The sequence below is a fragment of the Bos grunniens genome, chromosome 29 (genome assembly GCF_055505025.1).
Source record: "Bos grunniens cultivar Pamir isolate PY7600 chromosome 29, Bosgru_T2T1.0, whole genome shotgun sequence".
NCBI lineage: Eukaryota > Metazoa > Chordata > Mammalia > Artiodactyla > Bovidae > Bos > Bos grunniens.
Window position 1 is genome coordinate 7,290,504 of NC_141193.1, and position 118,964 is coordinate 7,409,467.

The following is a 118,964-nucleotide window of genomic DNA, read 5'->3' on the forward strand; positions in this document are numbered from 1 at the left end:
GCCTGTGGAAGCCCACCTGGTCCCTCCGGGTGCATCTTGGGCCTCCCCACACTGAGAGCAGGACCACTCCAGGTCTACCAGCTCCTGGTGGCTGGGGGAAGCCTTCTCCGGTGCCCTGATCCCTGCTGATGCCTGGGGACTCTGTGAAACCTCTCACATCGACTCTTGGGCTCCCATTGGCCATTATCCTTGCAGACACACTTGACCCAGCTCCAGCCAGCCCAGAAGCATAGCGCAGGCGCCCAGGCTGTGAGCAACCCAGGCTCTCCGGGTTCTCTTTTCATTTCCACACCTCAGCCAGGGTGTGGCCCAGTGGGAACTGGGACATAGGTTCTTCCTGGGTACACCCCACTTCTCTGCTCCTTTCCGAAGCCTCTGCTGCGCCTCCCTTGTCCCCCACTTTCATTATCCCCCTTGGGGAGGGTGGGACGTTGATGGGCTCAGTAGCTGAGCAGTCGTTCTTCCAAATCTATTGTTCATTACTCGGAAACCAGCATCGTGGCTCCTTTTGTTCCACTGTGTCCTGAGTCAGTGACTAGACAGGGAGTGTCTCCAGATGAAAGGAAGTGTGTGTGTTTGTGCGTGTATTTGACCTGTGACCCTCTTCTGGATGCCTCTGAGGAGGAGCAGTGGAATGGCGCTGACACTTGCTCCTGGGCCTTGGCTGGACTGGAGAGAGACTGGGGGTGTAGAGAGGCCAGAATGCGGGGAGGAACTGAGAAGCTGGGCCGGGGGCAGTGCGCTGAGTACAGGCAAGCAAACTAAGCCGGAGAAAGCGGAATGAACTTAGTCCCGAGTGCCCATGGGCTCTGCTCTGGAAGGAGGGGTGGATGCAGGAGATAGCTGGGGCTGGTGGAGGGGGACTCTGAGTTTGGGAGTTGGGAGGCCGGTGGATGGGCCTGTCTTGCTACTGCTTGTTTGTGAATGCCAGCGAAGGAGCAGGATTTTCTTTCCTTCTTTGCCAAGATCTGAACAGCGTGAAGCTCTAGGATTGCCCTGGACCTACGGCTGCTCCTAGCCCCAAGTCAGAGCATCTCGCGTCGCACCACCCGAGCCAGCCCCATAGCCCTGGCTTTTATGTGGCTACCTTCTCTGGGACCACCTTTCCAAGGGTCTCGAACCTGGAAATCCGCAATGATCCAGAAAGGCCAGAAGGGCTGGGTGGGTGGAGGTATCACTGTCAAAATGGAACTTTTTAATTTCTCCCTTTAAAATGTCAATTCCACCAGAGCTGGAGCTTGTCTTGCTCACTGCTCTGTCCCACGTGCATTATGGGTACATAGTAAATACCTTGCTTGGGTCAAGATCTGAGGGGATTCCCCAGGGTGGGGAGCCTAGTGCCTTCTTTGAGGCTCCATAAGCAGAAGGCTGACAATCTCACGGAGGACAGAGGGAGACAGATTTTGACCCTAGTCACAAAGGACCTTGAAAACCCAGAGCTGCTGTGAGCTTGCTATCGCCTGAGCTGACCACATGGAAGCTAGAGTTAGGCGGGGCAGGAAGGTGACTTGCTTCAAGGCAGACCCGAAGGGCCCCTGTGGGTCTTTCCAGCCACTGCATCTGGGACTGGGCTCCCGAGCCAAAGGTTCCTGCAACAAGATGTCAGCTCCTGAGTCAGACAGAACTGGGTTTAAATCCTGGCTCCTCTATTGAGCTGTGTGACCTTGGGCAGGTTACCCAGTGTCTCTGAGCCTATTACTAAATCTGTAATACAGCCATCCTAGTGATACAACGTTTGCCTCAAAGGCTGGCTGTAAGCACCAGATTCAAAGCTTCAGCCTCCTACAGCATTTAGCTCAACAACTGGCTCACCGCCAAAGCTCAGCAAACATTAGCTATTGTTACTGTGCCGGGGAAGGGAGAGGCGGTGGCTGTGGGGGGAGCTGGTGCTCCCAGCCCAGTAAACTAGGACAGATCACACAAGAAGCAAATTAATGGGTGGGTGGCCAGAAAGGGACACAGCAGTGCCCTCATTAAACACTCGAGTGCACTCTTCTAGTTTGATAGAATTTTTAAAAAGTTGTTATCATGTATGTATGTACAGCTGTGCTGGTTCTCTGCTGCTCTTGGCAGGCTTTCTCTAGCTGTGCTGATCAGGGGCTACTCTTCGTGGCGGCGCGCAGGCTTCTCCTTGTGGTGGCTTCTCTTGCGGAGCCCGGGCTTCAGTGTGTCGGCTTCAGTGGCTGCAGCATAAGGGCTGGGTAGTTACGGCTCCCAGGCTCTAGAGCACAGGCTCAGTGGTTGCAGTGCAAGGGCTTAGTTGCCCACGGAATGTGGAATCTTCCTGGACCAGAGATTGAACCCGTGCCTGCTTCAGGCAGATTCCCATCCCCTAAACCACCAGGGAAGTCCAAGTTTGATGGAATTTTGATTCACACTCTTCCAAGTCATCTCTGGCAGGACAATATTCAGATATAGGGAAAGTGCCATTTTTAGGAGATTGATAGAGACAGATGTGCTTCCCAGTTGGTAAAGAATCTGCCTGCCAGTGCAGGAGATGCAAGAGATGTGGGTTCCATCCCTGGGTCAGGAAGATCCTCTGGAGGAGGAAATGGCAACCCACTGCAGTATTCTTGTCTGGGAAATTCCATGGAGAGAGGAGCCTGGAGGGCTATAGTCCATGCGGTTGCAGAGTCTGAGCACAAACACATCGAGACAGATACTAAATCCATAACCGGTGCAGAGATTTCTCAAACATGTCAGAGAACCGACAGAGAGCTTAGTTCTAAGTCCTTTAGCTAAGCAGGGAGGTCAAGGATTAGTTTTATTCTTCCTCTTCTCTGTTAGAACGATCTGCTCCAACAAAAGAACTATTTAGATTGTTTTATAGCCAATTTTACATTGTTTTTTTATTAAACTCTGTTAATACAAAGTGCATTTGTAGAAACAACTTTTATCAACAATGACAATAAAGTTGTAATTCTTATTCAGCAAATGTAATTAGCATTAGGCCAACATTTAAAAATTCTCAGACCCCTAACTCAACACTGTAAAGCAACTATACTCCGATTAAAAAATGTTTTCAGAAGAAGTTTAAAACACTGATTTTGAGACTCCCATTTGGAACTAAACCCACAAGAGAGGCTGAATTAGTCCTAAAATGAACTCAGTACTCCTATGGCTCCCACTTCTGCTGGAACTAACAGCAGAAGCAGAAGCAAACCCTTGTACCTTAGCCTGCATATACCTAGAGCTCTGTCTTGCTCTGGGCCCTGCCACACCTGGCAGCCTTCCAGGCACTCAGTGAATGGAACCGAGGAGAATTCCTGAGTGCAGCATATGCTCAGGTCTAAATGCGAACAATAGCCACCAGGTACGGCACCTTTTTTCATGGTGGGGGGTACAGGGTGCAATAACTGCAGTCCACTGTGTGACTATACCACAGTTCCTTTACCCATTCACTTGTTGATAAATACTTAGGTAGTTTACAGCTTTTCATACTAGGAAAAAGCTATAAATATCCTTGCACTTTGGGGGAATGTATTTTAAAATTTTTATTTTGGGAAAGCACATAGGAGAGAAAGAGCCAGTCAGGGGCAAACGCAGACTCAACTTTATAGACGCCAGTTTCCCAAAGTGGTTCTGCCCTTTCCCCTTCCCACCAGCAAGAGTCCCAGTTGCTCCACATGAGCTCATTTGATATTTTAGCTTGATTTGATTCTAGTACATGTGAAGTGGTACCTTATTATAGTTTTAATTTACGCATCTTTGATGACTCTTTTTTTTTTTGGCTTTGCTGGATCTTCGCTCCCCTACCGGGAATGGATCCTGGGCCCTTGGCAGCAAAAACACAGAGTCCTAACCACTGGGATGCCAGGAAATTCTCTTTGATGACTATGATAAACATCTTTTATGTGTTTATTGCTTATCTATTTGTGCGTCTTTAACTTCTTTTTTATTTTATATTGGAGTATAGTTGATCAACAATGTTGTGTTAGTTTCAGGTGTGGAGCAAAGTGACTCCCTTATACATATATGTGTATCTATTCTTTTTCAAATTCTTTTCCCATTTAGGTTATTACCAAGTATTGAGCAGGGTTCCCTGTGCTGTACAGTTTAAGTACTTGTTGGTTATCTATTTTAAATACAGCAGTGTGTACACGTCGATCCCAAACTCCCAATATCCTGCGTATATCTCTCTTTTGTGTGAAGTTTCTTTTCAAATCTTTTGCTTGTTTTTTTTATCAATTCAGTTGCTCAGTCGTGTCCAACTCTTTGTGACCCCATGAATCGCAGCACGCCAGGCCTCCCTGTCCATCACCAACTCCCAGAGTCCACCCAAACCCACGTCCATCAAGTCAATGATGCCATCCAACCATCTCATCCTCTGTTGTCCCCTTCTCCTCCTGCCCTCAATCTTTCTCAGCATTGGGGTCTTTTCCAATGAGTCAGCTCTTCGCATCAGGTGGCCAAAGTATTGGAGTTTCAGCTTCAACATCAGTCCTTCCAATGAACACCCAGGACTGATCTCCTTTACAATGGACTGGTTGGATCTCCTTGCAGTCCAAGGGACTCTCAAGAGTCTTCTCCAACACCACAGTTCAAAAGCATCAATTCTTCAACACTCAGCTTTCTTCACAGTCCAATTCTCATATCCATACGTGACCACTGGAAAAACCATAGTTTTAACTAGACAGACCTTTGTTGGCAAAGTAATGTCTCTGCTTTTGAATATGCTGTCTAGGTTGGTCATAACTTTCCTTCCAAGGAGTAAGCATCTTTTAATTTCATGGCTGCAGTCACCATCTGCAGTGATTTTGGAGCCCAGAAAAATAAAGTCAGCCACTGTTTCCCCATCTATTTCCCATGAAGTGATGGGACCGGATGCCATGATCTTCGTTTTCTGAATGTTGAGCTTTAAGACAACTTTTTCACCCTCCTCTTTCATTTTCATCAAGAGACTCTTTAGTTCTTCTTCACTTTCTGCCATAAGGGTGGTGTCATCTGCATATCTGAGGTTATTGGTATTTCTCCCGGGAATCTTGATTCCAGCTTGTGCTTCTTCCAGCCCAGCATTTCTCATGATGTACTCTGCATATAAGTTAAATAAGCAGGGTGACAATATACAGCCTTGACATATTCCTTTTCCTATTTGGAACCAGTCTGTTGTTCCATGTTTGGTTCTAACTGTTGCTTCCTGACCTGCATACAGGTTTCTCAAGAGGCAGGTCAGGTGGTCTGGTATTCCCATCTCTTTCAGAATTTTCCGCAGTTTATTGTGATCCACACAGTCAAAGGCTTTGGCATAGTCAATAAAGCAGAAATAGATGTTTTTCTGGAACTCTCTTGCTTTTTCCATGATCCAGCAGATGTTGGCAATTTGATCTCTGGTTCTTCTGCCTTTTCTAAAACCAGCTTGAACATCTGGAAGTTCACAGTTCACGTATTGCTGAAGCCTGGCTTGGAGAATTTTGAGCATTACTTTACTAGCGTGTGAGATGAGTGCAGTTGTGCCGAATGCTTTTTCTGCATCTATTGAGATGATCATATTAAACATACACATTTAACTTAATAAAGCCTTTTTTAAAACACGTATTTATTTGGCTGTGCCAGGTCTTAGAACACACAGGATCTTTGATCTTTCTTGTGATACGTGGAATCTAGGTTCCCTGACCAGGGATCGGACCCAAGCCCCCTACATTGGGAGCTCGGAGTCACCCACTGGACCACCACAGAAGTCCCCACTATGTCTCTCTCTTTCAGTCTTTTTTAAAAAAGATTTATTTATTTGCTTATTTATTTATTTTGCTGCGCTGGGTCGTCATTGCTGTGAGGGCTGTCTCTTGTATCACTGCGAGGGCTCCTCACTGCGGTGACTCTTCTCGTTGCAGAGCAGAGGCCTAGGGCATGCAGGCTTCAGGAGTTGAGGCACGTGGGCTCAGTCATTGTGGAGCACAAGCTTAATTGACCAGCAGCACGTGGGATCTTCCTGGACCAGGGATTGAACCTGTGTCCCCCTCATTGGCTGGTGGACTCTTAACCACTGGACCACCAGGGAAGCACCACTGTCTTTTGATATATTACCTCTCCTCTACATTTTCCATATGTTCTTTCTGTGACTTATTAATAAAATAACTAGAAAATATTTGCAACACGAATACCTGAAAAAGTACCTGTATCCAGAATATATAAAGAATCCCTACATATCTTCACGACCCAGATAATCATGATGGTGTGATCACTCACCTAGAGCCAGACATCCTGGAATGTGAAGTCAAGTGGGCCTTAGGAAGCATCATTATGAACAAAGCTAGTGGAGATAATGGAATTCCAGTTCAGCTATTTCAAATCCTGAAAGATGACGCTGTGAAAGTGCTGTACTCAATATGCCAGCAAATATGGAAAACTCAGCAGTGGCCACAGGACTGGAAAAGGTCGGTTTTCATTCCAATCCCAAAGAAAGCCAATGCCAAAGAATGCTCAAACTACCGCACAACTCTCAGAAAAGTAGTAATAGAAAAGAACTTCCTCAACCTAATTAAAAGCCTCTAGAGAAAAACCTGCAGCAAACGTGTTGCTTAATGGTGGAAGAGAATGCTTTCCTCCTAAGATTTGGGAAAAGGACTGGGATGTTCATTTCTACCACTTTTATTCAGACTTGTACTGCAGGTTCCACCCAGTACAATAAAGTAAAAAAAAAAAAAAAGGAAAAAAGAAGAGATTAAAAGGCATTCTGCTATATGAATTGGAAAGGAAAAAGCAAAGATGCTTTTATTATAAAAAATATGATCATCTATGTAGAAAATCCTAAGAAATTTACCCTCTACTCACACACACAAAAAAGTTACAAGAACTAAAATGGGAGTTCAGCAAGGTTGCAGGATGCAATTTCCAACAATAAATTTCTATATACTAGCAATAAGCAATCATAAATTTAAAATTTAAAAACAATTAAAATATCATAAAATATTGAAAACTTAGGGATAAATTTGACAAAATATGTGTAAGGCCTATACACTGAAAACTACAAAACAATGCGTGAAGAAATTAAAGAAAACTAAGTAAGGCTAGATATACACCTGAGATCATGGCTGAGAAAGCTGATATTAAGATGTCCATGCTCTGCGAAGTGTAGAAATTAACAAGCTGTATCCTAACACTTATACGAAAATGGAAGGGATTTTAAAGAAAAGAAGAGGAAAGTTGAAGGATTATAGTATCTAATTTCCAGATATAATGCAAAAGAAAAAAAAAGAACAAAAATAAAATCAAGGACCTTCCTTCATAGTTCAGTGGTTAAGACTCCATGCTTTCACTGCAGGTGGTACAGGCCGAGTCTCCCGGCCAACAGGAAACAAAAAAGATGTATTATAATGCTACAGTAATTGAGACTTTGTGGTATCAGCATAAAATAAACATATATCGATACAAACAACAGAACAGAGAGTCCAAAAGTACACCCGTACATATATGGTCAGTTGGTGCCAAAGTAATTCAATGGAGAAAGAATAATTTTTTTCAAGAAGTGGTGTTGAAACAATTCAATAATTGTGTGGAAAACAGGAAAAGAAAAGAAAGAAGCAAGCTCTTACTCAATACCATGTGCAAAAGTTAACTCTAAATGGATTATAGACCCAAATGTAAGAGCTCAAGCTATAAGGCTTCTAGAAAAAAATTGAAGAAAATCACAGTGGCCTTGAGTTTGGGAAAGATTTTTTTTTTTTTTAAATTATCGAAGGGCTTCCCTGGTAGCTCAGTGGTAAAGTGAAGGAGACGTAGGTTTGACCCCTGATAGGGGAGGATCCCATGTGCTGTGAAGCAGCTGCGCGTCTGGGCCACAACCTCTAAGGCTGTGCCTAGAGCCCGGGACCCGCAGCTACTGACCCCACGCGCCGCAGCAACCGTTGAAGCCCTGGAGTCCCAGAGCCCGCGCCCCACAGCCAGAAAAACCACCACAGTGAGGAGCTGGCGCAGCACTAGAGAGAAGCCCCCGCTTGCCGCAGCGAGAGAAAAGCCTGCGGAGCAATGAAGACCCAGCACGGTCAAAGTAAATAAATAAAAAATTTAAAACTCTTTAAAATTATTGAAGTGTAACAACATAACATTAGTCTCAGGCGTACAGCATATTTGATATTTTTAGAGATTTTACACTATACAGAGTCATTATAAAATAGTAACTATAGTCTGTGCTATGTATTACATCCTTGTGCCTTATTTATAAGTAGCAGCTTGTATTTCTTAATCCCCTTCACCTATTTTGCCCCTCCTCCCACTCCCTCCCCTCTAGTAACCACTAGTTTGTTCTCTGTATCTATTGCCAACATCCGCTGGATCATGGAAAAAGCAAGAGAGTTCCAGAAAAACATCTATTTCTGCTTTATTGACTATGCCAAAGCTTTTGACTGTGTGGATCACAATAAACTGCGGAAAATTCTTCAAGAGATGGGAATACCAGACCACCTGACCTGCCTCTTGAGAAATTTGTATGCAGGTCAGGAAGCAACAGTTAGAACTGGACATGGGACAACAGACTGGTTCCAAATAGGAAAAGGAGTTCGTCAAGGCTGTATATTGTCACCCTGTTTATTTAACTTATATGCAGAGTACATCATGAGAAATGCTGGACTGGAAGAAACACAAGCTGGAATCAAGATTGCCAGGAGAAATATCAATAACCTCAGATATGCAGATGACACCACCCTTATGGCAGAAAGTGAAGAGGAACTAAAAAGCCTCTTGATGAAAGTGAAAGTGGAGAGTGAAAAAGTTGGCTTAAAGTTCAACATTCAGAAAACGAAGATCATGGCATCCGGTCCCATCACTTCATGGGAAATAGATGGGGAAACAGTGGAAACAGTGGCTGACTTTATTTTTCTGGGCTCCAAAATCACTGCAGATGGTGACTGCAGCCATGAAATTAAAAGATGCTTACTCCTTGGAAGGAAAGTTATGGCCAACTTTGATAGCATATTCAAAAGCAGAGACATTACTTTGCCAACAAAGGTCCGTCTAGTCAAGGCTATGGTTTTTCCTGTGGTCATGTATGGATGTGAGAGTTGGACTGTGAAGAAGGCTGAGTGCCGAAGAATTGATGCTTTTGAACTGTGGTGTTGGAGAAGACTCTTGAGAGTCCCTTGGACTGCAAGGAGATCCAACCAGTCCATTCTGAAGGAGATCAGCCCTGGGATTTCTTTGGAAGGAATGATGCTGAGGCTGAAACTCCAGTACTTTGACCACCTCATGCGAAGAGTTGACTCATTGGAAAAGACTCTGATGCTGGGAGGGATTGAGGGCAGGAGGAGAAGGGGACGACAGAGGATGCGATGGCTGGATGGCATCACTGACTCAATGGACGTCAGTCTGAGTGAACTCCGGGAGTTGGTGATGGACGGGGAGGCCTGGCGTGCTGTGATTCACGGGGTCGCAAAGGGTCGGATACGACTGAGCGACTGATCTGATCTGATCTGATCTGATCTAATTTGTTCATTTGTCCCATTTCTTAGATTCTACACGTAAGTGAGAACATACGGTATTTGCCTTTGTCTGACCTACTTCACTAAGCGTCATACCCTCTATGTCCATCCATGTTGTTGCAAATAGTAAGATCTCATTCCTTGTGATGGCTGAGTAATATTCCATTATATATCACATCTTCTTTATCCATTCATCTGTAGATGGGCTAAGATTTTTTAAACATGATACAAAAGACATGTAGTACAAAAGAAAAAATTGGACTTAAGCAAAATTAAAATATCTTTATTCTGCTCAACTGGTAAAGAGTCAACTGCAATGCAGGAGACTTGGGTTCGATCCCTGGGTTGGGAAGATCCCTTGGAGAAGGGAACGCCTACCTACTCCAGTATTCTGGCCTGGAGAATTCCATGGGCTGTATAGTCCGTGGGGTCGCAGAGTTGGACACGACTGAGCAAGTTTCACTTTCACTATTCTGCAAATAATACTGTTTTAAAAATGAAAAAGCAAGATACAGACTGAGAGAGAATATTTGCAAAACATAAACTCAACAAAGGACTTGTATTTAGAATATAGAAAGCCACATATAGTTCAAAAAGATCACCAAATTTTTTAAAAAGGCAAATATTTGAATAGATACTTCACTAAATAAGATACACGGATAACAAATAAGCACATGAAAAGATTCTCAGAAAACCTCTGGCAAGAAGTCTACAGAGAAATAGAAAGTGCAAATAATGTAATGAATGAAAAGGGACACATAACTATACTTACAGCAGATACTAAAAAGATAAGAAAGTCATCATCAACTTAATGCCAAGAGATTTTAAAACTTAGGTAGAATAAATTCCTAGAAAAACCACAACTTTTCAAAATCAACTCAGGAGAAGTCAAAATAGCCCTATAAATACTAATACAATTTTGATACCTAAATTAGACAAGGCCCCCCAAAAGGAAAACTACAGCCACTTAATTTACAAATGTAGTTGCAAAACCTCCTCCTAAAATGTCAAAAAATCAAATTTAACAGTGTAACGCACTGTGATGCAGCTAGGTGAATCCCAAGAATGCAGGATAGTTTAGTATTAGGAAATCTATGTCATACTCTGCACTTATAGATAAAGGAGAAAAATCATATGATCTCCATAGATACCAGAAAAAAATTTAATAAAAATCAACAGCCAGGGAATTCCCTGGGGCTCTAGTGGTTATGGACTCGGTGGTTTCACTGCTGGGACTGGGTTGAATCCCTAATTGGGGAACTAAGAGTCATGAGCCCCACAGTGTGGCCAAAAAAAAAAAAAAAAATCAACACCCATTTATCACAAACACCTTAAACTAGAACTAGAAAGGAGCTTTCTTAACTTGATAATAGATATGTACAACAACAACAGAAAATCCCAAAATGGAATATGACCTGAGAACAAAAACTATACAAATATACTCTATATTTAATCACATTATTGGTGGTAGAGTTAGTATCGTTACCGCGAGTGTTTTGTCTACAGGATGAGACAGACCAAATGAACAACTGATTGAGAACTGAGAATTTTTTTGTAGTAAAATATACATAATATAAAATTTACCATTTTAACTACTTTTAAGTGTACCATTCAGTGACACTAAGTACATTCACGTTATTGTACCACCGTGACCACCATCCATCTCCAGAATGTTCATCGCCAACATAAACTCTACATCCATTAAATACTAACACCACATTGCTCCCCGCCCCACTGACCAACCACTGAGAACCATTATTCTACTTCCTGCCCCTATGAATGTGACTATTCTGGGTACCTCAAATACGTGGAATTGTGCAGTATTTGTCCTTTGGTGTCTGCCTTAGGGACTTCCCTATAGCTCAGTCGGTAAAGAATCTGCCTGCAATGCAGGAGACCCAGGTTCCATTCCTGGGTCAGGAAGATCCCCTGGAGAAGGAAATGGCAATCCACTCCAGTATTCTTGCCTGGAGAATCCCATGGACAGAAGAGCCTGGTGGGCTACAGTCCATGGGGTTACAAAGAGTCAGATATGATGAAGTGATTAACACACACACTATGTCACTTAGCCTAATGTCTTCAACGTTCATCCATATTGCAGCATATGTCAGAATTTCACTCCCTTTTAAGGCTGAATGAGATACACACACACACACACACACACACACACACACACACACACACACATACCATGTTTTGTTCATTTGTGTATCTGTCCATTCACAATTGGGTTGCTTCTGCCTTTTGGCTATTGTAAATAATGCTGCTATGAGCACTGGTTTACAAATACCTGATTGAGTTCCTCCTTTTAGTTGTTTTGTGTTATACCCAGAGGTGGAATTGCTGGATCATATAGTAATTCTGTTTAATTTCTTGATAAATACTGTTTTCTATTTTCCACAGCACCTGTACCATTTTACACTCTTATCAATGATGTACAAAGAATCCAATTTCTCCACATTCTCAGCCACACTTGTAGTTTTGTTTTTCTGCTAACAGCCATCCTAATGAGCCATGAAATTAAAAGATGCTTACTCCTTGGAAGGAAAGTTATGGCCAACTTAGACAGCATATTCAAAAGCAGAGACATTACTTTGCCAACAAAGGTCCATCTAGTCAAGGCTATGGTTTTTCCAGTGGTCATGTATGGATATGAGAGTTGGACTATGAAGAAAGCTGAGCGCCGAAGAATTGATGCTTTTGAACTGTGGTGTTGGAGAAGACTCTTGAGAGTCCCTTGGACTGCAAGGAGATCCAACCAGTCCATTGTAAAGGAGATCAGTCCTGGGTGTTCATTGGAAGGACTGATGCTGAAGCTGAAACTCCAATACTTTGGCCACCTGATGCGAAGGGTTGACTCACTGGAAAAGACTCTCATGCTGGGAGGGATTGGGGTCAGGAGGAGAAGGGAACAACAGAGGATGATAAGATGGCTGGATGGCATCATCGACTCGATGGACAGGAGTCTGAGTGAACTCCAGGAGTTGGTGATGGACAGGGAGGCCTGGCATGCTGCGATTCATGGGGTCGCAAAGAGTCGGACACGACTGAGTGACTGAACTGAACTGAACTGAGTGAGTATGAAGTGGTATTTCATTGTAACTTTCAGTTGCATTTCCCTGATAGCTATTAGGTTGAGCATCTTCTCATGTGCTTATTAGTCACTTTTTATCTTCTTTGAAGAAATGTCTATTCAAGTTCATTGTCCATTTTTTAAATTGGGTTGTTTGGGGCTTTCCTGGTAGCTCAGTGGTAAAGGAATCTGCCTGCTACTGCAGGAGACACTGGTTCAATTCCTGATCCGGGAGGATCCCACATGCCTTGGAGCAACTAGGCGCGTGTGCCACAATTCTTGAGCCTGTGCTCTGCAAAAAGAGGAGCCACCACAATGCGAATCCCGTGCACCACAACTGGAGAGTAGCCCCGCTCTCTGAAACTGGAGAAAAGCCACTGTAGCAACGAAGACCCGGCACAGCCCAAAATAAATAAAATTATAAAAAAATAATAAATTGGGTTGTTTGCTTTTTTGGTTATTGAGTTTTAAGAGTTATTTATATATTGTGGCCAATGATGGAACAATTTGAACTTCAGTAATAATTGTAATGGAATAAAGCACCTCACGCGTGCTCAGTTGTGTCTGACTCTTTGCCTGTCCTATGGACCATAACCTGCCAGGTTTCTCTGTCCGTGAAATTTTCCAGGCAAGAATACCGGAGTGGGCTGCCATTTCCTCCTCCAGGAGATCTTCCCGACCCAGGGATCGAACTTGCATTTCCTACATTGGCAGGCAGATTCTTTACCACTGCAACACGTGGAATCCCTAAAACACATGAAAAACGTTTAAATCCATGCATTCGTTAAGATATTTTTTAAATGCTTATTAATTAACTTTGGAGGATGTTAAAGAACCAAGGCGTTATTTTGAAAACTGATAAACAGAAATTCTATACCCTAATAATCACATTTAGATATATACCCAAGAAAAATTCTGGATATATGTAACAGGAGACATTCACAGGAATGTTCTGAACAACATTGTTTATAATAGCAATAAACTGGAAACCCAAATGGCCACCCTCAGGAGGAATAAATGAAAAACTGTGATATGTTTGTAGAATAGTACACAGTAGTAAAAAATTGAATGAACTAGGAAACAGATGAATATTAGTAATGTGTTGAGTGAAAAATGTAAATAACAAAGGACAACAAATAATACCATCTCTCTTACAGTTCAAAACTAAGCAAAAACAAACATCATGTATATATAATTTTTTTTCTTTAAATTTTATTTAGAAAAATCAAAGGAACAACAAATACAGAATTGTGGATGATGGCACCCTAGACACTGGGATAAGGAGAAGATGAACAGGTGAGGAGCAGGTGGGTAGATATAAGTTCTGAAGCTTTTCCATCCAGCCTCTTGAGTTTTGCAGTGGGTGCAGTGGAACTCGTATTAATCTGAAAGGTATACATATCTAAATTTTAAAAGGAGGACCATGCTAGCCTCAATGATGATTGTGTCATTAATCGAAGATTATAATTAATCCACTCTTTCTTCCTGACGACTGCCTCCTCAGAAAGAGTAAGGTGCCTTTTCTAATCCGGGGCAGCCACATGAAACCGAAATGAGTGGGAGGGGTGGTTAACTGTTTTCACTTTTCTCTTCCTGTTTTTTTTGAGCCTGGGAAAGCAAGTCAGAATTTCCAATCTTTTCCAATTCCCACACGATTCCCTAATTTAGAACGAACTTAGAGAAAATAAAAAGCCTTCCTGCATCTGGGGAAGACTGCCGCCAGCCTTGGAGCATCCTCACTGTGGGATGAAAAATCCTCCCGGGGGCGGTGTGTGCTCCAGCCCGACCCCCAACCCGCTCGTACGTGCTTGTATGGGGTTAAACCTTGGGGGACGGTACCCTCGGCGAGGAGTCACAGAGACGGTTAATTAGTGGAAATGCTTTGAGAAACTCTTGGACCCCAGCAGGAAGCCCTGGGAGGAGGGGCGGGTAAGGGAGTTCAAACGGAACAGAGGTGTCAGGCTGCAGAGACGAGCTCCAGAGATTTACCCCTGGGTGACTACCCCTGTCCACCCACTGCCCCCGAGGGTCGGCAGTGTGGATGATCTTAAACCGACGAGCCTGCGGGTACTGCGCGAGCGGACGCGGCGCGGAGCCTCTGATCACGCTAACGTGCAGCAGGCTCCGCGAAGGCCACGATCCGAGTACTGCCAGGTGGGGAGGTCCAGGCCGCTTCTCTTTTTCCTCGTTGCATCCAGACTGGGGTGGACTGGAAATTAAAAAGTGCTTATGCGGCAATAAGCATCAAGAAGCACTTTTATTGACTAGGAAACCGTGAAGAGTTGAGCCACCTGGCCTTTGCGGGCGAAGCAGGCCGGAGCCTTTCCCTGCGCGGGGCGGGCGGTCAAAGCCCGGCAGCCCTAGCTTGGCTCCAGACCGGCTCGGGGTGACATCACCAAACTCCTCCGATCGGCGGGAGGAGGCCCCCGAAATCCCCTAAAAACATAGTGAGTAATCGCAGGCCCCGCCCTCCAGGCGGGGCCCAGACTCGGGAGCGAGCCGAGCTGCCCCGCCAGCCCCCGGAGCGGCCTCCAGGCGAGCTGCCTGTCGGTGCCCGGCGTGGCGCGCACTAGCTCCGGGTCGCCGGCAGCGGCGGCGCAAGCAGGCTGTCCACCCTGCACGCGGCCTGTCTGTCCTCCGCGCGGCGCGCGTTCGCCCCTGAATCTCTCCAAGTGGCGGCGGCACCCGCGGCGCAGACGAGGGCGACGGAGACGCATTGCGCAGGCGCGGTCGGATTCCCGGCAGTGACGCGGCGGCGGGCGCGCGCGGCGCATTTCCGCCTCTGGCGAATGGCTCGACAGTAGCGCGCGCCGCGGGCCCAGCTGCGACCCCGGCCCCGCCCCCGGGACCCCGGCCATGGACGGTGAGGGCGCCCCCTGACCCCGCGGGATGGCGGCGCTGGGGCCGCGGGGACCGCGGCGGGAGGCCCCTCTCCCCCTTCTGACCCTTCGTACGCCGATGGGCGCTGCGCAGGGAGCGGCCGGCCGGATGGTGGCGCGGGGCGGGGCGGGCATCGGGGGGTCTGACTCAGTTTCCCCCTGGGTGTGGGTTGTTGGAGGGAGCGTTGACTCAGTTTCCCCCCGGGACCCGGGGTGGGGGGGCTTGGGCAGTTCCAACTTAGTTTCCTTGTTAGAGGAGAATGTATCTGACTCAGTTTCCTCTAGGGATAGTGGGGGTGCCCTCCCTTAGTGTAACTTAAAACAGAAAAGGCCGTGACTCAGTTTCCCCTGGTGGAGGGAGGCGGCCATCCCTGGTTTCCCTCAGGAAAAGGGTGCTTCTGGCTCCATTACCCACGCCCCTAGTTTCCCTGAAGGTTCCAGGTAGCAGGCCCTGACTGTCCCAGAGAAGGAGCCTGGCTCCCTCTCACCTCAGGGAAGCGGGCCTTCCCTGATGAGGACAGGATGTGGGCTCCTGCTGACCCTTGTCTCCCTCTCCTTTCAGACCTCTTCCCCCTCATCTTCCCTGCAGGTAAGTGGACCATCCTTTCTCAGTGGGTCGGGAGGAGCTCCCCAGGGTCAGGAGCGATGGGGTCAGCCGGCTGATGGGCCTGGCCCGCATGTCCCCTGCAGAGCCGGCGCAGGCCTCTGGCCCCTATGTGGAGATCATCGAGCAGCCCAAGCAGCGGGGCATGCGCTTCCGCTACAAGTGTGAGGGCCGCTCAGCTGGCAGCATCCCTGGAGAGAGGAGCACGGACACCACCAAGACCCACCCCACTATCAAGGTCAGCAGAGCCCCAGGGCGGGGGACCCAGAGTCAATAAGGCTGGGACTTGCTTTCAGCCCCCACCCCACCCCCCCATCCTGAAATCTGTGTCTGGGAGTTGGGTCTGGAATTCCAGCCCTCTAGGGTGCTCTCTGTACTTTGGACAGATCAATGGCTACACGGGGCCAGGGACAGTCCGCATCTCCCTGGTCACCAAGGACCCCCCTCACCGGCCTCACCCCCACGAGCTAGTGGGGAAAGACTGCCGGGATGGCTTCTATGAGGCTGAGCTCTGCCCGGACCGCTGCATCCACAGGTGAGCTTCTTAGGGGTGGCAGGGGGTGGTGGAAGGTGGTGATGAGATGGGAATCGGAAAAGCAGGCAGTTATATTGCTGTTACAATGTTAATCGTTTCTGGACAGAGGGCAGAATTCCTCACTGCTTGCTCCCTCTCCAGCTTTGAAAGCTGATTCTTTTGTTTTGAAATTGTGTGTCTCCTCTCTCTAGTGGATAGGAGGAGCTCCATGTGAGCTCTGTGGCAAAGGTGTGGGTCCCTAATCACCTCTGAACCCCTGACTCCTGTGGCTGGAGTGTCACATCTCTTCTAGTCAGAATGAAAGCCATTGAACCAACGGTCTTCCCTGAAGCTTATGTACTGGTTGACAGAGGCAGACCGTAAATAAATGTACAAGTAACTGAACAAGATACTGTTAGAAAGTCATCATTTCAGTGATGAAAATGAAGCAGTAACAGATTGGAAGAATAGCCTGAGGTGGGGGAGGTGAAGGAGCTGGTCCCATTCCTTTGCACTGGGAGGTCAGAAAGGCTTCTTGAAAGTAAGACCTAAATGTGAGAAAGTAGAGAAGCACAGAAGGGACATGCCCAGCAGAATGAACAGGTGCAAAAGGCTTTGAAATACGAACGAGTATCATGTCTTTGGAGGGGGTAAAAGAAAGCCCTGGGGCAGAGGGTACGGAGCTGGCAGGGACTGTGGCTGGGGCCAGGTGGCAGGGCACAGGGCCTTGTCAGCCAAAGTAAGGAGTGGCTTTCACCGTGGCACAGTTGGGTGGGGTGGCATTCAAGGGGGTTAAGAATGGAATGATCACCTGGTGAGTGGGTGGGGGATAAGGGGCAGAATGGGCAAGGCAGGAGGGCCCAGGCTCTGCTGGAGACAGTGGAGCTTATGCCTGGGGGGCCTCAGCTTTCAGAACCTGGGGATCCAGTGTGTAAAGAAGCGGGACCTGGAGCAGGCCATCAGCCAGCGCATCCAGACCAACAACAACCCCTTCCAAGGTGAGGGCGGCGACGGCGGAGGCCTGGGCCTGCCTGGAGCACCTCCAGCTGCTGTACGCTTCTGAGGCCACCTTCCCCTCACGTGTCCCTCACCGGCCAAGACGCGGTGCCCGTTCAGTACATACACCCGTTCAGTACATTTTACCATTGGAGAAACAGACAGAGAGCGGGGACGTAGGGGACAGGACATCCAGGGTCACAGGTGGAGTCAGTGATGGGTGTAGAACCTTCCCACCGCCCTCCTCTAGGACTCCTGCTATTTCACACACCTTCCAACAGCCCTCCCAGCCCAGAGCTACCCGCACACCCCGCTCCACCCCAGCTCCATCCCCGGCCCCGGCCCCGGCTCTCCTGACCATCGATTTTTCTGACAGTTCCCATAGAAGAGCAGCGCGGGGACTACGACCTGAATGCCGTCCGGCTCTGCTTCCAGGTGACAGTGCGGGACCCGGCAGGCAGGCCCCTCCGCCTGGCGCCTGTCCTCTCTCACCCCATCTTTGACAACCGTGAGTGGTCAGGGAGCCGCAGGAGGGGGAGAGGGGTGGGCCTGTGAGGAGGAAGGGAGAGGTGGGGAGGCGTGACCTCCAAGAGTCGCTCTGACTTCATCCAGTCATCCAGCACATCAGTTATCCCCTCTGTGCCCAGCGCTGTGCTGCCCAAAAAGACGAGGCAAAGGAGACGCAGAGCTGCCCTTGAGGTGCAGCGTCCAGGCTGGCAGGGAGTCAGATGGGAGACAGGCATTTCCAGCCCATGACGAGAGGTTGGTGTGCCCAGAACTGTACTGATGACTCCAGGAAATGAACTTCCAGGAACAAGATAATGTTAGAAACTAAGAAGTCAATGAGGAAAGCTCACAGGAAGTTTACAGATGGATTGGGCTGACATTGGTCAACTGCAGTTTTAAAGTAGCCAGTAGGATACGTGAAAATAAAAAGGCTTTGGAGCCCCAAGGCCGGAAAACCAGGATGAACCAGTGTGTGGGGGGGTGGGGGGCTCAGGAGGGAAGGATTCATTGCCAAGGCGGGTATGAATGGGTCTTGAATACTGCTTGGGTCAGGTGGAGAAACAGCAGTTGTGATCGCTTTGGTTCTCATAGGACTGTATGCTTTGTGAGGGCAGAGATGTTTACCTTTTGTGTGTGGTTATGTTCTTCAGGCCTAGAGCAGAGCTGGGCACGGAATAGGTACCGGTAGATAAAGAGTTGCTGAATTGGTTGGTGTGAGGCGCCAATGGGAATGGTTGAACCTTGGCTGCAGAGGTGTAGTCAGCAAACTCTGGACAACCTTGACCCTAGGCTGGGCAGGAGCCTTCTTTTCCTGCAGGTCAGCCCGGGAGACCGCTGGTGATTTAGAGATTCCTTCCTTATTCCCACACCCTCAGGCGCCCCCAACACCGCCGAGCTCAAGATCTGCCGGGTGAATCGGAACTCTGGGAGCTGCCTCGGCGGGGATGAGATCTTCCTGCTGTGTGACAAGGTGCAGAAAGGTACACAGCCAGAACGAGGGCTGGACCCAGGAGCAGGAGGCGAGGGGCAAGGCTAAGCAGACACACTAAGTATTAGGGAGCTGGTTTAAGCACTGTCCCCAACTCCTTGGGGACAGCAGGGCCATGCATCTCTAGAGGCACGTATCAGCAACTGCAGGGGGCGGTGGGCTGGGGGAGCTGAGCACCCATGCGGCCGCCCTGTCTCCTGCAGAGGACATCGAGGTGTATTTCACGGGACCAGGCTGGGAGGCCCGAGGCTCTTTTTCACAAGCTGACGTGCACCGGCAAGTGGCCATCGTGTTCCGGACGCCGCCCTACGCGGACCCCGGCCTGCAGGCCCCTGTGCGCGTCTCCATGCAGCTGCGGCGGCCTTCCGATCGGGAGCTCAGTGAGCCCATGGAATTCCAGTACTTGCCAGACACAGGTACCCAGCTGGGCAGGGCAGCAGTAGGGCTGTGGGTTCCAGCCAGTGGGAGTGAGGCTGGGCTGGATGCCACAGCTGTAGGTGAAGGTCAGAAGCTGGGGTTGGGCAGAGATTTCCATAATAATCAGAGTCTTCTCACCTCATTTAATAGTGATGCCCAAGACTTACTGAGCTCTTGTGACGTGTGGCCCTATTCCAGGCATATCAGTGAATTACCTGATTTTATTCTCTCATGAACCTTTTGAGGTGGGAGATAGCATCTAACTTGCCTGAGGTCACATAGCTAGTGAGTTATAGACCCAGACCTCATTTGAACCCAGGCCGTCTGGCTCCAGGGACCTGTTGCCGCACTGTATCTGTACTTATCACCACCACACAGCCATGGTGTGGTCAGGGCTTTCGGGCATCTGCTCAAATAGGAACAGCCAAAATGATCCTTTATCTGAAGCCTGTCATCCAGCCTGAAAGTGTGTCCTGCCCTGGGACCTGTCTAACAGTCTGGAAAACAAGGCCTGAAACGGCCATCAGTTCATTCCACCAGATGAGGACTGAGTGTCCACTTGGCACCAGGCTCTGCGCCAGGTATTCTCAATCCAAAGATGGATAAGACACGTTCCCTGCCCTTTGGGAGCTCGGTCACATGAGGAAGAGACACATGCAAAGCAGAGCCTACATCACAGAATGACGAAGCAGCGAGGTGTGTGCAGAATACTGTGGGAACTGGAACTGGCTGCATGGAGGAGGTAGCATTTAGGTTGGAGAAAGACCCAGAAACACATTCTCTAGGCGGGTGGAGTGGAAGGGCAGGGAGCGGGCACAGCACGTTTGGGGACAGCTTTGTGGCAGGAGTTCACATCGTCGGGCAGTGAGCAGGCCCCGGCAGAAGGACCTTGAAGGCTGGACTCGTGTTCATCTGGGGTCACATCCTAAGGCCTTGGGAGCCACCAAAGGTTTCTGAACAGAGAAGTGATGTGAGCAGGTCTGGAAGCAGCCGGCAGAGGATCTGAGACGGGGGACACAAGGTGGGGAGGTTTTGGAAGATGTTCCAGTCGTTCCGGGAGAGAGGGTGCTGTATGAACCTCACAGATGGAACGCACGAGACCGTCTCACCCACCGCTGGCCTCCTCCGAGACCCTGAGCCCTACAGGCCCTGTGTGTCCTCCTGGGGACCTGTGCTCTAGCTGCTGCCTGTGCTCGGAATGCTTGGCCCCCAGATCTTCACGTGGTGGGCTCACACCAGTGCTTCCCTGGACCCCTAAACTAGATTCCTTGACCTTACTTGGGTGCTGTTACGTCACCCTGGGCCGCCACCTCAGAGCTCCTGTCACTTGTGTCAGTGCTCCTCTGTCACTTGGATGTCACAGCTTTGGCGAAGAGGAACCTTGTCTGCTTACTCAGGGCCATACTTCCCGTGGCTCGAATGGAGCCTGGCACGCAAGTGCTTGGTGAATGTGTGTCTAGAGGGTGAATGGTGGGGTGTGAGAAAGAGGAAGCTGCTGAGGATGTGTCCAAGGTTTGGGAACAGGGCAAAAGAGGTAGGGCGGGAACACCGAAGGGGAGAGAACCAGGGTCAGGTGTTTGAGGTGAGACGGTGAGGTTCGCTTTGGGCTCTTGATGTTGAGTGCTTTGGGCTTATCCAAGTGCTACAGTAGTTAGAGAGTTTGGAAAGCTCCAGACTAAACTTGGAAACCATCAGACAGAAGGTTAAGAGTCTGTTGAAGTCTTAAGCCAGCCTGTCGTGCCCGGGCTGCCCCAGAGCGCAGAGCGCACAGCACCAGGCCTGGTCAGGGCTGGACAGGAGCAGGGCCGTCAGTGGTGCAGGTGAGAGAAGCCTGAGGGGGGCCCTGCGACGGCTCCTGGCCCCTGACTTGGGGTCACCTGTGTCGCCTTTGGAGGGCAGATTCAGCTAACGGAGGTCTCCTCAAAAAAGTCATGGCGTTCTTTTAATTGTGGAGTGTCACAGAGTTGTGCTGCTCTTCTCATTGGCTGAGATTTAGAGAAAGGGTCTTGGAAAAGCTTGTCCTCTCGCCTACCTCCCGAGGGTCCTTTGGGAACTTTGGGGGTCCTACTGGTACAAGCAGGACCCACTTCCCTCCGTTACTTTCTCAGACGATCGTCACCGGATTGAGGAGAAGCGCAAAAGGACGTACGAGACCTTCAAGAGCATCATGAAAAAGAGCCCTTTCAATGGTAAGAGGGGGCAGCGGGAGAATCAGAGAGCAGTGGGTAGGGAGGGGACCCTAGACACCAAGAACTGACCTAGCCTTCACCCCACAGGACCCACCGACCCCCGGCCTCCAACCCGGCGCATCGCTGTGCCTAACCGCGGCTCAGCCTCCATCCCCAAGCCAGGTGAGGATTTCCTTTAGGTCATCACACCGGAACTGTAGGCTCAAATCTGTTCCACCCATGGCTTCGACACCTCTTGGAGGGAGTCGAGCAGTCTCACCAGCAGGTGTCTGAAACCTGCACTCTGTTGGGCTCCTGTTTCTCAGGGCCTGAGCCTTGGTGGCCTAAAATCAGAGCCAGCTGGGAAGCGGTGAAGATGCTGATTCCCGGGCCCCTTACAGACCTGGGGAATCAGAGGCTTGGGAGGTGTGTCCCAGGAACCAGCACCCTCCTGGGGATGAGAACCCCTGTGGTGTCGGTTAAACCCACATTGAATGCCTTGAGATGCAGAAGTTTCAAAAATGCAGTCTCTGCTCTCAGTTCTCCATTGAAGTGGGGCAACCAAACAGTCCCCTCTGAAGTAGCAAAACAGCAACCTGTAATGCATGTGCTGCTATGTCTCAGAGGAGGAGGAAGAGGCACTGCTCCCTGCTGGCTGCTCGGGCACAAGGTTGTGCCCGTTCTGAAAGCATCCTTTCTTCTGAAGGCTGTGAGAGCTTTGTGGGCCGGGGTAGACAGGCAGGGCTCCATGGAGGTGAGCCTGGAACTGGGCCCTACAGGGGAGGCCAGATTGGCTAAGAAGAGGGAGTAGGTTGCCGGCGGTGACACCACAGGGAAGGGCTGAGCCTCAGCACTCGAGGCAGCGGCTGGGCTACAGAGGATGGGGGGCGAGGCTTTCTCTGACCCCTGCCTCTCTGTTTCTCTTCTCCAGCTCCCCAGCCCTATTCCTTTACGCCATCTCTCAGCACCATCAACTTTGAGGAGTTTTCCCCCATGGTCTTTCCTTCTGGGCAGATCCCAAGCCAGACCTCGGCCTTGGCACCAGCCCCCACCCCGGTCCTGACCCAGACCCAAGTCCTGGCCCCAGCCCCGGCCCCAGCCCCAGGCATGGCATCAACCCTGGCCCAGGCCCTAGCCCCAGGCCTGGCTCAGGCTGTGACCCCGCCTGCCCCCAGGACCAACCAGACGGGGGAAGGGACACTGACAGAGGCCCTGCTGCAGCTGCAGTTTGATACCGATGAAGACCTGGGGGCTCTGCTTGGCAACAACACTGACCCTGCCGTGTTCACAGACCTGGCATCTGTCGACAACTCTGAGTTTCAGCAGTTGCTGAACCAGGGTGTACCCATGGGCCCCCACACAACTGAGCCCATGCTGATGGAGTACCCTGAGGCTATAACTCGCCTGGTGACAGGGTCCCAAAGGCCCCCTGACCCAGCTCCCACTCCCCTGGGGCCCCCTGGGCTCACCAATGGCCTCCTCTCGGGGGATGAAGACTTCTCCTCCATCGCGGATGTGGACTTCTCAGCCCTTCTGAGTCAGATCAGCTCCTAAAGGGGTGACACCCGCCCTGCCCAGCGCAGTGGGTTAGCAAGGGATTGAAGCCCTCCCAAAGCACACACTGATGGATTCTGAGAGGGTGGGCTCCAGTTGCCCCCAGCTGCCTTGGGTGATGTCTTCCTGGGGAGGGGGGGTGCATTTTATTCTTTTATTCGCAGTATCTCTCTCTCTTTTTGGAGGTGCTTAAGCAGAAGCATTAACTTCTCTGGAAAGGGGAGAGCTGGGAAGAGCTCTTCCATCCCTTATCCTGATGTTCGGCTCCAGGCTCTACAGAAAATTCTGGGGTCCCCCAACCTCACCCTTCAGCATCTAGTACTCTCCTAGAGAGATGGGTAGGCTGGAGCTATGGCCTTGGAGACCACAAAGCCTTATTACAAGTGTCTTCCTCAAATCATAGATTCATTTATACCTTCAGGCAAAATAATCCCCGTTATGCGCCCCTCTCTGGTGCGGCATTCTTTGTGCCTAACTACCAGCCTTTGAGGGCCTGGCCTTCCCCGCCCGCGGAGGTCTCTGCCAGCTCTTGCCTTGCTGGGCTGTGGTTGGAGGGGACTGGTGGGGCAGTATTGGCCTTCTCCAGGATCCAGGGAGGTTCTCTGAGACTGCTCTGTTCTCCTTTTCTCAAGTGCCTTAATGGTAGGGCAAGCTGTTCAGAGTCGGGGAGAGCAGGCTGGCTGCTCTCCAGTCAAGAGGCTCAGTTTTTACTGAAGAATCAAACCATTTATAGACTATTGCTTTTTCTACTCTGAACTAATAAATTTGTTGCCATGCTGGCTAGAGATTTGTCTTCTTTGAGCACACTCTTTCCTGGTCATTTCAGGCTGGATGTTGGTGATACAGAGTTGGAGGGACACGTTTGAGAATACATTGCCACTGGGGAGCTTGCAGTCCACGGACACCTGTGGACACTCGTAGCTACCAGCCAGTGAATGAAAGCAGGCGGCTGTGTGGGGGCGAGGGGAAGTCCTAGCCTAGCGAGAGCCCGGTTGTACCCAGGAGTTGTGGGGATGGAGCATTTTCAGGAAGGGCTTCACAAAGGCCATGCTAGCTTCAGGTCTATACAGAGGGGCTAGCCAGCATTTATAGGTAAGCGGGGTAAGAGACGATGTTGGAAAGATTCGATGGGTCAGTCTGTAAAAGATGAAGAGGCTCGGCTAAGAGGTTTGGATTTCATCTCTTAAGTGGTTGGGGAGGGAGGTGCCAGGTGAAGGTCTGTCCTTTCATACCCTGCCCTGGGAGGACCAAGGAAATCTTAAATCCGAAGCCGCCTCCTCTCCACCACCGCGCACGGCCCAGGAGTCCTGAAGAAAAACCAAGCCATGGCCCAAGGGCTAGAGCCGGACATCCTTCCGTTTTGTCCCGACGCACGCGCAGTAAAGCAGTCAGCCACCGGCCCTAGATAAGCGAGGGCCTGCCTTCCCGAGTGCGCAAGCGCACGGATAGCTTTCTACAACAGGGCGGCCAGGCAGTGCGCTTCGGAAAAAGCCCATCCTGAGGCCGATGGCGTCGCAGGGTTGCGGGAGGGTGAAGGCAGGAGCACTCAGGTATCAGTGAGACGTTGCTGCAAATCTAGCGAGTCCCCTGGGAACACAGGAGGCCCAGGGTGCAGGTTCCGATGGCGTCTACGAGAAAAGATGCCAGCTGGCGGCGGAATGTTGGGGAACCGGAAAGCATCTAGCGACTCGTGCTGCTCTGCGGAAAGCATCTAGCGACTCGTGCTGCTCTGCGGCGTTTCTGTCGGGGGGCGGGGTCTGAAGCAGGTGTGCCACCCTGGGGCCTGGCCCAGCCGTACTAACGCCCGAGGGGCGGGACCCAAGAGCCGTGGCCGGGTCAGGACCCCGGCCGGAGTGCGTGCGGAGGTGAGGTTTGCAGCTGCTGCGCTGCGGGCGGGGCCAGGGCGAGCGCCGGGAAGGACCTGGCGGGGTGGTAAAACTCCTCACCGGAGTAAACTGATGGCCGAAACTGCCCGCAGTGTCGCCAACCTGAGCCCCGGAGGGAATTAGTGAGTTCGGGTCCTCCACCTCAGGCTGTGCCTCGCTCTTCTCGGCTTCCCCAGTGTCCTGAAGTGACCTCCCGCGCTCCCCCGAAAGCCCTCTCCTGGCCCTTCCCACACTCCCTGAGTGACCTCATCATGACCATGGCTCACCAGTCCAAAATCCTTGTCTCCAGCTCAGACTTCTCTCTCCTGTGCGCCCGCACTCTGGACATCTCACCCTGACATCCCTCAGGTCTTTCAAAATCTCGGTGCTCCAAGGGACCCTAGCCATCCCTGGCCTGCCCTTTCCCCGCAGTCATGGCCTTACCAGCCTCCAGGGCTCCTGTCGGAAACGGCCACCACCGTGGATTCTGCACCTTCTCCCCTAGCAACTTGAGTTCACTTCCTCACTTGGTCCTGGCAGCTGTGCCCGGTTATCCCCACCCCCACGGCCATTCCTTAGTTTAAGCAACCACCTTGCCCACTGGGGCTGCAACTACAGCCACCTCCCTGGCCATATCTTCCCTGTAGGGCTCTGACACCCACATCTCATCACCCTCCTTTTGAACATCTACCCACCACATCACCAGACCCCCGTTTTCTGCAGACTCACAGCCAGAGAGTAACCAGAGCCTTCCACCCTGCTGTGAGGGATCCTCACTACAGTCCACCAGGTGAGAGCTGGGACCCAGTGCTGGGAACCCCAGTGCCCCCATTCACAGCCCTTTCTGATTCAGCTCCATCCTCCTCTACCCTGGGTCCCTGCAAAAGCCAATTCCAGTCCAGTAGGCCCCCAACTGGTCCTACCCAGGATACCCTTGACTTCTCTATCTTGTGAACAGGACAGTAAACCTCTGCAACTCACATTACCTCCTCCTGATCCCGACCCTGTTTCTCAGAGCCTGGCTCATCCTGCCAAAGCCTAAGTCGGTGGCTTGGGTCTCAGCAGGGCTGGACAAGGCATGTGATGCTGGGCAAGTCAGTGCCCTGTCTGGGCCTCAGGTCCTGAAAACAGAGTTTAGACACAATCCAAATTTGGACCCGCTGATGGACCTGCTACTCATGGGAAAGAGCCCAGCCTGGTGAGGAACAAGGGGTCAGACGCTGGTGAGGAGGAAAGTGAGTTGGAGACATGGAAACATCTCCCAGGCAGCTAAGGCAGAGAAGCTCCTACCTCTGGAACTGGGCCCTGCAAGATCTGGCCAGGTGACAGGAGTGCCAGGCTTGGGGGCTCAGTGTCTGCAGAGAGGAGAGGACTTCCTGTACCGGGGTCAGGGCCTTTAAAGGGGGGCGTGGCCAGCACCTTCCCTCCCCTGCCCAGCAGGTCCACTCTCTGCCTCTGATCTCAGCCCCTTGGGTTTGGTTGCAGGGAAAGGGCCTGGCTCCTACAGTTAAGCAGAATCGGTACAGAGTGTGGCGACTTGCTTCCCAACAGACCAAATAAATGTTTGTGGGACAGAAAACAAGGAATGGCCTAGCCTCAGAGAACCCCCCAGTTTGTGGCAGCCCAACTCTGAACCAATGTCCCCAGGGCTTCCCTAACCAGTCCCGGGAGCTTGGCCGGAGCCTATGGGAGCAAAACCCCTTCCCCCATCACGTCGTGCACACATGTGTAGACACAAAGAGCAGTGGCTTCTTTATTCCCTGAAGTCCCCTTTTCTCCACAGAATATTTACAAATGGGTGGGGTGAGGGCAACTGTGTCACCGAATAATGGGCCGGGGAGTGGGGCAGTGCTAAGACGCGCCTCGCGCAGGGAGAGTTCCTGAGGAGTTTGTGCGGCCCAGGGGCCCTGAGCAGCCGGGCAGTTCCAGCAAATGGGCAGCCAGGCTGAGGCCCGCCTGACGGCTCAGGCCAGGTCGGTGGCCAGGGAGCCCAGCTGCTTGGAGGCCAAGAGCAGGCGGGTGGCCGCACTCTCCGACTCGGCCTGCAGCCGCCGGTTGTTGTGCCGCAGGCTCCGCACCTCCTCCTCCAGGGCCGCCCTGTCTGCCTTCTCCTGCGGGGGCGAGAGTGGGGGGAGGCAGGAGTCAGGGTGGCTGGGCCCCCAGCCCCGCTCCCAGGGCACCCGTGAGTCCCCGCGACCCGCGGCCGCCGTGTCACCTTCTGCAGGTCGTCCTGCAGCTTCCTGAGCATGGACTCCAGGTGAGAGACCTTCTCGGACAGGCTGCTGGGTTCTGGCCTGGGGACATGGAAGTCAGGACTCAGGGGGACCGGGGCTGGGGGCGGCACCACGGGCTGGTACCCAGACCCACCCGTGTGAGAGGGGCCCAACCCCCATCTTCTGACTCAGGTGTACAGAGCTTCCCTCTACTGCGTGGGCATGAACACTGGGCACAGGGTGAGGGTAAGTCGGTGGAAGGCTTACTCAGCATCAGACTTCGGAGTTCCCTTGGCATCTCCACTCTCGAGGATGGGCTGTCCTGTGGGAACAGAGGGACCGTCCGGGCACGTAAAGGGAGAGAGCCCCACTCTGGCTCCCGCACCCCTGATTCCCACCCCCTACCCCCGGAGCACCCTGGTGGCCTCACCCTCCCGGGAGAGCGACTCCAGGATGGTGTTGCAAGTGGAGGCGATCTCCGAGATGGACTGCCACTCGTCTTCCAGGGTCTCGCTGCCCGCCTCAGACATGACTGTGGGCAGCGAGGCTGGGCTCAGCCAGGGAAGCGCAGGCCAGGCCCCCTCCCACTCTGCTCCTAGACCCCCACACCACCCTTGCTCCAGACTCACTTTTGCTGATAGAGTTCCTCAGAGACAAGGTTCGTGGCAAAAAGGAGGCCCTCAGCTCGGGGGCCGGTTCGTCCTTGTCCTCAAAGCCACCGGGGCTGCCTGGCCCGTCCTGGGGGGCGGAAGTGGGTATAGATGGGGGATGCCCATCATGACCACTGTGCCCACCCCTGCTTGTGGGGCTCCAGAGCCTTGCTTCTGCTCACCTGAGTCAGGGGTGTCTCCCTACCCTCACTGGGTGCTGCCGGCTTGGCTGTGGTGGCGAGGAGGAGGTCTGGGGTGGTGTTGGGCAGGACTGGGGCCTCATCGGACAGGGAGCTGCGAGGGCAGGGACGGCTCAGCACTGGGAGCTGTGCCCGCCTGTGGCCCCTGCTTGCAGAGGCCTCCTGGGGTGCAGGAGAGGGGAGGCCGAGGGGTACCTGCTGGGTGACGGCGGGTTCTGGCTGTGCAGGAACTCGGTCCTCTCCTCCACCAGGTCCCCAGGCCCTGGAGGACCACCGCTGTCATTCAGGCACACTTGCAGCAGCTGCTTCGTGTCGGGCAGTAGGGCCTCGGCAGGGGCCTCATCCTGCACCGGCTCTGCAGCCCCCCGCCGGCTAGGCTCCTGCAGAGACAGTGTGTACAGCTCCGAGAAGCTCCTGCGGGGGGGAAGAGGGGGTCAGGCGGAGTGTCCAGCACCACCAGCCCCACTCCCAGCTGTGCCGGAGACTCGCTTCCAGGAGGAGAGCACGCCCAGCTGCCTAACAACAGTGAAAGCAGCCTGCCTGGCCGCTGGCCATCGTTCCCGCGGGCATGTGTGTGCGTGTGTGCTCCGTCACTTCAGTCACGTCTGCCTCTTTGTGACCCCATGGGCTGTAGCCCACCAGGTTCCTCTGTCGATGGGACCTCAGTTCAAATCACAGGGCTGCCCGCGTGTATCCTGAGCAAATCACTCTGTATGTCAACTTCTCCAACTGTGAAATGGAGATGATTCTACTGATCTCTTGGCTTGCTGTGAAGGTTTAAATAACGTGGGAAAACCACTCAGCGTAGAGATCCACAAAGTACTGCCTGGGCACAAATCCAGCCTCTTGGCTTTTTTTCTGTTTTAGCAGATGTGCCTGTTTCTGGAGTACTGAATACTAAGGATAGGTTTTTATGATCTTGAATGGTTAGGGAAAAAAAAAACACAAAAAGAATGTATCAATGGCATGTTAAAGTCATATCAAATTCAAACGTCAGAGTCCACACTCATCATTTACGTGACATCTGTGGATGCTTCTGAGCACCTGTGAGAGAGTTGAGCACCTGCAGCAGGGACCAGATAGCCCAGAAAACCTGAAATATTTTCCATCTCTCTCTTTACAGGAGAAGCCAGCATGTCTCTACTTTAAAGTAGCAGATAGTCAGTCAATAGTATGTGTGAGGGTGTCTTTGAGAAAGCTAGGCGGGGCTGCAGTACGATCTTTCCCGCAGTGAAGACAGTGCTTAGTTGGCTTCCTTCTACCCATAAGGAACGTGCCGTTCAGAGAAATTAAATAAGGGACGTGGGGTTCTCTAAGGGAAAAGCCTCCACGCAAGGTTCCTGTCGCCAGTGGGACACAGTAAGCATAAGCTAAGCAACGCGGTGGCCAAGCTGCCCGGTCCTCCCACCGCCCTGAGTCCCGGCACCCTGACCTGCGGGGCCGGCCGCTGTCGTCGGGGGGCAGGACGGTGACGCAGACCTTGGGCGCCGAGCGCAGCAGCTGGGCAGCGGCCTCGGGGCCGAGGCTGGGCAGCGTCTGGCCGCACACGCGCAGCAGGCGCGCCCCAGGCCGCAGCCCCGTTGTCTCGGCGAACGTGAAGCGCTCCACGTGCGTGATGAAGCCGGCGGCGTCCACCTCGAAGCCCAGGCGGCCTTGGCCGTCGCGGGGCAGCGCTAGCTCGCGGGTCTCGCAGCCCCGACTCACCAGCTGGGGCGGGGCGGGGCGTGAGCGGCGCTGCGCGCGGCCCCAGCGCCAGCCCCGGGACGTCCCAGGTCACACGGACCCTTTCCCACCCCCACCCCCCGGGAAGGGCATTAGCAACCACCCCGCGGAAGAGGGCTTGGGGACCCGCAGTTACAGCTCTGCCAGGCTCCGGGACTGGGTGTGCCCCGGCCACTCTGACTCTCCCTTTCGCAGGAGAGGCGGCGGAAACGAGGGGTCCCAAAGCAGGCTCCTCCCTGCCGCGCCCCAAACTTAATCCCGCGCCTCACCTGCAGGCGCGCCACGACCTCGCCAACGGCTTGGCCAGGGGGCCCGTCGAACCGCAGCGTGATCGCCTCCCCGCGGCCGTAGTACAGGTCAAGCCGCTGCTCGGAGAAGGTCCAGGCCAGCACGTCGCGACATGAGCAGTTGAAGACTACCCGGCCATCGCGCGGCGCCACCAACACCAGCGCCTCGGCCGAGATGCCCAGCAGGCAGGGCACCTCGGCGCCGTCGGAACTGCCTGCCTCGGCTCCGGCCGCGCCCCGCGCCCCAGGCGCCGCGCGCACGCCCCACACCAGCGCGCCTGCCGCCTGCAGCTCAGCGCCTGGGCCCCGGGGGGCTGCCCGCCGTCTCCCGCCCAGGGAAGGCAGGCCAAAGCGCGACGCAGAGTCCAGCGACGTGGTGGTCACCTCGTTGGTGGCCAGGTCCTGCAGGTACTGCTGGCGTGTGCGCGTGGCCATGGCGTGGAACTGGCGTGCGTGGCCCGCCGCCTGTTCGCCATTGAGCGCCTTGGCCAGCAGGAGGGCCCGGAAGTCAGCGTTGGCCGCGAAGGGACCTCCGCCAGGCGGCAGAGCTGGCCCGAAGGCCGGCGTGTCCTGGGTGCGGCTCACGGCCACCCTATGGGGAGGGAGGCCGTAGTCAGGGGTAAAAGGAAGGTCCAAGAAGAGGCACCTTTGGCAGAACTGGAACCCTGGGGTGCCCACCTGTAGGAGGTGTGCGGAGTGCAGGGCGCCTCCGCCCGCACCACTAGGAATATGTGCTGGAAGTGTGAGCGGATGGTGGTGGGGCAGAAGGGCTTGCTGCCCGGTTCCTGGAACACGATGGTCACAATGTCGTTGCCGATGTGGCGCTTCCGCAGGAGCTGGGGGTCAGGAGGAGGGGCATGTGAACAGGGCTTCCCCATGTCCCTGCTCATTCAAGCCAGGCAGCGCCTGGGCACCCGTGGCCCCCACCGGCCCCCCAGTGCAGGCCTGGGGTGTCTGTCTTTGGGGAGTCACACTAGCTGGGAGGGAGAAGCTGGGGGTCAGCAGAGCTCAGGCCAAGGTCCCCGCAGCACCCCTCCCTAGTTCCCCAGAGCCCCCGTCACACCTGCTGCTGGTTATTGGGGGTGTACGGCAGCATCGTGGATACGTGGAACATGATCTCATGGTCCTGGTACGTGGTGTAGAGGGAGTGCGTGCCTGTGGAATCCGCTGTGGCCGGGGAGTTGGGGACACCGCGGGAAAGCAAGGGGAATCTGGGTGGCTTGGACCTGCCGTCCCTGCCCACAGGCTGGAGCCTCTGTCCTCCCCAGCCAGCAGGTGGACAACTCCTTCCCACCACCAGCCAAGGTCTAGGCCACGGGCTCCAAGGGCCTCAGCCTTGACTGCTCCCCTTTCCCCTCCCCGCCACCACAGGATTCAGCCTGGGGTTGGGATGCTGAAACAGAATGAAGACAGAAATGAGAAACGATCTGCTAAGAGAGGCAGGGGCGGATGTCCCAGGAGAGGACAGATGTTGGCCTAGGCACCAGCATGTGCGGAGCAGCTGAGAGAGGAAGGCAGGAGGTCACCTCCCAGGAACCCCGGGACCTTTCCAACACAACAGGCTGGGGCTGGGCTAGGGCTGTGTTTGGTGGGAGGAGGTGGTGCCCACAAACCCCCATGGCCCAGCTCCGGCAGTAGGGCACCAGGGCTTTGGGGGACAGTCCCAGCCCCTCCTCCCAGCCTTCGCAACCCCCGATGCACGTCCTTAGCCTACCCGGAGAACTCTCCACCCCCGGCCCCAGCCCTAGGACAAGATGGGACAGAAAAGTGAGCAGGCAGCTAGTTCTTGGCAAGGCAGCCTGCCCTTCAGCACGGGTCTCCGCCCACCCCACCCCACCCTGACCCCCTGGGCCTCACTTTTGGTGTCCAGCTGGGCCCGGTAGCTCTCAAAGCCTTTGAGCCGCACCACGTCGCCCAGCAGGGTGAGGAACTGCATGAAGGCGGGTCCTGCCTCCTGGTTGTTGTACATCTCCTCCTCTGAGCCCTGGCCCGCCCGGCAGTACAAGATGCCCACCTTGCGCTGGAAGCTCAGCTGCAGAGGGGAGGGCACAGGCGGAAGGCTCAGGTCTCCGTCTCCCAGCAACACCCCGGGGGGCCTGGGGCATGGACGGGACACTGGCCTGGGGATCGGACTGCCTCTGCCCTCTCTAAGCCATGACCCTATCAAGTGGGTTCAGTCTCTCCTGCTCCGGGCGCTCAGGAGGGCAGAGGAGGGCAAGGTGGGAAGGAACAGAGAGGTGGCTGGTTCTCATGGGACCACAGAGGATGTGGTTCACGGAAAGGACCCTGCACAGAAGGTGCTCGATCCCAATCAGCGTCCACACAGTCATCCTCCTTAGCCCAAGGCCAGCCTGTCTTCCCCTCCCTGGAGTCCTAGGCACCTCGACCGCAGCCTCTGGAGCCCCGCACCACCTTTCACCCTTTGCTCCCAGCTCCTCTGGCTCCTTTGCATCTGGGCTTAACTGTGCACAGCTCAGGGCGCCCTGCCACCGTGCCAACGAGCCCAGGGCCCTCCAGCTCCTGCCTCCCTTCTTCACAGTAAGCCTGTCTACACTCACAGTCCCCACTTTCATCCCTCCTGACCCCTAGAGCCCCACACTTCCACCCCAACTTTTAAACCCCGAGCCCCTCTTAACAACCACAGGCATGGCCTCACCCTGGCATGCTCTCACCCTGGTTGGCACTTAGGACAACAGGAACTTCACTTGGCCTGTGACCCCAGGGACCACCCGCTTCGTGTCTGGGCCTCTTCTCCACTCCTGTTCTTTGCCCTCGGTGGCCAAAGCAGCCGTCTCCACGGACAACACCCCCATCTTGGCCTCCAGCGCAGCTCCTTTCCCAGCTGCAGCTGCATGGATGTCCTTCTAGCACCTGGCACCTCACCTCCTCCCTGTGACTCTTCCCTCCCACCCATCCTCCAGGGTCCCTGGCTCCACAAAAATACCACTCTCAGGGGCCAAGAAGGAGGGAATCTCAATACCCCCACCAGCCACTCTGTCCCTGGACTACCGCCTCTTCACCTCTGCCATCGTCACCACCAGGCCTGGCTTGGACAACCGCGACCGCCTTCAGCCTGGCCTCCAGTCCGGCCGCCACGCTGCAGCCAGAGGGCTGCTTGACCTCTCAGATCTTCCACAGCTTCACAGCGCCCTCGGGACCAAAGGCCAGCCTTTGCCACCCTGTCCCCACTAGCCCCACTCCAGCCACGCTGAACTGCCCACAGGGTCCTGATGCAACAGTTCTTAGTCTCTAAGCTTCACCCACGTTGTTCCTTCTGCCCAGAACATGCCTGCCCTTCCTGGTTTGAGCTCTTGCATTTCCTCCATGATGCTAACCTCCTGGCCAAGGAAGGTCATCAGCCCCACACTGGTGCCCCACAGAGCCCTCAGCATCCCCCTTTCACTATTATCTTACTCATCATTATCCATGATTCTCTGTGGGTCTCTCCCCCACCTGGCTGTGAGCTACTTGAGGACAGAACCTGGTCTAGACAAGTCTCCAGCATCCAGTCTGGAGCCTGGTACCAAGGGATGAGGAAATGTTTGTTGAGTGACTGACATTGAATGACCAAGGAGGAAAGTCAGGGCCAGTGGGTAGTAACTTTTGGCACAGGGGAGGGAAGGACTTCCAGCTGGCTTGGGTGGGCCCACAGTGGAAGGAGCAAGCAACCCAAACTAGCAGGAGACCCAGCAGGGCCTTGCAGGGCAAACTGACAAAGAATGAGAGGGACTTGCAAGAAGAGGGAGTGGCGATCAGACAGTGCTCCTCAGCTGACAGGCACATGGGAATTATCTCGGGATCTCTTCACGTGCAGGGCCTGAGTCAGTAGGTCTGGGTTAGGACCCAGAACCTGCCTTTCTAACAAGCCCCCAGGTGATGTGGATGCTGCTGTTCTTGAGAGGCAAGGTTCCAGATGACCTCTCATGCCCTCCTTTTGAAAAGCTAGCTCTTCTGGGGTCCCTGTCCAGCTCAAGATCAGGGTCAAGGCTGGGTGGCTGGGAGCTGGGCAGACTTGATTCAGACTAGGTTGAGCTCTAGGACGAGGGTGTGCCCTGCCCACTCACCACTTGCTCGTCCAGCGTGAGGTCAAGGCTGGGTGGCTGGGAGCTGGGCAGACTGGGTTCAGACCAGGTCTAGCTCTAGGACAGGAGTGCCCTGCCCACTCACCACTTGCTCGTCCAGCGTGAGCAGCGTGCGAGGCACCTTGGGTGAAGCTGAGCCCAGGCGCAGGCAGGTGGGGCTCAGCCGTGGGGCCACATGCTCTAGAAGCTTCCTCGGGGACAGGCCTCGGGGGGGCCCTGGTGGCAGCGCGTCCTCTGAGATGGTGCCTCGGAGGGTCCGGAGCTAAGGACAGGATGTAGGGGCACTCAGGATACATGCAGGCGGCTCCGGAGGCAGTCCGCAGCCTGGCTCCCATGACCCCGGCCCACCTGCGTGGTCCGCACGATGATGCGGTAGCTGTGCAGAGTGCCCCCTCCGCTGCTGTCCTTCTCCTCCCGCCGCAGGCTCACTGCCACCGGGCCCAGGGCCTCATCCAGGCCAAAGAAGTTCTGGTGTTCTGCCAGGAGCAGGAGGCAGATGACCAGCCTCGCCCCTCAGCAGTCCCACACTCGCTCAACCACACCCATCACCAAGTCCCCCTCCCAGGTCCCATCACACTAGCTCAGATCATCCCCTCCTCAGCCCCGCCCACCTTTTACCAAGCCAAACCCTGACTCCTGTCCGCACCTATTATATGCTTGGGCCCTAAGCCTTGCCCGTATATCTCGCCCCGGATCCAGAGGGCCATGCCTCCCTGCTCCAAAGCCTAGATAGATCCTGCATGGCCTTGCCCAGCATGCCCATATTCTTCCCCAGAATATCCGGGGCTCTCCCGTGTGAACACTGATGATGACAAAGTGCCCAGGTGCAGGGGTTCAGATTTCAGCTCCCAGCAACAGCCCTAGGAAATCCCTCCCCAGACCAGAGGAGTACGATGAACCCAACAGAGGCAGAGGAACATGTCTGGGTGTGAGGGGAGGCCTGGCTTGGCTGCAAGGAGGTGGTTACAGCTGGGCAGCCTTGACCCAGAGACAGAGCCTGACGCTTTACATAGCCAGGGATTCGACAGAAAGGACAGCGCGCTGCAGGTGACCCTTACCTTTGCCATAGAAGTACTTGCGGTAGTAGCCGGCGCCGAGGTCTGCGTGCTCCAGGCTGTAGGCGGAGGTTCGGTTCTGCGGCTCCTCCAAGACGGACACGGCCGCGTTGGGCAGTGACGGGGGCACAGGTGGAGACACTGGTCCCCCCAGGCCCAGCTCGCCTTCGCCCCCGAGCTCGCTCACAAAGCCAGGCGCCTCGAGCAGCAAGTCCGAGCTAGCAGTCTGGTCCTGAGCCGCGGCGGGGGTCCCAGAGCTGGCCTCCGCCTGCGCCCCCGGTCCCCGGGGCCTCGGAGACCAGTCAAAGAGCAGGCTCTGCACGTCGTAGTGGGCGAAGCAGCGGGGCTCAGGCACCGGCGGGAACTCAGGCTCCGGCTCCTCCGCCGGCAGCCCCAGTAGTGCCAGCGGGTCGGAGAAGAACCGGGCCGGGGGCGCGGCGGGGCGGCTGGCCTCCTCGTGGCTGTGGGCGCGGGCACGAGGGCTGGCCGGCGTCGGGGGCCGGGCCTCGCCTGCATCGCTGCCGCTGCGCACTAGCGGGCCCCGGGTCGGCCTGGGCTCGAAGGTGTGCGGCGTCAGCGGGGGCCGGGCCGGCTGGCGCAGCTTGCGGGCGAAGAGGTCATCGGTGGGCGCAGGGGCCGGGCCCCGCCGAGGGCTCCCCACGCCGCCGCCGGCCCACATGGGCGCGCCTCAGACCTGGGGACCTGGCTCTCCGGGTGCCGGGCCGCATTGGCGGGCGCGGGTGGTTGGTGCCCAGCCGGCAGGCCGGTTCCTGCCCTGAGGGAAGAGTGGGCTGCTGAGAGGGGCCTGGGGAGAAAACAGGAACCCAGCCCCCAGCCTGGTCCTCCCCACGCGGGTTGGCTTCCGGCCCCCTCCGCGACCATCAAAGCCGCTTCCGCTTTCCTGGCCACTTCCTCGTCTGCCTGGGGCTGAGGTTTCAGCCCCCTCCTCCAGCTCAGCGCAGGGCAGGGCCAGGGGCTGGGCTGTGGTTACCTTGGCCCTGAGGGTCTGGGAGCCCCGGGCCGCCCTGGGGCCGCCAGGCGTCCCCAGCTCCCACTCACACACCTTGGCTGTGATCTGGGCCCAGGGTGAGGGTCCCCACCAAGACGTGGCCCAACCAGACAGATGATTTGTCTCCGCTGGGACGGGAAACCCATGGGGCCACTAGTGTCTGGGTCCTGCCCACTTGACAAAGGGAGGACGTCCTGTCCCCAGAGACCTTCCTCCCTGCTCCTCCCACTTCCTCCAGGATCCCAGAGGAACTAAGCACCCAGCGGCTGGGTCTCAATGCCGTGGCCCTCAATGCCTCAATACCTCAAGGACGAAGGGGTTCCCAGGGGGCAGTGGCAGGTCAGCAGGGACAGCAGGAGGACTTCCTTCAGTGCAGGAAGTGGCCCCAGCTCTGGGCCCAGCCCCCTGCCCGGCCCCACATCCTGAGGAAGGTGCTGGGGTCACACCAGCTCAGTCATGGGACCTCGGTCACCCTAACCTGAAGGACAGGTCTGGGCTCACCCTCCTGCAGGCTTCTGTTGCCCTGCCTGGGGGGAAGGGAGGGAGTCTTGGTGACCAGGCCCCTCTGCTGGAACTGGGACCTATGGGGACTTCAGCCTACCTGGCCACATTGAGGCTGACAGGGCATTCTGAGCCCCACATGACAATCAAACCGAGGTCCCCATAAGGGACTGCTCTTGCCCAGAGCAACCCTGTATCAGCTAGGATCTGAACCTGGGCCTGTCAGTCTGCAGGGCCTAAGCGATGCTGTACTTCCCCACTCCGAGCTCTGTGTGAGTAGGTGTGGGGCAGGTGGGGGCTGGGCTAAGGCTTGAGTTCTCACAGGATGTATGAGTGAGACACCGAAGGCCCCAGGGACCTGCTAAGTGCGGAAACATGTCGAGACCAGGGGCAGGTGTAAAGAAAGGGTGGTGTGAGCACGTGAGGCGGCCACCCTCAGATGAACCCAGGATGGAGTGGGTGGCTGGGGCAGGGCTGTGGGTGACCCACTCGGGGTGCAGGCACCTGCTGGCGGGTTTTCATGCGTCAGCTAGGGCTGCCTGGGGCTGGGCTGGGGGGGGGCGCACACGCTCTGTACCCCTCAGCTAGAGCTCTAGAACCAAGCAAGGGCAGGCCTCCAAGAGCTCAGAGTACCTCCTCCCTTAGCTTCTTCTAGGACAAAGTTCTTGACACTGACCCTGAACCTCTGTTCTCTCATCTCCAAAATGGGGTTAATTAACCCTTCCTGTCCCTTCCCAACCCTGCCAGGAGATTGCAAGCAAAGGCAAATGAGCGAAGCTGGCCATGTGTTAAGCGTATGGTGGCAGATGCAGGCCCTGGCTCCATGGGCCAAGCTCTGGGGCCTGGGCTGTGGTGTGTGTGTGATGGGGTGGGAGGGGACACGAGGCAGGGGTCTGTGCAGGCTCCTGCTCCGTGCAGGTCGAGCTCTGTGTATCTGTGTGAACAGCTGGGGGCTGCTTCTTGCTCTGGCCCAGCGCTGGCTGGGCTCTGGCCCTGCCTTGAGGGGTGTTCTTGGGCTCTGCCCCCCACCCAGCAGCTTCACACAGGGTCCATTGAGGCCAGGACATTCCTTGCGGCCTGTGTCACTGGCGAGGAGGGGGCCGGCCCGCTCCCACAGATCCGGAAGGCCTGGCTGCCCCAGGAGGAGGCTCTGGACGCTTCCCAGCACATCTGGAGGTCATGACCCCATTTCTACTGCTAGGGGGCGCGACAGATGTTTCCTCCCAGGCCAGGCGCGGGACTGGGGGGCGGTGTGCAAAAGCTGGGTCGGAGGCCGCCCCGGGAGAAGGGGAGCCCCAGAACAGGGGGAGCCCGGCACACAGCCAGCACACAGCCAGCAGGCAGTCGGACAGTCGCCAGCTCCTCTGAGAGGAACCGGTAACCGCCGCATCCACTCACTCACCCGCCACAGGCCGGGTCGGGCTGTCCACGCAAAGGAGGTGGGGGCGGCACCAGTCAGAGGCAGGGGACTGGACGTGCTGACTCCGGACTAGAGCCCAGCGGGAGGTTGGGAGGGTGCAGGCGGCGAACTCGGCGAGGACCCCCTACCACCCACACACCACCCTGGCTGACCGGCAGGCCACCTCCTCCCCTGTCCCGCCCGACACAGTGCCGCCGCTCCCCGGCTCCCGCCAGTACCTCTGGGGCTCCCGCCGGGCCGCGTCCTCCGGCGCTGGGGTCCCGCTGCCTGCTCTCCAGCGGCGGCTCCAGGCGCCGGCTCCGCCTGGGGGGCGGGGCCACGCCGGGGGCGGGGCCGGGAGGAGGGGCGGGGCCGGCCCGGGAGTCCTCCGCGGCGGGAAGCGCAGCGGGAGGGGACTCGAGGCCTGGCCGCGGTCAGCGCGGAGCGCAGGCGGAGCGCCTGCCCTGAGCCAGGCCTGGCCCGGCAAGCTGTTTAACTGTGGGGCTTCCAGCCCTTGGCCGAGAAACCGGAACAAGTGTACCGGCCTTCCAAACCAACTTGGGGGCTAGACCGGGACGCCTAGTGTTGGGCTGCAGCCTGGGCACAGAGACCAAGTGCTCAGAAAATGCCACTATTCATGAGTACTTGTAAGCGCTGCTCTACACACGCAGTCTCGTGTATTCTTAAAAGCCCTTAGGTGTCATCTCTTATTTACAACTGGAGAAACTGAGGCTCAGAGAAAGGCTCTGGCAAGGGTCAGACTGATAATTGCAGGAACCTGCCATTGGAGCTAGAAATCTTTGAACATTTTGGCATGAGAAACAGAACTGCACACTTAAGGTCAAAGTTTAAAAAGGGAACAGGCTTGTGGCAAAGAGGATCCAGTCCTACTTGAGTCCCACTCTGGTCTAACCTTGACCTCAGAGCCCAGCCCCACATCCTTCATCCCTCTCTGCTCATCTACCCTGACTTGACCACCTGCTCCACCCTCCACCCAAACACCCCCAGATAGAAGAAACTACCAACCAAAATCAAAAATAGTGTTATTAATTCTGGTGTCTCCGAAGCACGAAAAAAAAAAAGAAAAAAAGAAAAAGAACCCCACCTTTCCCACATTTCAGCCCCAAGTCCAAGGCCAAAGGGCCACCCCAGCAGGCGGTGCAGGCCGAGGGGCCAAGTCAGTCCTGGCCATGGGCTTGAAGCGGGACCAGCCCATGGGTTTGGCTCTTAGGGCCCGACTGGGATGCTGCCTGCCTCAGTTTGGGGAGCCCAGGCCGTGGATTAGGGATGAGAGATCAGGGGTCAAGGTCAGAGGTCTGGGCTATTCAGTTCCAGTGCTCTGGCTAAGGCAGCCAGAGGTCAGGGTTCACATGTGGAAGCCAAAGCCACTCGGTTCTGTGGTCCAGCAGAAAGGGCCAGAGGCCAGGGGTCCAAGTTCCCCAATACAGGACTGAGGCCCAGAGGGCGCCAGGCCACTCAGTACTGATGCTCCAGCAGGGGCTGAGCTGCCGGGCTCTCTCGCTCCTCTGCAGGGGCAGGCCAGTCGCCCAGGGCCCCGGTGGGCGTGCCAGTCTCAGGAGCACTGCTGTCCAAGCAAGGAATGTCCTGCACTGTTCTGGGGGGTGAGGCTTCAGTGCTGATGTCCGGGCTGAGGCTGAGGTCTAGAGGCGCCTGAGGGAAGGGAGACAGGTTGGCGGTGGGAGAGCAGACCTGAGCTGCCCAGACCTGACCCCGCTGGAAGAACCTTACCTGAGATTTGGGGGTGCTTCCTTTAGGGCTCCCTGAGGCTGGCTCCCCGTCGGATCCCCCTAGTCCCTTCCGACCCCCCAGGCTCCACTTCCCACTGGGTCCCTCAGAACTTAGGAGACCAGGGCCAGGGGGTCTTGAGGGCCTGGGACCCTCAGGGAGAGCCGGTGAAGCGGGGGATGGTCCAGGGAGCCGAGGGGGTGGCCACTGCAGGAGAGGAGGGGGGCGCCCATCACCAGAGCCGCTCAGGGAGGGCCTCGGGCCCCAGGCAGGGCCTGGTGGGGGGGGCTGGTCCCCAGCGCCTGTGGGAGACAGATAACAGGGCAGACTTCAGTCACTAGGCTGCCCTTCCCACTCATGGGCTTAACTGGGCCTTGCCCACTCACCTGCTGTGTTCTCAGGTGTGGGTTGTGCCAAGGAGGGGTTATTGCTGAGGGAGGTCAAGCCCCCGCCTCCGCCACAGTCCGAGTCATCCACGTTCCCGCCGCTATTGCAGCCGGCACCACAGCCCTTGTGAAGCCTGGGAGAGGGGAAATGGAGACGACGTTGGTGGGGGGAGGAGGGTGCAATGCCCTCACAAGCACAAGTCCCCAACCCAAGGCACCTAACATCTCAGATCCTAGTCCTATTTCTAAAAGATTCTGCCATCTACTTTACAGGCTGTTTTTTTTTTTAAGGTTACATTGTGAGGCATGTGGGATCTTAGTACCTTGCGGTGGAAACCTGGTCTTACCCACTGGACAACTAGGGAAGCCCCTATAGTTTTTAAAGGTGGCATTATTGATGGTGCTTCAGGCTAAAGGCCACCTTCAGCTCTGGCTGAGAGGGCGGGGTGTGCAGTTGGGTCAGCTTGGGGTTCACCCCTGGCTCCAGCGCTTCCTCAGTCAGACCCCGGAGGGCACCACTTCCTCTCTGTGAACCTCTGCTTCCTCCCCTGTGACCCCGGAGGCGGGAGTCAGAGCTCACCTCTCCCAGCTGCGCAGAAGCCAGCGGGCGATGGCGCCCAGGCTGACGGGGCCGCCCCACAGCGCCCGCAGCTGAGGGTGGCTGCCGGCCAGCGAGGTGGTGAGGGGAGACACGTAGATGGGGTAGCCCAGTGGCTGGTCGCAGGAGGAGTTGATCATGTTGCGGAGCGCCTGCTTGGCGTTCTGGATGCTACCGCGCTCGGGGTTGCGGTTGCGCAGGAACACCAGCTCCTGCTGCTGCCCGGCCCAGAGGCCGCGCACACACTCGCGGTTCACCTGCGGGGGCCACACATGTGGGAGGGGGTCAGGAGGCCGCGGCGGGAAGCGGGCAGGAGGGGTGAGCGGCAGGCCCCACCTTGATGACACGGAAGCTGAGATGGCGCCGGTTGAGCATGATGATCTTGTACTCGTCCGAGGCGTCGTCCAGGACGTGGCGCAGCGCCAGCAGCGAGGGTGTGTTGCTGAGGATGGCACTGCGCCAGGCCGGGTCGCCCTCGTGCGAGATGACCAGCCGCTCCTCGTTGGCCGCAATGGCGTCATACAGGGCGGCTGGCTCCTCATACTCGTCTGGGGATGTGAAGTGGTCCTGCGGGGAGGACGGGAGGGCCGAGGTGGGCTGCCCTTGCCCTGGGCGGCAAGTTCACTGCCTGTCCGCCTTGCCTGGGCACACCTCTGCCTACCTGGTGAAGCTTGAGGGCCATGCGAACCCCGGGCGCCACCACGCGGTGAAGCAAGTCCATGTCGGCAAAGACCCACTCGTCCCGCGGGGACGTGATCCTGAAGTCCCCCTTAAACAGGGCGTGCAGGCCGTAGAGGAAGGGCTCCAGGCTGGAGAGGAGGAGGGGGTGAATGCACCGGGCGCACTGGGCTCCTCAGCGCTGGCTGTGTGTGTAGGGGTCAGAGGGCAGCCTGCTCTTCACGCTGGGCCTGTTTCCCCATCTTGACAAGGAGGTCAGTCCCTGCCCATGTCCCTCACAGGGCGAAGGTGAGGGGCAGGCGAGGTCCCATGGGGAGAGGAGCCGCACTAAAGGAAGGACTGATGTGGCCCTGGGGGCTGCAGCCAGAGGCCCAGAGCTTGTCAGGAGGTAGAGGAGGGGAGGGCCACAGGCCTGGCTGGGCACTCACCTGGCAGACATGCTGTGCGAGGCGGTCCCCAGGGCCCGGCGGCCCAACACACACAGGCCAAAACACAGCGTGACAAGCGGCGAGTTCCAGTCCTGGTCCACAGGCTGCGGCACAAGGACCCCCGTCCCCAGAGCCCAGCTCAGACCTGGCACAGGGAACCTGGGGCAGGGACTGGGGCCCAGGCCAAGGGAGGCTAAGGGTGAGAAGAACCCGCACGGGGAGAGGGGAGGCCGAGGGGGAGAGGACAGCCCCAGGGTGCTGGTGGCCGGACCTGACTGCGCCGGGAGGCACAGTACTGGATCCACTCCAGGTGCACGGCGCAGAAGGAGGGCAGCGAGAGGCCGGAGAGGCGAAGGTCATAGTCCTCATCCACGCTCAGAGAGAAGGTGGGGTCGGAGTCAGCATAGCCAGGTGCCCGCACAGGACGCAGGGCCGTCGCAATGCCTTCGTGGCTCAGCCAGGCCTCCAGCTTTGGAGAGCGGCTCACGTAGTAGATGATACTCTGTGAGGAGAGGGCAGGGGTCACTGGGGGCGCGCCCTCGCCCTGGCTACTAGGAGAGATAGCGTCAGGGTACAGAGACTTCTCCCCGTGAGTTCCCTGGTGGTCTAGTGGTTAGGACTCTGCACTTTCACTGCAGAGGTCCTGGGTTCGATCTCTGGTTGGGGAACTAAGATCTCTCAAGCTATGTGGCCTAACCAAAAAAAAAAAGAAGCTTCTGCCTTAGACTGCGCTGAAGTCAGCTTCCCAGGACACCCATCCCCTCTCCCATTTCAGCTCCCTGAAGCCACACAGGCCTGTCTGCTCCTTCTCTCAGTGAGGGAAGAGGAAGGGGAAGGGGAAAGCTGACAGGAAGCACCCCTCCTTACAGAGCATCCACTAGAGAGTGCTGCCTGTGGCAGGTGCTCAGGTCACAGGTCCTTCAAGATAGCATGAGTGTGATCACAGGACTTCCCCTCAAAAAAAAGAGGCACAGCATCTGTACCCAAGCCAGGGGCTCCTCCACCCCTTAAGAGAATCTGCTGGGGACTTCAGTGGTTAAGACTCCGCCTTGCAGTACAGGGGACGTGGGTTCCATCTTTGGCTGGGGAACTAAGATCCCACACGCCGCAGGGCAAGTAAGCCCAAGTGCCACAACTTCTGAGCCCGTGTACAGCCAGAGAAGCTGCATGCCATGACGAGGGTCCCTCGAGCCGCAACTAAGACCTGACTCGGCCAAGAAAGTAATAAAATACGTATTTAAAAAAGAGAGATTCTGCTGGTTTCTAAGCAGGGGCGTGGGTGAATGGAGAAGAGCCTTTGGACAGTATGCGGCTGGTACAGACACGATGGATGGGCGGTCTGAGGCCGACAGTTGGCAGCCAGTCAGGTTGCTGCCCTGGATGGAGCCAACGCAGGGTGGCCTTCTGCCTGGGGGAGGGATGGGGAACCCAGAGCTGCAGAGGCTGGTCCAGCTGGCTATGAACAGGGGCCTCTCGGCAACAGGAGCCCAGCAGCATGGTAGGACGTGGGGCCAAGAGCCTGGGCAAAGTGGCCACGGTATAAGCCCTCCTAGGAGCGAGTGCGGGCACGGGGCATCTGAGAAGGCAGTTGCTCTGACAAGTGACGCAGAGGGGCCACCCACTGGCAGCAAGGGTCAGCTGGGGGACACAGGACCGTCCAAGAGAGAACCTCAGGGGAGCAGGCTCCGTGGACTCCAACAAGCCGCCCACCCCTTCTGGGCCCACGACACACCGCAGGGCAGATGCTGAGAGAGCATGAGGGGACCTGATTGTGACCCCTAGTCACCCCACTCCTGTAGTGCTCTCCTCATTCCTGCCACCTCACAGAACTGCAAGAATCTCTATTTCTCAAAAAGCTAAACAAAGGCAAAGAAAGCGACATGGCAGGAGTCCCAGAACCCAGCCCAGGGCTCCCTTGGGACCCCACACTGTGCCTCCTCAACCCCCTGCCCCACAACAGGTCTTGACCCCTCAGGCCTGGCTTGGAGGGCCCAGGTTAAGACAGGGAGGCCCAGCCCGGGCCTAGCCTAGCTCCGGCACTTCCTCCTGATGCTGGGGCCTCAGGCAAAGCACTTTCCACATCTAAGGCAGCAGCATGTCTCCTGCAAGGTGTGGTGGGCTTCTCCCAGCTCAGGAGAGGTGCCTGGCAGAGCCCACCCCTTGGTACGCACGCTGCTTGGCAGCTGCTCCTAAAACTGTGTTAAGACCGCCACAGTTAGTGTTACTGTCTCTGTGCGCTGGTGGGGCAGGGCTGGTGGTCTGGAAGGTGGTCGTCAGCAACGCCCCTCCCAGGACCGAATCCCAGAGAGAGGATCTGTGTAGGTGCTGCACGCTGGCCCCCAGTACTCACCACCCCACGGGAGCCTCCAAGAGGCAGTGACAGAGGGCCCCTACCCTAGGCCCCCAACGGGCAGAGTCACGGGGCCTCAGAGACGCGCTATCTGGCAGTGACTCTTTGGAAGATGCTTCCACTCTCTGAGGCCCCAGCTTCCCTTGGGCAGAGCAGGCTCCCGGAAACTCAGAAGGTGGCCTTCGGGAAGCTCCTGCCCAGCGAGCCCTGAGTGTGGGGCCCCGGCCACCCGGCCCCACCCTCCTACCCTGACGTAGTAGGTGACGAGGATCTTTCGGAGGTCGAACACCTGCAGCATGGACGCGGCGTTGTTATCGCTGATGCTGTAGCCCTCCAGCACGTACTTGCTGGCCGTCACCTCCCAGGCCAGCCAGCGCTGCCCGAAGGCCGCATTGAAGGACAGGACCCGCGGCAGGTGGCCTGGCTCACAGCAGCAGCAGCCCTCGTCCTCCTCCACGCCCTCAGTGATGGCCTCCACCTCCCGCTGCTGGCAGTATGTACCTGCGGAGACGGGGGGCCAGTCAGGGGACACGAGCCCATCCCCGCCTGCCTCCTCCCCAGAGTGCCCAGGCCCCTCCCCTGGAGGTGACAGGAGCCACCGTCACTTAGTGAACGGATGAACAAACGAGCCCCTTTCTCCTCCTAACTCCCAGTGGCCGTGGTGGGGTGGGACTGGGGTGGCGGTGACGGGACGGACAGGGCCAGATCCCTCACTTATAGACGCAAAGACTGAAGCTCGGGCTCGTGCTGCTCTGAGCTGTGCTTCGAGCCTCTCTGCACTCGGGGCCTCTTCTGAAGCTGGAACCTGCCAGGTGCATCCTTTCTGAGGGCCAGGAGCTGGCTCACTCCCCAGGGCTTATGCGTGGGCCCCAACCTGGGCCAGGCCTGAGTCCACAGAGCAGGCCAGCAGGAGCCCCAGGCCGGAGCTTCCACCAGAGCAGCCTGTTCACTACAGACCTGCCACAGTCAGGGCAGGGACGGGGCCGGGCCAAAGAAAGCCTGCCGCCTCAATGCTCAGACTAGGAATCCCAGGCCGTGGGGCCCGTGGCGGAGAGGGCCTTGCTCAAGGGCCCCAGCAAACTGGGGTAGAGCAGGGTTAGGGTCCGGCCCTCACACACAGACAAAGGTGGCGCCCTCGGCTCACCCCGGAACTCGAGGCCACGCAGCTGGAAGGTGACGAGGCCGTTGCCAACCTCGATGAGGTGGACCAGGGCGTTGAGGTAGTCGGAGGCCAGGACGAAGCAGTCACCGGGGCCGTAGTTGCCCCAGCGGCCCAGCACCAGGTCCCCACACAGTGTATGCTGCAGTGAGCGGGTCAAGTGCTCGTAGAAGATCGAGTTGAGGTTGTTGTCATCAGCGCCTGGGACCCAGGATGGACGGACAGATGGACATGACAAGTGAGCAAGGCTCCCTCCCCAGGGCGGCCCTGCACCAAAGCCCCCGATGGCTGGGTACACACCGGGGTTCCGGTCCAGCTGAGTGACCAGGCGGGTGTTGGAATGATCCACGCGTTTAGTGCTGTTCAGAGACAGGGCGACACACAGGTGGCCAAGAGGGCAAGGCTCAGGTGACAGTTCCCGCCACCCTCCACCACGCCCCTCTGGGCTTGCACCCCGCTCCATGACAGGGGGAGGTTAAGGTTCACGGACGTGAGGGGACTCCCCCAGGGGCACCACACAGCCAGGAAGCCCAGGGTGTGAGCCCCAGGCCTCGGTCTGGCTCAAGCTGTGTTCCTGTGGATCAGCCACCTCAGTGAAGCCCACGGTGCCGTTCCCCACAGCCCAGCCTCCAATCTCCATCTGATCTCCCGGCAACCTGCCCCGTTCCACCCGCTCCCCACCAGTCCCCCTCAGGGTCCCACAGGGCATCCGCCTCCGGCCCAGGAGACTCACTTGTAGTCACGCTCCCAGAACTTGAGGGGCCGGGCGTAGGACATGATGAAGACGGCACTGCCCAGCAGTGGGTTGAGAGGCGTGGAAAAGAGTGCCGAGAGCAGGGCCTGAACGAACAGCATGGCCGAGTCTGGGCGCGAGTCAAGGAGGTGGTGGGCACGCAGGACCCTCCCCAGCCTCCCTCGTGACCCTTCCACCCCTGCCAGCCCGCCTGGAGCCCCCCCATCCGGGCGACAGCCCTCCCTGCACACTCCCACCCGGGCTGCAAGCGGCAGGCTGGGTACGTGGCACGGCAAACGGCTGGGCAAAAGCGTGGAAAGCTGAGCCCCAGGTGATCTGCCAGGGCGCGATGTAGGTCAGCACGAAACGCAACTTGTACAGCAGGTCCCACAGCTGCAGGGGTGGAGAGGGGAGAAGGTGAGAGATACACGGACTGCTCACAGAGAAGGGGGCCCACCAAGTGCCCACTCAGACCCCTGGGACTTCCGACACCATTAGCAACCCCAGACAAAGCACCCAAGGGGACATTAGCTATTTAATTCATGTGATCATCCTGGGAGCCTCCTATCACTGTCCCACTTCCCAGATGGGAAAACTGAGGTTCAGACGAGGTAGAACAGATACATGATTTGCTCAGGTTATGCCACTCTTGGTGATGCAGCTGTGATACCAAAAGTTAAGAGACAGTCACAGGCCCTGCCATCAGAGGGGGACACAGTCTTGATCTCCACCATCCTGGGCCAGGCCAGAAATCAGACCAGAATGCTCACGGGAGTGAGATGAAAGCTCAGGCCTGTGCCAGGGTCCCCCGTGGGCACCACTGCGGGCCTCCAGTACAGAGCCAGGGAACAGGCCTTTGTTCAAGTCCCAGCTGACCACCAGCTCTCCAGGAAACCTGAGGCAAATCACTTATGCTCTCTAAACCTCAGCCTGCTCACTGCCCTACGAGGAGCCACTGCCAAGGCCCTCAGAGGGGATACCACGGGACTGGGGTGGGTCTCCCGCACCAAGGCAGGAGAGGCCTGCCCCCAGGGCTGCAGTGTGACCCCCAGCTCACCTTGCTGCAGAGCAGGGACATGAGGAAGTAGTCGAGCAGGAAGCCCTGGGAGAGGCGCGGGTAGTCGAAGTGAAAGAGCAAGACGGTGAAGGCCAAGGTCAGGTACTGCTGGGGTGGGCAGCAGAAAGCCGAGCGCAGCAGCTTCAGCCCAGCCACGGTCATGAGCAGCGCCCGGCAGCTGTGGGCAAGAGGCAGGCTTTAGGGGCCAGGCGGTGAGGGTGGGGCCCGCCCCTTGCAGGCCCCAGCCTGGGCTCTGCTGGGCAGGGCCCAGCTCTTCTGGGCCAGCGACCTTCATCTCTGCTCCCTGAAGAGGTCACTAACCCCCTCAACTTCAGGCGTACTGGAGGGACATGTCTGCTCCTGAGAAGGCAGGTGCTTCACTGGAAAGGGTGTCAGGAGCTGGGGGCCTACTTAAGCTTGCTGGCCAAGGGGACTCAGTTTCCCCCTGGGTTACTCAGGCAGGTAGGTGGTGGGATGACCAGGGGGCTGGCGGTCCTCACTAGAGACAGAACTTGTCTGGGTGGCTGACGACCGTGTGAGCGTCCACCGTGAGGGCGTTGAGCACCACGGCCGGGTAGATGAGGTACTTCTCCACGCACTGCAGGCCGGCATACAGCTTCTCAAACCACATCACCTGGGCAGCACCTGCAACCACGGGCAAGGAGGTGGGCCTGCTGCTGAGCTCCGGGCCCTCCACATCTCCTCCTGCTGCTGCAAAGGGGGCAGGCGTGCTCTCCACGGGAAGCTGGCAGGAGGGCAGAGCCCAGGATGTGGGGGTGTGCAATTCTGGGCCCCTAGAATTTCTGAGCAGCTGGGGGTGTTGATCTTCAGCAAATCAAATGAGGGCGATGAGGCCCAGGCAGGGCGTGTTGGGGGCTCAGGGCAGGTGCTCTGCCCATTCGGCTGTCTGAAATAAAGGGTGATGACAACACCCCTGGTGTCCACCAGAGTCAGGACAGGTTGGGTGAGGCCCAAGTTCACAGTGACCCTCAGTCACAGGGACCTTTGGACCAGGCCCATCACTGGCTCAAGGTGACGTAGCCGCATGGAGATGCTGGCCCAGTAAACAAGATCCTTCACTGTCTAAGAAAAACAAGCACACAGACCTTCGCACCACAGATCCAGGGATTTAAATACAAGCTCCAAGGAGTCTGTGTTGCACAATTCAGTGTGCACTACACTGATCTAGTTCATTAAGAACCAGTCTGTATCTCTCAACAACACCTCCTGGAGTTCTACTTCTATCTCGTCAGGGTCCACAAGGCGGGCAGGGAAAGGGCAGAGCAGGCAGGGCGAGAGTGAGGCAGGGGCTGAGGGTGGCACAGGAGAGGGTACAGAGGGCAGTGAAGGGGCCGGAGGGCCCATGCCATCGCAGACAGGGCGGTGTGGACAGAGGCTGCCCCCTGCTGGCACCCTAAGCTGAGAGGTCCGAGCTCGTAAAGGCAGGTCGGTGGAGGGCCCCAGACTGGCCGGAGGCACTCACCTCGCACTTCGTACTGGCTGTACTCCAGCGGCTTCAGCACGGGCTGCGACAGGCAGAACCAGGGCAGCTGCTTGCGGAGCTGAGGCAGCAGGTAATGTGTGAAGAAGCCTACGGCCCCCGCCAGCGCGTACAACACAAAACCTAGCACGGACTGCAAGGAGGAGGGGAGGCTCAGCCACGGGCCACCCGGCGCACAGCGACCAGGGCCCGAGAAGGATGTGAGGCCACGGCCGCCCCGCCCTCGGGGCATGTGCGCTCTGGCAAAGACCTGGGCGAGAGGACTGGCCTGTGCCCCACGAACCTTCAGGGCAATGAAGACGGTGCTGGCGCTGATGGCAAAGGTGAGCACGGCGATCACCACACACATCACCAGGTCGGAATGGAGAACCTCGCGCTGCAGGGTCGGGAAACACCAGTGTGGGTGCCGCTGCCACCGGCGGCTGAACACACCCTTCCCCACAAGACAGGACCCCGAGACTCCGGGCGCTTACCACTGACTGGCGCATCTTTTCTGGCAGTGGGTCTGGGGGCTCAGCACGGGCGGTCTCCAAGCTCCGCTCCTCCAGCTCAGGGAAGAGCTTGCTCCGGACCAGAGACCTGGGGGGTCGGGCCGTGAGAAGAGTCAGGGGCCTGGGTCTGGGAGGCTGCCCCTCCTCCCACAGGCCCTGGGGTCAGGCGGTGACAGGCACATGTGCAGACCCCGCCCCCCAACCCTTGCCAGGCACAGACACACACAGACAGTCCGCGCAGGCACCCACCAGAGCACGGTGGGGTCGCTGCTCTGCCGGCTCAGGTGGTAGGACAGCGCGACCAGGAGGCCACAGAAGACGGAGAAGATGACAGGGACGTGCTGCTCCGGCCAAGGGCTCTGGAGAGGGAGCCCGCGCCAGTCAGGGCTGCGGGCACCCTCACCCGGGGCAGAGGCTACTGCGGGCGCAACTCACAGCCCCATCCCGCAGCCCCCCGCTCTGGACGCCTCCCGGCCCCTCCCAGGTCATCCCTACCTTGATGGCCCCGAGGCAGAAGCCGTAGAGCAGGGCAGCGGCCAGCAGGCTGCGGGAGAGGCTGAAAACGGCTGTCAAGGGGCTGGTGGCGGCTGCGAGGCGAGCGGAGGCAAGTAAAGCCCAGAGCCCACCCGCCAGCCCCCGCGGCACTGGCCCCGCTGCCCCTCAACTTCCAGGGGCTAACCTCCCCTGGACTCGGGGCCCGGCCCACTGTTCTCTGCTCCCCCAGCCCAGAGAGGCCTGCAGGGCCTCTTGCATTCTCGGGTTTAAACCACTTGCCTGGGGAGGAGACGGGAGGGGTGGGGAAGGGAAGGGAAGAGATGGGCTCTTAGAATCTTCCATGTAGACCAGGAAAAGCCTCAGCAAAGTGCTAGACCCACAGTCGTATACCCTCATAGCCTCACAGACCCACAGGCCTGCACGTCCTCCTTACCCAGGAGCCCCGCCCTGGGTGTCATACCTGTGCCCCCAAAGCCGTGCATGTCTATCTGCTCCAGCAGGTACATGAGGCAGGTGTTCACCTGGGGCAAGAGCCCCAGGAGGAAGACGAACGGGAAGCACAAGGTGAACACTGGCAGGGAGAGGAAGCGGAGGCCTGGTCAGTCTGCCGGCTGCACCCCCGGCCCACCCGTAGGGCCTCGCTCCCCCCCACCCCCTTGCAACCTCAACCCTACCCGGCCTTACCAGTGGCCACGTCACGGGCACAAAAGAAGAAAGAGGCGGAGAACAGCGTGAGGCCATAGAGGGAGACAGGTGGGAAGGGCTGCGCGGAGCCCAGAGCGTCCAGCAGCCAGATGAGCAGACAGCAGATGCAGAAGTAGACGGGCCGGCTGTACGCGATGACCCAGTTGTGGCCCTGGGGAGGGGGCCTGTGAGGCGCCGCACCTCCCTCACTGAACGCCCTACTCGCGAACGCATGCTCACGTGCCCCGGGCCCGGCCCTGGGTCCAAGAGAGCTTGGCAGGGTCGGGGCAAAAGGACCAGGGGTCTGGGGGCAACGGGGAAGGGTGAGGGTCACAGCCCCGCCCAGGCCCGGGCCTCACGGGAGGCATGCTCCCCTGTACTCACGTGCATGGGGGAGGCGGCGTCCGGCTGCACACTCTGCAAGAGACAGGAGCTACATGGTGACGAGAGCCTCGCCCACGGGAGCGTCAGAGGCCTGGGACCTGTTCAATTCCACTTCTGGGGCGTTGTGAGGGACCAGGGCAGGACTCCCCCTTCAACTGTCCTGAGCTTCAGTTCCTTCATTTGTTGGATGGGGGATGGTGGTGAACAGGGGACCTGAAGCATCTTATCTGTTTTCTAGCTCGACCCCCTCAAGAGGGGTCGTAGGAGGAGGGGGAGGAGACCCCGGAAGCCAGGCCTGACCTTCAGCAGGGAATACTGGCAGGAGGCGATGACCAGGCAGAACTGGAAGACCCAGATGTCCGTGAAGAAGCCCTTGAGCAGCAGCAGGTAGCCCAGGAAGGCGACGAGGCTGCTCAGGCCGACGCCGAGGATGTTCTCCAGCAGCCCGCGCGTCCTGGAGAGACCGCCGGGTCAGAGCACGCCTACCTCCTCCCGTACTGGCAGGGCAAGGGATTAGGGGGTGGGGGTGTGGGGGACAGGACCCAGCCACAAAGACCCACATCCGGGGTGGCGCCCATGCCAGCCATCATCTTGAGTATCTGGAGCTATAACCTTGGGCAGGGCCAGGCTGCACCTGCTCCAGGAAGCCAGCCCACCGCTACCCTGCACCCAACCCCAGGCTCTGTCCCCTCTAGACCCGGAGACCTCAGGGGCCACTACCCTGGGATCTGGCTGATCTGCCTCCCGCTTCCCCAAAGCACCGCTCTCAGTGCCGGGAGAAATCCAGAGCGCAGGAAGCCACCCAGACAACAAACGTCACCTGACCTCTCTGTCTTTCTGGGCCTCAGTTTCCTCCCAGAAAAAACGGAGAGCTGAAACAGATGATTTGCTGGCTTTTTAGGCTATATAGGATTTAATTTAATTGAATCTAACACAGAAGCAAATAAAAAAAATAGAAACACAACACGAAGAAGCCATGTCTCCCTCCAGCAAAATTTTGAGAGAAGAATGACCAGAGCACCCCCAACTAGGCCAACCATTTGCCCCTAGAAGAACCTGAAGCAATCCCACTGCAAATTCCAGCCCTCCACCCACCCGCAGTGACCCAGCGGTTAGGCTCTCTGTGGCCATGACGGCCTCCACACGTTCCCAGAGTCTGGAAGCCCTGGGGCCAGGAATGACAGAGGCCTGGGAGCCGAGGGGCTGAGTGCTCACCGGTCCAGCAGCGCCAGCAGGGCGAGCCGCTCGTAGCGCACAGAGGTCCAGCGGCCAGGAAGAAGCCAGTACTTGTAACTGTGCTGGGCCCGGGGTGGCGCCTCCTCCATCAGTGTCTGCTCCTGGGATTCGTGCAGGGAGTCCTGGTCCAGTAGGTCAAACTGCGGTCCCCACGGCCGCGGCCATCAGCCCCGCCCTCCCACCACAGTGGTCCACGCCACCCCTTGGCACACACTGGCCATCAGCCCCGTCCCCCACCACAGTGGTCCACGCCACCCCCTGGCACACACTGGCCATCAGCCCCATCCCCCACCACCGCGGTCCACGCCACCCCCGGCACACATTGGCCATTAGCTCTGATCCACTCCCGTCCATGCCACCCCCGGCACACACGAGCTGGTCTATACAGAAAGTCCCTACCATCTAGCAGCCCCACAGCCTGCCCTGACCCTCCACCCCAGGGCCTGCTCCTTTCTCCAGCTTCCCAAGATATGGCTCAACGGCTGTGGGAGCTGCCAAGGGCCAGGGTTACCAGCTCCTGTGTCTGTCTTCCCCACTCAGGAGGCATCTCTGGCCCCTTTCTGGGGTCAGCGAAATCCACCTTACCATTCGGGAGCCAGTAAAAATGCCACCCTTTGCCCAGATGTGGCCATCAGGGTCACTTTGACCACTCTACCCTGGAGCACAAGGAGGCCTGGCCCTGAGGGCAGGCCTGGGTGCCAATGCCACTGCTGTGAGGCCCTGGGCTGCCTACTTAACCTCTCTGGGCTTGTGGGTCTTTTAGTCAACAAGTGTTTACGGGACGCATTCATGAGCCTGTCCTGTGCCAGACTCCAGGGACACAAGGAGAGCCACCACAGCACAGCCCCTGCCTCTGGAGGAGCCCTCGCCCATGTGAGGACCGCACTGCTCTCCCACGGGACGGGGAAGGAGAACAAGCACGTAGGGAAGGGGCACGCACGGCTTCTGGGTGCTGCCCTTGGTCTCTCAGTGGCCCTGGCTGCGTGGGCACTACTCTCATGATTGTTCTTTAAGCTCTGAATCTGTGCCTTACACAATCCTAGTGTTTTTGTCACTTCCTGACCGATTACATAAGTTGTTGTCCACACCAGGACATTTTCAGGAACAAGAAGAGGTGCTCTTACTAACCCTACTGAAACAGACAAGCTCGACCAGCATGCCTCAAGCGACCCGTCGCCACTGTCCAGTGATCTCAGCTGTCCCCTTCGCGGGTGCCACTGCACTCTCCCCACTAACTGCGGACCCTGCCAGGGTAACGGAGCTACTACAGACACGCTTACTGAGTAAATAAATAAGCAACTTGAGTCCTTCGTGTTCTGTGCACCCTGTGCTGGCCATCAAAGGTCAGGACAGCCACCTTAGGGCCCCTGGAGCCCTCACTCGGAACCACTTGGCCCTCCTGGGGCCCGCGCAAGCGCTTGGTGCTCTGCATCCCCCACCCCTTCCTGCAGGTCCTTCCCCAATGCTGGCTTCTCACCTCCGGGATCTCCAGGGGCACTCGGCGCACCTGCATGCCCTGCAGGACGACGGGCCGCGGCTGCAGCAGGTTCAGGCCGCCGGTGGCCTCTGGGACGTCGGCTGAATGGAAGCTGGAGGAATGTGAGTGGCGGTCCCTGTGGGAACAGCAGAGGTGAGGGTCGGGGCTGTGGGCGAGCCCAGGAATGAAACAGGGTTGAGGCCAAGGCCAGGCCACAACTGGGGGCCCGAGGGGGGCTACTCGAGTACCCAGAAGATGTACAGGGGTGTCAAGAGGAGACAGGTCACAGAGGGCCTCCCTCCCAGACCCTAGGCATCCAAGAAGACCCTGGAGCCTCGTGCTTGGAAGTCCCGTGGAGCCAGGGAACCAAGGGATCCCTGCAGGCTTGCCCCTCTCCCCTCCATGCCCCTCGCTGCCGCCCACCCTCCTCTCCTCCTGGAGGTCTGAGCTACCTCCTGGAGGTCTTTGCTCCTGCCCAAAGAAGGAAGGGATAAAACCCCCCAGAAATGACAGCCCACTAGCCACAGGGCTGGGAGAGCCTGAGCTTGGAGACTCACCAGGCTCCATTGGCTGCCTGCTCCCCCTGCTGCCCCACGGGGTTCTCATAGCCACCTCCAGCCAGGCCAAAGGTGTAGGAACGCCGCACACCTGGAGCACAGACAGGTGTGGGACACAAGGCAGCCTGTCAGGGACAGGAGCACCGAGGCCCAACCCACCTGAGAAAAACCCTGTGCTGGGTTCTCCAGATGGCAGCCCAGCCCCAGGGCACCAAGGGTGTAATTTCAGGGACGATGACTCTCAGTGAGGGGGGAGAGGCTGGGCCACAGGCTTGGCCACTGGACGCAGGGAGGGGCTCACCGCTCTCGTCGTAGAAGTAGTGCACAGCACCCTCGGAGGTGTCATCGAAGGTGCAGGCCTCGTGCACGTTGGCACCGGCCCGGGTGAGCAGCAGCGAGGAGGCGAAGTGCAGGGCCGAGGGCAGCGTCAGAGCCCGGGAGTGGGAGGCCGCACGGCCCCGCTGAGCCTCCTGCAGGCTGCTGGGGAGGGGGCAGCCCACGGGCTGTCAGCAGCACTCAGAGCCAGTGGGCCCCCACCCCCCAACCCCAGGCAGCCAGCTGGTGCTCACCTGGGGGGCGAGCCCATGACCGAGGCTGGGGGGGTGGGGTTGCTGCCGGCGTTGTGCCGCCTCCGGATGGCCTGTGCCCGCCTCACGTTGCTTGAGTGGTCCCGCTTGCCAGTCTCCTCGGCAGCTGTCCAAAGAGAGGCCCCCCACCGCGATTTTAAGTGACAAGGAAGTGGACAGAGCCTGGGGGCGGGTGGCAAGGAGATGCAGGTGCTCCTGTGTGGAGCTAAAGATCAGGTCTAGTCCAACCATATCCAGGCTCTGTGACCCTGCCAGGTGACCTAACCACTTGGGCCATGATTTCTAAATCTGGGAATAAGTACGTGACTTGTTCTGCTCCGCTGGTGGCCCAGGAGGACGAGCATGGCTAGAGAGACCTCGAAGAAAAGGACTCGAGTGCTAGCTTTAGGACTGGAGCCAGGTGCCGGAGGTCTCTGCCTTAAAGGCCTCCTCTCTGCTCAGTCCTGCTTATCTGAAGCGCCAGCAGATGACCGTCACCAGACAGCAGTGTTCACGTCCACCTGCTGTCGGAGGCTGAGCAGGCCCCCCTCCAGCTGCCCCTTGCCTCGACCCCCGCCCCTCCCCAGCGGGCACTCACCTCCCCCCAGCGCACCTTCCTCCCGCAGCTCCCCGCGCCAGCCAGGCTGGTTGGCAGCAGGTCCCCTGCGGGCCTCGGCAGCCAGCACAGTGGGCTCAGCGGCAGCCAGCTCCACCCCCGCCTGGGCCTCCAGCTCAGCCTTGGAGCCTGCCGGGGGACCCCGCAGGGCATCCCCCCCTGCCCCGTCCATGCTCAGCACGCGGGCGTGCGTTTTGGCGCTGGCAGTACTAGGCGTCCGCTGGGTCCCATAGGGCCGCTTGGGGGGCACAGCCATCCCCTCCTCAGCCCCGTGGGGGGCCCGTCGTTTTCGGGCTCCCCCAGCAGCCCCCCGAGAACTCGCGGGGGAATAACATGAAGTGGAAGAGGAGCTGTCGGTGCTGTAGCGGCGCTGGGACCGGAGGCTGGAGGCTGGGCTCAGTTCACTGCCCTCGCTGGTGTCGTCATCCTCGAAGAAGCCTCGGCCTTCCAGCAGCGGCCGCCGAGGGGCACGGCCGGTGGCAGGGGAGTGTCTCCGCACAGGCGGCCGCCGTTTGCTGGGCCGGAGCAGCGCCAAGTCCTTGGGCCGCACAACCAGGAGAGGCTCGGCCGGGCCCGGCGGCGTCCCTGCTCCTACAACCGTGTCGAAGGAGCGCAACGTGTCATCTGAGGGGACTCCGGCATCAGGGGAGGCGGGCAGCTCTGCCTCCGAGGGGGGGTCTGTGTCGCTGCCTTCGGGGGCTTGCCCTCCAGGGGGGCTGTCCAGGTGGGTAGAATTGGTCTTCTCACTCTTGAAGCTGCTCAACGTCTCCCTGTCAGTGCCACTGAAGCAGGAATCTGAGGAGCCAGCTTTCTGGGGTGTGGGGTCCCCTGAGCCCCGCCGGTCCAGGGGCTGGTAGCCTCCTGCTCCCCGGCGCTGTTCCCGTCGACTGCTGGTCCTCACCAGGGCCCGCTCGGGCCGGGTCAGGGTCAGGAAGCTCTTGCTAAGCTCCTGGCTGAGGCTGCCCTTCAGGAGGGGGCTCATGGGAGTGTCAGCCACACTGCCGCCACTCCACGGGGCTCCATCTCCAGCCAGGGGAGAACGTTCTGAGGAGTCCGTGCTGGGGAGAGAAGGGTCCGGGGCGGCCCCTGGAGGCGTCTGGGGAAGGTCTCCAACTGTCAGAAGAGAAGAAGACACGGGACTAGAAAAAGGTGTTCTATATCAGGAGCTGATGGCTGAGAGGGTCCTACGGCCCCGAGTTCTGAAAGCCCAGGGGGGCGGGACACTGAAGTCCTATCTCAGAGAACTAAGAGAGCCCCAGGAAGCAAAGGTTAGGGTGACTCAAAGACATGGCAGCTAGATTTCTCCCCAAGCCCTTGCCAATCATGCCCACTCACTCAGCTTCTCCTGTGAGCTTAGCTTCAGCATCTCTCGATCGGCCGAGGTCACGATCACGTTGTTGCTGCCCTGCTCCCGCACCAGCTCCTTGATGTCTACAAGCACAGCCCCAAACGCATTAGCAGTACCTCAAGGCATCGATGTGCTGGGCCCCGTTCTGCACCGCCACCTCAGTTCTCAACAGCAACCACCTACCTCTGAGGGGCCCAGAGTCCTCTATCCGGGGCAGCAACTCCTGAGCAGGTAAGAGAAAAGTTTGAAAGGGCCAAGAGAGCAAAAAAGTAGGTGTAGGACATACCCACATGGGGACAGGCTCCCAGGAGAGGAGTAGGGGAGGCTGAGGGCCGGGACCACTCACCGAGACCTGGTTGAAGCCAAACACGGAATGCTGAGAGCTACAGCGCACAGGGGGCGTGGAACTCACTTTTCGAAATACGGTCATTTCCACTCCAGGATCTCTAGCAGTGCACAGAAACATCAGCTTTAAGCTAACCTTCCCTCTTCACGCATCACCTCTCCCACCATCCCCATCACTCCTCCCTCCACGTCGATTCTCCTGACAAATCCAGAGCCAATCAAGGAATATTCAACCGCTCTTGGAGGCAATGTTCCCCAAGCCCCCTCTCCATCCTCCAATGCCAAGGCCCAAGCACCAAGAACCCTCCATTTCCAGCACAGGCCCTGCCTCGCCCACCTGGGCAGATTGTTGTCCCCCTGGGCAGGCTCTTCCTCTGGTTCCCCCATGGTAGAGTTGCGCTTCTCCACAATCTCGCCCTGGTCGAACATAGCATGCAGCCGATAGTTCACAGTCTTGATGGTAGCGAAGATGACAGCCACCACAAGGCAGTACACACCAGCCACCATCAAGCTGGGGGGCAGGACCTGGAGGTGGCAGCAAGTCAGGTCCTTCCTCATAGAGCCCTGCTCCCACAAGGGGTGGACCTGCCACCGCCATCAAGGTTAGGATTCACAAGTTCACAAGAAAACTTCCTGGTCCCTGCATACAACCAGTACGAAGACCCTGCCTTTACTTAACTAACTGGACAAAGATTAAGTGAGGGGCTCAAGGTCACCCTGGCCAGAAAATTCTGGCCTCTCCTCCACACACTCTGAACTCTGCTTTGAGTCCCCTTCCCACAGCCCGGAGTCCCTGTCAGTTTGCACCCCTCGGTGACATCTGCCCTCCCTTTCCCCGGCGGGAGTTACAGGTGGCGGCAGCGTCTCACCATGTACAGCAAGAAAGGGAAGGTGAGCAGGAAGATCCAGACATAGAGGTGGAAGCAGTTGGAAAAGGTGCTCTGGTGCGGGTCGAAGAACCAACCGCCGGTGAGCGAGGCCCACACCCCCTGGCGTAGGATCTGCAATACCTGCGACCCCATGGCCCCGCCGCTGCTGCGCGCGCCCTCCTCCCGGGACCCTCATGGGGGCGGCCCCTGGCCCATGCCCCGCCTGGCGCCCGAGGGCCCCGGGGCCCGGCCTCGCGCTCACGCCATGGTCTCCCCCAACTGGGGAGAGAGATCGGAGGGGCGAGGGTGCGAGCAGGGGGCGGGGCCGGCCCGGAAGTCAGCGGTGTGAGACCCAGGCGCGGGGGTGGAGCCGCATCAGAGGCGGGGTCCTGGCACCCACTCCCGCCCCAGAACTGCTCCCGAAGGCCGGGTCGGCAGGCAGGCGCGGGGCACGGGCCAGGCACCCGTCGGCGGCATCCAGAGGTGGGCGTGGGGTGGGTGCTCCGGGGATGCAGCGACGGCTCCCTCGGTTCCGGCCCGGGGAAAGCCCCGGGACCCTGAGGTCCACTTCCGGGGTCACAGGTCACTCGCTTTGGGCTCCGCGCTCGCCCCGCTTCTGCGGGAGCCGGCCCAAGGGGGAGGCCGGAAGAAGGAGCCGCGAGCCGCCAACCTGCAGTGGCGCATGCGCCCAACAAGCCAAGTTGGGACCCGGAAAAGGAAAACCTGGAGGCTTGAATGCGCAAGCGCAGGGAGGTGGTAGCGCGATCAGAAGCGGGGACCTACGGGCTTGCGCAGAGTCCGGGTCTAAGGGAAGGGACGAGCCGAAAGGCAAAACCCCTTGGGCGCATGCGCACACCTGAAAGTTGCCAGCCTAGTGGAGACGACTGGGCGGAACCCAAGGGATAGTTGAGTGGCCATCGAGTAACGGCGGAGTTAATTGGCGCAAAATTCTCCCAGTGAGTTACAAGAGGCGGGGAAAAGGATGGAGGCGTGGACCTGCCTGAGCTAAAGCTACAGTTCGGCGCTACGGGGGCACACCCCCTCTAGGTCCAACCTATTCAGTGCGAGACGTCATGAGTGGCCTCTACTTCCGGGTCAGAGCTCATACTTAAGATTGTAGAGAGCGCTCCTTCAAAAAGGCAGAAATAGTCGAAGTAGGATAGCGTCGTTTTTCTTAAAGTGACAGGCTCAAGGCAATCAAGGGGTCAATCCTGCGGTTGCGAGCGCGGTTTAGCTATTCTGAATTCAGTCACTACGTACATTTCAGGACCACAGTCTCAGGTTTCCTCCCCTTCACGGGGAAGAGGCATGAATAAGTGGTTTTCCAGGTGAGGGAAAGGAGGACCTGACAACTCGTTCCAAGAGCTCGAGGTGCAGCCAGTTCCGTCCTCCTCGTCTTAACACACCCCCCCCAACGCCCGCCCATCCCACTAGGTCTGCAAAGCTGAGCTTCTGGCCCCAATTTCAGATGCAAAGCGAATGAGGCGCAGAGAGGATGGATCACACAGCCCTGCAGCATCGGGGCCAAGACCAAACTCGGGTTTGTCCCCTTCCCAAGCCAGGTTCTTTGCCCGAGTTTTCCTGATGCGGATGTAGAGGGGAGAGATGGCCCGTCGTTAGCAGAAACCAACTCGACCCTGAACCTGCTGTCATGGGAGGTGGGGGCTACCCTTCCCCTCCGTCGGCCTCTCATTGCCCGCCTACCCAGGAACTCCCCGGCCCAGTCGCCCCGCAGCCTCTGGGAGGGGAGCGGTGCTACCCGCCCGCGTCATCTGATGCTGTTTCCTGCGGGAGGGAGAACAGCGGAAAAAAGTGAAACTCCACCCTCCACCTCTGCCTCCCGCCCCCGGGGCCAAAGTACAAAGGGAGGAGGAAGAAGGGAACGGGGTTGGAGCCATCGGGTCGAGAGAGCCCAGCCAGGAAGAGACAGCTAGCCCCAGCAAGAGACACTCCAGCCACCCCCTTCGCAAGGAGACCCAAACAGAGTCCAGGCGCTGCCCCTTGCTGGCCCAGCTTACACTTCGCGGGGTGCTGGAGCCAGGCTCCCAGGACTGCTCCAGACTGAGGGACGCCGGGGCCCCTCTTTGCTAGCCATGGTGAGACGCCGGAGGCCCCAGGGGCTCACCCCCCAAGCCTGACCACACTACCCTGGGTGGCCTTCCTCCGGAAGCCCGAGATGCAGGGGGCCGGGAGGCGACACTCCTGGATCCCCAGAGAGGCGTGGGTCTGGGGCTGAGGGCCAGGGCCCGGATGCCCAGGTTCCGGGACTAGGGCCTCGACAGTCAGCAGGGGTGGGGACCAGGGGCACCCAGGGAAGGTCCCCCACACCCACCAACGCAGCTCCCAGCCATGGAGCCCTTGAAGAACCTCTTCCTCAAGAGCCCACTGGGGTCATGGAACAGCAGTGGCAGTGGGGGCGGCGGGGGCAGCGGCGGAGGCTGGCCAGAGGGGTCCCCGAAGGCGGCAGCTTATGCTAACCCTGTGTGGACAGCCCTGTTTGACTACGAGCCCAGCGGGCAAGACGAGCTGGCCCTGCGGAAGGGCGACCGTGTGGAGGTGCTATCCCGGGATGCAGCTATCTCAGGCGATGAGGGCTGGTGGGCGGGCCAGGTGGGTGGCCAGGTGGGCATCTTTCCGTCCAACTATGTATCTCGGGGCGGCGGTCCGCCCCCCTGCGAGATGGCCAGCTTCCAGGAGCTGCGGCTGGAGGAGGTGATTGGCATCGGTGGCTTTGGCAAGGTCTACCGGGGCAGCTGGAGAGGCGAGCTGGTGGCTGTGAAGGCTGCTCGCCAGGACCCCGACGAAGACATCAGCGTGACAGCTGAGAGTGTGCGACAGGAGGCCCGGCTTTTCGCCATGCTGGCGCACCCCAACATCATTGCCCTAAAGGCCGTGTGCCTGGAGGAGCCCAACCTGTGCCTGGTGATGGAGTACGCTGCCGGTGGGCCCCTCAGCCGTGCCCTGGCTGGCCGGCGTGTGCCCCCCCATGTGCTCGTCAACTGGGCCGTGCAAATTGCCCGTGGGATGCACTACCTGCACTGCGAGGCCCTGGTGCCTGTCATCCACCGAGACCTCAAGTCCAACAACAGTGAGTTTTGGGGAGTGTGGTTGGAGGGTGGCATGGCCTGAGCACACATCTACTGCCAGCTCGCAGCTGAGCCTACCTGGGGATCTACTAGAGACAGGAGCTACTGTTCTAGGAGCATCTCAGTTGACCAGGGGTGCCCCTGGGCTCACACTAGCCCCAAAGCAAGAGTCCCAGGCACCCAAGAGTCCTTTACGCCCCAGCCCCTGGAGGAGGCCTTTACCCCAACTCACAGGTGCCAAGTTAAAAAATTGGAATCTCTCAGAATTGTAAGCAACCTGCCTACCATGGCCACTACGTCAAGGAAGGGCATGCTGGATCCTGGCACCCCTCATCTTCAGGGAGCGCCCACTTGTCCTGCGGGTGCCTCCTGTCTCCTCCGCTTGTGGTGGGCAGCTCCTCCAGAATAGACATCTCAAAGGGAAAAGCCCCTCCCCTCCTCCCCACCCTCGGTGGTCAAAGCTGGGGTCAGGGATGGAATTCTAACCCCACTCCTTTCCCTGGCTGCACTCTCTCTAGCTGGTTATTTCAACTCAGAGCATCGATTTCACTCTGTAAAAAGGGAGTGATTGGGAGAATGAAAGGGCTTAATCGTTGGGCACCCAATGCCCGGCATCAGTGGGTCGTCAGCCATGGGTGTGGACGTTTGAAGGCTGGATTGCCAGGAGGGCTTTGCCTGGAATCAGCACTTGGAGTGGGCGTGGCAGGGCTAAGAAGACTTGAGGCACTCTATCTCCAGCCATTTCAGGTCTACGCATGGCCTAGCATGGGCCCGAGACAAGCAAGTGACAGGTTCAGAGGGCTTCCTGAAGCAGGCAAGCTTCACACCTGGCCCAGAGCAGGGCATGTTCAGAGAGGCACCCAGCTGGATGTCCTGGCAGGGCCTGATGAGAGCAAAGTCAAGGAGGCAGCACCCGGCACGGTAGTAGGGATGTGGGTGGGCCTGCTGGGGCCCAAGGTGCAGACCGAAGAGCAAGAGGAAGGGCCCGCAGGACCACTGGAGAGCCACGGGTGGCCCGCGGAGGGGTGAGCATGGATACTTTGAGCCTCCCGGCCTGGGCTGACCATGGATCAGAGGCTTGTGGGGAGCAGAACACCAGGGCCCAGTGATACCCAAGTCCCTTCCTGGGCCGGAGGGGCCTCAGGAGGTCTGCCAGCCACCCCACCCACTCCTCTCATCCACAATACGGTGCAGGTCCCAGCGCTCAGCTGCGTTGCTGAGCCTCAGCCATCTAGGGACCCTCACTCCCTGCCCCAGCCTGAGGGGGATTCCCCGAAGGCCTGGGGGGAGGGGACTCCCGTCTACTGTTTTTCCTCCAGTTTTCTTTCCAGAAAAAATGGAACAATAGCCCAGGCCCCTGCTCCCCACCCTCCCCACCGCTTCCTGCGTTTCCTGCTGCCCCTGAGCCGGCTTCCTGCCCCTGCTCCAGCCTCTGCTCTCTCCCCAGCCCAGCTGCCTGCAGGGGAGGAAAGAGTTGGGGGTGGGGGGGGTTGTGGGAGAGGAAGGAGCCAGGGATGGCACCCCCACTACCCCCAGTTCCCTGCTTTCACCCTGAGTCTGGGTGGTGGTGAAGGGCAGGCAGGGTGCCCTTAGCCTCCCTGAGCCTGGGCTCCCACCTCACAGACCCCAGTTCTAGGCCCGGGGTGCTGTCTGCGGCGTTGTGGCAGGGGGGAGTCCCTGGGCTGGGGGGGCTCAGGCAGGAAACAATGGCGTGATTTTCCTGGACAATGGGGGCCTTGTGAGGAAGCCTGGAGGGGAGAGGAGGGGGAATTCTCCAGGCCCACGAGTCACAGGACTGACCAGCCAGCCCGGCCTGGGCCTGACCTCCCCCAATTCTCCCCCAAAGGACTCCCCCCTCCATTGGAGACCTGGGCCAGGCCTCCCAGAAAGGAGAAGTAGGGACCATGGGAGGGAAGCGGAAGAGGTGTGAGCTGCTGAGGCCACTCCCGGGCTCCCCAGAGGCAGTCTAGGGAGGGGGCTGGGGGCCAGGTCCCTTTTCAGAGCCAGGGAGCCCTAACCTAAGGGGGTGCTGGGAGGGGGATCTCTAGCTCCTTCTCTGAGTGACCCCTGATCACCCCATCCCTAAGGTCTATATCAGACACCAGAAGAGCAGCTTGGGTTGGAACAAATTCAAGGCCATTGGAGAAAAGCAGGGCTCACGGAGGGGAGGCTAAGGCTTCACAGGTGTGAGGTCAAGCTGGGGACGGGGTTGGCAGAAAAGTCACCAGTACAAAGGAGTCCTGAGACTGAGTGGGTTGCCACCCCGTCTGGGCTTCAGATGATCTAATTGAAAAAAGGAGGCTGGCCTCCCAGCTTGAGATACTGGTGCAGAAAGTGCTTCACCAGTCCATGAGGTACCACAGGTGGCTAGAGACCTGACCAAGAAGTAGCAGGGGTTGGTCTTCAAGAGGATGGGTTGGTCCTGGCACCAGAGGAAGTGGGAGTCCCTCCCCAACCCCAGCACATGGACCCCTTTGCCTGGTCCCTCCCCAGCCACCCGCCCCAGTCTGCTGCGATTCTTCTCTGAAACGGATATTCACAGAGCTTACTAAATGGTCTTGTTCTGAGACTCCAGCAGCCAGGCCAGAGGCTGTTGTGAAGCTGCGAATAAGATGTGGTAGCGGATGGAGAGGAGAGTCAACTTGAGATTCATGGCAGCATCTTTGGAACAACTGTCAGATCCTTGTGTGAAAGCTTTAAAAAGGGTGATCTTGTTTAATACTCATGATAACCCTCTGGCTTTTGTTGTTATCCTCAGCTTTAACTGTTCAGGAGTCAGCCCCAGTTTAGCTCAGAGGAGAGGGTAGGTTGCAGGACCGTTCTCTGAATTTGGAGACAAGGCAGGAAGATTTGCCAGGCACAGTGGGAGGATGTAGGTGGTTGTTGAGGGCATGGAGACCAGGTAGGGTGACAGCTGGGCAGCTGGACCCACTTCTGAATGAGGGCTCCACATACGGGAGATGCCAGTGAGGAAGGAGCAGCTGGCACCTGGGAGAGGCCAGGACAGCCTGGAGGCAGTAGGCCGAGGTCAAGGGGAGGCCAGTCTCTGAGAAACACCGGCATTGAAAAGGCTAAGGGTGGGGAGGCCTGAAGGAAACAGCACAAGCAGCCAGAGGCCCTGGGAGCCAAGGACAGCAGGGAGGGGCTCAGTAGCAGTGCCAGATGCCCCCATGAGGCCCAGGGAGCTTGGCCAGCAGCAGGATCAGGAGTTGTGGCTTTAGGCCTAAACGAGTGAATACCCTGGTTGTGCCATCTCCTCTGAGAAGTCTTCCCTGACTCACCTGTACAAGGTGCCTGTCTCCTCTGACCCAACCCCAGAACCCTGCGCTGCCCCCTCCGAGGTACTGTCACCCTGGGCAGGATTGCTGAGAGATGTGCCCTGAAATGGCAACCAACTCCAGTATTCTTGCCTAGAGAATCCCAGGGACGGAGGAGCCTGGTGGGCTGCCGTCTATGGGGTCACACAGAGTCGGACACGACTGAAGCGACTTAGCAGCAGCAGCAGTGCCCTGAAAGGATATGTGTTCAGAAATGTCGTTGGCTTGGATGTCCCTTCTGTACAAAACAGTTGACTATGACCAGAAAAGTAGAGTCCTCTTCAGACCCTCGAAGATTCTCTGACTTTGCCTTACATTTTTTCCTTTAAAACCTCTCTCCTTTGAGCCGTGCTTGTCCTGGTGAGACATTTGCAAGTTGTTGGCTTTCCTGTGTATACAGGGTATGGTGGTCCCATGAGGGACAAAGCCAGGAACACTTGCCGTGTCCATCCACTCCTACATTTGTCCCAAACTCCTTTCTAGTCAACAACCACCCTTAGACCCCTTCGTCTCTCATCACATCTAGCCACATTAGTGGGTATCTTTTGGAGTCTTTCTCTCTTCTGGAAATGGCTGTGCTAGCCACAGTGGGACATGGGCACCAGGGGTCTATAGTGCCCGCTGGGCTTCCTTTCTCACCAGGCAGTTCCCTCCTGCTCCCCACCCCCAGGGAGGTTCTAAATCACACTCTTGCCTCGACAAAATGACAACACACAGGTTTCTTTTGAAATCAAAGTCACAAATGCTGAGAGGCTGCCATATTGCCTATTTCTGTTCTGTGCAGGGTTAGGGGAAAGTTAGAACACTGGCTTTGGAACCACGCATACCAGGTTGTGGGTGATACCTGGTTTGTTTGCTTATGACCTTGGTTAAGTCAAATTGTTGCTCAGTTTCCTCTTCTGCAAAATGAGGATAATGATGTCTTTGTTATTGCTGTTTAGTCGCTAAGTTGTGTCTAACCCTCTGCAACCCCAAGGATTAGAGCCTCCAGGCTCCTCTGTCCATGGGATTGAACCCCTACCATCGCCTAGCTGAGGCCAACTCCTCACTCTGGTCTCAGCTTAAATGGTACTTCCTCTAGGAAATCTTCCCAAATCTTACAATTTACTTATTTACTTATTGGCTGAGCCAAGGGCATGTGGGATCGTAGTTCCCTGACCAGGGATCGAACCTGTTTCCCCTGCAGTGGAAGTACAGGGTCCTAATTACTGAAGTGAAGTGAACTGTTAGTCGCTAAATCGTGTCTGACCCTCTGCAACGCCAAGGACTGGAGCCCACCAGGCTCCTCTGTCCATAGGATTTTCCAGGCAAGAATACTGGAGTGGGTTGCCATTTCCTTCTCCAGGGGATCTTCCTGTCCCAGGGATCGAACCTGTGTCTCCTGCACTGGCAGGTGAATTCTTTACCACTGAGCCACCAGGGAATCCCATGATGTTTACCTCACAGATTTGTGTATGTGTGTGTGTGTGCTAACACTGAGTATAAATGCCTAACCTCTAGGAGCCCCTTGGTAAATATGTCCCAGCCTTGTGTTTATTGTCTCATTCTATCCCAACCCCAGATACGAGCTCTGGCAAGGTTGAGACCAAGTCACCTCACTGCCCCCATTACCTAGCCAGGATGTCTGTCCGATGACAGTTTGCTCCCAGCTCCTCCCCTATCCCCACCCCCTGAGCCTGGAACCACAGTCCAGCCTCTCTTCCCCAGTTCTGCTGCTGCAGCCCATTGAAGGTGACGACATGGAGCACAAGACCCTGAAGATCACGGACTTCGGTCTGGCCCGTGAGTGGCACAAAACCACGCAAATGAGTGCTGCGGGCACCTATGCCTGGATGGCTCCTGAGGTTATCAAGGCCTCCACCTTCTCCAAAGGCAGCGATGTCTGGAGGTGCGGCTGGGTGGAGTCTAGACAGATATGAGGTCGTGGGGGTGGGAGAGGTGGCAGCCAAAATCTAGGGCTGGATGGATAAGCAGAGGCCAAGGGAGGGACACAGACCACTTACTCTTGGTTGCTTTGGGGTGAAATGGCAATGAATGAGTCGAGGCGGGAACACAGACCCTTTGTCTCACCTACAGCTTTGGGGTCTTGCTGTGGGAACTGCTGACCGGGGAGGTACCCTATCGTGGCATCGACTGCCTTGCTGTAGCCTATGGTGTGGCCGTGAACAAGCTCACACTGCCCATTCCATCCACCTGCCCGGAGCCCTTCGCACAGCTTATGGCTGGTAAGGGGATGGGGCAGGAGGGTGAAGGGTAGAGCTCCTTGGCCCAACAGGACATATCCACTCACAGACCCCTTCCCCTGTCCCCCCCGCACCCCCGTCCCCACTCCGTTTCCCTAGACTGCTGGGCGCAGGACCCCCACCGCAGGCCCGACTTCGCCTCCATCCTTCAGCAGTTGGAGGCGCTGGAGGCACAGGTGCTACGGGAAATGCCGCGGGACTCCTTCCATTCCATGCAGGAAGGCTGGAAGCGCGAGATCCAAGGCCTCTTCGACGAGCTGCGGGCCAAAGAAAAGGTGGGAGGAGTCGCGGTCCCAGGGGTGGAAGGAGACACCGGGAAGGGACGTCTCACGGAGAGTGGGGATGAGCGCCTGGGACCGTACCCGCCTGACGCCACCGCCTTCGTTGTCCTGGGCACAGGAACTACTGAGCCGCGAGGAGGAGCTGACCCGCGCGGCGCGGGAGCAGCGCTCACAGGCAGAGCAGCTGCGGCGGCGCGAGCACCTGCTGGCTCAGTGGGAGCTGGAGGTGTTTGAGCGTGAGTTGACGCTGTTACTGCAGCAAGTCGACCGCGAGCGGCCGCACGTTCGCCGCCGACGCGGAACCTTCAAGCGCAGCAAACTCCGCGCGCGCGACGGCGGGGAGCGTATCAGCATGCCACTCGGTAAGGGGCGGGGCCCCAGCGCGCCGCCCGCCATTGGCTTCGCGGGCGGTGGGGCGGGGCCAGGCGGGTGGCTGACCGAGCTGGGATTGGTCTAGGGCGTCGGTGGGTGGGCCTGTGAGCGGAGGCTGCAAGAGGTGGGATCGGGAGTGTGTTCTTGTCTGTGGGCGGGTTCTGGCGGGAATATTTGCATGTCGGCCTGGGAGTGGCTGCGGCCGGGAAGGGGCGGGGCTCATGAATGTTTGGGAAGGCCGAGGGCACGGGGTGGGCCCTCTCCGACTTCGCCGCGCTTGCCGGGGTTGGGGATTTCCTTGATCCAGGATCTCAGGAAGCCAGTGAGGCCGGCCCCAGTCACCTAGCCTCCGTGTTAGGCCGGATTCCAGCACTGCCTGCGTGGCCTCCGCGCTGCCGAGGGGTTAGGATCCTGTCTCTCCTTCACCACAAACTTGCACTCTGCTTCTCTCCCCCCAACTCTAGACTTCAAACACCGCATCACCGTGCAGGCCTCGCCTGGCTTGGACAGGAGGAGGAACGTCTTCGAGGTCGGGGCTGGGGACTCTCCCACCTTTCCCCGGTTCCGGGCCATCCAGTGTAAGCAGCTTCTCCTCTTGCCCACGTCCTTCTCCCCAGATCTTACCCTTTCGTCAAACCTTATCCTTGGAAGTGGATCCCTTGCACTGCCTCCTCCTCTTCCTCCCTGCTCCCAGGTTCCCTCCCCATCCATCTAAACTGGTATCTGAGTTCCCCAAGCATCAGTCATTTTACAACTTTTTTTTTTCTAACAATTGTATGATGCTATGTACCATCCACTTTCCTAAGTGCTTTGCTAATTATTAGGGTGTCCTCGGTGGCTCAGAGCATAAAAAGAATCTGCCCATAATGCAGGAGACCCAGGTTTGATCCCTGAATTGGGAAGATCCAAGAAGGGAATTGGAGAAGGCAATGGCAACCCACTCCAGTACTCTTGCCTGGAAAATCCCATGGACGGAGGAACCTGTTAGGCTGCAGTCCATGGGGTCGCTAGGAGTTGGACACGACTGAGCGACTTCACTTTCACTTTTCACTTTCATGCATTGGAGAAGGAAATGGCAACCCACTCCAGTGTTCTTGCCTGGAGAATCCCAGGGACGGGGGAGCCTGGTGGGCTGCCGTCTATGGGGTTGCACAGAGTTGAACACGACTAAAGCGACTTAGCAGCAGCAGCAGCAAGAAGGGAATGGCAACCCACTCCAGTATTCTCACTTGAAGAATCCCATGGACAGAGGAGCCTGATAGGCTACCATGGGGTCACAAAGAGTCAGACACGACTGAGTGACTAACAGTTGCTAATATTAATTCCTCACAATGACCCTGTGAGGTAGATGTCTTTATTATTACCTAGGTTTTACTGATGAGAAAAGTGAAAGAAGTATCTCCTAATACTGCATAGCTGATAAGTGGCAGGGTCAGAATTCAGACCCAGTTTGCTGCAGTGTCTGTGCTAACTCCTAAGCAGCAAATGCCAGCTGAAGGACTAGAAGAGATGCCCCACTGCCAGTCTCAGGACCCACACTCACCTACCCCACCCCAGTTTGTGCAATTTCTCTGTAAGCCCAAAGCTTACCATGGGAATGGGATGGGGCCCAGCCTGACTATCCGCTCCCCATCCTCCAAGAAGTTGCCCCTGGAGCCCAGTTCTTACGATGGGAGGACAAGGATCAGGGTCCTTGATCTTGACTCAGACTCCTTCGGTTCCCCCCCTCACCCTACCCACCACAGTGGAGCCTGCAGAGCCAGGGCAGGCATGGGGCCGACAGTCCCCAAGACGTCTAGAGGACTCAAGCAATGGAGAGCGCCGAGCATGCTGGGCCTGGGGTCCCAGCTCCCCCAAGCCTGGAGAAGCCCAGAATGGGAGGTGAGTGCCTGACTGCCACCTACCCAGCAGCTCCTGCCTCCCAGCAGTCCTGAGATTCACGAAGCGCGACTCCTTCTCATTCCCTCACTAGGAGAAGGTCCCGCATGGATGAAGCCACGTGGTACCTGGATTCAGATGACTCATCCCCCCTAGGATCTCCTTCCACACCCCCAATGCTCAATGGTGAGTGGCCTTGTCTTCCCCCAGCCAACTGTTGCTGCACTCCTATGGGTACTATGGCAAGGCAGGCCATTGCTAGAACCCAGGTCTGACGTATAAGCCCACAACTGAGGGAGATCCCGCCTAGGCCCCAGGGGGCCCAGAGTGGTCCCATTGTGCAGGGCTGGCCTCCATCAGCTGCTGTGCCCTCAGCAAGCTCTAGGGAGCAAAGGAAGACAAGGAACAGTGGCCCCTGTTTGGGACCCAAAGGAAGTTGGGTGCAGAGAGGGAAAGGAAATTGTGCATGTGGGGTGGAGTTAGAAAAGTGGCTACTGCACTGTGCTTCTCAGAGTCCTTTCTGGGGAGCTTGGAGGTGGAAAAGAGGATAAGAAAGCTGAATGGGTGGGCATCCAGGGCCCCCTCACTGCATCTGGGGCAGTTCTGGGGTCTTCTGTTTTCCATAATGGCAACAGCACTTGCTGTGTATCAGGTATTCCATCCAAGCAACAACCCCATGAGGGATTATTATACCTATCTGAGGCTCTGAGACATAATGTAATCTACCTAAGTCCCCCAGCTAAGGATCTGAACCCAGGAAAATATTGACACTCAGGCTCATAGTGAGCTTCCCCAGAAGCTTTCATTTAAAGAAGGGGTTTCTCACCTGCAAGCTACTTGGGAAGCTAGGGGATCAGCAGAAAGCAGGGATCCTGGGTCAGAGGGGCATGGCTCATCTCAGCACTGCCCAGCATTGGCAGGGACTAGAAAGTTGCAGCCTCCCTTGCCCAAGGGTCCTTTTACAGCCCCCAGCTGCACCTGCTTCTCAAAGTCAGAATATAGGACCCAGCTGTCATCAGACCAGAGTCCCATTCAGCAAACAAGTTAGACTCACTCCTCTCACCCCACCCAATGCATCACCTCCACCATTACCTAAGCTAGGATTCACAGTAATAACAACAGCAAACGTTTATTGGGTCCCTCGTGTGCCATTTTATAGAGGAGAAAACTGAGGCACAGACAGGTAAAGTGATTTGAAGTAGGACGCATAGCAGAACAGGGATTTGAGCCCAGGGCTTCCCTGGTGGCTCAGCTGGTAAAGAATCCACCTGCAATGCGGGAGACCTGGGTTCGATCCCTGGGTTGGGGAAGTCCCCTGGAGACAGGAAAGGCTACCCACTCCAGTATTCTGGCCTGGAGAATTGTATAGTCCATGGAGTTGCAAAACTTTCACTGACTCCAGAGGCAGGGCCCTGGACCCCCATCTGCCATGCCATTTCTTGCTCCAGCAGTTGCATTGCCCTAAGCAGGCTGTGCTACAGGGACCAAACTGAGAATTGGAAGGCCAAGGGGGCTGCTTGGAGTCACCTGCTCTAGAATGCCCCAGGCCAGAAAGTTCAATGGAGAACATGAGGTCCTGTCAAGCTGGATGTGCAGGCAGAAGCAGCCCCTGACCATGGTCTACAGATCCCTTCAGATCCCTTTGGCCTTATCTTCCCTGGGCTCCCAGGAGCAGGGACCTCATCTTTCTCCAGCTTGCCCCCTTACCTGAAAGGGTATCCCTTGTCCCAGCCCAGCTGCTGGCTGAGCATCTGTTTGCACCTGTGCAAGCCTTCAGCCAGCTGTCTTGGCCCACCCACAAGTGAGTGATCTTGACCTCCCAACCACCTACAGAGTCAAAAAACCTAGCTAAGAATCAAAGATGTCCCTGAGAGATTGTCCCAGGTGTTAGCCACCCCACTGGGGAGTCCCATCTCCCACCCCTTGTCCCTGCCTGGGTGTGCTGGCCCCTGGGGAACTGGTTGTTACAGATTGGTGGGCACGGTCTGCCAGCAACTGCCCCATGAAGCTTTTGCCCTGGAGCCACCAACTACCACATGGCCATGTCCTTTCCATGAGGCCCTGTAGAAGTGATTTCACCTTCATCTCTGAGTCAAGAATGGTTTTTCTGCTTTCTCCGTAACAACAGGGTTGCCACCTCTTACTGCCAGGGAGTTTAGAGGTAAATTAAAATTACTGCCAAGTTACCTGGGGCAAGTTTCTGACTTCTGGGAATCTCAGTTTCTCAGGATATCAACCTCAGTAACTTCTTTCCATTCTTAGTTGGTGTGCTGATCTCCAGTGTCACTTTGTTCTTTTTTTTTTTTGCTTGTTTTAAACATGTTTTTCCCCTGTTCTGTTTTAAACTCACTGTAAATGATCAGTTTCCTCACCTATAAAGTGGGGAACAGCGATCACCTTACGTGGTTGTCACAGGGATTCTAAGAATGGATTCTTCCATCAAACATGTACTGACACATATAATGAGCCAGGCATCATCGTGCTAGAGATCAGCAGTGCCTTGACCTCTGGGCGGGCCTAGTCTGGTAGAGGAGGCAGGCTCAGAAATAAACAAGTACAGTAGAGAGTAGCATGTGGCTGGCAGAAGGACTATACAAGGCATAGCATGAGCAAGAACTACATAGGTTAACAGGGGATTCTGAAAAAGCTTCTATTTTGTTTTTTAAACTTTTCTTTTGGTTGCACTGGGTCATCATCGTGGCACACGGGCTTCTCATTGTGTGCAGGCTTAGTTGACCCACAGCAAGTGGGACCTTAGTTCCTCTGCCAGGATCAAACCCCCATCCCCTACATTGGAAGGCAGATTCTTAACCACTGGACCACCAGGGAAGTCCCTGGCAAAGCTTCTAAAAGAGGAAAAGTTCTTGTTTTCCTCTGCATTCTATTGCTTCACTTCTGACACCATATGTGTGGAGTTTTTCCCACACCGGCCAGTTCTGGGCCACCAGCTGGAAGTCCTACAATCCAATCCAGTTCTGACACCGTGTACCTGGAATTAGCGTCAGACCCCACAGCCTAAGGGCTCAGGACTCCAAGGCTCCTCTGTTCTGCAGACACCAGTTGTAAGTCCAGGTTGTCACCGGTGCTCCTCTCCAACCAGCTCTACATCTGAGGTTCCTACGACCCCCGCCTCAGATTTGATAATGTCCTTGAAGAGGTCACAGAACTCAGGAAAACCATCTACTTCCTAGACTACTAGATTATTATAAAGGATACAGGTCAAGGACATACAGATGGAAGACATGTGGAGGGCAGGGTATGTGGGAGGGGCACACAGCTTCCATGCCCCCTCTAGGCACACACCTCTGCTGGTTCACCAACCCAGAAGTTCTCCAAACCCTTTGGCTGGGTTTTTATGGAGGCTTCATTACGTGGATGTGACTGATTAATCATTGGCCATTGGTGACAGGAGTCAATCTCCAGCCCCTCTCTTACCCTGATGCAAGTAGAAGTTGAAAGTTCCAACCCTCTAATCACACAGTCCGTTCCCCTGGCAGACCCCATCCTCCAACAATGACCGCATCAGGGACTTCCCTTGTGGTCCAGTGGTTAAGACTCCGTGCTCCTAATGCAGGGGTTATAAGTTTGATCCCTGGTCGGGGAACCAAGATCCCTCATGCTGCACAAGGCTGCCAAAATAAAAAGACATCAATATGAACTCTCATATGGAAATTCCAAGGGTTTGGGGAGTTCTGTACCAGGAATGAGATGAAAGCCAAATATGTACTTTTTTATAAACCACTGTCACAGCTTCATAGAAGCTGTGATCTCTCAGCTGGGTCTTAAATGTTAAGTAAGGGACTACTGAGCGCGAGGTGGGAAAGGTGTGCTGAGTGAAGGGAACAGTGTGTGTGCAACCATGGGGCTCACCAGACCTAAGGAAGAGGAATCCTGGTTGGAATTCACTGAAGGACTTGAGAGCCAGGGACTCCCAGGCCTGAAACAGCAGGCTGGGGCCAGTTCAGGAAGGATCTGGAAGTTGGGGTGGGGGGGGCAGGTTTAAGCAGAGACTTGTCTTTAGCAGGTTTACATTTTAGAAGGCAGTGGCCACTGCAGGGGTGGGGTTGGGTAGGAGATAAGAGAGATGGGGTGGAGGTGGGGGGTGGAATTCCCTGGCTTTCTGGTGGTTAGGACTTCATGTTCTCACTGTTGAGGGCGCGGGTTAAATCCCTGGTGGGGGAACTAAGATCGCACAGGCCTTGGGGCCAAGCCAAAAAAGAGAGAGATGAGGTAAGGGTTGTGGCTGAGGATTGACCCCAAGCAAAGTCCTGGTTCACTGCAGAAGCTCACGTTTTTCCCAGCTTTGCATTCCTTCCTCTGGACCCCCACCCACTGCTCCACGCCAGGCAGGCCCAAGGAAGACAGAGAGGCCCTGAAAGCCCAACCAAGGAGCTTAGGCTTTTTTCTAGCAGCCGTGGAGAGCCATGGTAGGTTCTAGAGCTGAGGAGGACTTGACAAAATTGGGGTTTGTGGGGGGCCATCACAGGCTGCCCTACCTCAATGACTGGTTCTCCAGACCCACCCATTTGGTCTAGAATGGAATCAGATTAACCCTAGGCCCACAGGTTAGGACATATGTCCTTTAATCCAGGGCAGGGTAGCCTTAGCTAAGCCTGGGAACCCCTGGGGCATGAGGCTCAGACAACGTAATGCCCCTAAATCACTCAGCTCAGGCCCGACACAAACAACTGACCTCTCCAAGCCTTGATTTCCTCATTTCTGGAATAGGGACAATGTTGTATCCCTTTAGAGCTGTTGTGTACATTGGAATTGGCCTGTGTGCCTTATACAGGTTACCACTGGAGGCCAGAGCAGGCAAGTAGAAGGACCAGGGCTGCCCAACCAGGGACGAGATGGGCACCGCACGGGTCCCAGCTGTGACTCTGGCCCCTGTGGATATCTTCTGCTGCCCATTGAGGGCACTGAGGCCGGCCCTGCTCTGGCTTGAGCTTGCTTCTTGGTGGACCCTCGGCCTTCCCTCCAGCCAGCCCTCCTTTCGTGGGCCCCAGGGCACCTGGCTTAGCTCCTGCTGCTTTCAAAGGTTGCACTGCCCTCCTCCACCCCCAACACTTCTGAAAAGCCAGAATGGGGATGCCGAGGGAGGACTTGGACTGGGGGAGTCAGGGGAGCAGAAGTCAGCCCTTGCTTCAGGGCCGCCGGAAGTCGGCCTAACCTGTGTACCCGCCGCCAGGTAACCTCCCGCGGCCGAGCCCGGAGCCCGAGGAGCCCCGGCGGCCGGGCCCGACCGAACGCGGCAGTGGCTCCGGGACGCCCAAACTGATCCAACGCGCGCTATTGCGCGGCACCGCCCTGCTCGCCTCGCTGGGCCTCGGCCGGGACCTGCAACCCCCGGGGGGCTCGGGCCGAGAGCGCGTGGAACAGCCCTCGCCAACACCGCCCCGCTCGTCGCTGCCCACCCCGTCCCCCACCGAGCCGCCCCCATCCCCGCTCATCCGCTTCTCCTCCGAGACGCCCGAAACCCCAGCCTCCCCGCTGAGCCCCGACGCCTCTGGCCCGGCCGCCCCCGCGCCGCCCCTGCTGCTGGAGCTGGGTGTCCCTGCTGCGGGGCAGCCCTCAGCCAAGAGCCGCCGGCGCGAAGAGGAGAGGCGCGGTAAGCGGCCTACTGCCTGGTGACGGGGGAGGAGGGGCTGGTGGGGACCCGCAGGGCAGTGAGCAGGGCTGCAGCTGTCTGCTGGACCTCCAGCTGCGCCCTGGGGTGTGGGGAGCTGAGTTCTATGTTCAGCCATCGGGGCGGGCCAGGCCGGTTGTGAAATAATAGAAGTATTGAGGATCTCCCTAGCAAACTCCCTGGTGGCTCAGACGGTAAAGCGTCTGCCTGCAATGCGGGAGACTCGGGTTCGATTCCTGAGTCGGGAAGATCCCCTGGAGAAGGTTCTGACAATCCACTCTAGCACTCTTGCCTAGAAAATCCTATGGACGGAGGAGCCTGATAGGCTACAGTCCATGGGGTCGCAAAGAGTCGGACACGACTGAACAACTTCACTTCTTCTTAGCAAACTCCTACTGGCTGTTTACCTGGGTCAGGTACTATTTCTAGTCCTTTAGAAAGGTCACTTCATTCAATTCTGATAACAGTGCTATGAACTAGGCACTCCGGTTAGACCCATTTTTTGGTTGACATGTAAGGCACAGAGAAATGAAGGGACTCTAACCAGCTGCTGAGCTGGGTTGATCAAGACCTGCTCCTGAGGCTTTCTCACTCTTAACTGCTAAATCGCAGCACCATGGAGCAGGAAGGGTTATGGAAGTCTTGAATCCCAGAGCTCACTGCCATGAGCAAACTGAAGCCCAGAGCAGGGCAGTGCCCCCTGGGGACACCCAGGAGCCGGTGACTGCCTGACCTGGGCCCCCTCCCCTTCATTGAATAGCCAGTGCCGTCTCACCGCCGCCGGGGATATCACGCTCTGCTCCTGGCACCCCAGGGACCCCGCGCTCGCCGCCTCTGGGCCTCATCAGTCGACCTCGGCCCTCACCCCTCCGCAGCCGCATCGACCCATGGAGCTTTGTGTCCGCTGGGCCACGGCCTTCACCCCTGCCCTCGCCACAGCCTGCGCCCCGACGGGCACCCTGGACCTTGTTCCCAGACTCAGACCCCTTCTGGGACTCTCCGCCTGCCAACCCCTTCCGAGGGGCCCCTCAGGACTGCAGGGCGCAGACCAAAGACGTGGGTGCCCAGGCCCCGTGGGCACCAGAGGCAGGGCCCTGAGCCGGCTGGCTGCTCGCCCACCACCCTGGAGGAGCCTCAGCATACACTGGAATAGGAGCCAGGCCAGTCTCTCCAGCTGCCTTGGTCTCGCCCAGGGACGCCGCCCCCTCTGGGGGTCAGGAACACTACACTGCACAGGAAGCCTTCACACTGGATGGGGGGCCTGCACCCCCGACACACACCTGCAATGGGTGGGTCCCCCGACTTACCCGCCCCACTGGGGCCCGACACTGTACCCAGCTGGTTGGGAGGACCAGGGCCTGTCTCAGGGAATTGCCCCCCGGGGGCGGTGCAGGGAAGCAGGGAGGTGCAGGGGAGAGGGGCCAGCCTTAGCTGTCACCAGCACTTTTGACCAAATCCTACTACTGTGTCTCCTGCCCCTGGGCTTAGTGCCTGGGCCCCCCTGCCCTGGGGGTCATCTGGGGCCAGGGCTCTCCGGGTGCCTTCCTGCTGCCCTGGCCAGGGCTGGGGCCATGGCCTCAGGATCCAATGAAGCCAAATAAACTCCCCAAGCTGTCTCCCCAAGCACAGCCTGTCAGCATTCTTCGAGATAACTGGGGGATCCAGACCATCCCATGACCCTGGTGACCTCAGGCCCCCAGCAGAATGGCAGGTGGCCTGGGCCAAGGTTGGGATCCTCTGGACCGCATCTCTCTCCCGGGATCAAGTTCAATTGATCATCAGGTGTTACAAGGCCCTTGTTAGCCTCCCTGACATCCACACACTTGGGCCTTACTTGCCTGTTCCCACCCTGGCCGGGCCTTTCCCACCATTTCAAGCAACTGTTTGCCCTGATTGTTCTTGTTTCGGGGTGGTTCCCACTTATTCTCAGGGCCCACAACAACACCACCTCCCCTGGGGCCCCTTCCTGGCCATGCTGCACCCATTCCAGGCAGCTTGCTGAACTCAGGAGCCCACAGTTCTCTGGGTGGTATCTTAGGGGTTTGTCCAGGGTTTGTTTTTATCCTGAGGCCTGGACACAGAAGAGGGTCATCCACCCTGACACCTGGCTTCACTCACACTTCTCTTAAGAAGGCACAGGGTTTCTACAGACCACCCCTCCCATGCCACGCCCTAGGACAGGGGCCCCTGGGCTCATCCCCCAGTGGTTTGTGGGAGTCGTGGTCCAGGCTCCCTCTCCCCCTCCCCTTTGCACCTCACCACAGCCAGGTCTACTGTGTTCAGCAGGGCAGGGACTCGGGAGAGCACAAAAGTTTCTCAGGAAGGATTGGGAGTGGCGGAAGCCTCACCTCTCCAGAGCACCCAGCATCCTCCACATCTGTCCTGCCTGCCCCATCCCAAGTCCTACCATCCTTCTTCCCATTCTTCTGCCCAGGCCACCACCTTCTCATCTGGGGTACCAGCCGTAGCCCTGTCCATAGGTCCCCATTTTTCTCACCACCCAACCTCCTCCCCACCTGGCCTGGCCTCTTCTCTTCCCCAGCTGAACTGTCGCTCTCCAAAGGGAGCTTTTCAGGCCAAGTTCCCCTCCCCCAGAACACTCTCCCATCATCCAGGGCGTTTCCTTCAGGGAGTTTATGACAATGTGAACTCGCCCTGCCTTCTTGCTAACAGGTTTCTCCTGGGAACACTGGGAGGGCAGGGACCAGCCTCTGTCCTCTCCCCTAGGGTCCTCAGGGTCTGGGGACCTGCTGACTAGTGAATGGGGTCTGTGACTGGGTGAGCTCACATGAACCACCACTGTGGGAGGGGGAACTGGTCAATCGCCTTGCTTTCACCTGATCCTCACCGCCCATCACTCAACCACCCAGCTTTGGGGACCTGGGTGGGAAACTTGTTGCCCCCAGAAACAGAGGAGTGACCCCAGCTCCCTCCCAAGCCTGAGCCGCCTCGCCTTGCCCTCCTGGCTCCACTCACCCCAGCTCCATCCCAGGCTTCCTTCCCTCTCCAGCCACCCACGCAGCCCCTCCCCCCGGCCCCACCCTGCCCAGCCCCTCCCAGGTGCCTGTGGTGGAGAGTTGGCTCCCCGGGCACCTCTGACAGACTCTGGTGGCATACCATGGGGGCTCTAAGGCCCTGGGCCCGATACGGGCTACTGGCTGTGGCCCACCTGCTGGCCCTGGGCCTTGGGGCCACAGTGCTCCAGGCCCTGGAGGGGCCTCCAGCCCTTCGGCTCCAGGCCAACCTCAGGGCCGAGCTGGCCACCTTTCAGGCAGAGTTTGGGGCCTGCCTGCCAGCTGGGGCGCTGGAAGAGCTGCTGGGCACCGCCCTGGTAGCCCAGGCCCATGGGGTTTCCAGCCTGGGCAATGGCTCCGAGGCCAGGAACTGGGATCTGCCCTCAGCCCTGCTCTTCACCGCCAGCCTCCTCACCACCACGGGTAAGGCGGCCGGCAGGGCGGCAGGAAGGCGCTCTCAAGGCAGTCCCTACCCAGGGTTCCTGAGGGTGCAGCCCTCCCCCAGCCCCAAACTGCTAGACAGAACCCAGGCCTCATTAGGCCTGTCATCAGGGCTGGGGCTCCCCCCACCAACACACCCCAACTGGTGCCTCAACTTCAGGTGCCAGGGGGCGTGGCCTTCTCAGCCCCACCCCCAGGCAGCTGTGAGACCCAGGGGACGTGCCCAGACCCCACTGGCCTGAGGCGAGATTGGAGAGCCTGTGCGGTGGGATGGATTCTTGGATGGAGGGAAATGGAGTGAACCCAGGTACCACCAACCCAGGAGGAGTGTGGGGGAGGATGTTAGCTAATGAGACGTTAGCCCAGGCAAGAGGGCACAGAGACAGACACGAAGAAATTCCTGGGAGAGGAAACAACAAGTGTGAGGGCCCAGAGCCCAGGAAGTGGGGGTGGGGGGTGGGAGTGAGGTGTTTGCCGTGTAAAGTGTGTGAAATTCATTTATTTATCTAGGCTGCACCGGGTCTTAGTTGCAACACCCAGGAGGATCTTGGATCTTCATCCTGGTATCTTTAGTTGTGGCACATGGGGTCTGGGTCCCTGACCAGGGATTGAACCCGGCCCCCTGCATTGGGATCACAGAGTCTTAGTCATCAGACCACGAATGAAGTCCTGAATATTTTTTGAAGTCCCATTTTCCACCTTCTTTTGGAGAAACTTGTAAACCTACTTGCGCTGAGCCAGAAGCCCCTGTTGGAGAACAGGGCCCGCCCTTGGGACAGTGTGCGTGCTCTCCCCCCAACCTCTGTCCCCACCACTCCCTTTTGGCTCACTTCTGACTCCTGGAGGCATCTGTGTTTTACAGCCCTGGACCAGCTGATCCTGTTCCCCCAGCAGGCCTTGATCTTTCACCTGCCCTGCCTTTGCACATGCCTTTCCACCCTTGAAAAGCACACTGCCTCTTTTGCAACCCTCCATGTCTGGTGTCTTGACTGATTTTCCTGCCCGCCTCCCATCTGAACCTGAGCAGACTCAGGTTCCAGCACAGGGCCTGGCACCCAGGATAACTTGATATGCCTTTGGGGAATGAATGAAAGACTGGGTAACATTTCACCTGGTGAACTGGGAAGTGTGGATCAAAGACAGACTGAGGAATCTCTCAGGTCAGGCTGCCTCGGGGTAGGACGGCAGCTCTCAGAAGTACCCCAGCTACAAGAGGCCTGAGGGGGACTCTTCTCTTTTCATCCTTTCATGTTCCAGAATGTAAAAGAGTGACCCAGAGAGGTTCAGGGACTTTACCAACACCCCCAGTGAACAAGGGGAAGAGCCCACAGAGAACAGCCCTGAATAGTTCTGGCTGTGTTGGCCACCAGAGGGCAGCCTTCTGCAGGAGCGAGGCTCGGGGAAGTGGGCACCAGCCGCCCCACCAGGGTCCTCATTACCCGTGGCTCTCTCCTCTCCAGGTTACGGCCACATGGCCCCGCTATCAGCTGGTGGAAAGGCCTTCTGTATGGCCTACGCGGCCCTGGGGCTGCCGGCCTCCTTAGCCCTTGTGGCTGCCCTGCGCCACTGCCTGGTGCCTCTGCTCAGCCGCCCCGGGGCCTGGGTAGCCACCCGCTGGAAGCTGACGCCGCCCAGGGCTGCACTGCTGCAGGCAGTTGCACTGGGCCTGCTAGTGGTTGGCGTCTTCGTGCTGCTGCCAGCACTGGTGCTGTGGGGTGTGCAGGGCAACTGCAGCCTGCTGGAGGCCATCTACTTCTGCTTCAGCTCCCTCAGCACCATCGGCCTGGGGGACCTGCTGCCGGGCCACGGCAGTGGCCTGCATCCAGTGCTTTACCACCTCTGCCAGTTTGCGCTTCTGGGTGAGTCCAGCTGCTAAGGAGGATGGGGTAGAGGAGAGGAGAGAAGGGAAGAAGACCCTGGACTACAACTCCCATAAGCCCCTGGGGGAGGCTGAGCCTCACAGGTTGGAAGGCCCCTGCCCCAGGGCATGGTGCAGAGTCTTAGTTGGCAGTGGGAAGAGAATTGTGTGGGTGGGAGGTGGATGGGAGCATGAGAGCTGCCCTAGTAACCTCTCCTCCCCAGGTTACTTGCTCCTGGGGCTCCTGGCCATGCTGCTGACTGTGGAGACCTTTTCGGAGCTGCCCCAAGTCCGTGCCATGGTGAAGTTCTTCGGGTCCAGCGGCCCTGTGAACGCTGAGGACGAAGGTGCCATCCTAGGCCAGGACGAACTGGCTCTGAGCAACATGCCACCCTCTGCAGCGGCCCCAGCACAGGCCCCAGCTTGCTGACAGGTGTCGGTCATGGAGCTGCGCTCCTTGCAGGTGGAGAAGCCTGAGGAGGGAGCCCTACGGAGTGGCTGGGGAAGGATCCGGAGGAGGGAAGGGAAGGCATGGATGTGAGAACCTCGGGAAATAATGTGTTAATAAAAAAACAGGCAACAGAGCCAGCTGTTCTCCTCTCTTCTGTCGAAACGGGACTTCCCTACAGCCATCAACAACCCAAACTCCATCATCCTTTAAAGGCAGAGGTCAGGCCTCTGGTCCCGCCTAGGCTGGCATCTGAAAACCTCCCCATTCCTGCACAGTCCCAGTGCGGATCGCACACCGCCTTATCGGCCGAGGCCCCACCCCCTTCCGTCTATTGAAAGCCCCGGTCACCCTGAGAAAGCCCAGGCGCCCTGGCGTGGCCTTTTCCAACTTTATTGCCCGCCAGGAACAGGAAGGAGGGCGGGGTGTTGAGCGCGGCAGATCACCAGGCGTCCCTCCCACCCCCTGGAGCTCGCCGGCCGGATCCGGCCATCGGGTACGGGCTCGGGGTGGGCACGCCTGGGACCCTCAGTCCACCACGAACACACACGCACACTCACTCACACGGACTAATAAATACGGCCCGGACGGCGCGGCCGCCCAGCCAGCCGCCCTTGTCCGTCGGGGCCCGAAAGGCTGCGCTTCCTTTCCTGGCAAAGGGTCACGGCGGCCCCTACTGGTCGCGTCGGGTCCGGTCCTCCCGAGCGCAGGCCCAAAGCGGCGATCCGGCGCGGCGGCGAGAAAGGCTGCGGTCTGGGCGGACCGGGAGGGACGAAGGCGTCTGGGCCCGCGTGGCCTCAGCTCAGCACGCAGCGTTCGCGCCGGCCCAGCTGCCGGCTCAGCTTGCGGCGCCGCTGCTCCAGGCCGCGCTCCAGGCGCTCATCCTCCTCCAGGGCGCTGGGAGGGAACGGGTTCCGGTCAGCCCCAGCAGCGTCAGGGCCCACACGCTGGCCGCCGCCCGGGGCCGAGACCGAGCACTCCTCCTTGACCTCCCCCACAGCGCCTCCCCAACTCCCGGAGCATCCCGGCCCCACTCACGTCCGCTCCTTCTGGTCCAGGTTCCGGACCAGCTCGTCTCTCTGGTTCACCAGCGACACCAGCTCCTCCAGCAAGAGTTGCTCTCGGCGCTGCTGCGCAGCCGTTTTCAGCCAGTCTGCGAGCAGAGGAGGCTGAGGGTCAGGAGGCGCCAGCCCCTGTCCCGTCCTGGTCCCCGGTCCCACGGCCCCATCTCCCACCTTCAATGGCCAGCATCGCCCGTAGCTCCCGGCTCAGCAGCTCAAATCTCCGCTCCAAGTCCTGCTCTTCGATGCTGGGGGGTGGGGTGCCAGGTCAGGGAAAGGGGAATGGCCGGGAGTGTCCAGGGTTCTGACCACTCCCTGGCCCCCACCCCACCTCACCATCAGTTCCCACAAAGCCATAGGCAGGCAGAGCTATACCCCAGTCCCCGCTTGGAATTATCTCCTTCGTTTCTGTTTTGTTTTTTTTTTTTTTTTAAGCGGCATATAGGATTTTAGTTCCCCCACCAGGGATATGGAACCTGCACACCTTAGAGGAAGCAGGGAGTCTTAACCACTGGACGGCCAGGGAAGTACCTCTTCTGTTTCAACTGTTCCCCATCATATTGTCTCCTCCCCCCACCCCACCCCTTTTTAAAAAATAAGAAACAACTCAGAATTGTTTGGATGAATATTATTCATAAATGGCAAATATTAGATTAAAATTTATTCTGAAAAATGACCCAAGATGCAAAAAGGAGGCAAAACCACCTTCACCATGCAGGACTATAAAGGCAATGATGCCCGGGGAATTGCTTCTGACCCCACTCAGGAACTCAGCTCAGCTGTCTCTAGGCCTCAGTGTTCCTTACTGTAAAGGAACGGGGTCAAACTGGGGCACTCAGCACTGACCTGCCACAGTTTTCTTTGGGCCTCGATTTTCTCATTCATAAAAACAGTATCAATTTAAGAAGTATACACTTTACACAGGAAATTATGAAAAAACATTAAGATGGCTGAGCAATTTCTCAAAAAAAAAAAAAAAAAAAAAAAGGAAGGAAAGAAACCACAACTTTGTGGAAAGAAAAAAGCAGTGAAGAGTTCTAATCAAGGTAATTATGTTTGCATTTGCTCTGCCCAGGTTGACACTAGTGGTAAAAAATCCCTCCTGTCAATGCAGAAGACATAAAAAACATGGGTTCACTCCCTGGATCAGGAAGAACCCCTGGAGCAGGGCATGGCAACCCACTCCAGTATTCTTGCCTTGAGAATCCCATGGACAGAGGAGCCTGGCAGGCTACAGTCCATGGGGTCAAAAAGAGTCAAACAGGACAGAAGCAACTTAGCACGCACACACTGCTCTGCCAGCCCTGGGTGGGCAGAGGCAGGGCCTGAATGGGGAGGACCAGCACTCACAGCAGCTGCAGCTGATCCTGCCTCCGGATGAGAGCGTTCTTCTTGTTGACCAGAGTGAACCACTCTTGGATCAGTACCTCCTCCTGCAGCCTGTCGGTACCTGAATCAGGCCAGGACAGTCACCAGGCCAGCCCCTGACCCCTATGTCAGGAGCAGGGAGGTGGCGGCAGGGGGTGGGGTGGGGGGTTTGGGCGTGGTTTCCCTTGAGTATCCCAGAAACCAGAGCTGTGTGCCTCCAGCAAGCTGCTTCCGGGCTGCAGGCCTCAGCGTGCCCAGCTGTAAATGGGGATGGTGACCCCAGCCTCCGTCCTCCCAACTCCTCCCAGGGTCAGAAAGAGCTGCAGAGCAGGCCAGATGCGGTGGCATGTGCTGGCGAGTGGACTCCGGACGCCTGTCCCACCTGACTCCATCAGGCTCCTTAGCTGCTTCTCCACCTCGGCTGCCCGCCCATCTATCTGCCTCTGTTCCTGTTCCAAGGCCTGAAGCTCTGCGCACACGTACTGACTTGTGTCCTGGAACCGTTGCTGGGGTGCAAAGCGGGGGCAAGGGACAGGGTGGGTTTGGCCCAAGCCCTGCCTAGGAAGCCCACCCATCAGCTCCTCCCACTCCCACTTCCCACCCATCACTCCTCCCTCCTTACCAGCCCAGAATCCTCCCCTGGGCTTGGGGGCGGTTCTTCCGCTGCAGGAGTCCCACCTGCGGAGAGAGACCAGGCTGAGGGACCCCACAACTGACAGCTGCCTCCAGAGGGGCCCCAGCTCAGGATCTGTGAGCTGGCTGAGTTGAGCTGAGTCACCACCCCTTCAAAGCTACTCACCAGAGGGCTGCTGTGGGGCTGAGGCTGCGGGAAGGCCAGGAGCAGGGCTGGGGTCAGGGCTTGTGCCTTCCTGTGGAGGAAGAGGCCAGTAAGGGCTTGGAGGGGCTCCCCTGACAGCAGGCCCAAGGGCCACTCACATGGGGAGGGGGAACCTCCCTGCCCCAGTAGCTTCTCAGTCCAGCACGCACAGAACCCCACCTCCACCCCTTGTGGAGAAGCGCCTCCTAGAGCGAAGGCCGTGGCCTTCACCACCCCGGGCCCTGTGGTCGGGCCAGTCCACTTCCGCTGGCCGAGCCTCCTAGTCCCCGTTCCTGGGGCCCCACAGGGCTTTTGTGAGTTGGAGGTGAAAGGCTGTGAGGGGTGCAGCTGGGGCCTCTCCTTCCCCCTCCTGCCCCCTCCTCCGTGGAGCTGTCTCAGGCCTCCTCAGACTCCGTCACCTAGCGCCAGCATCTCCGATCATGGCTGGGGCCCCACACAGGCTGAACATGGCCATTATGAGCCAGCGCCTCCAACTCCCGGCCAAAACAGGTTCCTCTCCCACCTTCTCAATCCCCACACCTGAAGGATGTGTCACATGACCGTCAGTACAGAACAGATGGCAGGACCGACCGATTTTAGCCCGGAAGGGCAGCTGGCCCCTCAGGTGCCCTGCCCCAGCAACTTGCTGGCACTGTCAGCCCTGGGGGCCCCCAACTTTCAGCTCAGCTGATAGCCTGGCCCCCTCGAGGGCTCCTGCTCTGGCCACCTTTCCAAGTCACAAGGTGAGGAGAAAGCGCTGAGCCAACCCGCTGTCCACCCGACCCGGCACCTCTCTGAGACGTAGCCCTGGAAGTGCCCTGCTCAAGGGATATCCTCTCTGGCCTGGGTAGGTGGCAGCCTCCTTACCAGCCGCCCCCTCCCTGCCACACACCCTGCCTGCTGACCTTACCCTCAGGCCACAGCTGAGGGGGGTCTCCCTAAACCTTCACCCCGATAGTGTCAGTCTCCTCACTCGCCTTCTCAGTCCCCAGTCTCGCTGCCAAGGCCTGTTGGCAGTTCCAACAGTAACTCCTACTGCCCCGAACCCCATCCGGACACCATGCGCCAGCCCCAGGGGTGGACTTTCACTTCCCCAAATCGTTTCCTCAGTCTGGAGCAGCCTCTCTCTTGGGCGGCTGGATGTCAACTCTCCCTTCATGACCCAGCTCAGCCCCACCTCCTCTAGAGGCTCCTTCACCCGCCTTCTTCCTCCCTCCCTGACTTTCATGCCTCCTGAAGCCTCCTCAAACCCCAGCACGGCCCCCAGGGCCTCTCCCATTACAGCTCCAACGCCGCTCCCACCCCACCATGGCTGCTGGCTACTCCTGTCTCCTTAGGCAGAGGCTGGGGTCAGGAGGACACACTCAGGGCACAGCACGTAACAGTAATGGCAGGCTGTGCATTAAGCATCTGTGTGTTGGATGCTGTGGGTGCCCTGACTCATTTCATCTTCCCATCAGTGCTGTGAGGCAGGGACCCTTACCTTCCCCATTTTACAGATGAGGAAACTAAGGGTCAGAGATGACACTCAAACAGGGCCTGGCTTGGGCCCCACTGTCAATCCAACAGTCTGTTCCCAGGCTTGGCCACCAATTTGCTGTCTGCCTCTGGGCCAGTCATACCCACCTGGCCTGTTTGTGTCCTTGTACGTAAAGGACATACAAGCCCCAGGGGGGTTGCAGGGCTCCAGACCGGCATGTGAGGAAAAAACACAGTTCCCCCATTTTTTTTTGACAACACCCTGCAGTGGTCCCTTAAAACCACTTTGCAAAAAAACTTTCATGTCTTTGCTTCTCATCTTCAGGAAAAGAGAACAGAGATGTGGCTTGTCCAAGGTCACGCAGCCAGTGCAGACTGCTGGGCCCAGTAGAGGGCGCCATTGGAGAGTTCCGACTCAGTGGACCTGGGGGTTCACACCCAGAACCAACTCCCTTTACACTTCACATCCGAGCCTCGACATTCCTACTTGCAAAACGGGGTATCAGTTGCCCCCCCAGAAGGGGAACTGTAGGAGTCGATGAGGAGTCGATGATGTGGAGCAGGGCAGGCCAGGCAGGAAGCAAGTGCTCAACCAACAGGGCAGGCAGAGGCGGGCAAGTGGAGAAACCCCAACCTCAGCAGCAACTGAGCTTACTCACAGCTGCTCTGATGGGAATTCCAGCACTTCCTCACGTCTGACCCAAATTCCCCTTTCTGCAGTCTCCTGTGTGGCCCCCTCCTCCAGAAAGCCCTTGCAGAGCCACACCAGAGGCACTCGGGCCTCCTGGCTTCAGCCTTGCCCCAGCTTCAAGCTGCCTGACTTCATCCTATCCAGGGGCAGGCCCTTCCTCCTCTACAGCATACACAGGGTGGGGGATGGGAGTGGCCAAGAAGGAAGCGGGCCCCTGCAGCCCCAAATATCTCCTGTGGGACAAGGGCTGGAGGGGGGCCCTGGCTTGGAAGGACCAGACACTGGGACTTGGGCCCAGAAAAATCGAGCTTTCCTTTTTTCTTTTTCCACTGCTCATGGATGTGTATTTTAATAAGAATAATTGTGTCCAAATACAACAGGAGTTTTTCATCTCTCAAGTACAATGTAACAGAGCCTTCCCTTTTAAGATATAAAGAGCCATTGACGCACACTGAGGGGGCTTTGGCCACAGGCCAACACAGCCCAGGATAGCTGTCCAGCACAGCTCCTCTGGGTGTTTCTGATGCTCTCCCTGTTTCTCATTCATAGGGTCAATGCTGCACCTCCGACCCCACACTCAGGGCTCCTGCTCTCCAGGCCAGCCTCATCACTGCCCACGGGAGGTGACCTTACAGGAGGTGACTTACGGAAGGTGACTGGCAGTTCCCTAAGTAAGACCCAAGCTTTCCTGCAACCACATGTTTACTTGTGAGGTCCCACCTCTTGAGAACCACCCCTCGGATTCTTCACCTGGGAAAAGCTGCCCATTTTATTAGCCTGGCTCAAGTGGCTGCTTCTTCCAAAAAGTCTTTCCCAGTTTGTTCCCTCTTTTCCTTAGAACTCAGGGGTCATCCCTGGGCAGCTGAAGGCTTGAAGCAGCCTGACAGAGCTGCCCCTGCTGTCCAGGATGGTGCTGCTGGAGAGTCCAGGGCCTGGACGTTGGCAGCTGTGAGTCCCTGAGCAAACCCTTGACCCCTCTGGAACAGTCTCCCTTTTAGCGTAGTGACCACAAGACTCCCTGGTGGCTCAGTTGGTAAAGAATCCTCCTGCAAGGCAGGAGACCCGGGTTCCATCCCTGAGTTGAGAAGATCCCCTGGAGAAGGGAATGGCAACCCACTCCAGCAATCTTGCCTGGGAAATCTCGGACAGAGGAGTCTGGCAGGTTACAGTCCATGGGGTAACAAACAGTCAAACACAACTGAGCAACCAAACCACCACTGCAAGACACCCTGGGAAGCTGACCTGAGACCTGCAAGGGATGGGGGGAACATGGGCACCCACCAGGGTCTCCCATCTCCAACTTTCCCTCATCAGAATAGAGAGGAAACTGGTCTCCAGCGTCTGGAGTTAAAGATCCAAGTCGGAGAGTCTTGGAGCAGGGAGGCCCTGGAGAGCTCCCTTGAGTACAGAAACCCTGTTCCCAGCTTACAGGGCACCTCCAGCCAAAGAAATGCCCCAGTCCACTTGACAGTTGATGAAGAGCCTGCGCTGAGTGCTGACTCCCGGAGCCTTCTGGGAACTTCCTATTACAGCCTGACTCCACTGAGTGACATCCCAAGGCTGGCAGCAAAAGTCAGCGGCTCCGGGCCGGGCGGGCCTTGGGCACGGGCGCCCCTGTTGAGGAGCTCGCAGGGGACTCCTCCGTGGCACCGGTGCCTCGGCGTCCAGCAGAGGCCGGTCGCCCCTCACCCCCGCGCCGCCTCGCTCTCCCGACCCCGCGCCGCTGGAGGGCACTCACCGCCGCTGCTCCCGCCGCTCCCGAGTCGGGCTCGTCCCCGGAGAAGGAGCTGCTGTTCCGGAGCCGCGAGCGCCTCTTCTTCAGCAGGTCCGCGTCGCGCACGTGCGAAAAGGAGCCGTGCGCGCGGGGCGGGGGCACCGGCCCGGCCTCCGCGTTGACCGACGGCCGTCGCAGCCTCACGCCGCCTGTGGCGCCCGGGGTCCCCACCCCGTTCACCAGCCCTTCTGCCGGGGGCACGGACGCCCGGACTCCGGGGCCGTCGGCCGAGGCCTCGGTGGAGCGCGCCTCCTGGGCGGCTACGGCCCCGCGGTCCTTGGAGGCCGCCTCGGGGGCCGCCCCGTCCATGCGGGTCGCGGCCTCCTGGGGCTGCTGGGGCGCCTCGGCCCGGTGCTCACGCAGCCGCTGCGCCAGGCCCCCGGTGTCCAGGTCGTCGGGCGGGCTCGGCTGGGCGCTGGCCACGCGGTACGTGCCCGCGCCGCCGCCGCCCTCCAGCTGCACCAGCTGCAGCTCCTGCCCCGTGCAGAAGGCGCGGATCTGGCACAGGTAGGTCATGACGATCAGCTTGTCGGGCACCGACAGCAGCACCATATCCGCCGGCTCCAGCAGCCGCGACACGCCCAGGGCCGCGAAGCCATCGAAGGCCTAAGGAGCATGCGGGAGGGTTACCCAGCGACGCGGCCGCCCCGCCCCGGCCCGCCGCGGGGGTCCCCGCGACTGGCACGCCCGGGTTTGCCCGCAGCGCCCTCACCCTCCTATTGGGAGAAATCTAGCAACAGGATCCGCCCCCGCGTTACCCAGCAACAGCACACCAAAAGGGTGGTTTCAGGGAAAACCATCTGGTGGAAATATGCTTTAAAAAAAAAATAACTAAACTCAGAAAAACGAACAGTTTAAAGACCAAAAGGGTTAAGTGGCAGAACCTCCAAAAGCCAGTGCTGGGGGCCTGAAGCCCACAGATTACTCTCCTACACACAGATAGGATCCCAGATCTCAGCTTGGGCCTAGCCGGGGAGCACCAGGCCTGCCCCTTCTCACCTGCTTGTTGTTCTGTTTGATGTTCAGGGGATCAAGGGAGGCAAAGTCTCTGCAGGGAGAGCACTGATCAGAGGCTGGATTCCCACCACCCTCCCCTCCTCCGCAGGCTTCCCCATTCACTGCCACCCCCTCCAGCCACTCACATCTTGTCTGGGTAGAATCGATGCAGGATGGCACAGAAGGCCAAACCATTGCGCCAGGACGTGGTGAAGTTGGTGATGCGCACGCCGCGGTAGCCGGCAGTGACTTCCTGGCACCACTCCAGCAGGGATTGGCTGAAGCTGACCTGGGCAGGTGGTGCCTGGGGACACAGGGATGGGCTCAGGTAATGCGGAGGTGGGACCTGCGCCCTCTGCCCCTTGGGCACAAAACAGCTCCAGCTCTGGGTCTGCAGGAATCACCGCACACCACTGGCCAGGGCCTTAGCATCAGGCAAAGGGTTTCCAGCTCCAAGGTTATCTCTCAAGGTCACCTAAAAGGTCAGTGGCCCCCAGGCAAGAACAGAAGTCACCAGCAGCCACACCTCCAGGTCAGCCTAGAAAATCAGCTTTGGCGGGGGTGGGGGTCCTACTCCATGCAGCCCAGGGAAGACAGGGTTGGGGAGCCAGGGCATCCTGAGAGGGGAGGAGGCGAGGGGCTCCTGGAAGCTGAGCCCCTGTCCCACCCCACCCCAGTCGGCCAGGTGGGTCCATGCAGAGCCGCCGTTCGTTCAGCCCAGGTTAGTGGGAAGCAGCAGACTGGGCCCTCGGCGGCCCCCATTCCTACCTGGCTGCCCGGCAGCCTCCTGTCCTCTTCAGGCTCCTCTGGGGAAGAGGCCCCGGAGGGCCTGGACACCCCAGCCCCTGCCCCACTGGCCACCTGCACCTCCATCAGGCTGGCCTCTGGGAGGTTTCCCTCAGCTTCTTTTCCCTTCTCGGCTCCTGAGACCCCAGCCTCTGCTTCCTGGGCCTCAAAAATACCAGATGGGTTCTCTGAAGCCCCTGAAACTTCCATCTCTGCTTCCCTGGCCCCCCAAACCCCAGACTTGGCCTCTGAAACCCCCCAAATCCCAGTATCCGCCTCCTGGCCCCTTGAAACTGTAGTTTCTGCCTCTGTTCCCTGGGATTCTAAAACTTCATGCTTTACGACTGGGACCCCTAAAGCCTCATATTTGAGGGTCTCCCCAAGTCCAGTCTCTGCCTCCTGGACCCCGGAAGTCCGAGCCTTTCCCTTCTCAGCCTCTAAAACTGTAGTTTCTGTCTGTTGATTCCCTAGTCCCTCAGCCTCTGCCATTCCAGCCTCTGACCCTGAGAACCCTGAATCTCCCACCTCTGTCTCCTGGGTCCTCAGGGTCTCAGCCTCCATCTCTGGGGCCCCTGAACCCCCAGCTTCGATCTCCTGGATCCCCAGTATCTCAGCTTCTGCTACCTCAGTCTCTGTCCCTGGGACCCCTGAACTCCCTACCTCTGTCTCCTGGCTCCCTGTTATCTTGGATTTTATCTCTGAGACCCCTGAACATCCCACTTCTGTGTCCTGGGCCCCAAGTATTTCAGACTCTGCTGTCTCAGCTTCCCTTCTCAGTATCCCTGAGCACCCAGATATCTCCTGGGTCCCTAACATCTTAATTTCCAACATCCCAGTCTTTGTCCTCAGAACTCCTGAACCCCCAGCCTCTGTTGCCTGGGTCCCCAGTTCCTTACACTCTGCCATCCCACTCTCTGTCCCTGAGGCTCCTGAAATGCTTACCCCTGTTTTCTGGGTCCCTAGATCCTCAGACTCTGCCATCTCAGCAGCCTCTGACTCCAGGACCCCTGATCTCACTGCCTCTGTCTCCTGGGTCCCCAAGGTCTTCGCTTCTGCCGCCTCAGACACTATCTCTGGGGACCCTGAGATCTCCTGGGTTCCCAATAACTCTGACTCTGCCACCCCAGGTTCTGTTCCCAGGACGCTCGAATCCCCAGTTTCTACCTCCCAGACCCTCAGATCCCTGGACATCACCCCTTGTTCAGCTGCTGGTGGGGCCCCCTCGTACCGGCTCACCTGGGGCCCAGCGCTTGGTGCTCCAGCAGAGGGCCCCTGCTCCAGGCCTGTCCCCCCAACACCAGGGGCTCCGCCCCTCACCTCTGCACACTCTCTCTCCTGGCCTGCAGCAGCCCTGGCCACCTTGAGGTCACCAAGATGCCCAGAATGCCCCACAGGCTCTTCTGGTGTTGGGCTCAGGACTGTGGGAGCTTCATCCCTGGTCTTGACCCCTGTCCTCCCCTGAGAGCCCCTTGGAGGAGCCTCAGGAGTACCCTTGAATCTTGCCTCAGATGTCACCTCTGTGGCCTCTGGTCCCTTAGTGTCCACAGGTTTCACCTTTGACCTCTGCTCCACATCCACGTGATCGATCTCTAAACTCTCTTCAGCCTCCCCAGCTCTGACCACTGACCTCTGACTGTTCACCTCTCTGACTCCTGGCCCATGCCCAGTGTCCACCCCACTAGCCTCTGCCCTGTCTCCAGCGCCCCCCTCCTCAACCTTGGGTTTCTGCCCTTCCAAAGAGTTGCTGGAGTCTCTGTTCTCAATTCCTGGGCCCAGCCCAGCTCCCTGGGCCTCTGTCCCTTCCTGAGGGCTTGCCCGCGCCTGGGTCTCCACAGCAGAATCCACTCCTGCCGGGGGAGCCCCGGAGGCTTTGGGGGCCTCATCCTCTCCTTGGTGGACTGGGGGCCAGGGGGCATCAGAGCCTTTCTGGAGCCGAGGGGCTGGAGTGGGGGCCATGTCCTGGCCTGGCTGTCTTGAGGGCCTGCGGAGAGAGCAGAGAAGGATGCACTGCAGGAGCTCAGTTGTCCCCCCATCCCAGCTTCCCTCCCCACCTGCCAGACTCCTGGGACCCTGGAAAGGCACGTTGACTCGGGGTGTACAACTTCTGAAGAGCAGACGGGTGAGAGGGGCTGGAGCTGATTCTAAAGCTCACCTTGTCTCTGGCAGGGTTCCGGGGGGCCTTGAGGCCTTGAGCCCCACCTGGCCCCCTGCTACAGTAGCTGGTTCTGAGCCCTGGCCCCGGGAGGCCCTGGCTGGGGGCGCAGGGGCACTCACAGGGGCTGGGCTGGTATCCTCAGCACTAGAAGGGCTGGCAGCTGCAGGGAGGAGGAAGGGAGAGGATGCTGAGGCTTGGGACCTGGGACTGGAAGTCACAGTCCCCCCCGCCCCGGGCCCGCCCCAACCCCAGCCTGGGCCTCACCTGCCTGCCGGGGCTGCAATCGGCCCTCTTCCTCCTCCTCACAGAGTGTCTTCAGCTCCCGAGGGGTCTCTGGGGGTGGGGTGTTGGGGGCACGGTCAGCACCAGGAAGGGCCCTGCAGGTCTGACCCCCCTCCTTCCCCCAACTAGAATGCTGGGCCTACCTGGGAAATGCCCCAGCCTCAGGGCACCGCCCCGGCCTAGGAGAAGAGACAGGCCCACAGATGCAGAGAAAAAGAGAGAGAAATGGACAGACAGAAAAAAAAAAAAAAGCCTTAACAACCAAAAGAGAGGGACGAGGTTGTGTGGTGAGGGGTGGAAAGCCCAGACCGCAGGCCCTCTCTGTGCTTTTGGCCCAGCTGTCTCCCAGCAGGTTTGTGGGCAGGTGCACACTCAGGGTGAGAAGAGGGCAGGGGCACGGCGGCGGGGGGCACTGGGAACCCATCTTGCAGGACACTCAGGGCTGCTGGGCAGGCTGGGATCCCTGGCAGCAGTGAGCTCCCTCCACTGGCCCTGCCCCAAAACAGCAAGAGGATTTTTGGCCTGGGTGATCCCCCACCCTCTCGAGGTCTTGGTGATCTCAACCTCCAGCTGGGAGCCCACCTGGCTGGGGCACACGTGTCCGTGCCTCCAGGGCTCCTGGACCATTGGCCTCCTCCTCATCGCTCTCGGCAAAGTCATCCAAGTTGCCCACGTCACTAGGTTTCATGCTCATGAGGCTCGCAAGGCTCTGCATGTCATCATCCCTGCGGATTGGAGACCAGGGGTAAGGGCTGGCGTCAGAGGTTGTGGACTAGGACCCAGGAGGGCGGGCAGGCACTCACGTGGCACGGCCCTCCCGCAGCAGCACCCCGGACAGAGTGAGGCTTAGCTCGGCCTGTACCACCTTCACCGACTTGGGCTTCAGCCGCAGCCGCAGCGGGACCTGGGTAGGCACGGGCCCTGCGTGGCGGGCCAGGTCCACCTCGGCCGTGGCCAGCACCTTCCGCTGCCCCTTGGACTCCTGGGGGCAGGGGAAGGAGCATCAGTGCTGCCCCAGAGTCCCCGAGACCCCAGGCTCCCGCCCACCCCGGCCACTCACATTCTCAATGATGAACGTCCACTCTTTGGCCTCATACTGATCCACATGGGGGTCCTGCGGAGGAGGGGCACCAGTGAGTACAGGGGCTGCTGGGTTGGGGGCAGGGCAGGGAGGAGAGCTTGCGCTAGTTCAGGAGGAGGTGTTTGTTTGGGGCCTTCAGACAGGCTGGCCCCTCCTGGCAGGTATGCACTTCAGCTCCTGATCCCAGCTCTCCCTCACGCGGTGGGTAAGTGCCACCTCCTCCAAGGAGACTTCCTGGGCCACTCAGGCTGGGTAGGCCCCCTGCCATGATTCTTGGTCTCACCCTCTGTTCTTTTCTATTTGGATGGATAACCCATCTCCCGTGGCCCCTGGGGTTGCAATCGCCCGCTCACTGCCCCTCTGTGCAGGAGGGCTAGAGACTCACCCGGTACAGGGTCACAGAGATGTCCACATTCTCAGGTACCATCCACACCACGGTGCCCCGGTATGGGTTCTGGATGCCCGGCTGCCAGCTGTGGGCCTACAGGAGCCATTTGAGTCCTCCCTCCATCCTAACGCTCCCCTTCACTCCTTGTCCTCGTCTCCAACCTTGACCCCATCTTTTACTCTCTTCGATAGATTCTGATCTGAATCCAACTCCAGTCCCCCAACAGCCCTCCCCCACTCGCCCCATCCCCCAACTGGCCCCACCCCCAATCTGGACCCCCAGCTGACATCCTCCCCACCTTGGAGCAGATGCGTCGGTTCCGCCGGGTCCACACTACCACCAGCTTATCCGGTTGCCTGGGAGGCGAGGGGCGGGGGAGAGGGGGCCACTCAGTCAGGCCCACCCAGCCTCTCCATCTCTTCCACAGTCTTCCTTCTGCCCGCATCCCCCTCCCCCAGGACAGGGGCTGAACAGCCCCCTTATCTGGGGCCACAAGGAGCAGGGTGGGGCTGCCAAGGCAGGGTGAGGCCTGGGCCAGAGGGCAAAGGCCTGTGGGTTAACAAGGATTATGAAGAAAGTCATACAGAGAGACGGGCACATACAGGGACAAAGACAGCAACCCAACAAGGACCTGTAAGACACAGACTCTGAGACAGCGGAAGAGACAAACTTGGAGTAAAAGGAGTCCATTCACTCACAAATATCTGGAGAGTGCACACTATAACCCCAGTCCACGCCAAGGAGAGCCCAGACCCTGCTGGAGCAGGAAATGGGTCGTGTGAGGGCCTGGAGAAGGCAGGCTCCAGGCAGAGGGGACGGCAAGTGCCAGGGTCCGAGGATGGGGGTAGGTGTAGGGTCGGGTAGGGGGGCAGAGGCTGGGAAACAGAGAGGCATAGGGTCAGCTTGTCATTGGATACCCTCCCAGGACCTTCCACGCCCAGCCCTTCTCTTTGCAGGGACCCCCATTCCCACAAGGGACATCAGGGGGGACTTCTAGAAGGTGACATCTGAACAGCATAAGCTGGGGCAGAGGCAAAGAGATGCGGGGGGACAGAGACAAAGCCAGAGGAGAGAGTCACCAGGCACGTGGCTGGGCCTGGGAGGGAGGGGCCGAGTGCTGCCCAAGAGGGTGGGGAGGGCTCGGGGGTCATCAGGCAGAGGGGGCAACACAAGAGCCCTCCGTGCCTGCACCCAGTCCCGTGCCAGGACGCTCAGGTTCACCCAGCTCACAGACCCTCTGGAGGCTGAGCCAGGATAACTGGTTCTCCAGTCATCTTCAGGGGATGCTGAGACCAGAGAGCTTAGGGGCCGGGCAAGGGCACACACCCGAGTCTAGTGGCCCTCCTGCACCCGACACTGCAGGCCTCAGCCAAGGGCAGCCATGGGGCCTTCCCAGAAAGGGGAAGCGGACTGTGGGAGCCTGGGGAGGGCGGGGCCTGGTCGGGCAGCCTGACTCAGGTGGGGCACACCCTCCCGGGGAGCTGTGACCCGGGCAGGGGCAGCTTCCTAGCTGGGGCTCCAGGCAAGAAAGTCCAGGAGGCCCTGCCCGCCTGTTGTGACTCAGACACACTGACACTGCGCACACCCTCAGCCAGCTCTCTGCCATAATGCCCAGCATCCCCCTGGCTTCACCCAGGATGCTGGGGCAGAAGACAGAAGCCACAGGTCAGAGTTCAAGTCCCAGCCCGGTGCTGTGTTACCTCAGCCAGCTCCTGGGCCTTTCTGGGCCTCACTGAATGGTGTGAACCACACTCTGGCTGGCCCGGTTAAGACCAGGGATTGTCAGCCGCCCAAGGGACCCCAGGCCTCCTGCTCACTCCCCTGCCTTTGGACCCTCCGGTCCCTTCCTGTCCCTCCTCTTGGGAGCCTAAATTTAGCCCCGCCTGGCTGGGTGAGGCCCCCACAGCTGTGCTCTAATCCAGCCAAGGGAAGCTGACACCAAGGAGCACGTATATTTAGGGTGTGACGCAGGGGCCCGGGCAGCTGCGGGTGGGGGCATGTGAACCAGACGCCCCCAGGCTCTTTGGTAGTCCAGGTCAGGGTCCTGCATCCCCTGACACATCTCCCCCCAGCCCACCACCTTGCCTTCTCCAGGCTCTCTCCTCTGGGACCCACAACCTCTTAAACCCTCGGGCCCCTTTAAGCTACTGCTTGCCTCCCTCCTCATCACTCCCAGCGCTCAGTTTCCCCTTTTAAGGATATTATGGAAATGAGTCCAGCCGCCCAGGGCCCACTCCAGCTGAAGGGGCGGGTGGTTCCTCTGGTTCAACAAACAGGCAGGGGAGGAGAGGGCACCATCCTTGTTCTGAGCTGTACTGAGGTCATGGAGTTGGTTGTCCCAGGCCCTCCACCCGCGGATCTGAAAACTTGCCCCGTTTTCTGATGTTCCACCTTGAACCACCCCTCTGGCCAGAAATATGAGGCCTCCCTTTCCCCAGCTCTGAGCGCAGCTAAGAAAAGTGTGGGCCCACACAGATCCTCAGGCCTGGAACTCCTGACCTCCACTCCCCAAAGGCTGCCCACAGTCCCCCAACTCTGGGGATCCCCCCGAGTCGCCAGGACCCTTCTCTGTGTCTGGGTCCCCAGGGCCCTGGCTGGAGTGGGCGGTCTCTTTGGCCACTGGACGGAGGTCAGGGTTCTCAGGCCCCCGGATGGGGTCCCAGCCAGTCTGGGGAGTCCCCCAGGCTTCCCTCCCACTCACCATTTCTTGGTGCACTCCACCACCAGCTCGTGGTAACAGGCCACAAACTGGAATTTGGCGGCCCGCTTGCCCACGCGCTGCAAGCGCTTCCACACCGAGGTCATGGCCCCGCCGCCTCTGCCGCCCGCTCCTCAGACCCGGGACTCCCGCTAGTCCGCGACCGCTGGCCCGGCCCAGGTCCCCATGGCCTCCAGGATCCTATCCGCGCCGCCCGCCCCGTCCGTGCGGAGGGGTCCGAGGCGCAGGATCGGGGGCCGCTCTTTCCGCCGCCGCCGCTGCGGGGGCCCGCCGGTGATCTGGCCGCCTCGGCGGGGTCGTCTGGGGCGCGTCGGGTCGCTGGAGCGCTGAGCGGCGAGCGCGCCGTTTCCTGGAGCCGCACCCCCGTCGGAAGGCGGGCGGGGCTCCGGCGGGAGGCGGGGGCCGGGGCCGGAGCGCGGGGGCGGGGCGGCCCGGCTTCCGGGGCCTCGCGCGGGAGGGAGAGCGGGGTCTAGGGGGACGTCTAGACCGCAGCGTCCGCCTGTTGCGAGCTGAGGCGGTGAGGAGGCGCGGGCGGGGTAAGGGGGCGCGCGGGCCGGGGCAGGGGGCCACCAGCAATTGGTGCCGCCCGCGAAAGCGCTGCCCAGCCGCCTCCCTTCCTGCCCGCAGCCCTGCGAGGTACGTACTGGTGGCCCCATTTCACAGGCTGGGGAAATAGAGACCAGAAAGGAGAAGAGACGTGAAGGGTCTCAGTGCGCTGAGCCAGAGCCAGCTGGGGAGAGACTCCTGTTGCGACCCACGTGTTAACCAGAGGAGGAAGGAGCAGGGTCAGGGGCCAACCCCAGTGGCCCTACGGTGAGCAGCACCCACTTGCCAGCCTCCAGACCTGGCTCTCCAGCTGTCAAGTGGGAAGGCAGTCCCAAAACCCCACAAGCAGCTGACCTCCACAAGTGTGTGACCTTGGGCAAAGTACCAACGCTCTGAGCCTCAGTTTTTACCTCTGCAAAATAGGGATAATTATAGTTGCACCTTTTACAACATCATTGAGAATGAAACCTTGGAAAGCATTTAGTGTGGAACCTGGCTGATTTTTGCCAGGTCTTAGTAAATGAAATCCGTTATCGTGGAGAGTAAAAGTGTGTATTTACTCTCCCTCCCCTGGAAAGCCTGCCTCGGGGCGTTAACCGCTGCGTTCACACCTAGATTAGAGCCCTTATCGCCAGCCCGCCTGCTGGGTCGTGAACCGCTGCAGGTGTCAGGCCGAGTTAGGAGAGAGCCGTAGAGCAGCACACTGGCCTGTTCCCTCTCTGTCAGTTCAAACGCTCTGCTAGGTTTGTGAATGGACAGAAGCCTGGTCCTTGATAAATGCTCGGTCTGAACAGGACGTCTGACTGCCAGGAGTGTCAGCTGAGTTCTCTCCAGGGCGCAAGTGACTGTGCAGCGGACGTGGGGACAGGCAGCCAGCCGGTAAGCCTAACTGCGCAACTTCGAGGTCCTCTCCTCTTTGTTTCAGGAAGTTGTGGGGTATTGTGTGCGCGAAAGCCTTAGCACCCACCACTCGCAAATGTGCAGACTTAACTGGGGGACGAGGTAAAGAAGCTGACACCCCGGTTTAGCTGCCAGACCCAGCCTTGTGGCTCTCCACTGTAAAAGAAAGCCTTTTATGTACAACTCTAAAGGTCTCAGGTGCTGTAGAGGGGGAGCCAGGCAGAGAATGGGGGTGTTTGGCCGCTGGGAATATGTCTCAGGCATGGAAACCCAGAGCCCCATCACCCCTCCAGGGCTTGCCTGGACTCTAGGGGGGCCTCGGGCACTGGGGCTCCATCCCTTTCTGCCTCTGCAACTCTTTCCTCCCGCCCACTGGTCACTCGTTCCCGGCCCTTCCAGGAGGCGCTTTCCCCTCTCACGCCCAGGGCCCCTCGGCCCGGCCCGCCTGCCCGGGCCCACCCATTTCCTGTGCCGCTTCAACTCCGCCCCAACTTGGGGTGGAAAGTTTCTCTCCTCGAGATGGGCGGCTGCTTCTCCTTCCTTCCCGGCCGGCCAGGAAAGCCCAAAGCGAGTGGGTAGGCTGGTTGGGCTCCAGGCCTCCAGCCAGAGGGGGGAAGTGACTCGGCCGCAATCACACAACCGCGAGACCACGCCGAGCCAGCTTGGAACGAAGGGCTGGCAACTCTGCCCGGGGAGCGACGTTTCGCACCCGGCCGCAGCCGAGCCTCTTCAAACTCGGGTTCTCGGGCGCCACCCGCTGGCGGAGCGCGGGGCAGCATCTGTCAGAATCACCGCTATCTTCCCGCCCCAGAGCCAAGCAGTCAGAACACACCAATGCTGAGACAGTATTTATTTATCTATGAGCCAAAGAGGCTGACCCCTAAACTTAAATATCCAGCACGGAGCCTTGGCCCTCCTGACCTTGGATGGTGCAGGAATGGGTCCTGGAGAGCCCCTGTCTAGGGCAGTGGAACCCAGGGGCCAGAGGTGGGATGCCCCTGAGCCAGCAGCTGCCAACAGCAGCGAAGGTGAAGAGACAGGAGCCAGGCCACTCAATCCCAGTCCCAGAGATGCCAAGGGAAGTGCTTTGGACCCCACTGCCAGACTGAAGGTCAGCCACGCTGGAGGTCCCACAGGTGGGACAAGTGGAGGACCAGTGCCATGGGCAGAGGCTACAGCCCAGGTACCCGCCGCAGTGCCAGCTAACCCAAGACACGAGAAGGTAGGCATCTTTGCCTCCGTGGGGCCCAGACCTTGCCCTCCTGTGAGGTGAGGTGGTATGGGGGAAAGCAGGCACTATAGTCTGAGTACTTGCTGAGGGGTGAGTTTCTGAGCCTTTTTCATGGGTGCATGCCCCCACCCTCCCAGCTCTCAGAGGCTGATGTGGAAGGCATCCTGCAGCCACTGGTCCCGGACATTGTGTGTCTGGGGCACAGTGAGGGGTGGCGGGTCTGGGGGCAGGCTAGCATCTGGAGGCTCCTCGTCATCAGACAGGCCAGCGTCAGGTGGGTAGGAGCTGTCTGAGTGCAGGGAGGACGACAGGTCCTGGCACAGGCTCAAGTCTTGGCACAGGTGCTTATAGTCCTGGATCGACTCATACAGGCCCCACAGCTGGCACAGCAGGGACATGTCCAGCTGCCGCAGGCCCACCTGCAAAAGACTGAAAGTGGGCTGGGGTTGCAGTGCCAGCCACCCCTCCGCCCAAGCCAATCTTCCCAAGCACAGGTTTCTGTGGACAGCTTTGAATCTTTAGGCAAGTCAGTAACCCCTATCTGCAAGACAGGGACAAGACAGCAGAATGGAAAGAAATAACACTAGTAAAGCATTTAAAAATATATGGTAACTATTGCCAATAAACATAGCTGTAATTATTACCGTATCCCCTCTGACCCAGCTGGCTTCTGTCGTTCCTCTAGACCCAGACCGCGTTGCCTGTGGACCCCGCCCCGCCCGCGCCTGGACTCTAGCTTGGTGGCTGCCCCGTCGCCCCCCAACGCCTAGCTGACCGAGGCCCAGCTACTCACCATTTCCTTGCGCAGCGCCGCTAGCGCCGAGTCGAGGTTGACAGGGCGACGCGAGCCAGGAGGACCCGCGGCAGTTCCCGCGCTGGCGGCGCCGGTGGCTTGGCGGGGCCCGTCCGGGACGCGGGCGGCTCGGCTCAGCTCATCGTGGATGCGGCTGCGCTGACTGTAGACGCGCTCTAGCTCCCTCCACGAGCCCCCGCTCGCGTTGAGAAGACCGCTGAGGCCGCGCGGTAACGGCGGGAGACCAGCCAGGGCGCAGCCCGCGCCGTTCGGCGCCTCGGCAGAGGGCAGCCCATTCATGGCCGGGCGGGTACCAGAGGATGATGCCGCCTCTTTTTCTCCAACGCTCCGCCCGGGCCGCCGCCCGCAGGCCCCGTACCCCGTGGCCCCGCCAGCAGAGCCCAGCCGCCGCCCGCAGGCCGCGCTTTGTTCCCACCCGGACTCCTCCGACTCCGCCCCTGCCCCACCCCCTCCGCCTGGGCGGGGCCTGTCTTAAAAGGGCAACGGCTCTGTGCGACCACGTTGCCCCAGGAGACCAGCGAACAGGGCATTGGCCACCGATAGAAGCGAAGCAGGCAAAAAGGAGGAGGGAAGAGGTTAAAAGCGGAGGGTGCGGTTCCTCCCCCTCCCCAACACTGTTTGTTTATTCTGGCCAATTACAACTCTCAAGGAAAAGGATCTAAAAGGGATGGGGTGTGGTCAGGAGACAGGTTAAGACCATCCTTGATCCCTACCTGACTACATCCTGTCAGTATCTGAGTACCTGGTCTGGGCCTGAGGTGGGACAGGATGCTTGTCTGGATGCTTGGGGGAAGAAAGGGAAGCTACCGAGGGGACTGGAACCCCAAATCTCTCTCAAGGGTGGGGAACAGGCTGGATGGCTGGGGAGGTTCCAGGATTCCTTCAGAGATCCACGCCTCCTGTTTCTGCTTTTGAGGTTGGGGCCTCCTCACCAGAAAAAAAAAAAAAAAATAGCACATAGTCCTCTGCCACCTCATCCTTTGAGTGGGGATACTGAGCAGAAACAAGCCCCACTCATTTCTCAGGGCATCAAGGAGACCACACTGTGATACCATGAAAGACCAAAAGTAGGGAAAAGACGAGTGGAGCTGGGACTTGCATGCACACTCAGAACCAAAAAAAGAACAAACCACACAAAAGGAACAGCTGTTTTTCTACAGGGTTTTTCTCAGGAGGGGTTTTTTAGTGTTGCAGCTGCTGCAGACTACGCAGGGCTTCAGCACACGCCCGGATAAGGCTACACAGCTGGATGCTAGTCTCCAGGGAGGTGCTAGAGCCCAGCTCAGCTGAGGCCCAGGTCAGCTTCTGCAGGAGAGCCTCCTGTGTGCAGGCCACCACATCTGCATTTGGAAGCACAGCAGGAGGGGGTGGCCCCTGGACTGCCTTAAGCCCTGCCGCGGCTCCCTCACAGTGTTCCGGACGGGGTACTGGGGGCTGAGGTGCAGGCCGAGAGCTCAAGGGGGGCTCCGAGGCAGAGGCCAGCTGGTGCTCCCGAGCTTGGGAGAGGGCAGCCTGCGCATTCAGAGCTAAAAAAGGAGAAAGCCAGTGGAATGATCAGGATATACCTAGCCCCACCTCAGCCCTGAGACACTTCCCTACCCTTCACTGTTCTGTACTTGAGATGTATTCTCTGCCCCAGTACAGGGGAACACATCCATTTTCTTTTTTGTATCAGAGGTATTTACGCCCTTGCTCAAACAGCATAAGGCCTTCTCTCATCAGAACTATGCCTAATAAGCTCAGGCTCTGGTGTCTGGCACACAGTAGGTGCTTAGTGCTCTTACTGAATGAATGGTCCTTTCTAGGAGAAAGGAGAAGGCAACTCACCCTTGCCCCACCCACAAATACCACTCTCACCTCCCAACTACTGTTCCTGAGCCTCTATCACTAAGCACCCTCGACCCCTCACCCGGGTTATCTTTATCCACGTCTGAGTCGAGCTCCTGACAAGCCACGCAGTAGATTTTCCGCTGTTTGTCTTGGAGAAGGATCGTCTAGGGCCCAGAAAGCACAGGGAGCAGGGGTGAGACGGGCGATGGGGTTCAGAGGGGAGAGATGGGGAAAGGGCCGTGTGGCCTGGTCCGCGGCCCCATACTGGATCCCACGTCCCGAGTTATCTCCTCACCCCGCAGTCAGCGCAGGTCTCGCCCAGCATGCGGTAACCACGCAGCAGGTAGTCGCCCATGAGCCGGGAGATGCGATCCTGTCGCTCCCGCCGCGCTTGCAGCACCTTCGTCTCCGCTTCGGTCGGGGGCTCCCAGGAGAAGTCGTCGACTTCTGGGGGAAGAGAGGCACAAGGGGCCGGAAGGTCTTGCTGAAGCAAGGTGCCGCCCGAACCGCGAAGCCACAGGCCCCCGCAATCCATGTCCTCACCAGCGCCGTTTAGGGCCATGTTGCCGTTGTCGCCGCTAGACTCACCGGAAGTGACGCACAAGCAGCGCGCCTTCTGCTTGCCCCGCCTTTCCCTGTCGGGCCGAGAGTGAGGGCGGAAATGACGCTATCTCTGCTCTTCCGACGTCGCGATGCCCAGAGTGGGGCGTGTCTCCTGCAGTCTGGACCCTGTCCCACTGGCACGCCCCTCGGTGGGATTCTGTGGACAAAAACTTTTCGACTGGCTGGGCGTCAGGAGGGGCGTCTCCGTGATAATGCCACTCAGGTCTCTGGACCCGAAAGTGACAGTACAGGGTCTCTCTTCCCGCCGCAGTTGGAGGGGATCGCTTGGCTTGAGAAATCTCCGCTGGCCTCCGCCTGCCTGGTGTTTCCCTTTCCGCACTGGCAGGATCCGGGACAGGCGGGGCGGTTGGCATCATCACAACACCACTCTTGATAATAACAAACGGCCCCTTCCGCGTGCGTGGAGCCTCCTCGGGCCTCACTCGTTCGCCATTCAACTGGGAAAGCAGTCCAGGCAACGAAAGTTCTCCCCGTCAGTTGTTCAGTCTCCAAGTCGTGTCCGACTCTTTAGGACCCCAGGGACTGCAGCACGCTAGGCTCCCCTGTCCTTCACTATCTCCCAGAGTTTTCTGAAACTCATGTCCATTGAGTCAGTGATGCCGTCCAACCATCTCATGCTCTGTTGCCCGCTTCTCCTTTTGCCTTCAATATTTTCCCGGCGTCAGGGTCTTTTCGAATGAGTCAACTTTTTGCATCAGGTGGCCAAAGTACTGGAGCTTCAGCATCAATTCTTCCAATGAATATTCAGGGTTGATTTCCTTTAGGATTAAATGGTTTGATCTCCTTGCTGTCCAAAGGACCACAGTTCAAAAGCATCAATTCCGCGCTTAGCCTTTTTTATGGTCCAACTCTCATATCCCTACGTGACTATGGAAAAACCATAGCTTTGACTACACCTACGGACCTTTGTCTGCAAAGTCTGTACCTTTCAGCTTATTTCAAGACCCCTCCCCTTCTGCATGTTCGGTGTTCCAGTGTGCCCACCCCACTACCCCCTCCATCCCCATCCAAAGGCCTGGGACTGATGCAAAGTCAGCACCTAAGCAGGTTTTTTTATTTTGTTGAAGTTGGCACACTCAAGAAGCCAGCTGATGGAGGCGGGGGTCGGGTGGGATGGTGGTGGCAATCGCTGTGCTGGGCATGTGCTGTTTCGGTCCCAGCCGCATGCTGGAGAGTAGGGGTTAGGGGTTAGGGGTTTGTTATGCATGCCTGTGACCCTTATGGGGGTTCCCAGGTGGTAAAGTGGTAAAGAATCTTTAGGCAACACAGGGGAGAGTGGATTCGATCTCTGCTTGCCGCTGCTGCTAAGTCGTTTCAGTTGTGTCTGACTCAGTGAGACCCCATAGACGGCAGCCCACCAGGCTCCCCCGTCCCTGGGATTCTCCAGGCAAGAACACTGGAGTGGGTTACCATTTCCTTCTCCGATGCATGAAAGTGAAAAATGAAAGTCAAGTCGCTCAGTCGTGTCCGACTGCATGGACTGTATAGCCTACCAGGCTCCTCCGTCCATGGGAGTTTCCAGGCAAGAGTACTAGAGTGGGGTGCCATTGCCTTCTCCAGGATTCGGTCTCTAGGTGGGGTAAATCCCCTAAAGGAGGAAATGACAATCCACTCCAGGATTCTTGCCTGAAAAATCCCACGGACAGAAGAGCCTGGTAAACTACAGCCTGTGGGGTTGCAAAGAGTCAGACATGACAGCACGCACATGACCGTCATGCTCTTCTTGAGTGGGTTGCTGTTAAAATAACTCGGGCTTCCTAAACATTGGCCCCAGTGGGGTTTTTTGTTTGGTTTCTCCTCTCTTTTTTACCCCATACACATTCTCTCCCTTAGTAGGTTTGGAGAAGCCAGGTGGAGCAGGCAGTAGTCCCCCTGATGTGCAGCCTGCAGTGCCTCAAGGCTGTATTCCAGGGAAGTGGAGGCACAAGGACTTAGATTCCCACTTCAGCAGCCTGTCTCTGACTGGCAGAACGTGCTTTCATAGTTTTACCTGCAGCTAGTATGGCCTCCTCGTGGCCCCATCTTCCTCCTACAGAGACTCCCTGGACCTTCCATTTTTGGACACTTGCTGCCTCCTGCTTCCTTGGAGGGCCCTGGGCCTCGAGTCACTCTGTCCAACTACCAGCAGGCTCTTGGGCAGCAGTGTACCTGACTCAGGGCCTGACACCAGGTTGGTTCTGCCAAACTGACTAGAGGGACTCCTGGACTCTAGCCTATAGGCACAGTCCCTCCAGGTCCTTACTATCTTCAGCTCTCAGCTCCTCCTTACCCCCAGATTCCTCGATGCATCCTTCTGTGTCATCATAATGACCGATATCCACTTGACAGCTTATCCTACCAGGCCTCAACTAAGACCCTTACATTCATCTTCCCATTTACTCCCTTTAATTTATTCCTCATGACAACTCCTCTCTCCTGGGTGGGGTTGAGGAGTAGAAACAGCTCACAGAAATTCACTACTGCTATGGACAAAAACAAATAGATGAACCACTAGAACTTCGCTGGCTCACTTGGGAGATGAGGGGTAGGGCAAGTGATACTTGGTAAGATAGAATGGCAACAGCTGGGCCATCTTACAGCTCAGCCCTTTCTATAGGCTATCTGCCAATCTTAAATCCATTCTGAGATGACAACACAAGGTCTCAGCTCCTCCATCCCCACCCCGCACCCCGCAGTGGGTCCTGGCTGCTATAAGGGAGCTTTGTCCCTCTTAGGGGAATTTCCTCGAGACAGACAAACTCCCATAGCAAACTAGAGATGAGGCAGTGATTACTGCTTGGGCTCGTATTGTTTGAGTTTATAGTACTGACTGCTACAGGTGACACAAAGAAATCTAGATAAATTCTCGTGATCAGCTCCCGCTGGAAAACTCTCCTAGTCCTTCTATTAAAACAAGGCAGAAATAACACGTTATTATGAGAATGGGACAGAAATACCCCCTATTAAGGCAGTCTCCTTTAAAAGAAAAATCACAGCTGTCAAGCCCAAGTCCTGACAGACATCTATAAAACACTCTTGCCAACAACAGCAGAGTCATATTCTTAAATATACTTGGAACATTCTCCAGGATAGACTGTAGGTTAGACCATAAAACAAGTCTTAATACACTTATTTTAAAATTTTATTTGTTTATTCAGCTGTGTTAGGTCTTAGCTGTGGCACATGGGATCTTTCATTGTGGCCTCAGACTCTCCAGTTGTGTGTGGCTTAGTTGCTCTGCAGCATGTGGGACCTTAGTCCCCTGACCAGGGATCAAACCTGAGCCCCTGCACTGCAAGGCAGACTCTTATCCACTCGACCACCAGGGATGTCCCTGAAAACACTTTTTAAAAGGGTGAAAATCATACAAAATATGTTCTCAGATCACACTGGAATGAAATTAGCAATCAATAACAAGGAAATTTGGGAAATTCACAAATATGTGGACATTAACACCCTCTTGAATAACTAATGGGTCAGAGAAGAAATCACACAGGAAGTTAGAAACTACTTTGAGATTAATGAAAACACAGCGTACCCAAACTTGTGAGCTAGAGCCACAGCAGTGCTTAGAGGTAAATTTATAGTTGTGTGTTACTTTTTTTTCTTCTTTTTTTCTTTTGGCTGCACTGTAGGGCTCATATGATCTTAATTCTCCAACCCAGGATTGAACCTCAAACCCGAGGCTTCAGCAATGAGAGCAGCAAGTCCTAACCACTGGACCGCCAGGGAATTCCCTGTACATTCTTATATTTAAAAGAAAAAAAAGTCTCAAGTCAGTAATGTAATCTACTACCTTAAGAAACTAGAAAAAGTAGAGCAAACTAAATCCAAAGAAAACAGAAGGAAAGCTAGAAAAAAGATTCAGTTCAGTTCAGTCCCTCAGTCGTGTCCGACTCTTTGCGACCCCATGAATCGCAGCACGCCAGGCCTCCCTGTCCATCACCAACTCCCGGAGTTCACCCAGACTCATGTCCATCGAGTCAGTGATGCCATCCAGCCATCTCATCCTCTGTCGTCCCCTTCTCCTCTTGCCCCCAATCCCTCCCAGCATCAGAGTCTTTTCCAATGAGTCAACTCTTCACATGAGGTGGCCAAAGTACTGGAGTTTCAGCTTTAGCATCATTCCTTCCAAAGAAATCCCAGGGCTGATCTCCTTCAGAATGGACTGGTTGGATCTCCTTGCAGTCCAAGGGACTCTCAAGAGTCTTCTCCAACACCACAGTTCAAAAACATCAATTCTTCAGCGCTCAGCCTTCTTCACAGTCCAACTCTCAAATCCATACATGACCACAGGAAAAACCATAGCCTTGACTAGACGGACCTTTGTTGGCAAAGTAATGTCTCTGCTTTTGAATATGCTATCTAGGTTGGTCATAACTTTCCTTCCAAGGAGTAAGCGTCTTTTAATTTCATGGCTGCAGTCACCATCTGCAGTGATTTTGGAGCCCCCAAAAATAAAGTCTGACACTGTTTCCCCATCTATTTCCCATGAAGTGATGGGACCAGATGCCATGATCTTCGTTTTCTGAAGGTTGAGCTTTAAGCCAAAGATTAGAGAAAATCAACTCACCTACAATTTAGTTCTTTAGAACAGGGGTCCCGACTCCCTGTCCACGGTCTGTTAGAAATCGGGCTGCATGGCCAAAGGTGAGTGGCAGGCGAGCCAGTGAAGCTTCATCTGTACTTACAAATGGCTCCCCATCATTCCCATTACTGCCTGAGCTCCAGCTCCTGTCAGATCACTGGCAGTGTGACATTCTCATAGGAGCACGAAGCCTTCTATGGACTGCACATAGAAAGGATCTAAGCTGCTCACTCCTTATGAGAATCTAGTGCCTGACGATCTGAAGTGGAGCTGAGGTTGTGATGCTAGCATTGGGGATCAGCTGCAAATATAGATGATCATTAGCACAATAAATGTAATGCTCTTAAATCATCCCCAAACCACCTCAACCACCCCTGGCTGTGGAAAAATTGTCTTCCACAAAACTGGTTCCCAGTGCCAGAAAGGTTGGGGACCACTGCTTTAGAAGATCAACAAAACTGCCAAACCTTTAGCGAGACTGACCAACTCAAGACCAGGTCAGCCAAATGGTGTGAACCTTGCAGCTCCAGCTGGAATGCAGTGTGGCTGTGGTTGCTGAGTCAAGGAGTCCCCAGACATGAAACAGATAATGTCACGATCCTGCTGCCTGTAGAGGGCTTTGGACCACAGTGTTCTCAGCTAATTGTGGAAACAAGTCATGGCTGATCAAACCATCTAGATCACTTATGCAGATACCCCTGCTGAGGATCCATTCTCTGATGAGATGACAGGAATCAAGCTGTGGATCGAGCCCACAATGCCCAGATTGTCTCCACTTCTGCCCGGACCCATCATCATACCAGATACAGCAGCACATCCACCATCACAGAGTGGACACAAAGTGTAGGACTCTGTGCCTCTGATGCAGAGGCCACCACTTCATGCCAGATTTGTGATTCCAGCCAAAATTCTTCGTCCTGCAAAGAGGGAGGCTACAGTGTATATGGCATTGTCGCTGCCCACTCCTGAGAGATTGAAGGCACAGGACCTTGATTCCTTCTTGGGGCTGTGGATGGTGCTTCATACTTTTTCAGTTTACAGTGGTACTCTTTCAGATCAATCAGTCAAGTTTGGTCACACCATTGTGGTTCTTGAGACTAATCCCTGTAATGTTCTTGGCTTTCTGGACCAACTGAAGTCTAACAATGGTGTACCCTTCATCTCAAAAGCCACCCAACAATGGGCTGATAGTCTAGGTATCTGCGGTCCTTACGTTCTCCCTAATCATCCACAAGCATGAAGTACTGTTGAATGTTGAAACAGCTCCTCAAAAATTAGCTCAAAGAGGTTTCTGGCTCCTCCTCCTGGTCCACATACCTCAGTACAGCGGTTTAGTCACTATGGGACCACCTCCTCTAGGCCATGTCCTTCATAATGATCAAGATGAGAGGGGTGGGGTTTATATAGACCAGCTTTGGAATTTTAGGGCTCACTGTTCACCATTCCTGGACATAATGCTTCTTTCTTTCCCTTAACAGAAACTCCAGGTCAGCGGGGTTGGTGAACGCTGGGTTACAGCCCGGTCAGAAAGGGGACTCGAGACTTCCCTGGTGGTCCAGTGATTAAGAATCCGCCTTCCAGTGTGGTTCGATACCTGCTCTGGGAACTAAGATCGTACGTGCAAACTAACTTCACACGTTGCAGCTACAGAATCTGCACACTACAACTAGAGAGAAGCCTGCGCACTGCAATGAAGAGCCCGCATGCTGTAATGAAGATCTCGTGTGCCATAACTAAGACCCAGTGCGGCCAAAAAAATACATTCTAAAAACTAAAAATAAATAAAGGAGGGGACTGCGGGGATTCTCACTATATTATGGTTCAACCACCTGGATTCTCTTGTTTGACTGACATGGGTCTAGATCATGAGAATCCCTAGAGGGCTTGGTGTGCACTTCCCTCTCTCCGTGAGTCCCCCTGACAGTGGCCCACATGTGGAGTGGTAGACATTGTGGGTCTCTGTATATTTTATAAAAATGTCCCGGTCCTTCTTGCACACAATATTCCAGATGAAAAGTACAGGCAGGAGAGACTGTGGAAAAGGTGGCGCAGTCAAGGAGTCCCCAGATGTGAAACAGATAATGTCACAATGCTGCTGCCTGTAGAGGGCTTTGGACTGCAGTCTTCTCAGCTAATTGTAGAAACAAGTCATGGCTGATCTACTAGGGGAGTAGAGCACGCTGACTTTGTGATAGTGGAGGGAGAATAGCAAGCTTGGCACCTGGGGAGGGGATACCTCAGACCCTGGGAGAGAGGGGGGAAGAAAGACACTAACATTCCTGTCTTTCTAAACCACCTGGAACCTTCTGCACTGAGGATAACATCTTGGTCAAACTCTTTCAAGTGGTTTAAATTTGACTGACTGGTAGCTCTGCCATACTCCACTAGACAGTTCTGACCTTGACTTGACTGCCATTCTGCTTAACTTTACCAAGAGATAGGAAAGAGCAGGAGGTAGCCTCAGCTCTTCTTGTTGTTCAGTTGCTAAGTTGTGTCCAACTCTTTGTGACCCCATGGACTGCAGCGCACCAGGCTTCCCTGTCCTTCACCATCTCCTGGAGTTTGCTCAAATGCATGTTCATTGAGTCGGTGATGACATCCAACCATCTCATCCTGTCTCCCCCTTCTCCTCCTGCCCTCAAGTACTTCCCACATAAAATACCTGTCAACACCATCACCTCCAGATAAAGTCCCCAGGCCCAATCCTGTAGCCATCACCACTCAGTCATGCCATCAAGTGGATAAATGCCATCCGGCCGGTGGCCTAGACAAACAGGACTAACTTCCCTGAGCCAAGCCTTCCAAAAGAAAAGACTAGACTCAGTTATTTGAATTGGGCTGGGAGTCCTAAGGCCTACCAACCCGAGAGGAGGCACTGTCAACCTGGGACCCCCTAACTGATGTAGGTCCAACTGGGGGGCACCATGTTTCTTCCCAGAAGTACCATGTGTACCCTTGAGACTACATGACTGATGTGGAAGTCATATATTAATGTGCCTCTCTCTAGAAAACAGTGATTTGAAATTTCTCCTTGACTTTAGCCTACTTGCAAATTAACATGTGAGCCTGCCACAGGTTCTTGCTTGCTAGCAGAAGACAGAAGACTCCTGGGGGTCAAAGACAAAGAACTGTCTCACTCATGACTGAAAGCATTAATCCAGGTACAGAGGATATATATATATATATATTTTTTTTTTTTTTCCTCTAATACTTATTCGGGCTTCCCTGGTGGCTCAAATGGTAAAGAGTTTGCCTGCAATGCAGGAGACCTGGGCTCAATCCCTGGGTCACTAAGATCCCCTGGAGAAGGAAATGGCAGCCCACTCCAGAATTCTTGCCTGGAGAACCCTATGGACAGAGGAGCCTAGTGGGCCACAGTCCATGGGATCACGAAGAGTCAGACACGACTGAGCGACTAACACTCAATACTTACTTATTTGGCGGTGCCAGGTCTTAGCTGCAGCATTCTGATCTTCAGTCTTCATGGTGGCATGCGGGAATCTTAGTTGCAGCATGTGGGATCTAGTTCCCTGACCAGGGATTGAACCTGGGCCCCCTGCCTTGGGAGTGTGGAGTCTTAGCCACTGGACCACCAGCAAAGTCCTCCAGAAGATATATTAATTGCACAGATTCTGGCCTTCAGGGGAGAAGTCCGGAAGAAATCTATCATCCATAGCAACCTTGCTCGGTGAACTGAGTGGGACTGTCCTAAATGCCTTCTGGGCCAAGGTGGAAAGGGTAATGCAAAGAACTAAGGAGCGAGCCACCTGCTTTCTGAGGTAGACCTATTGTTTTCTGGATTTGTTCAGCTGGGAAGCATGGCTGAGGTCAGAAGAGCAAGTTGGCTTTATCCTGCTGCTTGCAGTCTTATTGATAGTAGCTTTAATTAAATGCTGTATGTGACAAATTGAACAGGCTTGGTCCTAGCTTCTGTCGATCAGATTTGCCAACAGAGTGGTGAACTCATGGGAAAATTCACCAAAAGCCAAGACAGTGTAGAAATGGGGGGTGGATATTATTGTAACACAATTCTCCAGGGATCCTTTTGAGTTTATGCACGTTTTGCAAGAGAGGCACTGACTGCCTTTGTCCCGGACTCTCTTCTTAAGGATGTTGTGAACAGCCATGAAAGACTGAGATAGACGTTCCCTCTAGAGCAAAGAGCACCCATCAGCAAAGACCTGGGAGGACTTCCCTGGTGGTTGAGTGGTTAAGATCCCACCTTGCAGGGCTGAGGACTCAGATGCAATCCCCGTCAGGGAACTAAGACCCCACGTGCCATAGAGCAGCTAAGCTCATGCCACACAGCTACTGAGCCTGCGCACTCTGGAGCCCACGTGCCACAACTAGAGAGTATGTGCCCCAGCGGAAGGTACCACATGATGCAATGAAGATCCTGCATACCGCAACTGAGACCCAAAAAGGAACCAAATACATAAAAATACAGAAACAAACAAACAAGAATTGTTAAAAAAAAAAAAAAACTTGAAAAAAAACAAAAAAGACATAAGTCCTTAAATTTAGGGCCTGCTCCCATACCACAATCCACTGCGTGCAGTCATCTACCCAGGCCACTGGCGCCACCCCACAGGACTTGGGGACCAGAGGACTGATGTCAATATGCTGATGATTGTGCTATTTACTATGCCATGAATAACGAGGTCCTTTGTCTCTGACCCAGGAATCTCCTGTCTTCTGCCAGCATCCATGAACCTGTGGCAGGCTCACTTGTATTTGCTGGTACGGTAGAACCGCAGACCCATTGCAGTCCTTGACATGAGGAAAGCACTCAGGTCTCAGGAGTGCTGGTGGTAAAGCCAATTCAGAGCAGGCACGGTGGGCAGCCCAGCTGTTTGGGAAGCAGTGGGACCCTTTCCTACCCTCTCGTGGCCGAGCCCAGCATTTGTCCTTTCTGTGGCACAGTGGGCATGGCAGTAGCTAGGCCTGACCCTGAGTGACAGCACACCCCACCAGGGCACATTCACACACAGCTCAGTTATAAGCTCCTCAACCGCCGCATTTGATGGATCAGGTTCTCGTGGCAACAGGTGGCCTACGTTTTGTAGCCACGGCTCTGAGCACTGTAACTGGCGTTATTGTATCATCAGGCTAACAGGCATCCAAAAGGCGTTGGCTTTTCTTCTTGTTTTTCACTGAGGTGTGAATTGGCCTGACATTTCTGGAGCAAGAAGAAACGGCTAGATGATACAGTAATAAAACTAATAATACTCGGACTTTCCTGGTGGTCCAGGGATTAAGAATCCACCTGCCAGTGCAGGGGACATGGATTTGATCCCTGGTCCAGGAAGATCCTGGGCCTCCCAGTGGCGCCAGTGGTAAAGAACCTGCCTGCCAGTGCAGGAGAAGTAAGAGACGTGGGATCGATCCCTGGGTCGGGAAGATCCTCTGAAGGAGGGCATGGCAACCCACTCCATTCTTGCCTGGAGAATCCCATGGACAGAGGAGCCTGGCAGGCTACAGTTCATGGAGTCGCACAGAGTCGGACATGACTGAAGTGACTTAGCACACACGCACACCAGGAAGATCCCACGTGCTATGGGGCAACTAAGCTTGTGTATCACAACTACTGAGCCCAAGCTCTAGAGCCCGTGATCCGCAACAGGAGAAGCCACCGCAGTGAGAAGTCCACACACCACAAGAAGGAGTAGCTCCAGCTCACTGCAACTAGCAAAACCCCGAGTGTAGCAATGAAGACCCAGTGCAGCAAAAAAGAAATAATACATAAATAAAAATGTAAATATATATATAATTTAATTGAGTTAAGATGAATGAAATAGCCTAATAAAAAATATAATACTCAACTTTTGGTGTATTTTTTTTCAAACACAACAGAAACTTTATTTCCACAATCCATGTGAGATTTCTGAACCTGTGCCAAAGAGGCAAGACAAGACCTTTTCTCTCAGGCCTGTAACTGACATGTAAATAAACACAAATGCAAGTCCAACATACACACTGTTGACAAGTAACTCCTAGTCCCTGTTTTAGTACCATCATCACAGGGGGATGCTCAAAGGGCAGTCGGTGTCAGCAGCCCCTCAGAGGAATTTTGGTGTATTTTATCTTGGGGCCAGGCACTGCGCTAACAGCTTGAATTACCCTCCTTTAAGCCTCAGGACAGCGCCGTGAATTGTGTCTTATCATCCCCAAAGTGCAGATGGAGAAGCTGAAGCCTGGACAGGTTAAGAGATTTCTTCACAATCACCCTGCTGGGAGGTGGCAGGGCTGGGCCTCCACCCAGGCCGCGCTTGTCTCCGGTCAGATTCTCCCTGGTGGACTTTTCCTGGGTTCGGAAGGTGGAGACAGGGGAGGGGCTGAAGATCCTCTGGCTGATCAAGCATGAAAGTGAAAGTGAAGTCGCTCAGTCGTACCCGACTCTTAGCGACCCCATGGACTGCAGCCTATCAGGCTCCTCCATCCATGGGATTTTCCAGGCAAGAGTACTGGAGTGGGGTACCATTGCCTTCTCGCATGATCCTTGACTTCCCCTTAAAGGAAAGTATTACGGAATTTCAGCAGCAAACATCATCTGGTTCCTACTCAAACCCCATCTCCAAGAAAATGTGAGAGAGAATCTAAAAGTTCTGTTCAAGGCAAGAAGAAATCCCAAACTCAAACATTTTACTCCAACAATTTGGATATACCAGCTGCTCCATGAAGCATGAAGACAGATTCATTTCGTTTTCCAGTCCCATCTCTCATGCTCTTCATCACCATGGGGACACATCAGAGGGACTCAGGGACGGCCACTTCACATCTCTTGGAGAGAGATGCTTCAGGGCAGAACTGTCCCCTCCAGGCCTCTGAAACTTCCAACCATCACCTTTAGAACCTACCACCCCTAGAGCCGTTTCTTTCTTCAGAGCCTAGAAGCTTCCCAAAGACATTCAGAACTCAGGGAGGTGTCACAGAGCCTGACACACAGTCAGCCCTCTTTCAGAGGTATTCTCCCCGTCCTCCAGGAAGCCAGCTCCCACCTGCAGCCCATTTTGGAGCCCAGTGTGTGCGCTCAGTTGCTTCAGTCGTGTCCAACTCTTTGCGACCCCATGGACTGCAGCCCACCAGGCTCCTCTGTCCATGGGATTTTCCCAGCAAGCCCATTTTGGACCCCAGGCCCAGATAATAATGAAAAGAGCTAATATAGGGACTTCCCTGGTGGTCCAGTGGTTGAAACTCCACGTTCCCAATGCAGGGGGTCCGGGTTGGATTCCTAGTCAGGGAACTAGATCCCACGTGCTGCAACTAAGAGTTTTCATGCCAAAACTAAAAAAGATCCCACGTGCCGCAACTAAGACCTAGTGCAGCCAAATAAAAAAATGAGTATCTTTTTAAAAAGACAGAAAGAAAAGAAAATAGGGGTAATATATACTGAGGGCTCACAGTGCGGCCAGCATCCACCGAGGGTTTCATGAATGTCGGCTGCTTTACTTCCTTGTCTGAAAATGAGGAAGGAGGCATACAGAAGATGAAGAATTTTCCCAATGCTCACAGCAGGTATTCCAGAAAACTACCACTGTGGTATGCTGCCTCCTGAAACCTAACTTCCGTTACACAGGCTGGGGCCACCCCGTCCAGCCAATGTCCCTAAGGAAGCATCAGGAACCCTAGGTTTGAGTCCTGGGATATCCGGCTCTTCATGACTCTATGGACTGCAGCCCACCAGGCCGCTCTGTCCATGGGATTCTCCAGGGAAGAATACTGGAGTGGGTTGCCATACCTTGCTCCAGGGGATCTTTCCGACCCAGGGATCGAACCCGCATCTCTTGTGTCTCCTGCATTGGCAGGTGGGTTCTTTACCACCAGTGCCTGGGAAGACCCAATAACGTAACCTTGGCCAAGTCCCTGCCATCTCTGGGACCTCTCCGCACAAAGGCGCCCTTCCCTGAGGTTGTGGCAGACAGACCATTCCTCGGGCTAAAAGCCCCTTATTGCCCTCAGGGCCCCGCCCTCCTATTTGTAGACTATCTGTGGGACTCCTCTCCTTCCTCCTCCCAGGAACGCCCTGTGGGTTTTGGATCAGGCCAGCCTACATTCAATCCCCACATCTTACTCGCCAGATGAGCCGAGTCTAACTGTTTCATCTTTCACAGCCTCGTAGTCTCAGTCCATCCAATCAGTCAACAAATGTCAGTGCCCTCTGCCCGCCAGGTCATGATGTGCTAAGAGCTGGAGGCGAGGTTGTGCTTCCTGGGAGGGCGGTGAGATGGACAATATGTAATCAAACCCATAGAGAAGAATGCTTCAGGCTGTGAGGAGGACCAGCAGGAGATAAACACGGGATGTGACTCAAAGGGCTGGGGGTAGCTGTTTTAGAGAAATGCCTCCTGGAGGCAGGAACTAGAGACGCGCAGGACTAGGTCCACGGGGAGGCACAGAGGACCTTGCAGGCCAGGTGAGCAGAGGGAAGCTGCTGGAGGTTTTGTAAACTGAGAAGGAGCTCGGTTGCAATTAGGTTTTTGTTTTTGCTTTTGGCCACGCCTTGCATTGTGTAGGATCTTAGTTCCCTGACCAGGGATTAAACCCGATCTCCTGGGGTGGAAGTATGGAGTCTTTACCAGTGGGCTGCCAGGGAAGCCGTCTGAAATCAGTTTTTTTTTGGCTGTGCTGTGTTTTCACTGCAGCATGTGGGCTTCCCACACGGGCTCTAACTGCGTGGGCTTCAGTAGTTGTGGCTCTCAGGCTCAAGAGCACAGGCTCAGTAATTGTGGCCCACGGGCTTAGTTGCTCAGTGGCATGAGGAATCTTCCCAGGCCACAGATCGAAACTGTGTCCCCCGCATTGGCAGGTGGATCCTTTTTTTTTTTCCCAGTCTGGATAAGATAGGAAGCCCACCAGACTCCTCTGCCCATCGGATTTTTCAGGCAAGAATACTGGAGTACAGGCAGGTGGAGTCTTAACCACTGGACCAGCAGGGAAGTCCTGGAATGAGGTTTTAAAAGGTGAGTCCTGTATCAGGTGGAGGAGGGATGGGACTGGGAAGCAATGGCAGTGTGGAGACCCATTAGGTGGCCGAAGTGATCCGCACTGAGCACAGAGGTCATGGCCTCCTTGGACTTATAGAAGAACTTCCATCTGGGAGACATGCTGGTAGATTCCAAGAACCTGGGCTGCCTGGGTGTGGTGACACAGGAGATGCAGACAGAAAAGGAGGACAAGCTACGGACACTCCCTGGTTGGGCCGTTGCAGTGAGCCCTGCGGATCCACTCTGCATCTGTGTCCTCCAGGCCTCACGCACCGAGGCCAACCCTACCTGCCCTGTGCCCTCCCCAGCCCCGCTGCCCACAGACTTCCTTTGGGGTTTGGCCCCTGGGAGGCTGGGCTGGACAGGAGGAATATGATTTCCAGAGCTCCCTCCCTGCTGGCTGCAGGAGGACAAGTACTGTCAGTGTCTATAGAAAGCCGAGGCTCCCGAGGGCAGGCCCCCCCACCCCGCGTTTCAGCTCCAGCTCCAGCTTCTGCGGCTCCAGGCTTCGGTTAATGTTCATAACCCACGTAACAGTGCCGACTGCTTCCAGCTGGGCCTCTGATAAGCTTAAGTGAAACTGAAAGTTGCTCAGTCGTGTCCAACTCTTTGTGACCCCATGGACTGTAACAGTCCATGGAATTCTCCAGGCCAGAATAATGGAGTGGGTAGCCTTTCCCTTCTCCAGGGGATCTTCCCAACCCAGGGATCAAACCCAGGTCTCCTGCATTGCAGGTGGATTCTTTACCAACTGAGCTATCAGGGAAGCCAAGAATACTGGAGTGGGTAGCCTATCCCTTCTCCAGCGGATCTTCCTGACTCAGGAATCAAACCGGGGTCTCCTGCATTGCAGGCAGATTCTTTACCGATTGAGCTATCAGGGAAGCCCTGATGAGCTTAAGGAGTCTGGTAATGACAGTAAGTAAATGTATGGAGTACTAACTGCATGCCAAGCATGGGGCTGGGCGCTGGCCCTCATGGCTCCCGGTCACTCAGCCCCCTCAGCGGTCCCGGAACAGAGGCTGCCTTACCTCCATCCTCCTGTCAGCAGCATTAGACACCCTTGGCCATGCTCTCCTCCCAAAACACTTGCTTCTCTGGGCTCTCTGACATCACACTCCTGGTTTTCTTTCCTCAGCTTCCTCCAGCTGCTCCTTCCTCTGAGTCACATCAGACTCTGCCTCCTCTCTGTGACCTGGGGGAGGAGACCTCCCTGGTTCTCCCTGACCCTCTTCTCCCCGACCCTCTTCTCCCCAGCAGAGCCCCTCCTTTCCCGTGGCTATAAATGCCCGTGTGTGCTGAGGACACCAAGCCCATGTCTCCAGGGCGGGCATCCTGGCTGAGCTCCACATATCTGGATTGAGACGTCTCCACTTGGATGACACAAGCATCTCAAACTCTCAGTCATGTCCAATCTAAAACGCTCAGTCATGTCCAACTCTTTGTGAGCCCATGGACTGTAGCCTACCAGGCTCCTCCATCCATGGGATTTTCCAGGCAAGAATACTGGAGCGGATTGCCATTTCCTTCTCCAGGGGATCTTCCCGACTCAGGGATCGAACCCCGGTCTCCTGCATTGCAGGCAGACGCTTTACCATTTGAGCCACCAGGGAGGCTCTATCTCAAACTCAGCACGTTGCAAACAGAACCCACACTCCTTTGTGGGTACTCCCTCTCCCCTGTCACATTCCTCACCCACCTGGGGGCTCAGGCAGACACCTGGGAAGCATTCATACCACTTGCCTCTCCGGTACCCTCCACTTCACCTAGTCTCTGGATTCCACCCCCAAACACATCTCCACCACGTCTCTCCTGGGAAGATAGCAAGAACACCCTTCTTGCTCTGATACAGTTCCACTGCGATGAAAATAAAACTCAAGACTCCTCACCGAGGCCTCCCGCCTCCGCCTCCGGATGCTCTCTCTCTCTCTACCTCCCCACCCTGTTGCTCCGCTGGCCCTGTTGAGACAGGGCCTGGAAGAAATGAATCTTCTTCCTACCCCCCATCCTGGCATGACAGTGTCAACTGTCCCCTCCGAAATTCCCCTCAATCCCTCAGGCCTCCTCCAGCCTTCCCCCCACGCTGGGCGGACTGTACACCCATTAACTCCTGCTCCTCCTTCAGCTCCTGGCTTAAAAGTCCCTTTGTCAGAGGGGCTTCCTGGACTTCGGGTCTCATCACTGCTCTCACTCCCAGCTCCCTCTTCTTCTCTGTCTTAGCACTGACCTCTGGCACAGCCTCAGTCAGGTGTGGGTTGATCTGTCGAGTATCTGTCTCCTCCAGGACAGAAGCTCCAGGAAAGCAGCGATTGGTTCTACCTTTTAACAAGTGCATGTTGAGGACTTCCGTGGTTCAGTTGTTAAGATTCCACGCTCTCAATGCTCAGGGCCTGAGTTTGATGCCTGGTCAGGGAACTAGACCCCACATGCCGCAACTCAAAGTTCCCTGTCGCAACTAGGACCCGGCGAAGCCTAATTAATTTTTTAAAAAGAGCATGCAGAGGTTCCTTGTTTGTCGAATGACTAGATCCCCATTTACAGGTCAAAAAACAGGCTCAGAGATGAGGACTCTAACCCTAGTCTGTTTATGCTGTGTTCCAAGGTGAGTCACATCTTACTGTAGGCAGAGGAGGGTTAGGTTCAGATGAGTATGAGGGAAAAATGACCGGAAAATGCTTAGCCCTATGCCTGGCAGGTGGTGAGCATCAGTACCACTCCCGGCCTCAGTGTGTGACCAGAGACCCCCCTGAGGGAGTGTGGGGGCTGTCCATACTACATACCCTCCTATCTCCCCTGGGGACACGGGACTGCCCCCCGCATCTTACTCCTCCAATACCTGTCTATCTGAACAGGGCCTGAGCCCACTGAGCAATTTGGGCAGGGGTCCACTAAAAAGTCTCCCTCGGTCACCCCAAATAAGCCCACCCTCAAAGTTAAAGCCATGAGTTACTTACACAGGTGTACCTCAAGTCACGTACCTGAACCCCTTTTCCTTCAGACTGCAACCCCTGTTCCCCCTGGAGAGAGGGTATCACCCTGTCTTGGCTGTGACCCGCTCTGGAGGTACCCTGGTCATACTCACCCCCTGCTGAGTTCTGTGAGTCAGAGACTGAATCAGGGGTCTCCCCTGGCCAGGTACCCGGTGATATGGCCTGGGCACCAGGCCACTGCAGCCCTCAAGGGCCTCCCTTCCAGACCAGTGGGCAGGCCTGGCTTCTCTCCAGCCTTGACCCAACTCAGGGCCCTTCCCCAGTCCCTGCCAGACCCTGCCCTGGGGCCCGGCTGTGCCCCTCCCCAGCCCCAGGCCCTCAGGCATCACTCCCCTCCTCCCGGCTGTTAGCCTGGGAAGGGGGCCAGGCCCTGAGCTCAGACCTTGGCGATTCCAGAGTGTCTGAGGCCCAGAGCCAGCCCAGCCAGCCCGGCCAGACAAGGCGGAGGGGCGGGGGCAGGGTGGGCACCGGGAAGCCATTTACTGGGGGTTGGCAGGCAAGCTGGATTTCAAAC

At 57.0% G+C, this 118,964-nt stretch overlaps 8 protein-coding genes and 2 long non-coding RNA genes across 52 annotated transcripts; 5 read left to right on the forward strand and 5 right to left on the reverse strand.

Annotated features, from left to right (window-relative positions):
* The first annotated feature begins 14,952 nt into the window (after window positions 1-14,952).
* On the forward strand, window positions 14,953-23,896 carry RELA (RELA proto-oncogene, NF-kB subunit). Its single transcript, XM_086384883.1, has 11 exons — window positions 14,953-15,349; window positions 15,928-15,954; window positions 16,056-16,207; window positions 16,356-16,504; window positions 17,390-17,481; window positions 17,856-17,987; window positions 18,862-18,966; window positions 19,178-19,390; window positions 21,500-21,580; window positions 21,668-21,742; window positions 22,491-23,896. The coding sequence occupies exons 1-11, from the start codon at window positions 15,343-15,345 to the stop codon at window positions 23,111-23,113; spliced, it is 1,656 nt and encodes a 551-aa protein (XP_086241009.1). The 5' UTR covers window positions 14,953-15,342; the 3' UTR covers window positions 23,114-23,896.
* Window positions 23,897-24,526: 630 nt separating this feature from the next.
* On the forward strand, window positions 24,527-26,560 carry LOC147341877 (uncharacterized). 2 transcript variants are annotated; one of them, XR_015157951.1, is made up of 2 exons: window positions 24,527-24,978; window positions 25,702-26,560. It is a non-coding gene; the product is annotated as an uncharacterized LOC147341877 (long non-coding RNA). The 2 variants fall into 2 exon arrangements; XR_015157952.1 differs by having other exon boundaries at window positions 24,545-24,978; window positions 25,626-26,560.
* Window positions 26,561-26,707: 147 nt separating this feature from the next.
* On the reverse strand, window positions 26,708-38,418 carry SIPA1 (signal-induced proliferation-associated 1). 5 transcript variants are annotated; one of them, XM_086384878.1, is made up of 17 exons: window positions 38,336-38,418; window positions 38,100-38,186; window positions 35,191-35,962; window positions 34,481-34,608; window positions 34,218-34,394; window positions 31,908-32,082; window positions 31,114-31,217; window positions 30,729-30,886; window positions 30,033-30,642; window positions 29,474-29,748; window positions 28,237-28,455; window positions 28,024-28,135; window positions 27,821-27,929; window positions 27,622-27,723; window positions 27,459-27,513; window positions 27,194-27,272; window positions 26,708-27,089 (listed from the first exon to the last, which is right to left on the reverse strand). In XM_086384878.1, the coding sequence occupies exons 3-17, from the start codon at window positions 35,864-35,866 to the stop codon at window positions 26,943-26,945; spliced, it is 3,126 nt and encodes a 1,041-aa protein (XP_086241004.1). In that variant the 5' UTR covers window positions 35,867-35,962; window positions 38,100-38,186; window positions 38,336-38,418; the 3' UTR covers window positions 26,708-26,942. The 5 variants fall into 5 exon arrangements, with proteins under 5 accessions (XP_086241004.1, XP_086241003.1, XP_086241007.1 ...); XM_086384877.1 differs by lacking the exon at window positions 38,100-38,186; XM_086384881.1 differs by lacking the exon at window positions 38,100-38,186 and having other exon boundaries at window positions 31,114-31,261.
* Window positions 38,419-39,122: 704 nt separating this feature from the next.
* Window positions 39,123-58,883, reverse strand: PCNX3 (pecanex 3). 12 transcript variants are annotated; one of them, XM_086384850.1, is made up of 35 exons: window positions 57,801-58,883; window positions 57,269-57,456; window positions 56,933-57,032; window positions 56,770-56,809; window positions 56,574-56,669; window positions 55,236-56,351; window positions 54,626-54,749; window positions 54,358-54,533; window positions 54,057-54,147; window positions 53,500-53,635; window positions 52,002-52,123; window positions 51,087-51,240; window positions 50,787-50,819; window positions 50,403-50,574; window positions 50,179-50,289; window positions 49,719-49,810; window positions 49,473-49,582; window positions 49,206-49,311; window positions 49,016-49,108; window positions 48,715-48,865; window positions 47,732-47,876; window positions 47,232-47,409; window positions 46,459-46,567; window positions 46,175-46,304; window positions 45,742-45,800; window positions 45,427-45,642; window positions 44,530-44,783; window positions 42,204-42,434; window positions 41,933-42,036; window positions 41,488-41,635; window positions 41,163-41,393; window positions 40,809-41,083; window positions 40,229-40,362; window positions 39,846-40,144; window positions 39,123-39,767 (listed from the first exon to the last, which is right to left on the reverse strand). In XM_086384850.1, exons 1-35 carry the CDS (start codon window positions 57,951-57,953, stop codon window positions 39,573-39,575), a joined length of 6,072 nt encoding a protein of 2,023 aa, XP_086240976.1. In that variant the 5' UTR covers window positions 57,954-58,883; the 3' UTR covers window positions 39,123-39,572. The 12 variants fall into 12 exon arrangements, with proteins under 12 accessions (XP_086240976.1, XP_086240975.1, XP_086240969.1 ...); XM_086384849.1 differs by having other exon boundaries at window positions 54,358-54,536; XM_086384843.1 differs by having other exon boundaries at window positions 52,002-52,162; window positions 54,358-54,536.
* Window positions 58,884-59,690: 807 nt separating this feature from the next.
* On the forward strand, window positions 59,691-76,229 carry MAP3K11 (mitogen-activated protein kinase kinase kinase 11). The gene is made up of 10 exons (XM_086384882.1): window positions 59,691-60,888; window positions 65,911-66,091; window positions 66,280-66,428; window positions 66,546-66,721; window positions 66,846-67,089; window positions 67,564-67,677; window positions 68,845-68,980; window positions 69,072-69,163; window positions 74,169-74,588; window positions 75,367-76,229. The coding sequence occupies exons 1-10, from the start codon at window positions 60,150-60,152 to the stop codon at window positions 75,702-75,704; spliced, it is 2,589 nt and encodes an 862-aa protein (XP_086241008.1). The 5' UTR covers window positions 59,691-60,149; the 3' UTR covers window positions 75,705-76,229.
* Window positions 76,230-77,663: 1,434 nt separating this feature from the next.
* KCNK7 (potassium two pore domain channel subfamily K member 7) lies at window positions 77,664-80,503 on the forward strand. 2 transcript variants are annotated; one of them, XM_086384884.1, is made up of 3 exons: window positions 77,664-78,043; window positions 79,522-79,920; window positions 80,144-80,503. In XM_086384884.1, exons 1-3 carry the CDS (start codon window positions 77,725-77,727, stop codon window positions 80,347-80,349), a joined length of 924 nt encoding a protein of 307 aa, XP_086241010.1. In that variant the 5' UTR covers window positions 77,664-77,724; the 3' UTR covers window positions 80,350-80,503. The 2 variants fall into 2 exon arrangements, with proteins under 2 accessions (XP_086241010.1, XP_086241011.1); XM_086384885.1 differs by lacking the exon at window positions 77,664-78,043 and adding an exon at window positions 78,218-78,368.
* A 241-nt stretch (window positions 80,504-80,744) lies between these two features.
* Window positions 80,745-96,339, reverse strand: EHBP1L1 (EH domain binding protein 1 like 1). 23 transcript variants are annotated; one of them, XM_086384864.1, is made up of 21 exons: window positions 95,947-96,339; window positions 93,544-93,601; window positions 93,243-93,338; window positions 92,837-92,890; window positions 92,580-92,758; window positions 92,359-92,501; window positions 91,920-91,955; window positions 91,759-91,827; window positions 91,492-91,654; window positions 91,056-91,320; window positions 89,322-89,498; window positions 88,700-88,857; window positions 88,557-88,605; window positions 87,522-88,163; window positions 83,596-83,665; window positions 83,419-83,474; window positions 83,179-83,302; window positions 82,779-82,878; window positions 81,603-81,676; window positions 81,406-81,520; window positions 80,745-81,264 (listed from the first exon to the last, which is right to left on the reverse strand). In XM_086384864.1, exons 1-21 carry the CDS (start codon window positions 96,048-96,050, stop codon window positions 81,165-81,167), a joined length of 2,832 nt encoding a protein of 943 aa, XP_086240990.1. In that variant the 5' UTR covers window positions 96,051-96,339; the 3' UTR covers window positions 80,745-81,164. The 23 variants fall into 23 exon arrangements, with proteins under 23 accessions (XP_086240990.1, XP_086240989.1, XP_086240984.1 ...); XM_086384863.1 differs by having other exon boundaries at window positions 89,322-89,504; XM_086384858.1 differs by having other exon boundaries at window positions 90,576-91,320.
* A 42-nt stretch (window positions 96,340-96,381) lies between these two features.
* On the forward strand, window positions 96,382-100,613 carry LOC147341883 (uncharacterized). Its single transcript, XR_015157950.1, has 3 exons — window positions 96,382-96,600; window positions 97,305-97,389; window positions 99,327-100,613. It is a non-coding gene; the product is annotated as an uncharacterized LOC147341883 (long non-coding RNA).
* FAM89B (family with sequence similarity 89 member B) lies at window positions 98,246-99,878 on the reverse strand. Of its 2 annotated transcripts, none has more exons than XM_086384891.1 (2): window positions 99,435-99,878; window positions 98,246-99,060 (listed from the first exon to the last, which is right to left on the reverse strand). In XM_086384891.1, the coding sequence occupies exons 1-2, from the start codon at window positions 99,732-99,734 to the stop codon at window positions 98,782-98,784; spliced, it is 579 nt and encodes a 192-aa protein (XP_086241017.1). In that variant the 5' UTR covers window positions 99,735-99,878; the 3' UTR covers window positions 98,246-98,781. The 2 variants fall into 2 exon arrangements, with proteins under 2 accessions (XP_086241017.1, XP_086241018.1); XM_086384892.1 differs by having other exon boundaries at window positions 98,246-99,070.
* ZNRD2 (zinc ribbon domain containing 2) lies at window positions 100,603-102,390 on the reverse strand. 3 transcript variants are annotated; one of them, XM_086384890.1, is made up of 4 exons: window positions 101,874-102,390; window positions 101,581-101,732; window positions 101,365-101,449; window positions 100,603-100,981 (listed from the first exon to the last, which is right to left on the reverse strand). In XM_086384890.1, exons 2-4 carry the CDS (start codon window positions 101,638-101,640, stop codon window positions 100,638-100,640), a joined length of 489 nt encoding a protein of 162 aa, XP_086241016.1. In that variant the 5' UTR covers window positions 101,641-101,732; window positions 101,874-102,390; the 3' UTR covers window positions 100,603-100,637. The 3 variants fall into 3 exon arrangements, with proteins under 3 accessions (XP_086241016.1, XP_086241013.1, XP_086241012.1); XM_086384887.1 differs by having other exon boundaries at window positions 101,829-101,880; XM_086384886.1 differs by having other exon boundaries at window positions 101,581-101,880.
* Window positions 102,391-118,964: the final 16,574 nt, after the last annotated feature.

Excerpts from the sequence above, each read along its gene's own strand:
- RELA (XM_086384883.1), top strand. Across the intron at positions 21,581-21,667 it reads GAAAAAGAGCCCTTTCAATG|GACCCACCGACCCCCGGCCT; the intron begins GTAAGAGGGGGC and ends TTCACCCCACAG. Across the intron at positions 21,743-22,490 it reads AGCCTCCATCCCCAAGCCAG|CTCCCCAGCCCTATTCCTTT; the intron begins GTGAGGATTTCC and ends TCTCTTCTCCAG.
- SIPA1 (XM_086384877.1), bottom strand. The coding sequence starts at position 35,866 with ATGTGGGCCGGCGGCGGCGTGGGGAGCCCTCGGCGGGGCCCGGCCCCT. Across the intron at positions 27,724-27,820 it reads GAGGAACTCTATCAGCAAAA|TCATGTCTGAGGCGGGCAGC; the intron begins GTGAGTCTGGAG and ends CGCTGCCCACAG. Across the intron at positions 27,090-27,193 it reads TGCAGGACGACCTGCAGAAG|GAGAAGGCAGACAGGGCGGC; the intron begins GTGACACGGCGG and ends TCGCCCCCGCAG.
- PCNX3 (XM_086384840.1), bottom strand. The coding sequence starts at position 57,953 with ATGGGGTCGCAGGTATTGCAGATCCTACGCCAGGGGGTGTGGGCCTCG. Across the intron at positions 57,033-57,268 it reads GGGGACAACAATCTGCCCAG|AGATCCTGGAGTGGAAATGA; the intron begins GTGGGCGAGGCA and ends GTGCACTGCTAG. Across the intron at positions 40,363-40,808 it reads CTTCTGCGCAGCTGGGAGAG|GCTTCACAAGGGCTGTGGTG; the intron begins GTGAGCTCTGAC and ends CCCCTCTCCCAG.
- MAP3K11 (XM_086384882.1), top strand. The coding sequence starts at position 60,150 with ATGGAGCCCTTGAAGAACCTCTTCCTCAAGAGCCCACTGGGGTCATGG. Across the intron at positions 66,092-66,279 it reads AAAGGCAGCGATGTCTGGAG|CTTTGGGGTCTTGCTGTGGG; the intron begins GTGCGGCTGGGT and ends TCTCACCTACAG. Across the intron at positions 68,981-69,071 it reads GGAGAAGCCCAGAATGGGAG|GAGAAGGTCCCGCATGGATG; the intron begins GTGAGTGCCTGA and ends TTCCCTCACTAG.
- KCNK7 (XM_086384884.1), top strand. The coding sequence starts at position 77,725 with ATGGGGGCTCTAAGGCCCTGGGCCCGATACGGGCTACTGGCTGTGGCC. Across the intron at positions 78,044-79,521 it reads CAGCCTCCTCACCACCACGG|GTTACGGCCACATGGCCCCG; the intron begins GTAAGGCGGCCG and ends TCTCCTCTCCAG. Across the intron at positions 79,921-80,143 it reads CTGCCAGTTTGCGCTTCTGG|GTTACTTGCTCCTGGGGCTC; the intron begins GTGAGTCCAGCT and ends TCTCCTCCCCAG.
- EHBP1L1 (XM_086384853.1), bottom strand. The coding sequence starts at position 96,050 with ATGACCTCGGTGTGGAAGCGCTTGCAGCGCGTGGGCAAGCGGGCCGCC. Across the intron at positions 93,602-95,946 it reads GTGGAGTGCACCAAGAAATG|GCAACCGGATAAGCTGGTGG; the intron begins GTGAGTGGGAGG and ends CTCGCCTCCCAG. Across the intron at positions 91,828-91,919 it reads GAGGCTGGGGCATTTCCCAG|AGACCCCTCGGGAGCTGAAG; the intron begins GTAGGCCCAGCA and ends CCCCACCCCCAG.
- FAM89B (XM_086384891.1), bottom strand. The coding sequence starts at position 99,734 with ATGAATGGGCTGCCCTCTGCCGAGGCGCCGAACGGCGCGGGCTGCGCC. Across the intron at positions 99,061-99,434 it reads CGGCGCTGCGCAAGGAAATG|GTGGGCCTGCGGCAGCTGGA; the intron begins GTGAGTAGCTGG and ends AGTCTTTTGCAG.
- ZNRD2 (XM_086384886.1), bottom strand. The coding sequence starts at position 101,847 with ATGGCCCTAAACGGCGCTGGTGAGGACATGGATTGCGGGGGCCTGTGG. Across the intron at positions 101,450-101,580 it reads AGACCTGCGCTGACTGCGGG|ACGATCCTTCTCCAAGACAA; the intron begins GTGAGGAGATAA and ends TCTGGGCCCTAG. Across the intron at positions 100,982-101,364 it reads CGTGGATAAAGATAACCCGG|CTCTGAATGCGCAGGCTGCC; the intron begins GTGAGGGGTCGA and ends CTCCTTTTTTAG.